Source organism: Alnus glutinosa, chromosome 4 (genome assembly GCF_958979055.1).
Source record: "Alnus glutinosa chromosome 4, dhAlnGlut1.1, whole genome shotgun sequence".
NCBI classification, from domain to species: Eukaryota; Viridiplantae; Streptophyta; class Magnoliopsida; order Fagales; family Betulaceae; genus Alnus; species Alnus glutinosa.
Window position 1 is genome coordinate 6,618,331 of NC_084889.1, and position 142,833 is coordinate 6,761,163.

Genomic DNA, 142,833 nt, shown 5'->3' on the forward strand with positions numbered 1-142,833 from the left:
AGCTCTTTTAGAGTGATAGCACAAATGTGATTAACGCTTTTTTCTGAATCATTACACTTTTAATCCGATTTTTCAATTAAAGTGCTAGAGCAACCATGACCAAAACCAGAACAAGTCCTTTTGTGATTCTCTTTTATGTTCATATGTTAATCTAATTCTTACATTCCAAACTAGTAGTGGTATTTTCGGTGACTTCACCCCTTCCAAATAAGATGAGTGATTCTTTTGACTCTTGCAGCAAGACAAATTATAAATGGAATTTTTAATTCCATGTACGTGGACTAATCTTAAATTCAACTCCAAGTGGATCAGAGTTGACTTATAATCAAACTCATGCTTAAAAATTTCTAGTGCGTAGAGAGAGAGAGAGAGAGAGACAAAGAAAGAGCACAAAAGATGGTTTATATTGGTTGATTTGCGATAGTGCTAATTATTATTTTTATTTTTTTCAGAGCAATACATAGACAGAAAAGAGAGAGATAGTGCCAATCTATTGTTGTCCCCCCCCCCCCCTCAATTAACTTAGAAGTGGGGAAAACACGCCGATATTGGATTTTGCTTAGAACATTCATATCCGGTTTGTTAAGGTTGACAAAATGGGTTACAATGTTGGGTTTAAGTAGATCTGGTTAACTCGCCAACCCGAACACGATATGATTAACTAAACAGGTTGAGACACGAAACTCGAATACGACACGTTTATAATAGTCATAAATGAGTCGACGGATCATAAATGGGTTGACTTGTCATTAACGGGTTGACCCGTTTAATCCGTTTACAAACGTGTCATAAACGTGTTAACTCGTTTATGACCCGAACCCATTTAACCTAAACTCAAACTCTATAATTGTGTGTCGTATTCGTGGGTCGTATAAAAAATTGTCAACCTTAGTTAGCTATCCTTCTTTCTTTTTTTTGGAATAATTGCATCGTTGGTCTCTGTGGTATGTTATAATTATTTTTCACTCCCTATGGTTTAAAAATGGGAGGTCATTGTGGTTAGCAATAATTACAAATCGATCCCTTAAGTCAAATTCTGTTAAAAATTTTAACAGATTCTGTCAAATGCCATGTCAGCACCACGTGTCACCAATAAGATGGCGACACGTGTCAATCTTAATAAAAAAAAATATAAATTTATTAAAAAATAAATAAATAAACTTATTTAAAAAAAAAAAAGAAAAAAAAGAAGAAGGCAGCTAAGGGGTGGCTGCCTCCCTTTTTTTCTTTTTCTTTTTTTTTTTTTTTAAAAAAATAAGTATATATATTTATTTATTTTTTAAAAAAATTATATTTTTTTTATTAAGATGGACACGTGCCGCCATCTTATTGGTGACACGTGGTGCTAGTTATCCTAAAATTATTCACACCGATGTATATATGCATCCTTACTCTAAAATAGCAATTAGCTATTGTACCAACCTAGTTATCCAAAAAGTATTATTTTATTCACATGCACGCCACTCTCTCTTTCTCTCGGATGAGCGTGGTTTGCAACGGTAGGACGGTGTGATCCTCTTTTGAGTTTTCAGGCGACGAGCGTACGTACGTGATGCATGTAGGCACCAAAAATATAATTATATTATGAATGGTATATTTCATAGCAACATGAAGTGGGAAATCAAAATTAGTAATATATCATATTTACATAAACTAATCATGATTTAGACAAATTTAAGGAATAATCTTAACGTTTATGATGTGAAAAGTGAGAGAATGGCGAATAAAACAGGAGCCATAATTTTGTGATTTAAAACAAGCAACGAATTTTTGTACAATCTTTTAGGTCCATCTCAATTTGACTAAGTACACAATAGTTTCGATTTCTTTGTACCTATTAGATTGATATAAAGCTCATAAAAGTAATATGAACTATACTACAAAATCTTTGTAGTTAAGTTTTTGTCTCCGCTTTTAATACAAGGAAAGCAGGCTTCGATCAACCAAGGAGATGAAGAATTTAAGGAAGGTTTGTTAGAAATCAACTAAGTAAATGTCTTTCTCCATAGCATTTGAATAACAAATGAAAAATATAAACGTACTTTCATTATTAGACGAGGAGCTTTCCATCTTTGATTGATAGCAGCATCTATATGTGTATGGTGTGGGTGTGTGTAAAGCAGATCAAACTCTCAACCTTAATTTCACGAATGACTTGAATGAAGTCTAATGGGTCAATTTTTTTTATATTTAGGGTGAGAGTATATGATTCTTTGAGTGCTTACAGAATTGTTCAACCTATTATGGACCGAATAATAAAATGACTATGTCAGTTCATTCAAAAGGAAAATAACCACAATTAGGTCAACATAAAAAATGGAAGATAAATTAGAGAGATACGGTTTAAACTCATAACTTTGTCTCTAATACTATATTAAATTACTTTTATTTTAAAAACTCAAGTCAATACAAAATAATAAACATAATCATTTCAATGAATATTCTAAACCAAACTACGGTTTCAAGCTTGACTTCATTGACCACACAACTTAATCTTATGCGTACTCATGATAAATTAAAAGGATGGATAAATAAAATAAAATAAAAAATAAATAAATAGATAAAATGAAAAAACTACAACCCATTGTGCTAGCTAGCCACTTGAGCAATAATGGCTTCTTTATGAGTAGAGTTGACACTATGAGCCATCCTTTAATAAAAAAGTATTATAAAACATAATCGGAATGATCCGGCATCGTTTGGTTACCATCTCCCCTCCTCCCCTTTTTTTTTTTGTTTTATTTTGTTTTGTTTTGTTTTTCATAAAAAGTAAAGTTCAAAACATTCTAACTCACCAACTCATGTGGAAAGATAGTATAGAAGAAACCATTATGAGAATGAGATGTGATATGTTACTACCCCATTACACAACAATTAACTTTTTTTTATTATTAAACAAAAAATCACAAAACCATGTAAATGTGTTGTAGTCTGATTTTGTGTTTTCTTTAAAAAAAATTAAAAAGAAATTTTAAAAAAAATCAATAGTTGTGTCAATTGACTGTATCACCGATCTATCGGTGACAAAAAGAAAAAACATATGATTTATATAAGTACAAAATTTTGCACATGGGGGGCATATTTAAGGCTCCTAGTGGAACCCTAGAGACCATTTGGTTGTCTAAAACCTCCGGAACGTGTGTGTGTGAGAGAGAGAAAGAGAGACAATATATGGAGAAGAGCGGGAAAAAAGAAAACTGAGCTATTTTCTTAGCTCTTTGGTAGTTCAAAGCGCTAAGAGGTAATTTTTCAAACTCTAGTTTGTATTTTCATTCATAAAAGCATTGTTATTTTCGTTGGGTTTGTTGTATACATACTTGTGTGTGTGTGTGTGGGTGTAGAAATAAAAAGGCTTAAACTTTTGTTTTAAAAACCTAGCTTTATGGTGGGTTACGTTTTTAACGACTAGATAAGACCAAAGGCAAGCCTTAGACTTTGTAAGTTGTAAGTTTGGATTGTTGTTTGGAGTTTCTGGTAAAGGGAAAATGGTGAGAACATAAAGATGAGGACTTTATGCTTAGCTTGTAAAAAATTTCCGGCTTTAGGCTTTAAACAATGTTGGGTGTGAAAAATGATGTGCATTTTCGAGCCTTAGAGACTCTGAAGGCTTTCTAAGTAGTAAAAATTTGACTTTTTGGAGGTAGAAGACAATGAACAATGTACCAATCTATCACTATTTGACACCGATCGATCGGTGGTTGAGCATTGTTCTAACTGTACTAATCGATCGAGCGGTGTTCGAGTATTGATGTATCGGTACCTACCAATCTAGCGGCTTTTGAGTGTCGATAAATGGGTATTGATCAAAATGTAGAAAATGGTGATGTTAAGGCCACATCTTAGTTAACAATACTAATAATAAGATATTTAGCAAACATCAAAGCATTCAAATGAGAGTTTATGAAAGAATATTACGGTCAAGGTAAGTAAACTCACGTGAAATTACACACCAATGTTTTTGAGCATGTCTAATTTCACTATCAAATGTGCGTACTTTAATCGGTTATGAAATGCTTTGCTGTTGATGTTGCGAGCTTTAAGTTTTGAGTAAATGTAAAATTACTTGTAAAATAAATGAGTGTCTGACTCGTATTTACATGCATTGTTAACGAAATATAAATGATTGTATTGCATGGCCACCATAAGAAAAAGTAGTGAAGAATCTGAAGCATGTGCATTCTACTCATATGGGCTTGATCCTATGGCCCATTGTGAGCGAAGTGTTATTTACCCTGGATCCGAGGGCTAATGTGACTGGCGTAGCCGCCCAAAAGGTGGAGTCATCCCCTATGGCATCACTAGTTGAGTGGATTACTCAAAGTTGAACTCAGTTAAGCAATTAGAGATGGCTGACTATTGTATTTCACTGGGGCACTGGAGTTGTACCATATGTCCTACAAGACGAGGAAACCTCATAGTAAGAGGGTTATGGATACGATGTCACATGGAGGACGACTATGATTATGTATAACGTGATATTGCTTGTTATTATTATAGTGCATCATCGTGATTTTTAGTCTTACATACTTGTTGAAAATTATGTTGCATGATGTTATATAATGGATATGTTGTTGCGTCATTTAAAATTTTTAAATGACATGAAATCATATACATATCTCGCTTGAAATGAAATATTAACCGTGAAATAATTCATTTTCATTTCAATTAATTGAAATGAAAATTAAAGGATCATTATCCGCAAGGGGTGAGGGTGGTTATTAATGCATGTTTTGCATTTCTTACTAGGATGGTTGTACGAGCATTAGGCTCCTCCACTTTGTAATTCTTCACACTTTTGATCTCATCATTATCATCATCCTGCTATATATGAGTATGACGAACATTCTAAAGGGACCAACAATACATCCCACTTTGTATTAGTGAAGGTGGAAACCATTAAGGCATTAAGCAACTTGCATGTTTATGAATTTCCAAGGCCACTTGCTTAATATCCTGTATAATCCCTTATTATTATTATATATTTTCCACTGAGTCAAAATATCTATGGCACGAAAAAGGTGCTTCATTGTGATATCTTTGGTTGATGAAGACCATCATATTTATTGCAAAAGAAAGTGTTTTTTTGCCATGTATATGTTAATGTATATCGAATAAACTTCACTTAATTCCTTGAATTTTAATGATATCTGTAATTATTTCTTAGAGTTCAAAAACTCTTTATATAGTGTATTCAACTTTTAATTTTTTGCAATGCCACAACTTTATTAGGGTTTGTAGTTAAATCAAACAGCAAAAATGATGAAATGACTTTATACCCTTGAAAATTTTATAAAATTCTAAATTTACAATTAATTAAAAAGAACTTAGGGCATTTTGGTAATTTCAAAGAACTCCGTTAGGATTTAACGAAAAAATCCAAACGAAATGGTGACATTACAAAAAAAATTAGAAGCTCGATACATTAAATTGAAAGTTTTTTAACATTAAAACGAATATTGTGAAATTGATGAAAATTCAAAAGGTTAAGGAAGTTTTTTCTAATATATATTAAAAAAAATGGTTAAATATATTTGACCCTATTGTGGTTTAACGACTTTATTTTTTGTCCACTGTGATTCATTTCATATTATAGATGGTACCTCATTTATGGCTAAAGACGAAGATGGTACTTCCGTCTAAAAAATTAACGGAAGTCTACGTCAACACCTCTAAGAAGCTGACACGTGTCCTATACCTAATTAATTTTTTTTTGTTAAAAAAAAACCTTAAAATAATAAAAACTTAAAAAAAAAATTAAAAAATTAAGAAAAAAAAAATAGGAGGGGTGGCTCCCACGGCCGGTTTAGGGGTGGTTTGGCCACCCCAAAGAGAAAATGAGGGTGGCTGAAACCACCCTCAAGAGCTTTGAAGGTGGCTCAGCCACCCACATTTGACTTGGGGGTGGGTTCGGCTACCCTGAACCGATCGGGGTGGTCGAACCACCCTCTGTGGCCCATGGGGGTGATTTGGTCACCCCCACAAAGCTAGAGAGAGAAAATGAGTTTAAAGTTTGGTCGTTGGGGGTGGCCAAACCACCCTCGTGGCCTATGGGAGGTGGTTCGGCTATCCCCACAAGTTCAAAAAGAACAAAAATGAAACAATAAAAAAAAATTTAGAGGTTTGGCTCTTGGGGATGGCCGAACCCACCCCAGGCCAAACGGGGGTAGTTGACCGACAATTTTTTAAAGGTTTTTTTTTTTTTTTTTTAGTTTTTATTATTTTGAGTTTTTGGGGTAATTACATTTTTCTCCATGAACTACTAAAAAAGCGCGATACTTCCATGAACTACCAACTCAACTAAAAAAGAGCATCCAACTACCAACTTTACACATTTTGCACCCTTCCATCAGTCAAACCCGTTAACATGGACGAAGTATGTCGATTTTGGACGTTAATTTTGATTAAAAGACAAAAATGCCCTCAATTGATAAAAAAAATGGTTTATTAATTTGGTTTAAATTTGTTAATAAAAAATATTAAAACTAAAATATTTCTTTTTTTTAAAAAAAAAGAGCAAAAAAAAAAAAAGAACAAAGAAAAAAAGAAAAGAAAAAGAAAAGTGAGTGACTGCTGAAGGGGGTGGCAGCCACCCCCTTAGGTGGAGGGGTGGGAGTGCGAGCCACCCCCAGAGTTGGCTCGTGGCCACCCCAAAAAAACTTAGTGTGGCCGCGCGACCACCCCAGAGAAAAACTGGGATGGCCGTGAGCCACCCCAGAGGTGGCTAGACCCACCTTTGGGGGGGGGTGGCTCGCAAGCCACCCCCTCCGGCAGCACCCTTTTCTTCTTCTTTTTTTGTTCTTTTTTTTTTAATTTTTTTTTTTTTTTTTTAAGTTGAGGGCGCTTAGGTCATTTTTGAAATTGAGTGAACGTATTTAAGTATTTTCACGAATTAGGCCAACAGAAAGGGGCAAACACATGTAACTGTGATTAGTTGAATACTCTTTTTTGGTCGAGTTGGTAGTTCATGAGGGCATCGAGCATTTTTTGGTAGTTTATGGGGAAAAAATGTAATTACCCCTAAGTTATAGACATAAAACACTTGTCAGGCTTTTTAGAAGTGTTGACGTTGACTTTCTTTAATTTTTTTACAAAAGTTTAGAAAGAGGTACCATCTCCTTCTTTAGTATAAATGAAGTATATCTATAATACGAAATGAACCATTAAATAAAAAATAAATTCATTAAAATTTTAAAAGTAAAAACGTATTTAACCTTAAAATATATATATATATATATATATATACACATACAAACATACGTGACAGTATATTAGATTTGGTTGAGAAATTGAGGCTGAATGGAAGAATCTAGAATGAGTGATCGAGGAAACTGACCGAAAGCCGAAAGGTGTGGCACTCGCAATAAAATAAGCAATCATGTGACGACCCTGTCGGTGCCAACAAACCGACTTTGCGACTTGGGTATAAGTAAATTAGTATTAATTAATTAATTAATTAATCTCAAGGGTAACAGGGTACGTAACGTGTCATCCTCACAGCCGCGCTAACGTGACCTGATTAGGATGGCGGGCCACCTCTAATGGGCCCATACACAGCGGTCAGCCCTCTCAGCCAATGATAGGGCATTTAAAAGCTTTGGACGGCTTAAGATAGCTACATGCACGATGCCTTGTCTGACTTTAACTTCCCACGGTAAATAGTAAATACCAAAAACCACGAGCGCTTCCAAAAAACGGTAAAAAGTAAAAACCTACCCAACAGTCAAAAGTTTTTTACCCTCTTTATCCTGTGCGAGGAGCTCAACACGTTTACATCTCCAGGAGCCCTCTCTGTCGAGTATTTCAACTTTTGATTTAGGATCGTATAATCGATACAAATTTAATAAAAAATTAACGGATTAAGATTTAAAAGTCGAAAAATGAAATATAAATTAATTATTTACTCTTTTTTATTTTCAAATTCACCGTTAAATTTATGCCATGCACAGTAATTTAGTAATTTTAAAATCTAGTTGTATAAAAATAGGTAAGAGATGATTATAAGATAAATGCACATTTATCTCTTCCTCATCTTTTTACCCATCTCTTTGATAAATATATCATTAAATATGTGGGTACTCATAGAGGTTCCGTGTGGTTTCACATACTCAATGATAGATTTACCAATTTCTTGTATGGAGATAGACAAGAGATTAGCAAAAAAGATGAAAACTAAATATTTCTCTTAATTAAATGACTTGAATTAGAGTTTACCTATATAATCTTACATCCATGCATCGACATAACCCGAACACGATATACAACATTTAGGGACACGGCCTACAAATTCGATACGAACTCAATATAAATTAACGGGTTAGGGTTAAAGGGTTTGACTGGTTTAATTAAACGGGTCAAATTAAAATTAATTTATATAATCTTATATCTATATCGCGACACAATCAAACTTAATACGCGAACACAAATTCACTTCCCAAGTAGTTAATTACTTTTGACGGGCTCATATTGAAACCTCTTATTTCAAGGCATAGCATTATGCCCAAAGGTGGATTCTGTAGCCATGCAATGAAGTTTGTAATCTTGGGCCCAAACTTTTTGCCTTCCTCTTTTTTTTTTTTCTTTTTTTTTTTCTTTTTTTTTTTGAACAAATAGCATGTGCTATTTTGATCTAAAAAGCCCAAGGGCTACATCACGAGCAATGAGGGACATACCCCCCACACACTCTTAAGTCAGAAGGATCTGACTTAAAAAACAATTACATATGTGAAAACTCAAATTTCACTAAAATTACAATAAGCCCCCTAACAAAGAAAAATTCTAGTAAAACCTGAGCCACACATAGGCAATTGTACCTAATAACAAGAGAATACACAAACACATCTAGCAACAAATTCAACCCAACACGTCGGAGGAATAACACTGTCTTCACCGGAGACCGGCGCGTGTACAACACGCGCCACCCCCGAAACCGCCAACCATCAGATCAGTCCACCAGTGCCCGGCCACCACCTTTGCCCGGCGAAAAAACGCCGGAACGAGACCTCCACGCGCCCGACGAAGAGAAAACTTCACTGGCGCGTGACGATCACGCGCCGGTCACCAATGATCCCAACGACCGGAACAAACAGCAGCGGGACAAGACGACGCCGGCGAACCCATCTGAGCGGCGCGTGTCTCTAGAAAGCCGATGGCTAAGCGTAGATCTAGCATCCAAAGAAATAGACATATTAGGCACTAACGCCCTCCACCGGCGAGACAAAACGAAGACAAAGCACTCCGCCGGACGCCTCGAGAAGAACCTCCTGCCAGAGAAGACAAAGAGAAAGAACAACCAAACACAAATAAACACAAAGCGCCAGAGCCCGGAGGACTCGGAGGACACAACTCCACAGCCTAAACGGCTGGGAGAAACAAAACCCATCCCCATGGAATACACCATGGGGGAAACAAAAGGCACCACCGGGGAAGGGAGGCGAACCAGCCCCCCTTCCCGGCGAACAGCTAATTCCAAGCTTTAAACCAGAAACAGGCGCACGCGAGAGAGTCTCTCTCCTCAGGGAGAGAAAAATCAATTTTTTTTGCCTTCCTCTTTTGGGTTATATGAATTCGGATATTCTTGTAGGAGTGTCTTGATGGACATTGTCCAATACTTTTTCTTTCTTCTTCTTCTTATTTATTTATTTATTTTTTCATTCTTAAAAAGGATAATTCAAAAGGCAGAACAAGCACAACCATCCTTGATTAATGTGATTAGGGTTATAAATAAACTGAGTTGTATAATCTCCACTCGAGTTCGGTTTCGTTTATGAGTTAGGTAATTAAGTTAATTAGGTTTAAAATTTTAAAACCCTTCTTATAAATTAAAAAAAAAAATTAAAAATTAAAACCCTATGCCTAGGTGGTGTGAAAGACATAAGCTAAGTTTTGAAAAATAAAATTTTGGATTACACATAGGGGGTCATGCAATTATGTTAAGAAAAATATGACAATCTTAAATCTACCTTGAATCATGCGATTATGCATGTCATGGAATGCACCTATGGACTTAAATTCCTAAATGAAATATTCTAGCAGCCGTTGTTTTCGTCTAGGGTATTACACTTTCACTAGAAACCTTCTCCTTTAGGGCATTTTATTTTCATTCGAACAAAACTAATAGCCGCCTTCTCTCTCTCTCTCTCTCTCTAACAAGTAAAGCATAACAATCTAAGTGGCGATTGGCTAGGGCATAAATAACTGTCTTCCCGTGTGTGAGGAACAAGCGGTGCAATTCCTTTAAATTGCTAACTATCTAGGGCGGTGGCAAAAGTGGTCAAGATGTCAAAACCGCCTACCTAGAGCGGAGTACACCCATCCTTGACTATCAAGTTATTTATAACAGAGAAGAAATAATAACCCACCGTAACACTTCTCATAAGCATATGATATACAACATTCTTGACCTTATCATCGTTCTAAAAGTTGTAGTTATAACCTTTTTTTTTCAAAAAAAAAAACAAGAAAAGAAAAAAGAAAAAAAAGATGGTAGCGGTTATAGCTAATGATGCTTAATTTAAGGGACATGATTCTTGCATAATTGTTATACAACTGTTGGAGACATAGAATAGATTCCACGTGAGACCCACCATGTTCTCCTAATTTAATTTGCCAGAAGTAAACTTTGTTAAAAGCGAATGGCCTTAGTCTTACGATGTTTTCCCACGTACCTTGTTTTATGTTAATTTCCGTCGCTTGGCATTTGCCTAGGGTAATTGAATTTCTCATTTTTTATCAAATAGTAATTTTTGCTTTCACACGGGTATCTTAAGCAAGTCTTTGACTAATGTAACATTTTTAGCTTTTTGTTTCTTTTTTATTTTAGTACTAATATCAAGAAGAAGAAGTAATGATTAAAATAAATCGTACAAGGAAAAAATAAAACAAGAAAATGAAAATGTATAAAGCATAAATTACTTTCACATTGGGTATCTCGATTTGTTTTTGTTTTTTTTTTCCTGATGTAAAATATATCAGCTTTCGCAAAAGCAAAAAAATTAAGAGCCTTTATACCACCCCCCCCCCCCCCCCCCCCCCGCAATTTTTGGCCCTCCTAATTAAGGGTGTCTATGTTTTGAAAGGTTGATGTTCCTTCTCCGAAGAAGTAAAAGGTAAAGAAATCCTACAACAGCAATCAAAATCACAAAAACTCCCAGGTGTGACCCCCAAATAAAGTCAACAAATTCAAGCTTGCTCGTATTGCCACAGTCGCATTCACAGTCACTTCGCGGTAGACTCCCCCCCTTGTTGAGTGTGACTTCTGGATCAAGAACAAAATCCAATGTCATTGCAGCTTCTTCCAACCAGATACATGTGTTTCTCGATTTGTACCCAGCCACATTGGCCATAACTGCAACCAAAGTCGATATTATCAAAGATCAGAAACTCGGATATTCATATATATATATATATATATATATAGAAAAATGTTAGATTTACAACACTAATACAACAACCCCTCACATGAGGGTGGACCTCACACACTGGGGCCCACCCTCATGTGAGGGGTTGTTGTGCACTTGTTGTGATGCTGTAGTGTAAGAATCAAATCCCATATATATATATGGAAAATGATAAAACTACAACCCCATCACAACTCCCTCACAACCCCCACTCACAATGGTGTGGGGCCCACACACATGGGCCCCACACCATTGTGAGTGGGGTTGTGAGGGAGTTGTGGAAAGGGGTTGTGAGCCAATCATGTCCCTATATATATATATATATGTGTGTGTGTGTGAGAGAGAGAGAGAGAGTGTTGATTTCACATATATCTCGTGTCAAAAATGTAGTGTTCAAATGTGAGATTGTCTGTTCTATGTGGTGGTCGAAGAGCAGATTGTTGAGAATAAGGGGTTTTTTTTTTTTTTTTTCCTGAGTGATGCTATACAGCACACTTGCAGCACTGCCAATTAGCTCTTGGATAAAAGTGGGGTTTCTAACATTTATTTACTTATTTTGTGGTAAGAATTACTCAGCAGAAGCCCATCTCCTGTCATTTCATGCCTCCAACCATGATGATGCCCAGTTGTTGACAACTTCTTTTAGCAGAGATTTGTGGAAGGAGAAGACAATATCATAACATACATTCCTTCATTTCACACCTCCAATCATGATGAGACCTCGTCATTGTAACTTTCCTCACTGAAGTTTTCAGAAGGAGAATACAAGACCATAACATGCTTTAACAGACAAAACTCATCAAAATTTAGTATTTCGATTTTTCTATTAGACTTCAGTATTTCAAAACTATCCAGCTGTTTCCTAGATTACCAAAATTCATATCCAAATGGAACTTTAAATCATGCTTAGGAAGTACAATACCTTCATATCGGCCTCCTGGAGCAAGCAAGCGATGGTAATCAGCAAACGTTCTTCCTGCTTTGACCTGTCAGTAAAGTTTAGGAGACACCAAAGCGCACGTTATGAAGCAGAAGAAGAACTCAACCACATGTCAATTAATGACTAAAAGTTCAGAAGAGAACTTTATTAAAACTGGTACAAGTAAATATGCATGGGTGTGACTTGGAAAAAAAAAAGGAGGGAAACTACACTTACTGCCTTCAAACTACCACTCAATTTGCAATGTATTCCCAAACTTTAAAAAGTTGTTATGTACTCTATTAATCTACAAAGCCCTTTCAGTTACCCCTTCCGTGAGGATTTTTTGCTAAATGAAGTAAAAATTGACAAAAATACCCCTTCGTAGAATAAAAAATTTAGTAGAAAAAAAAGGATGCACGGCCAGTTCAGTGATTTTTTTTTTTTAAAATCTAAGGGCACTGTTGACTTTTTCAAAATTTTATGGGGGGTATAACGGACATTTTACAAGTTAGTTGTCTAACTAAACGAAAATTTTTAATAATAGGGGGCTAAATGAAAGGACTTGGTAGATTGGTAGGGTACATTGCAACTTTTTAAAGTTTGGAAGGGGCTTGCAAATTGGGTGGTAGTTTAAGGGAGGTAAGCGTAGTTTCCAAAAAATAAAATAAAATTATACATATATAATATCTAAAAATTGCTGGAACATGAATTTAGAAAACACATGAATCCATCTACATCAAACCTAAATGCATTTTAACCGGGGAGGGGGGTGTTGTAACATACTGTGTGATTTATTCCCTTTATAGTAATAGAGCCGCGGAGTGGCCTTCCACCCTCCGATGAAAAGATTCTTCCATGAACTCCTGTCTAACGAGATAAAAATCATATAGATACACAATTATGCACTATGTGAAATCAACATTACAAAAATATTGCATAACACACACAACTCTAATAGTAATTCTTTTTTCTTCTTTTTTGAATAATAACTTATTGAATAACAAAAAAAAAGGCAGAGCTCTCGTACATGAAGAGTATACAAGAGATACAACCACCCTAAGGGTGTCAAAAATCCAAAAAGATAACTAGATCTAAATGATTCAAAGAAGTACAATTAGGAACATAAATTACAACCCAATCCAAAAGAGATCTCAAAAAGACAGATTTTAAATTAAGCACATTAGATTCATAGTCCTCAAATAGGCACCAATTCCTTTCTCTCAATATGCTTCACATTAAGAGTTCATGAATAACTTTCCAGATAGCCTCTTTGGGATGTCCCCGCCTTTGACTCTTCCAGCAATGAAGCAGCTCTAGGATGAATAAATTGAGAATTTGGTTCCAAAGATCACTAGAGTACTCGATGGAGAGGTTATTAACATTCTCCTCATTCTTTTTGCAAGGCAACACCTGTTTACAAGGGTGAAACCTTGTCTTCTAAAATTATCAACTATTGAGGATTTTAACCCAAAGTTGCTGACCAAGTAAAGAAAGCAATGTGAGGCAGTACCTTAACCTTCCAAAAACTTCTCCAGGGGAATGAACTAGGCTCTCCAGATTGTAAATATTTATAAACTCTTCACTTCAAAGCCATAATTGTTAGTTGGCATCCACAACATTCAATCTGCCTTCCCAGGATGGATTTTTGAGGAGTATATCAAATTAAGGAAAGAGTCAAGAAATTCCAGCTCCCAATCTTGTATTGCCCTAGTAAACTCAGGTTCCAAAGAATAGTGGTATCCGAGGAATCCGAGTAATCCAATACCAAGGCCTTTTTGTCCCGAGCTATTGAATAAAATTATAGGAAGGAAGACTTGAGAGAATGTTTTGCACCGCACATCATGCCAAAAGCGGATTGGAATCCATCTCCAACCTTGAAGGAAACAAGATTGGAGAAATACCCCCAATTATTCCTATTATTCTTCCAAAGGCACACCCCATACAGCCCACAAACTTCATTTGAACTCCAACCCCTTCTCTGAGCCCCATACTTCTCTACAATCACCCGTCTCCATACAAAATTCTCCTCTTGCACAAATCTCCAAAGCCATTTCCCTAGTAGAGCTTTATTGAACATCATGAGACTTTTAACTCCCAACCCTCCTCTAGAAACTGGGGAGCATATAGTCTTCCAGTTCACCAAATGAAACTTATGCTCACCTCCTGGTCCATCCCAAGTCTCTTTTAAGATGCTCCAATCTCCTAACTATACCGATTGGATAACGTATTCTTGATTAGAGCTAGGCATCCACCCAAGGACAAATAGATATTCTTCTAACTAGCCAATCTTTTTTTCATCTTCTCAACTACTCCCTTCCAAATAGCTTTTGAATTAAAAGGAGCACCTATTTCAAGGGAAGAGAAGAGATACTACAATTGAGAATGTTGGTCAGCTCTTCTTGATGCGTAACCTATGCGACTAATTCAGATTTTCGAAGGTTGACCTTCAAGCCCAAAATGGCCTCATAACACAGGAGAATGTGACTCAAATTATAGATTTGATCGCGGTCTACATCACGCATAATAAGTGTATCATCTGCAAAGAGAAGATGGGATATTTCTAGGGAGGTAGCGTTTTGGGTGGCTACCCGAAATCCTGATAGATAACCCACAACTATAGCTCTTGATAGCATCCTACTGAGAGCTTCCATGACAATCACGAAGAGAAGAGGCAAGAGAGGGTATCCCTAGCGAAGGCTCATGAACTACCAAAGAAGCCATGCGGACTACCATTAATCAAGATAGAGAGAATTGGGCTGTGGAGATACAAGCAAATATCCAATTCCTCCATTTAGAGCCAAAGCCAAGATGGCCCATGAGATAGGAAAGGATCTCCCAATTGACATGGTCATAAGTTTTTTCCAAATCTTGCTTGCAAATAATGCCAAGAATACTCGATTTCAACCTGTTGTCTAGACGCTTATTAGCTATGAGTACTGAGTCTAGAATTTGTCTTCCCCCCATGAAGTCATTCTGACTAGTCGAAATGAGCGCTCCCAACACTTGTATCATTCATATCGCAAGAACTTTCGCCAAAATCTTGTAAACAAACACTCCCCACCAAGCTGATAAGTCTAAAATCCTTTACTTCCAACTGCCCAATCTTTTTGGGAATGAGAACAATAAATGTATCGTTGAGGCTCTTTTCGAACAACTCATGCTCATGAAAATTATGGAAGACTCGCGTAAGGTCATCCTTCACTATAGCCCAACAAGACCAAAAAAAAAGCAATAGTGAAGTCGTTAGGGCCTGACGCTTTGTCATCATCCATACTAAGCAGAGACTAAAGAACTTCCTCCTCTTGGACGGCCTGTCCAACCCATTTGCCTCTGTAGAGTCTAAACAAGGAAGCTGCAATCCATCTATTTTTGGCTGCCAAGAAACAGTTTCATTTAATAGATTCTTGTAATACTGAATGATAGTGTCATTGATCTCCCCTTGGTCGGAGGTAACAATGACATCAATGCAAAGACTAAAGATAAAGTTATCTCGTGAGATTTGGCGAGGCAGTAAAAAAAATCTAGTGTTGTGATCCCAATCTTTTAAACAAGTCGCCCTCAACTTCTGCCTCCAGCTAACTTCTTGCATATGGACAACATTTTCCAAATATGCTTTCGCCTTAGCCCTCTTGACTCTCTCTTCTTCTACAAGGTATCTCTCCTCTTCTAGCTGATCAAGAGATTGGATCTCCTCCAATAAAAATTTCTTGCTCTCCCCAACATTGCTAAAGACCTCCCTATTCCAGCACTTCAAGTCATTTTTCAACCGGTTCAGCTTACTAGCAAAGACAAAACAGGGAGTGCCTAAGAATTGATATGAATCCCGCCACTGTTTCAGCATGTCTACAAAACCCTCTGGCTTTTAGCCACATGTTTTCAAATCCAAATGAGCGTGGTCCTCTAGACATACCCCCACAGGAAGATGACGTTAAAATCGAAAAATGATATGAGAAAGGTCGAGGAAGACGACGTTGAACCAGATTTGGGAAATGCTATTTCCAATCCGGAGAAACTAGAAATCTATCAAGTTTGGACATAATGTGTGGATCTTGGTTGTTTTTTTTTTGATAAGTAATAATTCATTAAAAAGCGCAAAGGAGCGCAACTCTAATATACAGAAAGTATACAAAAGAGCCCCTAATCAGAGGAAATAAACAAACATGAAAGTAAAAAATCAGCAAACGACATACGATCCGGGCTATGTGCCGACACCCACAGATATAACATATTAAGCACATTTCTACAAAGAGCCCTAACTGTAACCTCCACATCCTCAAAAAGCCTAGAATTTCTCTCACGCCACAAACCCCACAAAACACATAAAGGAACTTGCTTCCAAATACGGATAGCAGAACCACGACCCAGCAAGGTGCCCCAACCACTCAATAAATCCATGTAAAGGAAACTCTAGCCAACGGGATATCCATCAACCCTTTCTTTGAAATGAAATTTGAAAACTCCAACATGGCAGAAGTCAATCGAGTCGCCCCCACCCTTTCGTTTGGGAAACAAGTAAGATTGGAGTCTCCCTCGATGCACCAAGGAGCTTCCCATCAATCGAAAACCCCTGACAATTCCTCCGATAGAATAATGCCTTTCAAAATCAGTATTGGGATTGTAGATGCCTAAGAAAACCCAAACGAATTGGTCCATAACATGCTTGAATTTGCAAGAGATGGAGAAAGTGCCTACCGCCTATTCAATGCATTCCACTACTCGTTTGTCCCACATTGAAAGAATACCACTTGAGGCTCCTAAGGCTGGCAGGACAGTCCACCCCGCGAATGATCCACCACATAAACCCCGGACAATACAGGCAGAAATCCACTCCATTCTTGTTTCTTGAAGACACTACGTCAAGCTTCCAACTATTCAACAAATTACTGATGTTGACACTTTTCCCTGTGCCATTAAGACCTCTAACGTTCCAATTTATAATTTTTAGATTCATAACGGGGTACAAGCCTTACCACTATACCAAGATGGGCGGGGTTTGGGCGGGTTCCTTTTAGCATCATAGTTTACTAAACTTGCCAACTTGAGAAGTTCTCCAACTCCTTTAACCCCGCTCTAATATTAATTCTAAATGTGTCACATAGAGTATATGATCTAGAACGATATTTTTTGACAAGTACATATCATGGAATGTGCACCATGATAATTATTTCATCAGATAGTCTACTACAGAAACTGCAAGGAAAAATTAGGTCTATGTTATCATTCACAAGGCTCAAATAGTCTATGTTATTTCATATGAGGAAAAAGTTAGCATTCAAACCACAACATACCTTCACAAGGCTCGCAACAAGATTGAGCATGCTCATTTTGTTGTATTCCCAAAGAGTAGGAAGCTGCATGTTAACATAAGGTAAACAAGATGATCCATTAAGCAACTAGATAAGAGTAGGACAAAAACAAGAACGCGAGATAAAAGCCACTCATATCAATTAATTAATTATACAAAGTCGCACACTTTAATTAAACGTTACGTAGGGCATTAAAATTATTCCGAAAAAGAAAAGAAAAGGAGAGAACATTAACGAAAGACAATTAGCAGCAACAAAACCATATAAACTACAGATTATAGCAAATAAAAATAAATGCATAAGAGAATACCCATATTTCTTCTTTTCTTTTGGCTTCATAGAGAATGCCCAAGTAATTTTGAGAGTCAACTTCCTTGTTCGTTCCCCTTGAAATGAGTATGGAAGGTTAAACCCCGCTCCACATTACTTTATTCATATGGACGACAACTTTGGGTAGAATCCTACGGCTGATAATCTTAGAAGGCGGGGCGTCAATCTTGTAAATTGGTGTTGTCTATGCAAAAAGAATGATGAAACTGTAAATCATCTTCTCATTCATTGCGAGTACACTAGCGATCTTTGGCACTTGGTTCCCAGCTAATTCAGGGTTTTGTGGGCTATGTTTAGTAACATTATAGAGTAAATATAATTCCTTTGTGGGCTATGCTTAGTAACATGCTAGAGCTAACGAGTAACATGCTTGTTTGGAATGTGATTCCTTCGTTTTTAGTGTAATTACAATATTTTTTTTCCCTCCAAATACACCATAAAAGACAAGAGGGTACCATCTGCCACATAGCAACACTCCGATTGCTACCAGCATGCCACCAAGAAGCATACAAATCAATAACTCATCTAGGAATAACCCAAGAAAACCCAAAGCGAATGAAGAAAGCATTCCACAGGGCACACACTGCCTCACAACACTCGAAGCTTCAATGATTGAGAGAAGACGAGCTTGAATCTACAAATTTGTTTTCTTAAATCCCTCTTTGAATGGATCTCTGCTAATGCCCTTCTCAATGTTACCAGCTTTGTATATTTTTGTATTCTCTTTTCTCGTTCTTGAACTGCTAGGTGTTTTTCTTATATACTTCTTGTGTGCTTTAGTTGCACCCCTTACGCTTTTAATGAACTTCTTTTACTTATAAATGAAACATAATAACAAGATTAGAAGGTTGGATCATAGACTACTACAATTCCTCCTCCCCAAAAGGTAAAAGAATTTCCGGGAGTTAAAAAAGAAACATCAACAATAACATGCAAGTTTTAGTATAATAAGAATAGTACTAAGAACAGAGGTAAAGAGACATAAACTGATTTCTAACCTCATTAGCAGAAGGCCATTTATTATCACTTATCTCCAAGGTCAATTCAAAACACCCACCATGTATATAGTTCCAGTCTTGCATGCCACCATATATAGGGTACCTGCAGAAAAATCTGGTGAAACAACAGCTAAAAATATATTATAAGACAGAGTAGACCAATATTTCTGACAAGTTGATCACTCAGATGACTACAGAAGCAGAAGTGAAAATGTCTTGAACAAGCGGCATTTCAATGTACTTTAATTAAAAGCTTCATCAGCATTACTTTTATGCTGCCATACCAATATGCTCCATTCGTAATTCCTCCTTTAAATTCCTTGCTCAAAGACATGTTATAGTGAGAGCGACTATATGTACTTGCCATGAACCGGAATGTCTCGTCGTCAGGACATCTAAAGTAAGTTCTCCTGAAATTGATTCACATAATCAGAAAAAGTTAAGTGCAAAAGGAAAAGCTAAATTGATAAAAATCTACAGCGATGCATAAAGAGAATGTATTCTGAGATTACAGTTAAAAACTTGATTTTGTTGGAAATCTTTTTAAATAGTTCGCAAAGAAAAGAGATATGAACAGTAATTTATATATAATGATAGCAATGCTCCAACACTCAGTATTTAGGCCACCATGACATGTATGACACTTGAAAAAGCTTTGACTGAGCCAAAATCACTCAGCACTGCAGAAATGAGTGGTGAAAATCCCCTTTGCAATCTTATGGAAAATCAGGTAGTAGCAACAAACCAAAAATAAAAACAACAATAAATATAGATTGAACCCAAATTACAGCAATGATAAAATGGAACACTCAGAAATAAGATGATGATGAAATACCTAAGTTACAAATACAGTAGACAGTAAGCACTCATAGATAACTCTTCAATGGAAAATCAAATTAAATTTACGCAATTAATAATAAGCTGGATGGGTTTGACAAAGTGACTCCTATAGTTGGTAGGCTAACATAACATAAAATGATAAGATTTATCTTATACAGATAGAAGACCAACAACAAACTGGAAGGATATATAATGCACTGAACAACTGATCATGAATGTAAAATCATCACCTTTTATCCAAAGTGCCATCCCATGGATAATTTGCAACAAGTGCACCCTGTGAACAAAAGAGGATACTTTTAAGAATTTATTTCTCTATATTCTGTCTATGTATTAACTAGGTATAAAAACCACAGCATGCTTGAACTAAGCCCTGTGAGCCAACCGTATATCTTTGAAGCTGGTATAATTAAATGAGTCAGCCAAGTAATGAGTGATGCAAATAACTGGACTTTAAAATACAGGGACAATAAGCAAGTTCTATATTCAGTGACGTTACGGAAACACTAGGAGTCATTTCTTTTCTTTTCTTTTATTTTTTTAATTTTTTTTTCCAGGAAGTTGTCAAGATATCTTTGATTAAAAAAGATAGGTAAAAGAAAGACCTAAGCATTTCTGATAATGGGAACTATTGCATTAGAAACTAGTTATGCTGTGAATTTGTACAATGGAGCTAGTTTCAGTTCTCGGACGTAGTGTTTCCACCCTTTTTCCACTGGTTATACAGTACTCTGTCAGTACGTCCTTGTTCATCCCTAAAAATAAAAAGAGAGCAGCAGGTTGGCGGGAAGAGGTTGCTCCTTGATATATAAAGATTCTGCTTAACTATAAAAAAACATATTTTTCAAGATGAAGGTATAACACCTTGGCCAATGGTTTTAAGTAAATATGTTTCCGTCCTAGGTGGAACATTAGCATTTCTTCTAAGATCAACATTGAGAAAGTATGCATATAAAATGGCAATAGTGTGGATATGGTTTTACTGAGGTTAATAGCAGAAATCACAAAGTATTACCCCATGCAAACTGGCAGATGCTGTAAAATGGATCTCTCTCAACCAACTCATAATTGCTGTGGTTTCAGGTTGCCGTGCATCCGCATCCTCATTTATAAGAAAGAACTGTGATTGCATGCAAGTCAATTTCTTTCATCATTAGCACACCACCTTAATGAAGAGGAAAGCTAAAAGCATTCTTTTTCAACTTATAATATTGAAGATGCTTTTGGGCATCTCACTTTTTGGTGATAGGAGCCTTATGATCTAAATTGAATCTTGACCAAAGAATACAATTTCCAAGTTTGGGTCCTTGATTACATCAGAAGATATCTAGCAACAGAATACAACTCCCAATTCTCAATTATAACAACAAAAATGCTTGTAAAATTAATACAGTTTACATTTTCAATATCAAGATTGATACTCTCTTGAACTCCAGTTCAAGCGTCAGTGCAGTTCATAGTACTATTCACAACACCAGAAAGCACCCTCTGCTTTAAGTCTTTGTTGCAGTTTTTGAGCAAAAACTCCATAACTCTCAAACTGGCCCCTATTAAAAAATATATCTGAAATCTAAAGCCCTTTATCTTACCTAATATTATCCTAAGAACCTTAATTTCTCAAGGGGCCATCCTTCATCAACTACTCTTATTAACGTAATATATTATGGTAGTCAAATGGACTGAAATCAGGAGATACATGATAACCAAACAATATTGTTGGCGTTTTATTTGTCATACATGGATTTTCTTTTAACTGATGTTATTTAATACTATAATGAATCTTACAATCTTTTAGTTTAATTAGTATTTCTCAACTTGCTGTCCTAGGCGATGTTAAGGAAAACTATGACATATACCACAGTCTAAGACATAATATAACAATTTGAATAGAGCCTAGTGATGATTTTATGGCTCGATCTAGGCTAAACAACTATGTAAGTGAAAATCTGATGTCACAAACAAGATACCTGATCTGGAAAATCTCGATTTAGATCAACATTATTTGCATTACCACGCCTCCTAAGTGAAAATCCATCAGGATTCATGGATGGAAGTATATGAAGGTGAACATTCTCTACAATTGTTCTAGCCTGATAAAACCAATGGACATTTCAAATAAATTGAAAAGTTTAATCAAATATAATAATCATGGAACTACAGAAGTATAACCGGTGTATGCATAAACATAGCATCGTCAAACTTAAATGCCTGTAATCAAAGGAATGAAACAAACAGGAGTCTTGAAAAATGAAACACGAATTACGATTATGAGCAGCATAAAGATATGCAAAGTGATTATCTCAGGACATTATAGAAACCATAAATTTAGCTTAATTTTTAAGCAGGTTTCTTTCCAAAGTATTAATTAACCATTATAAAGCTCAATTTGGTTTAATGATTAGTTCGTATTTCAAGTGAAAAAGAAAACTAGAACTGCATAAGCTATTCAGTGAGCAACTTGGGAGGAACACAAATCTTAGAGTTACTTCTTTAAATTCCTTGTTTAGGATTTTTAAAAATAAACAAAAAAAAAAAAAAAAAAATACTAAACAAAAAGATAGAACTAAATCATCAAAAGATTTAGTACAGTTTAACTTTGATCTTCGATGGTCTCTTTTTTGGAATTCACAAGTCTGGCAATATCAAATTGAAGGTTCGGGGTCGTTTTATTTTCTCAATCCTATCCATTATCCATTACTCAGTGCAGCATAAAGGAGTTAGAGTATAAAGAAACTACCAAAAAGCGTATACAGTAACCACTGAAAAGCAGCCAGCCAGGAAACTTTTTGATACGATCATAGAAGATATAAAATACAGAAATCTCATAACAGAACAAAGTTGCAAACACATTTCCCAAAGAACTATATGCATGGGCAGCAAAAAAAGACATTCAAAAAGAAAGCCAAAAAGAACCTAAAGAATCAAAATGCTTTAATAAAATTTGTCATGTTAGAAGAACAAATGATGCAAAAAAAAAAAAAAAAATCATAATTACACTTATGAGCAACAAAAAGAAAAGAAAAGTACCAAGGGATCCTCAAGATAATTGTCACATATCCAATTTGCGAGAAACAATAGAAGCTCACGGCCTACAGGTTCATCTCCATGGACATTCCCAATGTACTGCAATATCAAGTAATTGGTCACCAAGTTTCTTGGACTAGCATTTACAGGTTCCTTAATTTCAATTGCAAGAAAAGGTGTGAAAATTAAGCTAAAGCAGTGGCTGGGCCCTTTTCTTTAAGTCCGAACAGGTTCAAAAACACTTACTGTATGAGAAAAGCAGAAAAAAAAAAATCCAATATGATTCTGGATATTATTCACAAATATAGCCTCGAAGACTATGCCAATACGTCCATATTTACAAATGACAATTGTGTGTGTTCATGTGCCTGCATAAATAGCAGATCATTCACCTTAAATGCAGGTTCAGCCTCTTCCTCCCCAGGCTTGTCAGAAATTTCTATCACCCACTGCAACCAACAAAAACAGACAAACACCCACTTAATAAGGTATCATTCACAACTCAACAGAGAGGTTTTTTTACAAATGAATTTAATATAAGACAAAAATAAAAGAAATGGAAATAACTTCAGTGAAATGATTACCAAGGGAACGCCATTCACACTCTTCCCAATACTGATTCCCCATTCCAAAAATCCCTCAAAGAGAGAAACAGATAACATGTCAGAATTATCACTACAGTAAACAATAAAACAAATATCTTGCTTATGTTGGTCCATTAATTTGAACAACTCCATTACTTACAAATATTTTCGTATACGCACATACAAGAAAAAATTAGTCTAGTAACTGTTTCATTAAAAAAAAAAAAGTTAAGTCTTAGCAATCACCTATATATCCTAGAAATGTTACTACATCTTTGCCCGAATGCCTTAACGGCCTTCTCCAGATCGGAATTAGTCATGTAACCTTGAGCAACTTCATCACTGTAACACAAATCCTTTGCGTTATTTGAGAAACAAGATTAAAAGTATCATGCAAATATAGGCAGATTTGATTTTAAGCTAAATCAGCAAAGTATTATGAATAAATACCTGATATAAGACCGGTTTTCCTCAAACAAGTGCCGTGCAGAACCCACGTAACTACTATATTCAAAGCCTAATAAAATCAGGGAATGATTACAATTATAACAAATTCAACACCAAACCAGAACAAATATTCTGTAAATGTTAGAAAATGATATTTTATAAGTTCAAGATTACAATTTCCTAATTTAAATTGAGCGAGGAACCAACGATTTTCCGGTTCGTAAATCCAAAGCAAAAATTTTAGCAAGATAATGTGAAAATGAAAGATTTACATGATACAAGGGAGAGAAAAAATTTGGATCCTACTTCTGTTGTTGCTTTCATCTCAACTTAGACTAGAACGAGTTTGAGGTATCAGGCTCAGTTGATTTTCCGTAAAGTCAATATTAACGAAGAATCTGAGACTACAACTTTCCATTTCTTTTCTTCTCTTTCCCACACTTTCCCAGCATCCAACCAAACACATATATATACAGAGAGAGAGAGAGAGAGAGAGAGAGACCTGAAGGGAGAGGGGCATGTTGGCCGCCTCTGGCAAAGGTAGGGCGAAGAGAAGAGGATAAAGTGAGAGAAACGATGAGTAGAGCAAAGAGAAGCTTCATTCTAGTGATCATGATTACGAGTTACGACTGACTGGTTGATCTTTCACATATGTTGTTGTAGCTCTCTCTCTCTCTCTCTGCCTTCTGGTTTTTCTGTTCGCTTTTATAAGTTTATTATGTGCGAGCGCCGAGCGAGCGAGACGCCACCGCACCTGGTCTCGTCACGTGGGAACAGCGTTGCTCTTAAATATAATAAAATAAATTTTAGACAATGAAATAAATATTAATTATTATTATCTATCTAAATGTAAGTGAAAGAAAATATTTTTTAGTTCTATTTAATCATGTGCAACATTTTTTTAGCACTAAATACATTTACTAATTCTTAAAAAATAAAAAAATAAAAGATAATTCGTGTAACTCAAGAGTCAAGGCTTACAAATGGAGCCTAAAAGTTTGCATTCCATTTCAAGTGTTTATTTCGAGTATCAAACGTTCCTTTTTTGTTTTGTTAACACTACCTTAGCAGTTAGCTCCAACATAATAAAATAATCTCCATTTAAAGTGAAATAAAATAATTTTATTTTACAGTTAAATTTGTACTTATGATATTTAACGATTTATATGATATTACATTTTTTTTTTTTTTTAATAATAAAAGAAGGCCTTTATTGAGCTCTAAAGTTAGGCAACAAATTGTTTGCATGTGAGGATTGCTATTTTTTTTGAGAAATGTCAGAGCTCCTTCTAACATTATTCTGGGGTTCTTCCAAATGACGTGGCCTTTATTTATTTATTTTTGGTTAAAAAATTGTATTTCGTAGGGGGTGTAGGCTATGCAGCAGGTCACATTTTGAGATAAGTTTTTTTATTATTATTAAATACTTTTTTTTTTTATAGACAGTTCATCGTGGTTTCAAAAACAATTACTAATTTGATATGATACAGTTGGAGGATTTGAAATGGAGACAACGGGCCAAAAATGATTGGCTAAAGCATGGGGATAAAAACTCCAAGTTTTTTCATGCCTCTGTGAATCAACGTCGTAAATCAAATTTGATAAAGTCTGTTCTTGATGCGGATGGAGTTGCTTGTTCTGTTCCTGATGAGATTGAGGGGGCTTTTTTGGGCTATTATCAGGCTTTGTTTTGTGCGAATTCAGCTGTTGGAGTCTCTGATTGTCTTTCGGGTATTCCCTGTTCTATCACCCAAGAGATGAATGATATGTTGCTTAAGCCTTGTACTGCTGAGGAGGTGGGTTTTGCTCTCCATAATATGGGTCCTTTTAAAGCAGCCAACCCTGATGGTTTTACAGCTTATTTTTACCAACAGAATTGGGCTACCATTGGAGATAAGGTTTGTAGGGCAATTTCAAATTTCATTACTTTGGGGTATATGGATGAAGATATAAATTTTACGCATATTGTTTTAATTCCTAAAAAACAAAATGCTGTCTCTGTTTCTGATTTTCGTCCTATAGCTCTTTGTAATGTCATTTATAAAATCACTTCTAAGGTGTTAGCTAATCGCCTTAAAGTGATTCTTCCCTCTATTATTTCTCCTAATCAGAGTGCTTTTATCCCGGGACGGCTTATTTCGGATAATATCCTTGCGGCCTATGAGACTCTACATTCCATGCAGACTAGGCATTGGGGAAAAACGGGTTATGTGGCAGTAAAGTTAGACATGAGCAAGGCTTATGATCGAGTTGATTGGGGTTTCTTGGAAAAGATTATGAGAAGAATGGGTTTTGCTTCTAAATGGTGTAGTTTGATCATGCAATGTATTACTACAGTTCGTTTCTCCATTCTCATTAATGGGTAACCAACGGCGAAATTCACACCTTCGCGTGGTATTCGTCAAGGGGATCCTATTTCTCCCTATTTATTTATTATCTGTGCGGAAGCTCTGAGTTCTCTTCTTTCACAAGCAGCAATTTCGGGATGGCTTCCGGGAGTCCCTACATCTCCAAAGGGTCCTTGCCTGAATCACTTATTTTTTGTAGATGACAGTCTGTTATTTTGCAAGGCTACAACTAGAGATTGAGGAAGGTTATCCTCTTTGTTAGAATGTTATGAGAAGGCTTCGGGGCAACAGTTAAATAAAGAAAAAACATCCATTCTCTTTAGTTGTAATACGAGTCAAGAGGCAAGAGATTGTATCTTTCGACTTTCAGGAATTCCTAGCACTCAACGGTTTGACAAGTATCTGGGCTTACATGCCCTTGTGGGTAAATCGCGGTTGCGGGAGTTTACTTGTATAAAAGATCGAGTGTGGAAGCGTTTGCATGATTGGAAGACAAAGTTTCTTTCTCAGGCGGGAAAGGAGATTCTTCTCAAAGCTGTGATTCAAGCTATTCCTACGTATAGCATGAGTATTTTTTTACTTCCTGTGGGCCTTTGTGTAGATATTAATTCTATAATGCAGAAGTTCTGGTGGGGTCACAAAGAGAATGAATCTAAGATCAATTGGATGAGTTGGAAAAAGATGAGTCTATCCAAGACAAAGGGAGGTTTGGGCTTTCGTGATTTACGCTGCTTCAATAAAGCTTTGCTTGCTAAACAGGGGTGGCGTCTGTTAAAAAAAACCCAGACAGTTTGGCAAGTCAAATTTTGAAGGCAAAATATTTCCTTAGGGGTGATTTTTTGGAGGCTGAGTTAGGAGGAAGACCTTCTTTTGCTTGGAGGAGTATTTTTGGATCTAAGGATCTGATACGAGATGGTTTAATTTGGAGGATTGGGGATGGTAGAAATGTGCATATTTGGCGGGATAAATGGATTTCTACTCCATCTACTTTTGCTATTCAGTCTCCTAGAAAGGTACTTTCTGAAGATGCAAAGGTTTGTGCTTTATTTGATAATGATTCTAAATTGTGGGATGAGAATCTTCTTAATTTGATTTTTTGCACGGAGGAAGCTAATGTTATTTCTCGTATTCCTTTAAGTAAATATGGTCATAAAGATGTGATGATTTGGAGGGGATCTTCCACAGGTGATTTTATAGTGCGGAGTGCTTACCATATTGAGAAAGATCGTCAAATGTTTTCTCAAGGTGAGAGCTCTAATATTTCGGTTTTTAATCTACTGTGGAAGCGGCTTTGGAGTTTGCAAGTGCCAAATTCTACAAAAATGTTTATTTGGAGGGTGTGTCACAATATCTTACCTACAAAAGATAATCTTTTAAGGAAAGGTATAGATTTGGACCCTGCTTGTGTCTTTTGTAAAACAGTTCCTGAAACGGTGATTCATGTTTTATGGGAATGTCCTTCCGCAGCTGATGTGTGGGGAGTTTGTGGGCGAAAAATTCAGAAATGTTCTAATGCTGGAAATTCCTTTAAGGAGGTTGTGGAGATGTTTTTTGTTTTATGTTCACCAGAGGAGGTAGATTTTAATGTGGAGATAGCACGAAGAATTTGGTTTCGCAGGAATTCTATTGTTCATGGAGGAGATTTTCTTCATCCAAATGACGTGCTTTCATCTGCTACCATGGCTATTGGTGATTATAAAGGAGCTTTGGAGTCTGACATTTCTTTACGGGAATCTGAAGGTACTTCTCTGTCTTCTAGAATTTTAAATTGGTGTCCTCCTCCCATTGGTTTTTTTAAAGCCAATTGGGATGCAGCCATTAATTCTAAGAAGGGAATTTTGGGTTTTGGTTGTGTTGTTCGGGATGTTCATGGATTTGTTGTGGCTGCTCTCTCTCATTCAGTTATTGTTATGGGAAATCCAGAAGTTGCTGAGACTTTGGCTGCTTTACATACAGTTGAATTCTGTAGGAATCAGGGTTTTAATTCGATTATCTTGGAAGGGGATTCTTTAATTGTGGTCAATGCTATAAATAGAGTGGGGCTGAATTTGAGCTTTCTTGGAAATATTATCTTGGATATTCAAACTCATCTCAGAAAATTTCTCTATTGGAAAGTTTGTTATACTCCACGTGGAACTAATACTGCAGCTAATTCTTTGGCAAAAGAAGGGGTCATTCAGGGAGGTAATAGGATATGGTTAGGTTGTATTCCTAATTGTATTAAGACTATTGTTTTATCAGAGTGTTCATCTCTGATTTTTTAGAGCTTCAGCTCTAGTTTCTCTTCATGATATGAATGAAATCAGTACTACTTTCTCAAAAAAAAAAAAATTACTAATTCTCTCTCTCTCTCTCTCTCTCTCTCACATAAAATATCACATCTGAGTCCCTCTTCTCTCTCTATCTGATTCTTCCTCCAACCAGAAAATCAAGACCCAAATTTGACGTGGAACCAGCCGCGTCAATTAAAGAAATGGCCTTGGTTTGGTGCTACAGTAAATGTCAGGAAAGACAGCATGACGTGATAGAAATGCATAAGTGAGAAGTGTATTGTTGACTTGACGCCATTTTCATCTCTCTCTCTCTCTCCATGCTGCAGTTGCTCAATTTTCAATGATTTTCGTTTCTCTCCAAGTCCAAGTAGCTTCATTTTCTGCCATTTTCGTCTCCCTCTCAAAGCTGCTTCATTTTCAATGAAGCTAAAAGATGGCCAAAAAAAAAAAGCCGCAGTCCACCTCGCACCAACTGCCACTCGAAGAGGGATGATTGAGATATACTGTAAATTTAATGAATGACCCTGATTATTTTGGGTTTCTTTCAACTCAAACATCAACGGTTTTATATTCAATATTGTCTGAACCACACATTTGATAGGTTTTCTATTTGATGCCGTAAAAAGAGTAGTGGGTAACATTTCTTCTCAAAGCTATCCAGCTTCCAACCCCTTAAAACCACCATCACTGACCCCACTCCGAGTCCCACAACCACCACGATCACCCCGAACGGCCGGCTGCTCGCCACGGCAAGATCTAAAAGACTTTCGTCCAGGCCTTCAATATTGTTAAGCTGAACCTAATACAACTATCCTGTAATTTCTTTTATAGTTGGTTGTTCTGTATTTTCTGTAGAATGGATTTGTTGTCATTTTGGGGGGTTTTATTTGTTGCTCTGTTTTCTTGTATGCAGAGTGTTTGTTTTTTTGCTGTAATGGGGGGAGGTTGTTTATTAAGCAGCCAATTCCAAGTATGCGTGAGTTTGGGTGTGTTTTTTAATGAAGCTTATAACTCTCCAACAATTTACTAGAATGCCTATTACATCAGAACATGCAACAACTTAACTCAAAACAGAGTAACGCACAATACACTAGCAGATGTTTCACGTTGTTGAATATAGACGTTCCCACCAATAAGAGGAAAATGGCAGCTTTGAGAGGGAGATGAAAATGATAGAAAGACTTTGAGAAAGACGAAAATCAGTGAAAATGGAGCAGCTTGGAGAGAAAGACGAAAATGACATCCAGTCGCTTGGAGTGAGAGACGAAAATCACTTATGCATTTCTATCATGTCAGTCTGTCTTTCCTGACATTTACTATAGCACAAAAAAAGTCATTTCTTTTGGTTTTTTTCTTTAAGCCACGTCAGTTTTGAACAAAAATTCAGGAAAATATTCGGGTTCTGTAGCATTTTTCTTACTTTTTTAGCTAAACCCATGATGGTTTTGATCTAGGTTTTTTTTTTTTTTTTTTTTTTTTTTTTTTTTTTTTTTTTTTTTCACTAATCTATTTTGATTCCTTGCTGCACAGCCTGTGCCCTCTACAAAATGCAATTTTTTAACCCAAAAAACATAAAGGTCACGTCATCCAAAAAGACAATAAAAAATATATAGAAGGAATTATAGTATTTCTCCCCTTAAATAAAGGGTCTAAACTTTTCACGGAACCTAATGAACTGTTTGGCAACCGAGTGGAATAATTATTCCACTCGGGTTTTAGAAAAAACCCACCCACCCGCATAAAACCCGAATTTTGACCCGGATTTTGACCCGAGTTTTGAGAAAATTTAATGCTGTTTTTCAGATTAATGGTGGGACCCACGCGCAGGAAAAATTGACTAAAAAAACGCGTGGGTCCCACATTTAAATAATAAAATATCAATAATTTAAATAATAAAAAAAAAAGAAATTAAAAAAAAAACAGAGGGGTGGCTGCCGGCTGGCAGCCACCCCCCCTGGGGGAGGCCGCGCGGCCTCCCCCGAGTACTGGGGGTGGCCGCGCGGCCACCCCCGACCCTTGGGGGAGGCCGCGCGGCCACCCCGACCTCCTCTGGGGGTGGCTGCCGCCTTCCTTCATTTTTTTTTTTTTTTTTTTAAATTTTAAATTTTGATTTCAATTATTTTTTTAAAAAAATATTATTTATTTTTTTAATTAAATAATCAATATATAATAAATTATTATTAATTAAATTATTATTTCACACAACTTTTCAAAATACCAATCATTATACACAACTTTTTAAACTTCCAATCATTTCTTACTATTAAAATATAATATTTTTCAATCTCAAAATTCAACACCCAAACACAATTTTTTACCTCAATATTTGTAAATAGAATTAGAATTCAATTCTAATTCTAAAAATTCAATACCCAAACGCACCATAAATGCAGCAATACTTTAATTTAATTAACCCTTCCCTTTTGTTGTATTTGCTCTGAATTTTTTTTTTTTTTTTTATAAAAAAAAAACACTTCTTTTGGAAGATACATAAAATTCGTCACCGGTTCCTGTGAGAAGACCCACCACGTCACAGTTGGAATTACTGTACTTGCTGAATACTGCCACTGTTAAGTTATGGAAAGAAACTAAGAAAGCAATGGCGGATTCTCAAATCTCAATTTCTCACCCCTCGTGCGTGCGCAGCACGCCTCAACACCCCCACTGCTTGATTTTTACGAGAAAGCAAAAAAATTGAACAGGTCGGATCTGCTTCAGAGGTTGCTTTGTAAATGGCGGTCTCCTCCAACAAATCCCCCATCTCTTTCTCTTTTTTGACTTGCCGTCCCAGGCCTGGTCTTCGGAGCTGCTTGTTCACGCCGTCGATTCTTCCCACGAATCAGCGGAGAAATTTAGCTACGAGCACTCTGGTCGCTGCTTTGCCTGTGGCTGCTTCTGAGAGTTCAACTCCACCAATAACGTCTTTCAATAAGGTATGGATTTGGGGTTGTTTTATTTGTTTCGTTATCTTTAAAGTTTGGTTTTTGAATTCTTCTTGTTGTGGGGGTGCAGTTGATCGAGTCGCTGATAAATCGGGTGGACTTATCGGAGTCTGAGGCCGAAGCTTCGCTGGATTTTTTGCTGAATGATACCAATGAGGCATTGATAAGTGCTTTTCTTGTGCTGCTGAGAGCCAAAGGAGAGACATATGAAGAGGTCAGAGTTTCTCTTCTTTGGGGCTCTGTTAGAATTAATTTTTGTTGGTATTTTGAAAGAATCGTATGCCCCATTTTGATAGAATATCTAATAGTAGATATGATGTTCTAATAAGATGAACCATCTATGAGTGAAACTCCACAAGATCACGATATGTAAGACATAGATTGTAGCTACTTAGTACACTTGAAAGATTCTTCTGATGAATAGTACTTTAATAAGTTTTGAGTTCATTTCAAATGTTGAATGGCCTAAATGCTTGGTTAAAAACTTGAGTTGATTCAATTTTTGCCCGAAAATTACAAAATTATGCTCAATGTTGAAACAAATGGACACTTAGTAAAAGTGTGTAATTATGGGGTTGTAACGGTTAAACAGGTTGTGGGATTGGCAAGGGCGATGCTCAAGCGTAGTGTGAAGGTAGAAGGGTTGGTTGATGTGGTTGACATTGTTGGGACGGGAGGTGATGGAGCAAACACGGTGAACATTTCCACAGGGGCTTCGATACTTGCTGCAGCTTGTGGTGTGAAAGTTGCAAAGGTTAACATCATTCTGCATTTATGTTTGATGCTCTGATCTTTACTGGATTGAATCTTTAGTGCATGTAAAACTCTATGAAATGCTGATTTGTTAAGCCTTTTGCATTCAGCAAGGAAACAGGTCAAGTTCTTCTGCATGTGGAAGTGCCGATGTATTAGAGGCTCTGGGAGTAGCTATTGATTTGGGGCCCGAGGTTAGTGCGTAATTAATTTGGTTTTTTTTCGAAGTTCTGTTGATGGTCCAATCCTTACCCAAAAATAAAAAATAAAAAAATTTGATGGTCCAATAGTACTCTGGGTAGTCTGAGTGATTGTGTGGGCTTCAGAGAAGCTTCTTGTGTGGGGAGAAGCACATGCTGAATGCTACAAGGAGATTAGAAGCCGGCTGCACTAGACTTCATAGACAATTTAAAAAATGATATTAAGCTAGTTGTTATTGTGATAATTTTGCAATCATAGGATGTTACCTTTTTCTTATGATAGACATTTTCCATTCATTAGTGCAATGGTAATTAGTATTTCTGCCCGTGGTATTGACCCTCTGAAACCCCAAGCTACCTGACACCATTTTAAGCTAAGGCCCATTTCTTCATATATTGTTGCCTTAATAACACAATACATGTAGCAGAGAACAAGAAAAAGGATAGCAATACCGTTTTGTGTTTGGCTCAACTTATGGAATATGAAAAGTGTACCAAAATTCTGATCAAATGATTTATGGCTATACTAATTTAGTTTCTTGTTCTTTTTCTTGACTCAGGGGGTGAAGAGGTGCTTGAATGAAGGAGGAATTGGATTTATGATGGCTCCAAGATATCACCCAGCAATGAAGATTGTTGGCCCCGTGAGGAAAAAGCTGAAAGTGAAAACTGTGTTCAACATATTGGGCCCAATGTTGAATCCAGCAAGAGTACCCTTTGCTGTTGTCGGTGTATACATGGAAGACTTGGTAAGTCTTTGTATTAAGAATGGTTGAATGGTAGAATTATCATCTTATCTCCCAAAATTATATTTCTTGACCATTTAATTTCACTACCTGTTCTTTGTTTCTTCAAGTTCCATTAGCAATAAACTCTTAGTGGCAGCGTGGGTGTTTGTATGCATGATTAATAATCCAAGCTTCATGGCTTTGGTAGTATACTATTTCCTTAGAATCTTGGGTTTATGAAACAGATTGCTTTAATCTTTAATAAGTAATACGAGTGTCGAAACAATTCCAATGCAGCTAAGATCGCTTAAACACCAACTCTTTGAAATACGGAAGGCCCATTGAGCGCTTCTTTTTTTCTCATGATAGTATCTATTAACCATGCATTGTTGCTAAGATCCAACAGATGGTTGTCACTATTTATTTAACTACCTCTGAAGGCTAAAAGATTTGAAATTATTGACATGTTAAAAATGATAGTGAATATGTTATTATTTCCAAGTATTTACTATTTTGCCAAGATAGTGTTAAAATGTTTAAGCTTATAACAAAATAGATTCTTGATCAATAGAGCAATTGCTAGTAAGATTTAAGTTGCATATGAGTGGAACATGGATATTTTACTGTAGATGGTCTTATTGATGTACACTGAGCTTTCCATTGTATTCCTAGTATAGCTCCTAGGATAATTCTGCTTAGTTTGAAGAACACAAAACTCCCCTGGGATTTTAGTATTCCAGTGTCAACCAACTTCAGTTCGAATTCTTAGCATTGGGTCAGGTGTTAAGCCTGAGCCTATTAGAATACTCACACTGTTGGAATAACTAAATTTTTTTTGGAACCAAGAAAGTGACAGTTATGGGAAGAACATTTGGTGGGGGGGGGGGGGCTGTTATCGATTGCCCACTCATCTGATTTATTGTTATTCCGTTTGCCTTTTCCCAAAATAGTCATATTCAACTCCACATTCTCAAAAAGAAGGCCAATGCTAAATCGAATTGGTCGGTTCCCACCCCTTAAACCATTAAAAAATGATGTGGGGTGCTGATTCCACTAGCAGTTATTATATATAGGAATTCTGCCTTTCTGATTCCGCATGCATTCCAATGCTAAACTTGGTTAATCTTGTGCAAGTTGTTGCAAGCTAAGTAGTGGTCACCTATACAAAGACCACCATTTACCATGAATAAAATCTTGATTTCATTGTGTTTTCTCTCATGTATAAGGATTAAGGATACACAAATATATACTGTTGAGTGCTTGGGGTTTACTTTTCAAATGAGTAGTTGAGTACATGGAATTTTTTTTCTTCTCATAAATGCATGCCTAAGAAGAGTATTATATTCTATCTGTTGGATAGGTCCTGAAAATGGCTAAAGCATTGCAGCGCTTTGGCATAAAAAGAGCATTAGTTGTTCACTCAGAGGGCTTAGATGAAATGAGCCCCCTTGGTAAGAACCTTCTGTTTTTTAATACTAAAGTATACTTCCGTGTACTTAGGGGAGCCTTACACTTTTAATAAGACCAGTTTCTTACTTACAAAAAAAAATAAAATTATATACTCAATTCTCATAGGCAAAGATAAATAATTTGAATACAGGACCTGGGCTAATCCTTGATGTCACTCCAGAAAAGATTGAGAAGTTCTCATTTGATCCATGTGAGAGAATCTTGTCCCTAATTTTTAAATTTGTTCATCTTTGATTAGTTGCCACATATAAGTAGTTTTGAACAATTTATTTATACTTTCTGATAAATGTTTGCTCGACAGTGGAGTACGGCATTTCTCGCTGCACTCTTGATAGTTTGCGAGGTGGAGGTCCAGAGTATAATGCGGAAGTACTAAAGCGTGTATTGTCAGGGGAGAAAGGGTCCATTGCCGATGCATTGGTAAGTACTTTGGTAGTTTGCTCTCCTAAAGATGTTACTTCATAAGTTGTTGCTTATGATTGAGAAACCTAATTATCACCAAAACAATTGATCAGATATTAAATGCGGCGGCTGCTTTATTGGTCAGTGGCTATGTGAAAACCTTGAGTGAAGGAGTAACTTTGGCTCGTGAAACACAAGAATCAGGAAAAGCTATTGAGAAGCTTGATTTGTGGATAGATATTTCCAATGTAAGTAAAACTTAGTTCTAGACATAAAGCTTCAAACTGCGATTGACCAATATAAATTGCTTTGATCCCTTCGGTTTTCTTTTGATGATTGCAGAAATCGAAAAAAGATGAAGCCAATATCAATTAGAGAGTTTGAAGATTGAAAGCCGTATATGAAGTATGGCAAAGATCAAAGTATTCGGACATGCGAAGGATTCAATTAATGGATGTATTTATCATTATAATCAAATTGTTGGAACATATTGTTTAAACAATAAGAAAGTTCACTAATTATATTTTGAATAGCCAAATTTTGTAATTGGTAGAGCTTGTGCTTCAGGTTGAAAATCGGGAGATGATTATGTCAGTGTTGTTCGTCAAAATGAAAGAGATCTACAAGAATTTATGAATGCATCATTTTGATTTTTGAAATTAGGCAATAGCTTGGATTCTTCTTCCTTTATCTTGTATGTTGATTTCCTTTAGCTTGTATGTGATTAACTGCCTACATGCTGATGCTTAATCCCATGTACTACAATTGTAAAAATCCCAAATTAGTTTTTCTTTTGCTCAGAAGAAGAGTTGGGAAAATTGTATCAAAGGTTGATTCTTGTGTAGGTATAATAGCAAGTAGCAACCAATTACTACAGTAACTGTTACTTCTAAAAGTGCCCTGATGTTTTGCCCCCTCTTCTAAAGAATTGATTTCTGTCCTAAAAAAATTGCTTTAGGCGTATAATGGAGAATCAGTCTGTTTCTAGCAACAAAATTTTGAAACATAAGGCAGCTGCTAAGAAGGCTGGTGGTGGAGATGCAGATGAAGAGGACGAGAAATGAGGTATCGGTTAGGACTTTTGCTTGTGGTTCTGTTGAACTTTCAATATTTTGCCTGCACTTTTGTGCTACAAAAAGAATCAATGTACATTGAAAAGTCAGTTTACATTCAAACATTGGTAGTAGAACATTAATTAAATAATAATTATAATTATTTTTTATCAATTTAATTTGTTAAGATAATTAATGATTTGGTATAATATCTAATCAAATATCAAACCTTATTTATTAAGAGTGCGTTTAAGCCTCAGGATAAAGATCCCCTACAATTCTTTGTCCAAAGAGGTAGAAGGTAGGAATGGATAGAGATCCTTGCAATTGAGGATCCCTCCTCTTTGGGCATGGGTATGTGAAATGAGCTCCTTTATCCGAATAGAGGGTTCACTTGTGGGGCTCTCTATGCGGGCAAGTACACTCCTGTTTGGACATGAAAACTCTTCATCACAATTTCTTTGTTATTACTTTTGTCTATTTCTCTTTGGACAAAAAATAACAGGGGAACTAAATCCAACAAAGATAAGAGGAGGGATCTCCAATTATAGTGGATTCTACTCCTTAAGCCCACACATGTATATCAGACTCTTGAACACAAACTACTCAGTCAGATTCCATATGTGAAATTGGTTGCTCGAGGTTGGCAAAATCAATAAAGTTGAATAGGGTGACAAGAACTAGCCATTCTCACACAATTTCTAATGGATAAAGTTTTCTTCAAACTGAATTAGAAGAAATTTCTCTATCCCAGTTTAAAAGAAGACGTATTTCTAGAGGGGTTCCAATTAGTGTTATTTGAGGGGCAAAATTGTTCATAAAAATGTGAAAGGATAATTTTTTCCTCTCAAATAAAACTAATTGAATCCTCTCCAATTCATTTGAATTAGAGAGGATCCATGTCCACACAAGAGAGAACCTTTGATAGTATGTCTGTGGTTTTGGAGGGAGGGCATGTGATGTGATGTGAGTCTTCCCCAACTCACAGGAAAAGAACTGTAAGCACAAAAATAAACACATTCCTCTATTACAAGGCTTTCTTGACCTCAAGTTATACTAACAATATTAGTTCACCGATAGCAATAAGATTATGATTAGATAGATTTAATAGTTGAATTCCAACTCATTAGGATTAGATTATTTAATATTAGGAATTAGGATTAGAGTTTATTTGAATTTGAATATTATAACTTTAGGTGTTATCACTTTAGGCTTTATCTACTTGTATTTTCTATTTAAAGACCATTTGGTTATTAATGAGATCGGAGAATAAATTAGTGAAATTGTGGTCGTCTCCAACCCTGAGTGGAGTATTGTGGTGTTCTTCTACCATAAGTGAAGAATTGTGGTTTCTCCTACCCGAAAGAAGCTATCAAATCTCATCTCATGTTATTACCGAACCTCGGGTACCTATCATCCACTCTCTTTGCATTGAAGTCCTTAGTGTGTGTGTGGCTGCACATATTATAGGCAGCAGACTGCAACTGATTTTAAAGCTAAAGACATAGGTTCAATAGACTCAAGTGGAGCTCTGACTCAAGCACTCGAGCTAAAGACCAAGAAATACTTAAGCAGGGCATAAGCTAAACCATCACCAATAACTTTATGAGATGATGGCTAGATTAATCTCGTTTCTTAATTTTTTGCTCCCTCTTTAAATTTGGATAAAAAGTTCTGTTAAAAGTTTTTGTAGTTTACCTCTTATAAGCAATGCTACTAAAGCAAGCACGAAAGCTAAAGGGCAAACCAACTTGCATCAACGTTAGAAGTGATCAACGATTTCAGTTATCACATGAGAACATATTTAAAAGATCATGTCTACCAAATACAGTCTTGAGTTTAAGACAATGTCCGCCCTCTTCCAGGTCCACCACTAGGAAAAAAAGTATTAACTGTTATTTTCTCCAACAGAAAAATAAAAGGATCCCTTTTCTCAAGGATATGGATGTAGGAGGACCACCTTAGATGCATGAGTAATATTTTATAGTGGTAAAACATAGCGGGAGCCAAACTATCTTCTTGAATCATGTTAAGTGGAGGAAGAAAGGTTAGTTACCATGTCCATACATACCTAATGAAGCAACAATTAAGATTCCCCAGAAGTTACTTTGGTTGGACCTGAATCTTTCTGACTGCAACTAAACAAATGCGCTTAGATCCGGTAAATCATTTTGCAAGTACTCTTATTTTTGCCATCCTGGAATGATTCCCCTCTCTGCCAATCTGCCCCGTATGCAAGTGAGCCATGCTTGCTATAAGTTTCAGTAACTTCAGCCTCATCCCCTTCAATCTTAACAACTGCAAACCCGTTGTGAATGCAAGCTGCCAAGACAAGGCCCGGTACAATGGGGTGGGGCTTGATTCTCCAGACAACTCCCCCTAAACAAATCGAAGTTTCATTTACAGGTTTTGAGATTGATCTTACATCCCATACCCTCAAATACTCATCATAGCAACCAGTAAATAGGGTATTAGGGTCACTGGGGTTCTTCACTATGCAACGAACACCCATCTTATGAACCTTGGTATTCTGAAATGCTGACTTTAAAGAAGGATTATTCCGCAAATCCCAACAACTGAATTTGCAGTCATCTGAACCAGTGTATACCAGTTGAGGTTGGTGGATATCGAAGGAAGTTGCCCAAAGCTCAAAATCATGTGCTTTCCATTCTTGTTGTACTTCCATTTGGGACTCCAATAAGGAAACTATTGAGACAGATCCATCAGAAAGTCCCACTGTGATTGATGTGGCTGAGGGGTTCCAGTCAAGGCAAAGGCACATGGACGAACTGATTTTATCTCCACTTATCTCTTTCAATAAAACCCCTGCATCAACAATTAAAATAAAATTAAAATTGAAAAGGAAACAGATATGATAAGTTGATAACCAAAATTTGTAGCCTTGCTACTAGCCTACTACACTAGTTTCAGCTGAAGTAACTAATCCAAAAAAATGAAGCATTTTTCATTGCCACCGTTTTACAAGTGTAACTCGTACTCTACATTTTGTATGAAACTCAAAGGAATTGCCGGGGGCTCGCACAAGCGGTGGAGCATGTGGTTTAATTTCTTGGAAAATACCAGGGAGAAGGAAAAGATGATCATAAACATCTTTAAACAATTTTTACATTTTCCTTCCCCTTTCTCCATGCTTTCTGAGAAACAAAGAAAAAAACTGACCGCTAAATTATATGTTGTCAAGTAGAAAACATACCTTCTGCTCCATCTAAACAGCTCTCAAGACTGAAATCTCAAACAACCATCAGCATCCGCTTGAGCAAGCAAATAACCCGCATTACCCCCAACTGGGCTCCACTTCATATCAAATATGCCCACTGTATCCACCCAATGAAACAAATCAAGGCAACCCATGTTAGCATCTACATTGAAGAGCGATATGCTCCCGGATCGACTGGGCTGATCACCCTCTTGCAGCATGTAAGTCGAAGCTGCCAGAACATGATGGTAAGCATCATGCGGACAAAACTTCACACAATCAGCATTGCCATCTAGAGAGCAATGTGCCACATCCATACCTGAATTATTGACAAAAAAAATAAAAAATAAAAAAATCAAATCAAATGCAAATCTTCTATTATTGTAAAACAAATTAATTTAGCAATACATGGACATTTCGTCGAATAGCTTGTGGACAACAATTCAAAAAGCAGCTTTAGCCACCATGTGGTAGCTTTGGTTTTACGACGAGAAAAAACACAAACCTAAAAGAATACAATAAACATGGATTTCTGCAAAGCTTATGCTAAGAGAGACAGTTAAAGAAACGCCAAAGTGAAGGGACCAAAAGATTTAGGTCTTACCGTTATGTTAGTTGGGAATTTGGAAGTCGTTCCCGGGTTTAAGTTTTTGTGTTTTTAATAGCAGTTTATGGGCTCCACAGAACCTTCATCTATCACTAAACAGTCCAAACTCATCCTTTTAAATTTAAACCCCTCTCTTTTACTTGTATTAGTCTCTCAATCACATTTTCACCACTATTTCCTCACAATGCCCACCTCTTATTGTTCAATACTACTCTCTACACAAACACCACAAATGCGTCTCCTTTGCTTGTAAATTTTGGGTTTCTCAAATGGGTTTGCTCAAGCTTTCATGGATGCTTTGCTGGGTTCTTTCTCTTTTGAGTTCACTGCGATTACTCAGAGGTAACTGTGAAGTTCTTGAAGGCTCCCCCTGCATTCTCGCATCTCAACTCACCCACATTTGTCTTTGAAGTTTCCATGGCTGGGAATGGCGCCCCTTGCACAAACTGTACTGTCAGTTGTAAGGTATGCTAAACTCTAATACTAGCTACTTTAAGGCTTTAAGCTACTTTTTGGCTTTTATCCTTTGGTGCTCTCTCTCGATTTTGGTTGTGTTTTATGATTCTGTTCTTTTCCTCCCTTCTTTTAGTAATCAGTTTCATGATTCTGAAGTTTATGTAAGACGGCGGTTGATTTCAGGGAGGTTGTGATTGTTGCAATGAACTTGCTCTTGGACTTTATCATACAATGTTATTTGATTTTTTTTTTTTTCCTTCAAGAACTTAAAGTAATTAGCACATCTTTCAACGCTCTATGGATGTAATGAGCTTCAATTTTCTTTTAGATTACCCAAGAAAACTAATAGACTTGTGAAGGCTCTGAAAATACTTGCAAACCCATCTCAAAACTTCAACTATCAACTCAAAATTCAACGACAATGAAGACAAAAATTACCAACTTACTAGTTCAAGAGTGAAGGTTCGAATGAGAGGGGCGTGAGGGGGTGAGCGGCACAGGGACTCGGGATGAGAAATTTCAGAGGGACAAGAGTGTAGGGGTGAGCGGTGCAGGGGGACTTGAAATTTCAGAGGAACAATCGAATGAGAGGAGGTGAGCAGCGCCGGGGGACTTGGGATGAGAATCAGATGGGGTGAGCAGCGCAAGGACAAGAGGGGGTGACTCCGTGACTGGGTGAGCGGGGTAGGGAGAAGGAAAATGTCGTTTACTTTTAGCCTTTTAGGGTTAGGCATGTGGGGCGGGCTGGGGCGGGTATCCTAAATTTTTAAAATCTTATACCTGCGACCCGCCCTGCCCCGCACGGATAGCCCATTTTTGAACCCGGGTCCGCACTTTTAAAGCTAAAATCCGGACTTTACGGGGCAAGGGCGAGTGGGTTTGGTTTGGACGGGTTTTGCCTACCCCTACATAAAACCTCCTTGTAAACCCAGATGGTTTTGATTGGGAAAAGTTTGTCCATGCATGGTTGGCTACTTCAAACTATCGATAAAATAATATCAAAATGCCTCTGACCACAAGCAAAAGCTGCATACTTCAAGTATGTAGAGCCACTGGTTAGCTGCAATCATAAAATTTAAACACACAAACCCACTTGAGTAGGGCTATCTCAACGAAGAATTACAACATCAGTTCACAACTATATTTATTTCTGATTTTCAATTCAAACACAAGAAAAATTACAGGTTCAATAATCTAATTGGTTTCAAGTTCTGACGATGCAATTTCAATATAGAAACACCAGAAACAGTATCTAAAGAGAGAGCTAGCTGATGCTTTTTCTGATTTAGGAAGCAAAGCATGGAGAAAAGTGCAATGAATAGAGCTTTTAAGATGATAAATTTTGAAGGAAATGAATTCAACATGGTGAGCTAGAGCTAATCTTTGAAAGAGATTGGGTTTTGAGAAGGCAGCCGCCTCTGGGCAAGCATTTGTTTTGTCCTTTCAAGAACACCAAAGAAAATTGAACCACCAAGACCTATCCACAGTACTCTTGGCCCAATACCCTGCAGAAAACAGCCAAAAATAGTCATACTTTTGCAAGATATTTTAGTTGTGTGCTGTATAACTTTCACTACACACAAAATGCCACGTTTAAATCGAGAATCACTGTACTAGAACACAATTTTCAATTTCTATGAAGTCATACACCACGGGATATTTTTTTCTTAATACAAATGATTCATTAATTTCACCACATTTTCCAAAATACTTCCGTAACTACATGCAGTAGTTCAAATAAAATGACTATCATTTATTTGTTTCCCCAAGATGATTAGAGAATGAAAATATTCTTGTCTATGTTATTTCACTGTACACTTCCTTTCACTAGATCAAAGTGGTGTGATGTAATTGTTTGATATTTTACAAATGTGAGAAAAAAAAAACAAGCAATAAATCTAGTAGTTTGATTGCTGCCAAAGCATGGGAAAATGGGTGTTACAAAAATCTTTGACATGTTCCAGCATTCCCAAGTTTATTGCTGCAAAGTTTGAGTCAAAGCTTATTAGCAAACCATATCCAACTTCCCTACATTGTATAACATTTACTCAAGCTACTCAGAAGAAGAAAGTGGCATATGCTGTTCTGTTGACGACTCAAACACAAGATCTTCTATCTGAATTATTATTCCATTTAGATCAAGATTTCCTAATGAGGGGCATAAAAAAGGAAGTGAGAAAAACATTGGAATTGTAGGAGGAAATTAAAGCTTATAAGTGCCAATACTTAAAAAACAAATAAAGATACCACATCTCCAGTATTTCCGCCAACGGTGTGAATCTTTTAGCAACTCAGGGATATTTAGGAAATCAGACGTATAATCTCAAGGGAGTTTTCATAATTTCTTTGTGCAACAAGAGAAAAAAGAAATGGCTACCCCACTTATCATGTTTTTGGGGGTACAAAAAAGATAACCAAGATTGGACAAACCTTCAGAAGAGCATGAGTTCCTTCTTCTTTCACAATAGTCCTAACACAATCACAAATTCCATTGTACTGGTTTGCTGACCCCTGCAACAGGTTCACAGAGAGAGAGAGAGAGAGAGAGAAACTATTTATTGATTCCCTTCAAAGAAGAAAACGAGAAAGCAGATTTTCAGTACCTGAACCATTAATCTTGTTTTTATCACATCAAGAGGAGTAGTTACAGCTCCAGTTATTGCTCCTGCAGTAAATGAGATTTTATAGAAGAGATTTTCATAAAAGCAGAGCACTACATATAAGCATAATCAGCAAGATATATGCACTAGGGGACTTATAGCAATGATATTTAAATGCATTGCGGGGTGCGATTTTGAATCCCATAAAGGCTTTGGCTTCCCTCACTGGACACCAATTGGTTTTCAGATGAAATGGTCAAAGGTCCAATCCAACACATTTGGTGGTGCAATTTCAAAATTCTCATGCTATCAAACATAAAGCATGCAGGTTCAAGTCTAGCGAACATCCATTGGGTAGTTCCCTCTTACATTATCGAATAAATTGAATAACATGAATCAGATGAGGCTGCTATATCCAAATTATTATCTGGAAAGTAGTAGCCTACTGAAACACGAAATCACTTATCTTCAGCTTGTTCGGCTTAGCATTGGTCATGCCTCGTCAAGTGAGAATCTCTTTGCTTGTTGGAGAGGGAAATTTGGCAGCCCTCAAAGTGAAGCTGTTAGAAGATGATTCCTCTATGCTTGATGTGGTGTATTTTGGAGAGAAAGAAATGAACGAAACTTTGAAGACGGAAAGAAGACAGTGACGGAGTTAAATGCCTTCTTCTTCAACTCCCTTTTCCATTGGATGGCTGCCTAGGTTTGTTTTCATATTCTAGTTTCCATGATTTTTTTTTTTTACCAAAAAAAAAAAAAAAATCTTTTTTTGGTTGTATTTCTCTTGTATACGTCATGTGTTCTTGGGTGCGCCCTTTTTAATGAAACTCGATTACTTACCAAAAACTTTATTGACAACTCCAACAAATTTGGGAATATAGAGGTGAGTAACGTTGTTTAGGGAAACAATTATTTGTTCACGCTATGTTTTTTAAATGACAACGGTGTATTTACTTCAAAGCTCGTCATAATCCGATGGCTTCTCCGGCAATTTCTGCTTCTTCCGGTGGTCCTTCCGGCTGGTTTCGCGCCGCTCCGGTTGCGAGTGTCTACACGCGCAGGTGGCGCATCGGTGCGCGTAGCTCCACGCGCCACTGTTTTTTCTTTTTTCCTCCTGTAGCTCTGTCTTTTCTTTGTTTTTTGGGTTTGCTTTCTTGTATTTAGGGTATTGTTGTGTGGGTTTTGGGGGTATTGTTTGGGGGTTTTCTTGGGTTTGGGGGGTTTTGTTCTTTGGGGGTTTTTTTGTATGAGGGGGTTACTTTGTATCTTGGGTTTTATTGTATCATGGGGGTTCTTTTGTATCTTGGGTGTTTGATGAAAGGTTTCTTTTGAATCTTGGGTTTTATTGTATTATGGGGGATTACTTTGTATCTTGAATTGTTAGATGGGGGGTTCTTTTGGGTTTTATTTTATTATGGGGGTTATATTGTATCTTGGGTTTCATGTGGATTTTGGGCGTTGTGGGTATGTAGTTTCTTATGGGTTTTCTTGGGTTTTTTATGTGGGCTAGCTGAGTTGCTCCTGTGTACTTAGGGGCGCTTTACGTTTTTTTAATGAAATTTTCTTACTTATAAAAAAAAAAACAGTGAAGGATGTTCTATTATCACTAAACTCTAAAAGTGAGCATATTCAAGCTAAACGGCAAGAACAAACAACAGAAGAATCACAAAGATAAACACAAAAGTTGTTTGGGAAGTTAAGTTAAACTACCAGCAAAAGCACCAATTATTGCATTCTCAGGATCGTTCAGTTCTCTTCTTGCCTGCAGAACAGGTAAACCTTAATCACTTTAACGTATAATGTATGCTAGACTAATTAGAAGAATATTTTTGGAAGAAGAACATGTAAATAGAATAAAATTGCTTAGTTATTGTGGACCATGTTCAAACATTCTCTAGCTCTGAGTTTCCAATTTTGAGGTTTTCTAATTTACATAACTTGCTTTCCTTTTCTACTTAGTTACATATTTGTCATCCTTCTCCGGATGACTTAATTTTCTTTATTTAGACTAAACAAATCCTTCCTCACATCCTTCAAGTAAAGATAATCCATCTAGGAGTGGACGCAGTTTGCATTACAAGGTAAACTTACCGCTAACCTATATCCTATTCGAAGCTGCTCATAGATGCAGAACTGCATGGCATCGAACGGCAAATCCCGCAATAAGAAGGATCCATACCCCTACAATCTCAAAAACAGAGGTCAGGACATATGCGCAAACGACGACTCATAAACTAACAGCAAGTGGTGTTCGCATACACAACAACATTTACGTAGCTCATGAAGAAAGAAACCTAGTATGATGCTTGCCTGGTCCTGTACAGAACATCAGACCCCTATCTTATAACAAGTGACCTAAGGTATCCCCCAAGGAGAAGTTTGCAAGCATAAGCCACATAGCCTAGATTGAAGACTGATGATAAATCTTAAATGAGAAAGGCGAGCATTATATACCACATAAAGGCCTTTAAAACCCTCCTTAGCAACAATGAGACGGACAGCATCAGGGGCTGAAGCAAATTGCCCAGTTTGCATCCTTTGCTTTACAACCTGAGAAGAATTCTAACGGTTATAAACCTAGAAAGCAAGAAGCGAGGGAGGACCAGGGCGTAATCCTAAGTACCTCTGTTGGCACACGGACAAGAGAAGAAGCAGCACCTCCAATTGCACCTGCAGTCTGAATGAAGTCTGAATACCTACTAAGATAACAAGGAAGCTCTATCCAGTACATTGAAAGTGAAAGTAGTTTCTATTATCTCTATTACAAGTAAAGGAGATCTGAAATGCGGCAAAATGGTCCTAACACCTAACTACCTGATCAAAGAGTATGTTCTAAGCAACTACAGAATTTCTGTTAGCAGTTGAGAGGCAAACTCATGGAGGACAAGAAATCAGCATGAAAGTAGTTAGAACCGGCAAAAGCCAAAATTTTGGAGACTGCTTCATCTATTAATCCTAGGATAAAAAAAATGAGAAAACAAACATACAGGTGAATGGTAAATCCGTTTTCATTGTGATGAAGTTCATGTTAAAGGTTTATAGAAAGGACCACATCAGGTTTACACCCATGTACAAACAGGAGAATATATTCGTCTTCCATAGGGCCTTGAGTATTGGAATACAAAGACATCTCATCATAAACAATGCCAGTAAAAGCATGCAGTAAAGAGCCATCTGGTTATGTCTCTAGGTGTTGAACCAGAGACATGAAGCTCTTGCCTTCATGGGGGTTGGGTTTTTATGGATACTAGGGAGGGCTACCCTTCATTGTGTAGCCCATTGTACCCTTAGCTACAGGGCCAAAAATTCTGTGTTTATGCAGTTATAGTGTCAGATCAATGAAGAAACTTTTGCCACAACAGTCTAGCAAGATGAAGATTGTCAGTTCTCGTAGGGTTAGTTAGAATAATTACCAAGTGAGCTAATGCACTAAGGTTTTCAGGGAAGGACTTCAGCAATTTCTGCTTTGTAGGTTCATATACGCCAACAAATATGGCAGAAGCCCTGTGCAGAATAGAGAAGTATATCAGCCATGTCCCACATAATAAGAAAACGCAAGCATTTAATGAACACTGGAAAGATGATAGGAAAAAATAATTAGAAAGAAAATGGTGTTCTCAGAAATGTTCTCAAGCATTATGTAGATTGATGAGCACTTTTTCAAGCATTCAGCTTAAAAGAATTAAAAAATTCAGGCTCAAATGTGGCATCCGTAGCCCTCAAATAAGAGACAAACAATGAAATGAACCACACTCTCTATTGTGGAAGACAGTTCATGAAGAAAATAGAAAATTCACCAAGAATCAGGCCTGCATAAAGAGAAAACAAAATCAAAGCAAAAAATACTATAAATACCTTGAGCATGAAGATGTTGAAGTTTGAAATATTTATTAATAGGTTTTCAATCAAACAAACAACGTATCAAAAGATTAAGCAAATGAGTGAGATGTCTTGCTATATCAAAACAAACTCTTCTCATGGAGAAATGGTTTTAAAATTTTATCATACACTCAAAAGTAGTAGGGGCAATGGTCTGAGGATGAATAGGGAAAAAGGATTATTGCACCCAATGGCAAGTAGTTAAGCTAGGCTTTCCTCAGTTGTGCTTATCTTGCATAAGGTTTTACTCAGTTGAGTTTAACTTGCATAGTTGTTTGTTAGCTTTGACCAAAAAGTTAGGATCCGCATCATCATGTGAAAAACATATAGAAGAACTAACTACTTTTATAGAAATGTTGGGGAAATGCATATATGCAAATTAAAGTTTACTCACGGTAAGACACCAGCAAGGTTTCCAGCCAATCCTGAATACAAACCCTTCAAAATAATTTTTCCTCCACCATGGGCAGCCTGACAAAAGAAGCAATGGTGATACCTACTAGCAATAATTCAAGCAAGATCAAGCAGGTTTGATATAGTATAGAAAATCAAGTATTCTATAGCTGATCATGAACATGTTGACATCAATTGTAGAACAGCCAAAACATGAATGGCTGAATGATGATAGAAAGCAAAGGAATAGATAGCATGAGATGGATCCAGTGAAAGGAGTTGTACGACCTTTAATCTAATGATTCCCTTTTGAAGAATGAATTGTGACCAATAGGAAAATGCTTTAACTAGCAAAGCAAGTCAAGCTGTATGCAATAAAACCAAATAGTTGAACAAAGAGTACAACATCATCCAAAAGTAGAAAGAAAACAACATATGGAAGCTAGAAATGGGATCATTCATGTAAACACAGAGAGTGGAAACAGCCTTGGCACTGATAATTTTTGCCATCATACACCAGGGTTTCTTTTTTCTAATATAATTTTAGTCAGCAACAGAATGCAACAGATGAACAAGATAACACTCAGTAAAATTGACATGCCTGTAATCGAGTTTTTATGGTATCAATTGGATATAATGCTGTTTCCACAATAACACCAGCAACACCTCCAGCTATAATACCATCTGCAAAAACCCATAATTTGCTTTCTGAGATCATTGTATACTAGTAATTTAGTAAAGATACATCTTTACAATAACAACCAATAGCCAATCTTAAATTACATGACTGGAGGTGTGTTCAAGGTGAAGTCATTTTTTGGTTCTATGATGTGTGCTGGAGGTACTCGGTTCCCATGGAAGTGTGTGTGGCGGTCTCAGGCTCCCCCGAGGGCAGCTTTCTTCACTTGGTCTGCAGCTCTAGGCAGAATTTTGACCTTGGACAATCTTAGGAAGAGGAACTTAATTATTGTGGATAGATGCTGTCTTTGCAAGCGGGATGGGGAATCAGTGGACCATATTCTTCTGCATTGCGATCTGGCCTCAGCTCTATGGAATAACATTTTCTCCCGCTTTGGTATTTCGTGGGTCATGCCTAGGAGCGTGCTTGACTTAGTTGCTTGTTGGTGGAAGTCTGGGAGATCTGGGAGCGCTACTTCTTGGAAGATGGTGCCTATTTGCCTTTTTTGGTGTATTTGGAGAGAAAGAAACCTTAGGTGTTTTGAGAATCTAGAAAGCTCCCTAGAGGAGGTGCTAGAGTTGTTTCTCCATACCTTGTATGTCTGGTCGATGGCTTATTTGTACCCTTTATCTATCAGCTTTGCTGAATTTCTTGCTTCTTTTTCGCTTTCTAGTTAGGTGTTTCCTGTTGTATACTTCTAGTGTACGTAGGGGCGCCTTACGCTTTCAATAAAACTATCATTACTTATCAAAAAAAAATTACATGACTGGAACCCAGATCATGGGTGATAATTTACTCTAGAAATGAAATAAGGGATAGTCATTTTCCAGTATGTTATGAAACAAAAATTAAAATTATATGGTTGTAAGTAGCTGATGGCTGATTACAGTTTTGAAGTTCAAAATAGCTGGCAGACCTTCTGCAGTCTGGAGTTACAATATTCTCCACTATGAGGCTTAAGTACAAGGTTGTCATAGATTTACGACACACCAAAGACCTAACAAAAAATATAGTTTGAGTAATCTCTTTCAAATCTGATATTTCAAAGGAAATGCTCTTTGTACCTTGAATGTTCATTACAAAATCAGAGTTTTGTAGCTTCCACGTCCTAGGCGAAACATTTACCATTGAGAGAATTTGCAAGTGTATTCCAAGAACTTTACTAGGGTCCAATTTAATTTACTAGTATCGTTAAACAAACAGAACTCTTTTCCAGCCTACAGCAAGGTGCTCTGTACTCCAAAAACAGTACACCCGAAGTAAGAAAAAATATATACAGCCACCAATCACAATGAGTTTACAACATAGATTTGGCCACCCACTACACAATCCAATATGAGACCCCAACCAAGATTTGGTATTTTAATGTATCCTCCACCCTAGGGGCATCAGCTCTCTCTCCCTTAAATGATCTAAGATGTTTATTTTTTTATGACCCCCCTGAAGGGTAGCAAAAGAGGTTATGCTCTGCAGCAATTTTGTCTTAGGGCCAAGGCAAAGGCCAACTTCCCATAAATCAGACAATGATATCTGATATTCTTAAGAGAAAATAAACCACAAGTAACACTAAAATTCAATAGATAAACAAATGAATAATGAAGAAAGAGATGGCTCCCTATTTCGTGGAAGAGCATTTGGAAAACTAAGGCTCTTTCGAGAGTGGAGTTCTTTATGTGGATGGCAGCATTAGAGAAGATTTTAACTTTGAAAAACCTGAAGAAGAGACACATTATAGTGATGAGTTGGTGCTGTATGTGCAAGAGGAATTGAGAGACCATAGATCATCTTCTTCTCCACTGTGAAGTGGCTAGAGAATTGTGGGTTCGATCTTCCGTCTTTTTAGTGTAGAGTGGGTCATGCCTAGAAGGGTGATGGGAGTTGTTAGGTAGCTGGATAGGTCAATTAGGAAGCCAAGTTTGGTGGATGACTCATCTGTGCTTAATGTAGTGCATTTAGAGAGTTGGACGCAAGGAGCTTTGAGGATTGTGAGAGACTAGTGTTAGAGATAAAAGTTAGTATGTACAAATCTCTTCATGCTTGGATAGCAGCGTATAATAGTCCTTGTTTTTCTATTTTTACTGAATTTCTGTACTTGTGTTCTTCTTTTTCTCCCTAATTGGGGTCTCCCTTGTATACTCTTTGTGTACTTGAGGTTGCGCCCTCTGCGCTATCTTTTTTTTTTTTGATAAGTAAAATATATTGAAAATGCGCAAAGAGGCGCAACCCAAAGTACACAGGATGTATACAAGGAACCCCTAATGTAAAGAACATAGAGAACATCTATCTAAGAAATCAAAATAGGAACAGTCATGCATAAACTTGATTCTATCTCTCCACATAAACAACATTTGAAGCATCTTTCTCTTCAGATTAGACAAACCAGTCTCACAATCTTCAAAACAGCGAGCATTCCGTTCCCTCCAAACGCACCACATCAAACACAACGGAGCCATGCGCCAAATCTGTATCGAAGTCCGATTACCCTTCTGGCCCCTCCAACTCCCCAACATGTCTTTCACCGACCCCGGCATAATCCACTGAACTACCATAAATAGATGGTCTTTTTTCACTGGTCAATCCATAAATAAGAGATATGCTAATGAGGGGATGGAACATTTTGGGTTTAAGCTGGACTGGTTTCTGCTCCAAATGATTTTGATTAGAAGGATGGTTGTCTTTTGGGCGTTCTAAGTGAGATTAGTGTTGTTTGAGAGTGCATTCTTTTTTCTTTTCTTTTTTTTTTGTGTATAGCTCGCATTTACATAAATTTGCTTCCACTTCATCAATGTCTCAAATTCATTACCTCTTTGTATAGAATATCTTTCTTCTTTAGAATATCATATGAATATATTTACATAATGCAAGGGAAAATCTTCCGGTAGTTTTTGTTATGTTTATATTTGGGATAATTACAAAATAAAAAAAAAGAAACCCTCAAACTACCGGCCGTTTTTAAAGTACCCCCCTGAACTACCAAGTGTACTAATATGATCCCCCCAAACTACGAAAGAGTCCAACAATGCCCATTTTGTCGAAATATTCCTATAATACCCTTGCCACGTATCATATATTCAATTAAAAATTTAAAAAAACTGAAAATAATAAAAACTTTTTTTTTTAAAAAAAAAAAAAGTTGAAAAAAAAAAAGGAGAGGTGGCTCCATGGCCAGTTTGGGGGTGGCTGAACCAACCCCAAAGAGCAAAATGGGGGTGGCTGAAACCACCCCCACCCCGAGCCACCCCCAAGGCCCTTGGGGGTGGCCAGCAACTCCCATTGGCAACTTCCTTTGGGGGTGGCCGGCCACCCCTTCACATATATATATATATATATATATATATATATAATTTTTCTTTGACTTTTAAATTTAATATATGACACATGGCAAGGATATAATAGGAATATTTCGACAAAATGGGCATTTTTTACACTCTTTGGTAGTTTGGGGGGTCAAATTAGTACACTTGGTAGTTTAAGGGGGTTACTTTAAAAACGGCTGGTAGTTTGGAGGGGTTTTTTGTTTTTTTAATAATTTTTCCTTAAATTTTTTTTTGTCTCTTTAGCAAACTATTCCTTTCTCAATGCAAATTTCTGATCTGCGTTAAAATATCAATTGTCCCAAAATCTTACACTAATAGGAAAAAGTAAATTAAATCATTTAATTATATTTTAATTCTCCCTCACCTATAAGCTCAAACTCTCTTTCAACAAATGAGGTCCAAGACGTATAACATTTAATAGAAAATAAGGGGTAAATTGTAGAGTCAGGTTCGAACTCAAGATTTCTGCTCTGACATCATGTTAAATCGTCAATTGTTTCAAAAGCTTAAGCTTTTGGGACAAGTGGTGATTTAACAATCTATGTATCAAAGGAGAGAAGAAAATTAAAAGATAAGCATATCTAGCATTTTTAACTAGAATAGCATGACCCAATTAATTTATACACCAATCATACTCATACTTTTGTGCATCAAATCTCTTCTACATTTTATCATAACTTCCTCTCTCAAACTGGGATACATAACAGAGTTGGAAGTATAAAACACGATCAAAAGGAGAAAATTGTGAAGTATAAAACATAAGCTGAATAAACTGCTTGCCATTAAGTCTACAATATAAATGGACTCTTTCTTCCAGTTAATAAAAGTGTATTCCAATATATTCTGAGAAATATAAAACAAAGGATCTTTAAATTTTTTGCATATTAATGGCTACAATTGAGAGCAGCCGACCATCATATCATTGTTAAGTTTAACAATTACAAACTGCATCTAACCTACTTTCAACAGCAATAAAATAACATTACATACCGTAGAAAACACGTAAAAAATCAGATTGCTTGTTCTCTCCTGCAATGACTGATACAATCTTATCTGACTCCTTTTGAGAGCTATACATATTGCCCGTTAATGCATCTGTAAAATGAAACTATTTGTTCAAAACACGGATACACACACAGAGATTATAGATGATGAAGAAACTCAAATAAGTTAAATAAATAAAAACAACTTAAATAATGTTTCATTGGCAACAAAAGGTCTACCCAAGGTAAAAAACCAAATCACATAGATTATTACCAAATGGCATTCTTGTAATAACTATTTTTCAGTTGGCTATTTATTTCAATAATTTGTTGCATTATTTCAAAGGACACCGTGAGAATTTCAGAGTGTAGAGGGAGGGGTATTTTCGGGTTTTTGGGTTAAAAGGGTCACGTGCCGGGCACCTGACCCAGTTTCCGTTGGCATTGACGGCATAAATGGACGGATGGGGCCAAAAAATCAGAAAGTGGTAGTTTAGGGGGCCATAATCCAAGCATTGGTAGTTCGGTATCCACTTATGGTTTGGGTCGAGTTCAAATCGCCAATTTGTGGTTTAAAAAGTTGTACTTCACTCAATTGAGGTCTGATTGTGTTTGCTTTTGGTTCATGAGTTTAATATATTGAGACTCTAACAAGATTGTTATTTTTTATGGCTCTTTTGAAGCTACATGATCTATACCTGCAAATTTTAACATTAAAATTTTTTAACAGATGTAACCTCAAATGGCTTAACTACAACTTTTTAAACCATGGTTGGCAATTCGAACTCAACCCAAATCATACGTTGGTAAAGTGTAATTAACACATAATTTTAAGTATTAATAGAAAACAACCAACTACGCTCATGGTCATAGGTGCAGCACTAATTAGACATACATTTGGAGACACTTCTGTAGATATAATCCCTATTTTCTGATAGTCCCTCTGTGAGATTCAGATTTGGAAGATTGAAGCTATAAATAAGAAACTTCTGAAGATTTCTTCAGTTTGGGCAACCAGATTAAATGATGGATGATGAACTTTGGTATTGGCATATTCATTATTTTTAACGTTAGAAACCAATCTCTTGCCAGGCTTGATCCAGTGTTCCAAAAAATAATTTATGAAAAGTTGAGAGAAAAATTTGATTTATTAAGCAATTCAGAAGTCATAAGTAAGAATCATTATCCAAATTTGAAGATACAATGGTCCTCTGATGATTCCGAAAAAGATGTGAGAAAAACTAAGAAACCGAGATTTTTGAATAGTATGATTAATTTTGATATGGTTTGCAAAATAATGAACCATAGTTGTATTTAGGCTCAACCATGTACGTTTTCTTTAATATTTCTCCTCGGGTCAAAGATTATGCCAATGGTTGTATTCAAATTTTAGTTTCCATACCTGCATTTTTTCACCAACCAAATAGAACATAAAAATCTAAGCACCCATTCCTTCATCAAACTAGTCTATCAAAACCAACCACAGTCATTCTCAGCTCTTCTGTAACAACCCACTAACAATTTCAAAGCTATGCTAAAAAAATCAAGCATAAACCGTTTGGTTTCCTGGAAAACAGAGTAAAAGAAAACAAACCAAACCTTAAAAAAGCTTCTTTTGCTTTCCAAGATTCGTTTCAGCTACCCATTAGATCATGCAAGTTAAAAACGTTCAAAAAAAAAAAAAATTTGAGGGGAAAAACAACAAAAACAAAAAGTAGAAAGTGAAATGTACCAGCTGAGTCTTTCGGAGAACTTTTCGCACGCATTTGCAGTGCACGAGGAGGATTCATCAAGGTCCAATATTGAGCTGCTAAACTTAAATCTCAGTGATTAGAACCAAAGCTCCGGAATAGCGGTGATTCTGTTTTATTACGAAATTAACGAGAAAGTGGGGGGTTTTGCTGTGTTTTAGCATATGGAAATTACCCAATCACACCACCTATGCATTCTCAATGGGCTGGCCTGGCCCGGCCCAATAGCAAAAATGATTAAAAAATAGTTATTTTAGCTATAAAATAATAATTAAAAAAAAAAAAAAGGCTTTCAGGCAATGTTAAAATAAAAAAATAAAAAATAAAAAATAAAATGGAGTATGTCTTTCAGGCAATGTAATCTCACCTTCTTTCTTTTTTCTTTTTTTTTTTTTTTTTTTTTTTTTTTTTTTTTTTTTTTTTAATGCTCCTCTAAATAGAAAATTCTCTACGAGCTCGAAGGGTACGTGCAATATGCCCCATAGGATTTAGGAGTTATAGTTTTGAGAAATGCTACATGTACTTAAATTTTTACAAATGGAACCTTACTAAGATGATGTGGAGCTTATTTATTGGTACTCGTAACATTTCTTTTTATTAATTGTTTTGATCATGTCCAATGAATAAGCTCCACATCAATTAGTAAAGCTCCATTTATAAAAATTCAAGTATATTTAGCATTTCTGAAAGGTGATTAACTTTATTTTTTATAACTTAACTAAATTATAAACTATAAAGATAATTAGCAGACCACTAGACTAAGACATAATTACATTAATTCGTAACTTCTAAAAACTAAGCACATGGTCCAAATGGAACCAATGCTGTCTAGAACCAAACTAATTGTTTGAATCCTCAACATTGTCCTTGCCAAGGGTTTTCAAAAGCTGTAATAATGTCTTAGTCTAGTGCTCTGGTAATTATCTTCATAGTTTATAATTTAGTTAAGTTTTAAAAAATAAAGTTAATTACCATTTCCCTTCTAAACACCACTCATTTGCACATTGCCCCATTAATTACTACTGTCAGTTTATCACACTCAACCACTTTGAACTATTATTTTATTGCAAAAAAGAAAAATACCTTGTCGTTACTCAATTTTGTTAAATTAGATAGAATAGCGATTAGTGCACAGCATATGTGATTTTTTTTTTTTTTTTTTTTTTGGGTTAAATACCTTTTTAATATCTGAATTTTGAAAATTTTATTTTTTTGGTACCTGAGTTTCGTTTCGTATCGCAAATAGTACTTGAGTCTTGGAAAAAGACAGACTCAGTATCTCTATATATTTTTTCGTCAAATATTTAACGGTTTACCACTTGCTAACCCCTAATGGCTGACACATGGCACAATATAAAAAATAAAAATATTTAAAAACTAAAATTAATAAACTTTTAAAAAATAAAAATTTTTATTTTTATTTTTTTAAAAAAAAGGAGCCACTCCCTTGGCCGGCTTGGGAGTGGTCGAACCACCCCTACCGCTAGAACTAAAGAGAAAAAAAAAAAAAAAAAAAAAATTGTAAGGGTTTGGCCCTTGGAGGTGGCCAAACCACCCCTACTACTATGGCTAAAGAAAAAATAAATAAATAAATAAATTTGTAAGGGTTTGGCCATTGGAGGTGGCCTAACCATCCCATGGCCATAACGGCCAAAAAGAAAATAAAAGAAAAATATAAAAGGATTTTGACCTTTGGAGGGGCAATTTTTTTTTTTGTTTTCTTCCTGATCTCCATGGTTTGCCCTCAATATGAAGAGTTGATTAACGGTTATACCATTCAGTAAGACACTCCAAAATATCTATTTATCAAAGTTACATTTATAACCTGAACTGACACATTTATAATACCCTTATTAACCCTTATTGTCGAACTAGATAAACTTCGACCAGCTCGTTAGCTCACTGCGTGTCGGTTTTGCAAGCAATAAGGTATACCCAGTGGAACCAATCGAGCGATCACCTTATCAATTATTGTAGGAGCTGCCCCTCAGTTAGGTCACCACGATTGTCAACTTCCTAGTGGTAGGCTGCCCCTCCGCCTGCAACACCGTCATTGGCCCAGCGACACAAAATGTCATGAAGGTCGTCACTTTCACCTATTAATTAAAGATGAAGTTCCAGACTGAGGGCTATGCTGAGGAGGTCAAAGGTGTAGGGTTGATGTGTTTTATAAATTTAAAGGTAGATTTAAAAATGAGATATATAAAAAATATAAAAATAATAATTTTCTTTTTGTTATTACCCATAAGCCCGTCCTATTATCAGGCAACGTGCATCGAGGGACCACACGACTACACGTCGGGGATGAGATGCTACGTACAATTGAAGCATACCCAACCAAAGGGTGCCGCCTGGTTGGACAATCATGTTGGAGAAGGATCCATCATGTTCAGTGTAAGAATAAAAGAGTAGTCCTCGCATGTACGCTTTCATTCTAGCCGTTTTTGTTTTATTGAAGTTTTCTATTATCCATTATCCTTCCTAACCATTGACTTAAGCATCGGAGCAGTCTCACCACTACACTTGACAACCTCCCTTACTTAGAGTTCGTTTGGATTTACGATTTTAAAATAGCGATTTTAAAATGTGCGATTTAAAAAAGTGATTTTTAAAAACACAGTTTGGTTTTTAAAATCGCAGATTAGCCTTTTTAAATACTGTGTTTTCAAAAAAGCATCACATTACCTACGATTTAAATAAGCAATTTTCTGCATTTTCAAATTGCAATTTTTTAAAAACACAGTTTCTAAATGGTTTATTTTCTACGATTTGATTTAAAATCATATTTTTTCTCTATAAAATCGTAATCACAAACGTACCCTTAGCTTGGTCTATGTTGCAACACCCCCAAAAACATCTCCCTTCATCAATGGCAAAGTCGGGATATATAGGTTCCGGAGGAACAAAAAAAGCATAGGCGATCCTTAGAAATTCCAAAAGGAGGAGGGTATTTATGCAAAATTTTAGTGAGGGATAGGGGGATTTTTCAAACTCAGGGGGGGTCCCTTGATAGAGACATTACTTCCACGTTGAATATTATCAACACATTAAGTTAGGAACTAAATAATTTGAGAAGTTATCTATTAAAAAAATTTAAAAAAAAATTAAAAAAAAACTAATTTGATAAGTCAAAGTATCTCTCTCTTTGTTAATAAACAACGTTCTCACGCAGAGCGCGTGGTCAAATTGACAATAACCATTCGCACACATTTTCAACGCGAAATCTGACAATAAATATCTCTCGCGTTTTGTGGGAGAAGCTGTCCCTTAAAACGTTTACAAAGCAAAAGATTTAACACGCGTCGTTTGCCATTGGATAACGACTACCCAAAACTTAACACCGTTGGGAATCGGTCAGTTTCAGTTGGGCACGGTAACCTCACCTGTTCCAGAATCTCCACCAAGATTCAACTCCTGCTGGATTTTCTAAACGTGGCAACTCCCTATTTGTTGGATCTGCGGTCTCTGATTCCGATGCGTGCAGAGCGATAATCCAAGGGACCCAGATAGATAGATATTATATTGCTATTTGTTTCGGTAATGGGAACGAAGGAAAAGGAAATTCTGGGTCAAGCTCACATAAACACAATCACATCCCATAATTTGATTATCTCTGATTCTAAAGTAAGTGCTTAAATTCTTTCGAATGCCATAAAACTTTCAAGGTTTGGGTTTTATTTCTGAGTTTAAATAAGCATCGTTCTTGCAACTCTTTGTTCCTTGAGGACAGGCTTTCATTTGCGCATATCGGATGAGTTTCAATGCTATCTACTACTCCGGTTCTATATGATTGTTTTTCCAGTTCTGTCCAAGTTTTCTTGAACTGGGTTCTTGCATGCAGTTCTTTATGTTATTATATTGTTTTGATCTTTCTCTATAATTGGTTCTGGTTGCTTATCTTTTGCTTAAGGCGTTGAATCTTAGTATTCTATATTTGATTTGACTTTTTGGGTAGATTAAGTATGATACAGACAATGTTTTAATTGGTTGATATATACAGCCTTAGAAATAGTGATCTTCTCTGTTTGTGTCGTAGGTTGAACTTTGTTACGATTCCCTCATAGTATTGAAGCACCATGGCCATAAAGACAAATGGGTTTGTCAAAGATTGTCTTCCTGAGGAACTAAAGAAAGTGCTTCGATCAGTGGCTGCCAGCTGGGGCGACGTGATCGATGATATGGGGGCCTTGCGTGTGATCCGATTAAGCGGTGCAATGACTAATGAGGTTTACCAGATAAACTGGCCTACAAAGAACGGTGAGATTGTCAGAAAGGTCTTGGTTCGTGTTTATGGTGAAGGCGTGGAAGTTTTCTTTAACAGGGACGATGAGATTAGGACGTTTGAGTGCGTGTCAAAGCACGGGCAGGGTCCACGCCTTCTCGGGCGGTTCCCAGATGGGCGGGTCGAGGAGTTCATTCATGCTAGAGTATGTGAATTTGTGATGCTTAATTATTATGATTATATGTTCTTTGTGAATTTTGGTGCTTACTAGCCTTACTTTGTGGCTAAAATTCAAAGTGGTGAAAGCATGAATTAGAATAGATTAGAATGGATTTGCTTTTAATGATTATATTCCTTTGTTGACTTCATTATATTGTACCTGCTTTAATCATGACAGCTTCACTCTTTTTGCCTTTTTGTATTGTTTCTTTTTCTTTAGTTATTTTTTTGCTATTTTAATGGGTTAATTACGACTATTGAATTAAAATGATAAGGTTATTAAGGCATCTTTGAAACGAGTCAGTGGGGAAAAGTGAGGAAAAAAGACTCCAGCACTCAGGCCTGAGAAAGCTTAGCCTTCCTTTTAGATTGTTAAGTGATGGTTTTTATACACACACACACCCACACACACATATATATACATACATATTAAGATAAGAAAATTCCTATCAATCAAGAACTATATCAGATGTTTCTTGTGCAGTATGGCTACAAAAGAACTAGGCAAGCTAGTGACGAAGTTAATTTAAGATGGTTCTTGAGGTTGTGTAAAAGAATGTGAATCTAACTTACAGCCATCAATATGTTATAATAGAAAAAATTAATCTATAAGCTTGTTCCTTAGGCCAAAATTTTCCAAATAATAGTGAAGCAAGTGCATTAAATACAGACCTTGTACTGCTATTGTCTCTGTTTATCCATGACTATAAAGCTTATCCATCTTATACTAACTCAGTATGATCAATTTTGGATAGAGGATTTATTTTTTTAAATGAATAATTTCTTGTCGTTCACTCTCCATTTATCTATTGATCAGGGTATTCCATTTATTGATTCCAACTGCAAAGGATATATACTTCATTGTAGTAATTGTAGCTAGACAAATTTTGAAATGAAACAAGTATTGAATATGAGAAGTTGTCTTTGGTTCAAGTCAAATTCACCTACTTGTTTATTTCGGTCTTTCTTTAATTTAAAATTCAAAAGTAATTCAATTATTCACACTTATTTCATACTGGTTGACGTGACATATTTTAACTGGCTTTTCATGTCAGCCACTTAAAAAATATAGAAGAAAAGCTGCTTAAAATATGCCACGTCAACTGGTGAGATAAATGGGTGTGAAGAATAGCTTTACTCTTAACTCAAAGTTTGCATCCTTGGATAGAAGAAATGAAATTAGTTACTTAAGGGAAAAACAGCACCGAGGACTCAGCGTTATTACCTCACCTATTTTCTCTCCTTGCAGAAGATTGTTTTGGATAACATTTTTTCTTCTTTTTGCTGATCTTCAGACATTATCAGCTGCTGACCTCCGAAATCCTGAAATTTCTGCCCTCATAGCAGCTAAGATGAGAGAGTTCCACAATCTTGATATGCCTGGTCCAAAGAATGTACTCCTCTGGAACAGAATGAGGTATGGATATTATTATCAAAAGTTAAAGAATATGTAAAATAAGTTAAAAATTCCCTCTCAAATATGGAGATATCTAATGCCCCGTTTGTTCCTTCCTCAGAAACTGGCTTTGCGAGGCCAAAAGTTTGTGTTCCCCACAAGACAGAAAGGAATTTTGCTTGGATACTCTAGAGGAGGAAATTAGTATGCTACAGAAAGAGTTGTCACATGATCATCTAGATGTTGGATTTTGTCACAATGACCTGCAATATGGTAACATAATGATGGATGAAGAGACAAGATCAATCACTATCATTGTAAGTTTCCTACTCTATAAGTGTTAGCTGTACCTATGGCCTCTGCATTATGACATCCAGTTCTGAGTCTTTATTTCACCTATCGGATTTGGCTTAGATTCTCTAAAAAAACCTACAACATATGTGCTGTAATATTTTTACTTTCTTCTCGTTTAATAATCATGATATTACTTTGTTCCTGTATGGGATTTATTCTTCTACCTTGTACTCTATAGATTAGAGAACTACAGTTAATCCCTCAGGTGAAGCTTTTAAAAACTTTAATGTTGTTCTTAAATCTTGAACAACATTTGTCTTTTTGCTATTGTCTGGGCAAAAGAAATGGCCCTCTGACTCTATATGTAACTTAATAGGCATGAATGGTTTTTAGCAGTAAGCACAATACAATAATATCATAAACTGCAATTTTACTAATCCAAAAAGATCACTTTATAGATTACAATTTTGGTGCAAGAAAGACTACTCATAAATGACTTTTGTGCTCTTTCTTAAAGAAAGAAATTTGACCTACCAAGATTATTGCACTGTAACTTCAAGTGTGACTTCTGAGGTCAACCAATAAAGGAAAAAAAGAAAAGAAAAGAGAACAGTAGATGGAATAAGAGATTAAATTGTTTGATTTATATAGCATTTGTTTTTAAATTGCTCAATGACATATCATATCTCAGTCCAAAAAAAACTGGCTTAAAAATGAGTTTTCTTGACTGCTGGCATAGTTCTCCACATCTTTAGCCTGGCAATTCACCCATGATTTTGTGCATTCATGTTTCTAACAATGCACTGCAAGCTTTCTTGCCTTTTCTGGGTTATCGTAAAAAACTCGCATTTGTGGTAGAATAAATGCATGACCCTGTTGTAACTAGTTCATTTGTATTCCTGGTGTTATTTTTTTCATTTTCACAGGATTACGAGTATGCAAGTTACAACCCCGTTGCTTATGACTTTGCAAACCATTTCTGTGAAATGGCAGCAGATTACCATTCTGAGACACCTCATGTTTTAGACTATGGTAAATATCCAGGTAAATGTTGCTACTTCTGTCGTTCTGTGGATTTCACTGCATCCAAAATTACCTTTTCCTTACTTCATTGAATTTGGTATCAGGTCTGGAGGAGCGCCAAAGATTCGTCCGCATGTATTTGAGTTCAACAGGTTAGCTCATTAGTTTCCTATTCGGTCCAATGATTTTTGTAAACAACAAGGATCTGGGAATTGTGCTTAGTTTTTGCTGTTCAAAACTCCTATTGCTTTGGTTTGGGATGAGTTCCACCCAATTATATACTGAAAAAACCTATTAGAAGCCATTGTATAGTAGATAATCCAACGACCCTTTTTCCAAATAATATGTTTATCCGCTGCGAATTAACAGTGATTCTCACTTCTCTCATACTTAAAAACATCTCCATCATTGGTGTTCAGGCGATGCACCCACTGAGGAACAAGTGGAGCAGGTAGTCCAGGATGTGGAGAAATACACTCTTGCAAACCATCTCTTTTGGGGCATATGGGGAATTATTTCAGTAAGAATTCCCACATACATCTCGTTTCACTATTAATTATAGGCATGAGAGAGTGAAAGAGTAAGATAAACCTTCTGCTTTGTCTGCAGGATTATGTGAACAAGATTGATTTCGACTACATGGAGTATGCAAGACAGAGATTTCATCAGTACCGGCTGAGGAAACCGGCATTGTTGGGTCCTTCATTTTGAATGGTTCTGTAACATATTCCACATGATAGTGATGAACTCATCTGAATAATTCATGTTTATCTAGATTTAGTTTTGTGAGAATCTAAACGTGTAATAACCGGCTTTTAGAAGGAGGTGGTGTTGGATGATCCTCTTGTAACATTATAATAACTTGGTAGAAAAGGTGCATGGTGCTGGATCCACTTTTCCCAATTCCCATTTTGCCTCTCCCTATCCTTACTCAAACCATTTTTCATTGAGAGGGAATATATCAATATAAGGACTTAAGGCAGGCCATCTTCGAATATAGGAAATGTTGAGTTTGAGAGGATATTTTCAATCTGATAAGCAACAGGGGCACCATTTTAGGAGAAGCAATCCAATCCTAAAACCTGATGGCTGTTACTCTGAGCAACTCTAACACCCGGGAGAAAATAATGATTTACATCATTAAAAAACTTTAGAGGAAAGGCGTAAATGCGGACTTAGAATACGTAGTGAGCGATAGCAAGTTAAGTATGTACAATAAGCCTACAAACATTGGCTAGGAGTAAAGAGTGTAGGATTTTTCAAATAAGAGTTCACTTCACACACGTTTGATTGGAATCGTATGCTTGTCGAGTCATGGATTCATAGTTTTTATAGCTGATTAGGAAAAGGGCGGTGAGTATGTGGTTTCACATTGATAAAAGGAAAATAAAAAAAAAATAAAATAAAAATTTAATAATAATAAATAATAGCATTTTTTTTGCTGCAAATTATTGCATCTCAAACAATCACGATCATTAAGAGCGTTACAGCAACAATCTTAGCTTCCGTAGCTAAAGAAAGTCTTAATAAACATTTTTTTTTTTTTTTTTGAAACGAAGTCTTAATAAACATTGACTGTAAGTATGGTACATGCCAAATCCTCGAAGTTTGGGTCCTTCCGCCCAAATTTTATGTATCACTTGTCTAAAGTTTTTGTTTGCAGGTGACTAATGTGAAGCACTAGTGGTCTAGTGGTAAAATAGTACCCTGCTACGGTACAGACCTGGGTTCGATTGCCGGCTGGTGCATGTTGTGATTTTTAGAATTTGAAATCAAACATTCTCTCAAAAAGAGATGCATAATAAGCAATAAATTGGTAAGGGGATGCTACACGTACACCCAAATCCCTATATCCTGACGTGGCATTATCACGTTAGATTTTCTTTTCCTTATTTATTTATTTTTGTTCGTTTTCCACCCCGAACCGCCCACCCTAGGTCCAAACCACCTATTTTCCCGGCTAGAACGGTCAGATCCCGGCCAGGATCCGGCTGTTCTGGCCGAGGAACAACTAGATCTGGGCTAGCTAGCCGGGATTCGGCTGTTTTGTTCGAGGCAAGGACGGCTGGCTCTCCAAATCCCGAGATGCAGTAGCCGGCCGTCCATTCGCCGGCCGGAAAGAGAGAAGAAGAAGAATCAAAGAGAGAGAGAGATGGTTGAAAAAAAAAAAATCTGAGGTGGAAATGCCAGGTCACTAGGTCAGGGTGTAAAAAATGGGTGTGGGACTTTGGGTGTATGTCTAGCATTTTTCATAAATTGGCTGGTGCATGCCGCATTGTGTAATATTTGGATGTGAAATCAAACATTAAAAATAGGAAGAAAAAAAAAAATACAATTTGACCACTTTCTCAATTTTGTCTTCAATGTTTAAAAATTTGCAATGTGTCCTAACAAAGTTTTCAAATTTGTTAATGTGGTCAATCTGTTAGTGATTTTTGTCTGTTTTGACGGAAAGCACCTCACGTGCTCTGCACGTAATATTTTCTATGTGAGTTTCTCCATTTTACCCTTGGTTAGACTTGTAAGTGTCGTCGTTTATGCTGTTCAGTTTTCGGTCAGAAGGCAAGGCCAAAGAATTGAAGCACACTCGATCTGTTCAAAGCACCCATCAAGCCTTTCATGGCCGACTACAACAGCCGTGCGACGGCCCCCATGAACCTCGTCACGAGGCGATTACTCAACGCGCTCTCATCGCCTTTCACAACCAACCGCAAGGCCCAATCCCCTGCCCCCAAAACTCCATCAAAGAACCTCGATGTTGGTCTTGTCAAGATCCTAAGAAAATGCCACAAGGGGCCAAGAGAAACGACGTCGAACCACCGCGCCACCAATAGGCAGAACCGTGAAGAACCGAATCTGGGTTTGATGGAGCAAACAGATCCATATACAGGCCTGGCCCCAACTCGGATTCGAAGGTGGACTGCATCGAACCGAGTCGATGAGGTCCCATCTCTAATTCGATGGTGGAATGGCAGAACTGAGTCTCTACCAGATCGGCCGCGTGGGGAACTGGGTTTTGGGAATCTTCGGGGTTAAGAGACCTTACGACGCCTTGCCTTCTAACCAGCAATCGAACAACATAAACGACGACGCTTTGGAGTCTAACTAAGGGTAAAATTTAGAAGCTCGCATGAAAAAAAAAAAAAAAAAAAAATCACGTACAGAGCATGTGAGATGCTTTCTGTTAAAGCAGATGGAAATTACTAATGGATTGGCTACTTGACAAATTTGGAAACTTCGTTAGGACACATTGCAAATTTTTAAACATTGAAGGTAAAATTGAAAAAGTGGTCAAACTTTGGAAGAGTTAATTGTATTTTCCCCTTAAAAATAACATTTTGTTCTAAAGATATATGATGCCAATGGGTGGGCCCAATCTTCTTCAATAATTTAGATACCTTCTGTAAAAACACATAATCTAGCAAATAGATGAGAATAAGAAAAAGAAGCATAGAATTAATTTGATTATATACAAGACACAATTTATAAAGAAATAGTTTAAACGTTATAAGTCTTTTTTACTTCTACATTAATAATAAATCTAATTTATCATCTGTAACTCTTGTAATTATTGTCTTTTGAGTACTTGTAACTATTGTCTATTGAATGCATGTAATTCTTGTCTTTTGAGTTCTTCTAACTCTTGTCTCAATACCTTCAACCTTAAAACTGGCTTGAATCTAAAGTTGAACATTGAATATCTCGAAACACAAATGGAACTATCTTCAACTTGAAGAAGAGAGAGAGGACAAGGAACGGAGACGGTCAACAATGGCATCGATTACTCCATGAGAGCCACTAGTCGCTGCTAACATAAGGCGATTAGGTGCTTCGGCTCTATCAAAATAAAATGCACCAGCTACATACAATTTTTTCTTTTGGTTGTGTAGCCAACCAAACAATCGTGGCTGCACCTTCCTCACTTGTTCTGAGCTTTCCTGAAAACTTGGAAACCATATAAGGTCAAAAAAGAATACGAACAAGAGGGAAAAAAGAAAAAAAAAAAGGAAACAAAGAAAGAAGGAAAGCAAACGGGAGGAATTCGAAATGCAATTAGAAGAATAATGATGCGTTTGGTATGCGGAATGGTTATTTCGTTAGAAAAAATAAAATAACTTCTATTAAAAATTGAAGAAAGTAAAATGGAATAGCCTTAGAATAGTCATTCCCTCGTTAGCCATAGGAATGAATATATTCCATTTTACATTCTTCAATTTCTACTAGAAGGTATTTTATTTTTTCTAATAGAATAATCATTTCACGTACCAAACGTATCCTAAGTTCCTTATGATTTAGAGAAATCAGGCAAACTCTTAGCAACTCTAGGTGTCTCAGCCCTACCGGAGTGCATCGAATAGAATCCGACCCCTTTATTCTTGTATATTTCAGCCCATTTTTCTGTTAATGCAACCTGAGAAAGGATAACTCAAGTGATTTTCTTAAACGGATTGATTTTGCAATTTTAACATGTTATTAACTCAACCATAAATCTGTTGAAAGAAGGTAGCTTGCTTACTCTCGGTCACTAGTTAGAAGCAAATCCCTTGACTTCGTTTATGCCCTTGTGCAATAAAGAAAGCAAGTGAGGTGGGCTAAGATTCCATTCGAAGTAACATAAGAGGGTTCGATGTTGCCCTATCTTCAACTGTTCTCGGGATCCGGAGTTTCTCGAGAAAAGGTCCCATCCTTCAATATCATGATTGGATTGACTAGGTCAGATCATGAGTAAATAGAAAATCTAAAACGTACATAGCTGTTCCAGCTGAAGTACTTGGAATAATTCTACCACTTCTACTAGGAGTAGTTGAATGTAAAGTAATGGCTTTTGTGCAACGTCGAAAGGGTCCTGATGTTGTGGGATCGTTCGGATTGTTACAACCTCTAGCAGACGGTTTGAAATTGATTCTAAAAAACCAATTTCACCAAGTAGTGCTAATTTCTCCCTTTTTAGAATGGCTCTTGTGGCTATATTTATGTTAAGTCCGATCGCTCGGGCCGTTATACCTTTTGATCATGGTATGGTATTGTTAGATCCAAACATAGGGTTACTTTATTTGTTTGCCATATCTTCGTTAGGTGTTTATGGAATTATTATAAGAGGTGTGGGCTTACAAGGCTAGGGCTCAAAAACCCTCTAGCTGTTTCATTCATCAATAGGGCCCTGATCCGAAACTTTTCCGGGCCAGGATCGATAAGTAGAAGTCATAAAAAAGAGATTTTTCTCTTCGCACCTCAGATCAAGAGATCAAGATGAAAGGTAGCTTGTCAAGCTGGCCGGCCGGCCTATATAGATTTTCGGGAGGGATAGGGGGATTTTTCAAACTCGGGGTGGTCCCTTGATAGAGACATTATAACTTCCACGTTGAATATTATCAACACATGAAGTTAATTAAGGAACTAAATAATTTGAGAAGTCATCTATAAAAAAAAATAAAAAATAATTTGAGAAGTCAAAAGTATCTTTCTCTTTGTTAATAAACAACGTTCTCACGCTGAGCGCGTGGTCAAATTGACGACAATAAAATAAAACATAACTCAACCATCCACACACATTTTCAACGCGTTTTGCGGGAAAAGCTGTCCCTTAAAACGTTTAATTTTCTTTTACTCCCGTCCCCGTGCAAAGCAAAAGATTTAACACGCGTCGTTTAATTTGCCATTGGATAACGACTATAACTAAAACTTAACTCCGTTGGGAATCGGTCAGTTCCAGTTGGGCACGGTAACCTGACCTGTTCCAGAATCTCCGTCAAGATTCAACTCCTGCTGGATTTTCTAAACGTGGCAACCCCCTATTTGTTGGATCTGGGGTCTCTGGTTCCGATGCGTGGCGCGATAATCCAAGGGACCCGAATGGATAGATATTATATGAGATTTAATTTCAACACAGCACCACCACAATAATTAAACAACACTTTCCTTACGAGAAATGGGCTTCCAACACTGAGCTCCATCCGTATATGAGCGGGTGTTGTATAGTTATTGTGGTGGTTTTTTAAATCTATCATTTTTCATATTAAATTGCTATCTGTTTCTTTAATAGGAACGAAGGAAAGGATTTCCTTGGTCTAGTTCACACAAACGCATTCATATCCCATAATTTGATTATCTCTGATTCTAAACTAAGTGCTTAAATTCTTTCGAATACCATAAAACTTTCAAGGTTTGGGTTTTATTTCTGAGTTTAAATAAGCTCGCAACAAGTCTAGCTATATACCATCGTTCTTGCAACTCTTTGTTCCTTGAGGACAGGCTTTCATTTGCGCATATCGGGTGAGTTTCAATGCTATCTACTACTCCGGTTCTATATGATTGTTTTTCCACTTCTATCGAAGTTTTCTTGAACTGGGTTCTTGCATGCAGTTCTTTATGTTATTATATTGTTTTAATCTTTCTCTATAATTGGTTCTGGTTGCTTATCTTTTGCTTAAGGCGTTGAATCTTAGTATTCTATATTTGATTTGACTTTTTGGGTAGATTAAGTATGATACAGACAATGTTTTAATTGGTTGATATATACAGCCTTAGAAATGGTGATCTTCTCTGTTTGTGTCGTAGGTTGAACTTTATTACGATTCCCTCATAGTATTGAAGCACCATGGCCATAAAGACAAATGGGTTTGTCAAAGATTGTCTTCCTGAGGAACTAAAGAAAGTGCTTCGATCAGTGGCTGCCAGCTGGGGCGACGTGATCGATGATATGGGGGCCTTGCGTGTGATCCGATTAAGCGGTGCAATGACTAATGAGGTTTACCAGATAAACTGGCCTACAAAGAACGGTGAGATTGTCAGAAAGGTCTTGGTTCGGGTTTATGGTAAAGGCGTGGAAGTTTTCTTTAACAGGGACGATGAGATTAGGACGTTTGAGTGCGTGTCAAAGCACGGGCAGGGGCCACGCCTTCTCGGGCGGTTCCCAGATGGGCGGGTCGAGGAGTTCATTCATGCTAGAGTATGTGAATTTGTGATGCTTAATTATTATGATTATATGTTATTTGTTAATTTTGAAAGCATGAATTAGAATGGATTTGCTTTTATTGATTATATTCCTTTGTTGATTTCATCATATTGTACCTGCTTTAATCATGACAGCTTCACTCTTTTTGCCTTTTTGTATTGTTTCTTTTTCTTTAGTTATTTTTTTGCTATTTTAATGGGTTAATTACGACTATTGAATTAAAATGATAAGGTTATTAAGGCATCTTTGAAACGAGTCAGTGGGGAAAAGTGAGGAAAAAAGACTTCAGCACTCAGGCCTGAGAAAGCTTAGCCATCCTTTTAGATTGTTAAGTGATGGTTTTTATACACACACACACATATACGTACATACATATTAAGATAAGAAAACTCCTATCAATCAAAAACCATATCAGATGTTTCTTGTGCAGTATGCCTACAAAAGAACTAGGCAAGCTAGTGACGAAGTTAATTTAAGATGGTTCTTGAGGTTGTGTAAAAGAATGTGAATCTAACTTACAGCCATCAATATGTTATCATAGAAAAAATTAATCTATAAGCTTGTTCCTTAGGCCAAAATTTACCCAATAATAGTGAAGCAAGTGCATTAAATACAGACCTTGTACTGCTATTGTCTCTGTTTATCCATGACTATAAAGGTTATCCATGTTATACTAACTCAGTATGATCAATTTTGGATAGAAGAGTTTTTTTTTTTTAAATGAATAATTTCTTGTCGTTCACTCTCCATTTATCTATTGATCTGGGCATTCCATTTATTGACTCCAACTGCAAAGGATATATACTTTATTGTAGTAATTGTAGCTAGACAAATTTTGAAATGAAACAAGTATTGAATACGAGAAGCTGTCTTTGGTTCAAGTCAAATTCACTTGCTTGTTTATTTCGGTCTTTCTTTTTAAATTTCTTTAATTTAAAACTCAAGAGTAATTCTACTATTCACACTTATTTCATACCGGCTAATGTGACATATTTTAACTGGCTTTTCATGTCAGCCACTTCAAAAATATAGAAGAAAAGTTGCTTAAAATATGCCACGTCAACTGGTGAGATAAATGGATGTGAAGAATAGCATTACCCTTAACTCAAAGTTTGCATCCTTGGATAGAAGAAATGAAATTAGTTACTTAAGGGAAAAACAGCACCGAGGACTCAGCGTTATTACTTCACCTATTTTCTATCCTTGCAGAGATTAATTTGGATAACATTTTTTCATCTTTTTGCTGATCTTCAGACATTATCAGCTGCTGACCTCCGAAATCCTGAAATTTCTGCCCTCATTGCAGCTAAGATGAGAGAGTTCCACAATCTTGATATGCCTGGTCCAAAGAATTTACTCCTCTGGGACAGAATGAGGTATGGATATTATTATCAAAAGTTAAATAATACGTAAAATAAGTTAAAAATTCCCGCTCAAATATGGAGATATCTAATGCCCCGGTTGTTCCTTCCTCAGAAACTGGCTTTGCGAGGCCAAAAGTTTGTCTTCCCCACAAGACAGAAAGGAATTTTGCTTGGATACTCTAGAGGAGGAAATTAGTATGCTACAGAAAGAGTTGTCACATGATCATCTAGATGTTGGATTTTGTCACAATGACCTGCAATATGGTAACATAATGATGGATGAAGAGACAAGATCAATCACTCTCATTGTAAGTTTCCTACTCTGTATGTGTTAGCTGTACCTATGGCCTCTGCATTATGACATCCAGTTCTGAGTCATTATTTCACCTATCGGATTTGGCTTAGATTCTGTTAAAAAACCTACAACATATGTGCTGTAATATTTTTACCTTCTTCTTGGTTAATAATCATGATATTACTTTGTTCCTGTGTGGGATTTATTCTTCTACCTTGTACTCTATAGATTAGAGAACTACAGTTAATCCCTCAGGTGAAGCTTTTAAAAACTTTAATGTTGTTCTTAAATCTTGAACAACATTTGTCTTTTTGCTATTGTCTAGGCAAAAGAAATGGCCCTCTGACTCTATATGTAACTTAATAGGCATGAAAGGTATTTAGCAGTAAGCACAATACAATAATATCATAAACTGCAATTTTACTAATCCAAAAAGATCACTTTATAGATTACAATTTTGGTGCAAGAAAGACTACTCATAAATGACTTTTGTGCTCTTTCTTAAAGAAAGAAATTTGACCTACCAAGATTATTGCACTGTAACTTCAAGTGTGACTTCTGAGGTCAACCAATAAAGGAAAAAAAAAAAGAAGAGAACAGTAGATGGAATAAGAGATTAAATTGTTTGATTTATATAGCATTTGTTTTTAAATTGCTCAATGACATATCATATCTCAGTACCAAAAAAAAAAAAAGGCTTAAAAATGAGTTTTCTTGACTGCTTGCATGGTTCTCCACATCTTTAGCCTGGCAATTCACCCATGATTTTGTGCATTCATGTTTCTATCATTGCACTGCAAGCTTTCTTGCCTTTTCTGGGTTATCGCAAAAAGTCGCATTTGTGGTAGAATAAATGCATGACCCTGTTGTAACTAGTTCATTTGTATTCCTGGTGTTGTTTTTTTCATTTTCACAGGATTACGAGTATGCAAGTTACAACCCCGTTGCTTATGACTTTGCAAACCATTTCTGTGAAATGGCAGCAGATTACCATTCTGAGACACCTCATGTTTTAGACTATAGTAAATATCCAGGTAAATGTTGCTACTTCTGTCGTTCTGTGGATTTCACTGCATCCAAAATTACCTTTTCCTTACTTCATTGAATTTGGTATCAGGTCTGGAGGAGCGCCAAAGATTCGTCCGCATGTATTTGAGTTCAACAGGTTAGCTCATTAGTTTCCTATTCGGTCCAATGATTTTTGTGAACAACAAGGATCTGGGAATTGTGCTTAGTTTTTGCTGGTCAAAACTCCTATTGCTTTGGTTTGGGATGAGTTCCACCCAATTATTTGGTGAAAAAACCTATTAGAAACCATTTTATAGTAGATAATCCAACGACCCCTTTTCCAAATAAAATGTTTATCCACTGCGAATTAACAGTGATTCTCACTTTTCTCATACCTAAAAACATCTCCATCATTGGTGTTCAGGCGATGCACCCACTGAGGAACAAGTGGAGCAGGTAGTCCAGGATGTGGAGAAATACACTCTTGCAAACCATCTCTTTTGGGGCATATGGGGAATTATTTCAGTAAGAATTCCCACATACATCTCGTTTCACTATTAATTATAGGCATGAGTGAGTGAAAGAGTAAGATAAACCTTCTGCTTCGTCTGCAGGATTATGTGAACAAGATTGATTTCGACTACATGGAGTATGCAAGACACAGATTTCGTCAGTACCGGCTGAGGAAACCGGCATTGTTGGGTCCTTCATTTTGAATGTTTCTGTAACATATTCCACATGATAGTGATGAACTCATCTGAATATTTCATGTCTATCTAGATTTAGTTTTGTGAGAATCTAAACGTGTAATAACCGGCATAAAAGCCGCTGAGAAGGAGGTGGTGTTGGATGATCCTACTTGGTAGAAAAGGTGGTGCTGGATCCACTGAGCATGTTTTATTTCGCTGCAAATTATAGCGTCTCAAATAATCATGATCGTTAAGAGCGTTACGGCAACAATCTTAGCTTCCATAGCTAAAGAAAGTCTTAATAAACATTGACTGAAGTATGGTACATGCCAAATCCTCTAATTTGGGTCCTTCCGGCCAAATTTTATCTATCACTTGTCTAAAGCTTTTGTTTGCAGTTGAACCGACGTGAAGCACCAGTGGTCTAGTGGTAGAATAGTACCCTGCCACGGTACAGACCCGGGTTCGATTCCCGGCTGGTGCATGCTGTGATTTTTTGAATTTGAAATCAAACATTTGCTTGAAAAGAGACGTATTATATATAATAAGCAATAAATTGGCTGGTGCATGCCGCATACTGTGATATTTGGTTGTGAAATCAAACATTCAAAATAGGGAAAAATACCATTAACCCCCAAATTTGCTCATTTTTTTTTTAATTTTGCCTCAAATGTTTAATGCAATGTGTCCCAACAAAGTTTCTAAATTTGTCAATATGGTCGATCCGTTAATGATTTTTCTCAAAACAGCTCCAATTGCTTTAATTTTTACTCAATTTATTAATATATGTTATTTAATATTTATATGTTTGTGTATTAGTTAACATATATACTAACTAGTTAGCTCATAAACTAACATATTAGCTAGTTAATTAACATATACTAAGTAAACTAGTCATGCTTAAACACAAATATATAATATATATACTAATTATAATTATAACTTTTATATATATATATATATATATATATAGATCGAACATTCACTATGTCAAGTTGACTGATTGAATAATCGTATCATAATAGCATGTTAGATTGATTGGAGTAATAATTTGGATTGGTCAGATCTTCTATCGATCCTATGATCCTGTCATGATCGATCGGACTAATACTCATGATCAATCACACATTAGATCGAACTTTCACTTTGCCAAGTTTGACTGATCAAAATCTATCACGATCGATCAGGCTAATGTACTAGGATTGATTGGATGTTCGATTGATCAGAGTAATACACTTGGATCGATTAGATCTTCTATCGATCCTATGATCCTATCATGATCGATCTGATTAGTACTTAGGATCGATCACACTAATGAACTATGAATGATTGGATGTTCAATCGATCAGAGTAATACACTATGATCGATCAGATCTTTTATTGATCCTATGATGATCAATCGGACTAGTACTTAGAATCGATCATACTAATGCACTATGAATAATTGGATGTTCGATCGATCAGAGTAATACACTTGGATCAATCGCTCATTAGATCAAACTTTCACTGTTTCAAGTTTGATTAATGGAACTCTATCACGATCGTTTGGGCTAATGCACTAGGATTGATCGGATGGTCTATCGATCATATTATTCTATCATTATCGATCAGACTACTACACTAGGATCGATCGAACGTTCGATCGAGCATTCACTTTGTCAAGTCTGATCGACTGAACTCTATCATGATTAATCAGACTACTGCAATATATATATATATATATATATATATATATATATATATATATATATATATATATATCAATTAATGTTATTTGTAGTATATTGGGCGAGAGTTATTATAAATGGAGTCTTTTTTATTTTTAAAATTAAATGGAGCCGTTTTTAAAACGGCTTTAATTAGGAGCCGTTTTCCATTTTCAACAAAACGGCTCCATATAGAGCATCTTTTGTTAAAACGACTTTAAATTGAGCCGTTTTAACAAAAACGGCTCCAATTTAATTAAAGCGGCTCAAAAAGCCTTTAATTTCTTTTTCGATCATTAATTTCTTCTTCGATCTACCTTTCAAAACACTTTTTTTTTCTTTTTTTTTTTGAATTAGATTTTTTTTTTTTTTGGAAACGCATACAATATTAACGTAGGAAAATGCTGGTGCCAACTGCCAACTATCATGCATGTGCCAAATCGATTTCATTTACCTTACTTCTTGGTAAAAAACAATTATGCTGTTTGTGTTGTAATTTTTTAAGAATTTTAATTTAATTTAATTTTCTCTCTTTTTCTTATACAACAGTACTTGAAATAAAATTAAGATCTTTAAAAAAATTAAACCGCCAAGTCATCTAATTGATCAGGGAGAATGATTCATGCTCCACTAATGCACAATTAGTGAACAACCCCATTATACATTGGGGGGACCCACACATGCATGACTACATGTGTACAGCCATGTTGATTGAATCAAGGGAAATGATTCATGCACTACATGTGGGTCCCCCCGCAATGTGTTTTTGGGTTGTGCACTACTGACGGTTTAATTTTTTTAAGGATCTTAATTTTATTTCTAGTGTTGTATAAGAAAAAGAGAGAAAATTAAATTAAATTTAAATTGTATGGATCTCTCCGATGTATCTTGAGATTGTGCACTAGTTGCTAGTTGTATTTTAGCATTTCCCATTAATCAGACTCCAAATGAGAACACAAGCTAGTGACGTCCAAGGTCATGTGAATTCCACCACATGGAACCCATCCCATGTCTCTAAAAACCTGTACAACTGTTGTACATGAGTATTTTTCCTAAAGCTTAATAGTACGTAGTCACCAGATCAGTATGAAACGAATAATGTTTCTTGCACAACTTTTGCAGAACTTTAACTAATTTTTTTTTTATGATCAACTAATATTGGATTTGTTTTCCTACATGTGAGCCCTAAATATTTAATGGTTGATCTTAAAAAAAGTTATTAGAGCTGTGCAAAAATTGTGTAAGAGTTGTGCAAAAAAACATTACTCGTATGAAACAGTACCCTTTGAGAAAACAAATTAATGATATCTAGTTCGATCTCTACATTCAAGAACGACTGCCATGTCCATGAAATTAAAAATGCTAATCCTGTCATATAACCTATATTTGCGTCCAGACCTACTGCTTCGATCGGGTCAACTGAACTGATCTATTATGAATCCATGCATGCATGTTGAGAATTAATCGAACAACGATGTTGTGACCAGGTCGTAACTGGTGCCAACTATCATATGCGACAAATTAAAACCTTTGTCCAACTTGAAAATAAAGATGACATGAATACATGTTATTTCGTCGATCAGATCGAACTCAGAAGACGTGTGTTATTTGAAATTTGAGGGGGTTAATTGGTGCAAACTTCAAGAACTAAAATTCTGATCTAGTATAAGCTAGCTAGCTCGACCATATTTTATTAGAAATAAACAAAAGAAAATTTCAAACAAACATTTGATGTACGTATCTCATATGAGCAAATTAACATGTATATATAATATATATGTCCACGTACGGCGCCAATGCTTCTGAATATATATATATATATATATATATATAACTTTGTCCTAATTCGAACAGCCGGCCATGGCCGGCCGGAAGCAACACATGCAACTGACAACGTAACGTACACCTACTAAGTCTTATTTTAGAGAAAGACTTGAGAGCGTTGTACCAAATTTTGACTCTTGTTGTTATTAATTAATTAAGAGCAACTTGCTCATAATTATTCATCAGAAATAGACTAAACGTGGGTTTTAATTTCTTTCTCATTCTTAAAATAACATCCTTAATTTCGAGCGTCCGGCCATGGTGGAAGCAACATATGCTACCGAAAGCTGTCTTGACCGCGTCTTCATATATATCACAAAAACATTTTAAAAAAAGTTAAATATTATCTTACCGAATTTTATAACAAGTTTAACGATAGAATAATGATTTTTGCATGACATTCATGTGAATAATAATTACACAACAAGATATATTAGAGTGTAGGACCCATCACTCATGCATGTGGGTCCTATATATGTGAGACCCACATACATGTATGGGTCTCATTCCCAATGTGTCTTAGTTGTACAATTGTTGTGCACATAAGTATTGTGCAAGTAGAGATTTGATTCTTGCACAACACCAATACAACAACTGCACAACAACCCCTCACATGAAGGTGGGCCCCAGTGTGTGAGACATAAATTTTAACAAACTAATTTGTTTACCGTCCACAATCTCAGTAATTTGAAACAACATTAAAATACAGACTCCAAAGGCAACAACACTCGTTTCTTTTCAAGTTAGACATTGAAAGGGACATTTATTGAGGGGACAAGCTATACAACAAGTTTTATGGGGGTTGTAAATTGTAATTCTAACTTTTTATGGTGAACAAAGTTTGAAAGAATGAGAGGACCCCCGTTTTCAGTGGATCAGGCTTCTATGCTTTCACTACCGCATAGATGCTGTGAAATGCTTGGACGGCTGGGATCAACCAGGGACATTCAAAGACAAAACAGCTTCTTTCTTTTCTTTTTCTCACTTTGCTTGTGGCCTGTGGGAAATGTCTCCACAGCAAGAGTTCGGATTTTTCCGTGAATTTTTTTTTTTTTTTTTTTTTTTTTTTTTTTTTTTTTTTTTTTAAAGTATTTTTCACTCCCTCTTTGCTTGTACGCAGCCTCTACGCATCTGCAAAAAGGTTGAACAATGAGATTTTGTCTTTAAAATTATGGTTAAATACTTTTTTGGTACTTGAGTTTTAAATATTTTTAAATTTAATACTTGAGTTTTTATTTGTATCATAGGTAGTACTTGAGTTAATTAGGAGTAAAAACTCATTTGGTACCTCTATTAGATTTTCCGTCCAAATTTTAACGGCTCGCCACGTGCCAACCTCAGCAGTTGACACGAGACACTATATATATATATAAAAAATAAAAAAATAAAAATAAATAAAAATAAAAATTGAAAAAAGAAAAAAAGAGGAGCCACCCCCTTGGCCAGTTCGGTTCAGCCACCCCCTAGGGCCACGGGGGTGGTCTATCGTGCACAAGAGGAGGCTGATGGCCCCTATCCTAACCCTCCAGTGGCCGCTCCGGAAATGGTCCATTCTGATTCTGGAGAATGGTATGAAGTAGGTTGATGAAATTATCAAGTTTCTGTTCCAACCTGACATTGAAGGTATGTTGTTGTGCGTTGACGTTCTGTTGATGGGTGAGAAAATCATTAAACTCTTTGACAGAGTCTTGAAGTTGGGCAAGACGGGTACCTTCTGCCATGGAAAACTGGGAAAGAAAGGATGGAATGAGATTTTTTTTTTTTTTTTTTTTTGGTGGTTGGGTAGCAAAGAAGGATGAAAATGGAAGGCCAATAGGTAATAGCTATGATACCACTTGTCAAGTTAATGACCTCAAATGGTGGAAATAACAACTCAACCAAATAAAAATGGAAGGAATTCCAAGGAAGAAGATGAAGAAAATGTATTGGATATTCACTACCGGTAGTTACGGGCACTTGGAGAGGCTCAATCTCTCTGAAAATAACAACTATCTCAATATTCTCTTTCTTACATTCTCACCCATAGCTCTCTTCCGAAATACCCGCTGAGAAAGCATCGAATAAGAATCTATCATCAACGAACATCATAGTTGTACTAACAGAAATACGAATAAAAAAACAGTCTACAACATAGGCGGATGCTATACAGGATATCAGACGCCCATAACCGATTACATAAAGGAAAGCAATAAAACGACTACTAAAATACCCAAAATGCAGGGGAGAAAAACCAGCTCATTACTCTTCTAGAAGCTTTTACCCTTTTCCACTACTAAAGATAGAATCCAGCTCCACCACACACATCATCCCTGTTACTCCACCGTAAGTGAGTGGCAGCTCCACCCCTTCGTCGTCATGCCCACAACATTCTCTGATCTAAAAGTTAGGGTTCTTTTGTAGTTTGATTTCTCTGCTTTGTTGGTGTTTTGTTGGTGATTTTTAAACTACCGCATGCAAGCCGAATCTCTCATTTTATAGTCAAGATTTAAAGTTGATACATGTAATGGTGTACATGATGTTACATTATTTAAATTTTTAAAAGACGTGTCAACATTTACTTTATATACACCGTTAGATGTACCAACTTTAAATCTTGACCTTCAATTTGAAATAAATAATGAAATGATATGGAGAGGAATTTATTCCCACACATGAGGAAGATGTATGGTATGTCTTTTTTAAAGAGAAAAAATTTAAAATACACAATAATTTTAATTTACCTGTTCTATCAAAACACTTTTTTAAATTAAAATAAAAAGAGTTAAATACAATTTAGCCCCCCAAACTACTACAATTTCTCCGAATGACCCTCTAAACTACCAAGACTTGCACTCTAGCCCCCAAACTACCACTTGCTTATTTTTTGGCCCCATCAGTCAGTTTGTGCCGTCTAAGTGGACGGAAACTGAGTCACGTGTACGGCACGTGACTCTTTTAGCCCAAAATACAATTTAGCCCCCACTACCACCATTTCTTCGGATGGCTCCCCCAAACTACCAAGGCTTGCATTATGACTCCCCAAATTACCAAAACCTTTGAAAAATATCCATTTTGGCGAAAAATATCTCCATAATACCCTTGCCACGTGTCATTTTTCAATTAAAAAATTAAAAAAAGAAATAAACTAAAATTTAATTTCTTATTTTTATTTTTAAAAAAGATGGGTGTTTAGGGTGGCGATTTTCGGTTAGAAGGCAAGGCCAGAGAATTGAAGTGCACTAGATCTGTTCGAAGCACCCATCGAGCCTTTCATGGCCAACTACAACAGCCGTGCGGCGACCCCCATGAACCTCGTCATGGGGTGATTACTCAACGCGCTCTCCTCGCTTTTCACGGCCAACTGCAAGGCCCAATCCCCTGCCCCCAAAACTCTATCAAAGAACCTCGTCGTTGGTCTTGTCAAGATCCTAAGAAAACGCCACAAGGTACCGAGAGAAACGGCGTCAAACTACCGCGCTACCAATAGGCAAAACCGTGAAGAACTGAATCTAGGCTCGATGGAGCAAACAAATCCATATCCAGGCCTGGCCCCAACCCAGATCCGATGGTGGATTGCACCGAACCGAGTCGATGAGGACCCATCCATGATCCAATGGTGAAATGGGCAAAACCAAGTCTCTACCAGATCGGCTGCATGGGGAACTGGATTTTGGGAATCTTCGGGGTTAAGAGACCCTACGACACCTTGCCTTCTAACCAGCAATCGAACAGCATAAACGACGACGCTTTGGAGTCTAACTAAAGGTAAAATGTAGAAGCTCGCATGAAGAAAAAAAAATTCATGTACGGAGCACGTGAGGCACTTTCTGTTAGAACAGACAGAAATTACTAACGAATTGGCCACTTGACAAATTTGGAAACTTCGTTGGGGCACATCGCAAATTTTTAAACATCGAAAGTTAAATTGAAAAAGTGGTCAAACTTTGGAGGGGTTAATTGTATTTTCCCCTTAAAAATAACATTTTGTTCTAAAGAGATATGATGCCAATGGGTGGGCCCAATCTTCTTCAATAATATAGATACCTTCTGTAAAAACACATAATCTAGCAAATAAATGAGAATAAGAAAAAGAGACATAAAATTAAGGTGGTTCGGCCTATGGCCTATATCCACATGTCAAAGCCTTTTCTTTGGCTACATCTTTCTTTTATTTATTTGATTCTATACAAGACACAATTTATAGAGAAATAGTTTAAACGTTACAAGTCTTTTTTACTTCAACATTAACAATAAATCTAATTTATCATCTGTAACTCTTGTAACTATTGTCTTTTGAGTGCTTTGTAACTATTGTCTCTTTAATGCTTGTAACTCTTGTCTTTTAAGTTCTTGTAACTCTTGTCTCAATACCTTCAACCTTAAAACTGGCTTGAATCTAAAGTTTAACATTGAATATCTCGAAACACAAATGGAACTATCTTCAACTTGAAGAAGAGAGAGAGGACAAGGAACGGAGACTGTCAACAATGGCATCGATTACTCCATGAGAGCCACCAGTCGCTGCTAACATAAGGTGTTTAGGTGCTTCAGCTCTATCAAAATAAAATGCCCCAGATACCATTTTTTCTTTTGGTTGTGTAGCCAACCAAACAATTGTGTCTGCACCTTCCTCACTTGTTCTAAGCTTTCCTGAAAACCTGTGAAGACATATAAGGTCGAAAAAGAATACAAACAAGAGGGAAAATAAAAAAGGAAACAAAGGAAGAAGGAATTGAGTAGCAGACATAAGCAAACAGGAGGAATTCGAAATGTAATTAAAAGAATAAGGATACATTTGGTATGCATAATGACTATTCTATTAGAAAAAAGAAAATAACTACTATTAGAAATTGAAGAAAGTAAAATGAAATAGCCTGGGAATAGTCATTCCCTCGTTAGCCATAGGAATGATTATTTCAAAGCTATTCCATTTTACTTTCTTCAATTTCTGCTAGAAGTTATTTCATTTTTTCTAATAAAATAGTCATTCCGCGTACCAAATGTATCATAAGCTCCTTACGATTTAGAGAAATCAGGCAAACTCTTAGCAACTCCAGGTGTCTCAGCCCAACCGGGGTGCATCGAATAGAATCCAACCCCTTTGTTCTTGTATATTTCAGCCCATTTTTCTGTTAATGCTACCTGACAAAGGATAACTCAAGTGATTTTCTTAAACGGATTGATTTTGCAATTTTAACATGTAGAGATATTCAACATTGAATAGTTATATGATTTTTTTTTTAACAAAAAGATCTTAGTGCAAGGTCTATGTAGAGATATTCAATTTAACTGACCTGAACTCGCTTGTTTCGAGCATACTGTTCCACCCCATTGAAGTTGCTATCACTAAACTGCATTAAGACAATTAATTGGAGATTTCATAAGCATATAATTGGCAAATTTCAGCTTATGGAAAATTCAAAAAAGCAGTACCTGTAGATCCTTGGTCAAAGGTGCAGTGTACATTCCACCAGAGGACACTGTGATAACTCGGGCATCAGGTGCAGCTTTCTCCAGTAATGGTAGCATCAACTCTGTCATGGCGTAGGTGCCTAAAACATTTACAGCGAAATTTAACTCGAACCTGGAATTTTAGAAGTTATTAAAAATAAAACTCATCAGTTTTCTGCATTCAGAAAAGGATACAATGAATAAAGTTTATTTTTGCACAAAGTTGATAAGGACACACCCTTCTGATGTAGTAACTCTTTTATTCTCAAGCAAGCCAGCATTGTTAACCTACAGGCAGTTATATTTTCCATATTAGATTTCCAGTCAACTTGATGTAAATTACTGCAAAATGCAGTAAAAAGAATTGCAAGGTATATCAAGAAGGATGGTTTGTGATTAAATATTGCCAGAGAAAAGGAAACAAAGTAAAGAGAAAGAACTCTGCATAAATTATGAGATTAAAAAGGGCTCCATTACTGGTGGACCAATAAATCTAGAAGGCTAATTTTGAAAATTATCCACCTTAATCAAAATGATATTCTGTTTGTAGTAGGAAGAAAAAGGTAACTTTACCAGTACATGAATTGGTAAATCCTTCGACGAAAATCTAGAGGCAAATGACTTGATATCACTGACAGATGAAAGATCACAGACCTGCAAGCCAAATTTAATAAGCCACAAGAGCAAAGCCCAGAGTTCATTGAGATAAATCATTGCAGTTATGTGAACCAAAAAGTAAAAGAAAGAGAGAGTCTTGCAGATATTAACCATTGCATAATCTGAAAGAAAATAGTGTACATGGATTCACTGACTCCTATGATTATACGTATAAAGGCCTCAAAAGAAACCTTAAACAACAACTAGAAGGAGATGAAAATAAGGAAAAATAAAAAAAGAGAAGCCTTTGATCTAGATGAAGAAGAATACCTCCAAATGTACATTTTTGTTGCCTGTTGTAGACTGAATTTCAGAAAGTGCAGCTTCTCCTCTCTCCTTATTACGACATACCATAAAGACAGTTGCTCCTCTAGAATATATATATATATATAAACATATATGCACACACATACACAGATACATATTAGCTATCTAACAACTTAAGCTCAAAATATTTAAGATAAAAGAGAAGATCATGATCAATACCGCGAAGCAAGACCCTCAGCGGTTGCATAACCAATGCCGGAATTCGCTCCTGTAACTACGCAATTCTTCCCATCTATTCTTGTCTCCATATCCTCTGCTTTGAACTTCTTTGAATGTTCACTACAAAGCAAACAATTCATAAATAAATTTTGGAAATGCGAAAACAGAAGTTTTTTTACATGAACTTCATATTTCAAACACCGACTGCTCTTCTAAAAAGCTTTGGTATGTAGAACATTGTGCTAAGTATCAAAACCGGAAACATGACAACTTTATTGAGGTGCAATTTGCAATACATATTCACCACCCCCCCCAACCCCCCAAAAAAAAGACCAATGCAAAAGCAAAGATTGTTTTGGAAATATTAATCAATGTAAGTGAAGAGCTACATTTTCTCAATCTCAGCCCAAGCTTCCTGACAGTTAAAGAAGAAGAGAAAAAAGAAAAAGAAAAAAGAAAAAGCACATCCTAATATACATTGGTTGCTTCCAATTTAAGCATACTAAGTAAATAAACAGATAACTCAAAGACTCAAAACCCAACTGAAATAGTGAGTGTTTGAATATATTCAGACTAAGGAGTGATTTAACATGAGTCAGAACAAAAGATCATGAGTTCAAATCCTGACTTCACAATTCACCCAATTTCAGTTAAATATTTTATTTGTTGGGCCTTACTTATTGAAGGGAAGTTTGGACCCAAAAATGAGGGGATTATTTGAATATTAATTAAATAATTAAATTCACATCTTCCTATAAACTTAAGCTTTTGGGATAAGTAATGATTTAACAGTGAGATCAAGCATCAATGGACCCACAACTTATCTATTTTAGCTTAAGATAACAATAAGCAGATAAATGGAAGACCTTATCAACGTTCATAACTATTTAACTATATAATATTTCCTTAATTTCCTAACTACCCAAGAACACAAGAAACCGAAAAGAGACAAAATGAGCTTACATGAAACCAGCTTTAGTGAAATTCAGGTATCCATATATACCAAAAGCCGTTGATCTCCATGTCTGTTTTCAACAAAAAAGAAAAAAAAGATCATATAATAATATACGATTTAAATATCTTTATTGTTAAAAACAAATATATTTTCATATATGAAATAAAAAGAAAATTAGATATTAACAAAGAATTGAGAGTGTGCACCTTGAGAAGGAACATTGTGAGTGATCCAATCGAGACGTGAACTTGAATTTGCAGCGTTGAACTATTTTCCATGTCTTTTGGAGTGCGTTCGAATAACCCGGGTACTGCTAAAGTGCACCTGAGCGTACGTTAGCTTGCGCTTGCCACGTCGCAGAGAATGTCAGCCACTCCTTTTCCTGGGCTTCGAAGATCATTAACAAAGTGGGCTTTAGGCCCAGTATCGACAGATCTTGTAAAAGGCCAATTTTTATTTATTTATTATTATTATTTTTTTAAAACCAGTCCTTATAATTACACTGATTTGCAATAACCTTTGTCCTACATATGATTTAAAAAGTGACTTAAAACTCTTTAATGTAAGTATAATGAAAAATAACTCCTCAGTCCAAACTTCCTTTTAAAATTTTGATAAAAGCCCGTCATAATGCAGTATCAGCAACAATAATAATATGACACGTGCCCCATATAATAAAAAATATAAATACATATATAAAAAAAAATATTCTAGTAGGTAGTGAGACCACTACAAATTGGCCAGAGGGGGTAGCCGAGCCATCTCTAAGGATTTGGGGGTGGTTTAACGACAGTTTCAGTCAAAATTTCAAATGAAAGTTCGAGATGAAGAGTTATTTGTCATTTATGCTTATCACGTGAAGTTTTAAATTACCTTTTCAACTATAGAGAACTTATTGCAAATTGGTGCCACCACGTGGACTAATTTTACAATTTTTTTTTTTTGGTCAAAAAAAGAAAAAGTTATGCATATATGTTAATTTCTACAATATGGTCAAAGTTTGCAATTGTGAGAAGTTGGTTCTGTTGTTTTTATTAATAAACTTTTAATAAAATCAGTCAAATTACTTTTATTCTCAAGTCAAAGAAGGATATAATCATAAATCTCAGAAGTTTTATATTTATAATGAGTTGAATAAAAAAATAACAATAGATAAGGACAAGATCATAGAAAAAAAAATATTAATAAAGTTCGTAAAAATCTTAAAGTAATAATATGTTTTGTTCAATTTATCGCAATTCAAATTTAAAGACTTTGCAAGGAACATAGGTAATTAGGTATTCATTTCCTTCAAAAAAAAAAAAAAAAAAAAAACCCGTAGGTATTCATTTGTCCACCGAAATTCAAAGGTCGACCTTTGTTTTGCCCTAAGTGCAACCACAATTTGATTTTGGTAATCTATGGATCAAGATCTTTCACGTGTAAGTTTAAATTCTCCATTAATAAGTGAAGCATAATATGTAAAATATTAAATTGAAATGAGAAAAGAAATACGAAAATAAGATTCGAACTCAGAACATTTGTTCTGATATCATATTAAATCACAACTTATCCTAAAAGCTTAAGCTTCTAAGAATGGATGAATTCAATAATTTATTTTATATTCTAACAGAATTACCCATTTGAAACAAAAATGAATGGTTCGGCCACCCGGCAATACTTTTGCATTGCAGACCTTTTTTTTTCCAGAAAATTAGTGACATGAATATAGGAAAAGGTTAGGGCATGTCTTGGATCTTTCCCTAGTAAAAGCCCCATCAGTTTGGGTCTTTTCAGCAAGAAGAGAAAATGAATAGAAGCCGAGCATTTGTGGGTGTCTAGTCAGTTGCCCCTTATAATTAAATAAAGACATCCATTGGCTGTGAAATTCATCAAGGATGAAAAGAGTTTGAGAACATTCTTCATATGCAATAATGGATCTCAAGTTGCCTACCACTAGGTGGCAAGTAGCAAAGCAAAGGAACATTTTCCAGTCATGGAACTTGTTATAGATTCACATGGATGATCATCCCCCTACTGTATCAATGGCTCTCCCACCGCTCTCATTTTGATATCCTAGTAGAGATAAAGATGTGCAATTAGAACATAAAGCTTTTTCTTTTTAGGTTGAGATTGGTGAGGACATAACAAAATGTAAAGTACAATATGGTATCAGAGCCCAAGGTTTAAGTTCGTTTCTCCTGGCTTCCTTTCCTTTTTTTTTTTTTTTTTTTTTTTTTTCACCCAATATGGACGTGCTATTGATCGAAGGAGTTTGAGGTACTAAGCTTAATACCCGTGTTAGGAGAGCGATGGCGTCGAGATCACTGTCATCTTTGGTGATATCCTCACCAATCCCAACCTAAAAAGAAAAGAAAGAAAAAAAATTATATTCTAATTGCACATTTTTATCTGTAGTATCAACACTGGATAATGACCCTTAATGCATGTAGTCACTGGCAGTCTGGCACAGACAAAAGGGTTAGATGAAAGGAATAGAATATCATAGTATTACAACAAATGGAATTCATTTTACAAAAGAATCTGAAATGGGAAGGTAATTAAGACACAAATCTGAATATAGCAGCACTATCTCATGAAAATATGCATCAATTATTTTTACAATATATATACTTTGTAAACAATTAGAGAAAGCTTTCCACTGATGTACAATTTCAATACACAATACATAAACTAATCCACATGTAGAAACCCATATTTACAACTAATACGCTCTTTAGAACCTATTGTCAAAAACCCCTATATATAAGACCTTTACAACGTGACTGCAATATAAAAAATCAATGAAAATCAATGAAATCTATTGAATGCATGTGAAGTGTAGTTATAGCATTGAGAATTTCACAAGTTGCAGGAACTCTCACACAGAGCCACTCAAAAGTGTTGTCAAATCCTCCCTTAACTCTAAATTAGAGATATGTCCTGCATAAGAAAGAAAAGTTTACATCTAATTAGAAGTACATCAAGTATGGTGACAGAAAAACTAGAATAGATTGAACATGATGAACCTCTACTAATTTGCAATTGACTCTAAGGATAATATGAAACTCCTCAGAGATCAATTTGCATTTTGTGTGAGGTTAACCTGCATAACATAAGTGAGAGCATGTGATCCAATGGTGAACTTCAGCTGAGTATCAGCGACACCATTGTTTATATTCAAGCACAAAGAGGATAAACGTGCAGGTTGGGTGGGTTGAAGACTGGCACCCTGAAAGGTGCCAACCAGCATGTTGTTAAAGCTTCGTGGTGTCCTACAATAGATGCATGATCAGATCCTTGAGTTTTATAGGCTGGCGGAGGGCCTCCATACTGTGTATCCCACTTTTGGGACCCCAAGAAAATAAATTAATATACATAAGAAAATAACAGGCAAGCTTAGCTATGGCCACTATAATATAGCTCAATGTCCTAATTTTTTAAGCTTAGTCCTGGTCTGAGCTTAGAGATAAGTGACCAATCTGGCCTTAGCAGGGTCAAACCCATCAGATCACCAAATGAAAGACAACAGAGTCGGTCCAATTAGAGATCAACTGGATAACGGCTCTAAGACCTAGCCTTGTAATGGTCAAAGAAATTTGAATAGTCATGCCAAAGCCTGCCCACAGGTTCATAAGGTTTATAAAGATTGCTAGATTAGCCACCAATAGTGGGTCTGCAGATAATCTAAAAAAGTTTCAGAGTTCGTATAGACATTAACTGCTGCTAAGGATTGGTAAAAAGAAAATTTAATATATGTGGGGTTGTTTTATTTAAAAAATAAGACTAACTGGATTCTTTGCTGGAACTAAAAGGTTTCCCCAGAATAAGTTAGTTAAGCCTTGCCGCTCAGAAGAATATCAGAGATAGAAGATATTTATAGTTAAGCTGTTACTTATTGTTGATAGGTTGTTATGTTTGTTATCTTCTGGTTGTAACAGTTTAGCTTAGACAGCTCGAGTTCTCAGGCTATATATTGTAATTTCCTTTCATTCTCTGTAACTACATTTTCATTTTCAGATTAATCAAGATTCTTCTCTTCCGTTGTTCTCTCTTTTCTCTCTACTCTTTCTAAACTTGACAAAGAAAGCCAATTGGACCGTATGCAATTAACACACATGGCAAAATGCTTACCTCTTCCAATCTTAAGCGGCCCATTCCAACATCAGTACCCATATCCGCAATATTGTCCTCATTTTCAATCTCTGCGTCTGTGAAAGTGAGTGCCTTCTGTAGTTTCCTAGAAGAAAACACCTCAACCTCAGCCATATATGTGGCCATCACAGGTCGGTGATCCGAAAGTTTAAGCTCAGTTCTTCTGTAACTCAGTAGCCTCATTCCCTTACCATGCGAAAGAATACGATCACACCTGGAACAAGAGTGCACGCTAAATTGAACCTAAAACAATAAAGGAGTAAATACTACAAATTATCACGGAAAAAAAGAGAGGATTGGACATTCATTTTGAAAGAACTCAGATTTGCCAAAACGGTATATAGTAATCTATCATGTTTTGTCTTGACCAGCAGTCAAAATCTCTTTAGATCTCAACTAAGCACCTCTGGGGACAAGCAAGCAGAAAATCACAAAAATTACCACTAGCGACAGAGACAAGCAAGTAAATGGTAAGATGCATCTGTATTAGACAAGTAAACAACCTGAGAAGCCTATAAAGTCACTGCAAGTACAACAAAATGCCAGAGAAAACTAACCAAAATTAAGAAGTTAATGGAAAAGGTTTAATTCAACTCTAAATCACAACTTGTCTCCAACATGATGAAAGAGTCATTTTCTGAGGATGAGCTAGCAACAAAATAAGCATAATATTAGCAGGTGCAGGGATCAAGCCCTTGGACTAGGCAAATAGAAGCATACCATGCTGGTGTACGCCTCCCAGCCTTTGGATCCTCTCTGTAGTACTTCTCTGAATTGATCTCATATTTATATGTCGGTGGAAAATTTAAAGGACCCTCAGACCATCCATCAAAGGCACGGCCTTTCCTAAGCTCCCGTACAAGCTGTCAGAATGAGATGTCAATGCAATTAGTGAAATGATACACATATATCCTTTACACATCTCCATACAACCAAGTTTTCAATTCACAATTGAATTTGTGAGACACAATGTAGATCCCATATTTTCAATGGGGGATTTGAAAATGAGATGTTTATGAGATATATTTATATCATTTCTCATGCAATTAAAAGTGAAATCGGCATCCTATAACTTCAATTTTCTTATTTTATATCTAATATTAAATGATAAAATTGACTTCCCTTTGCAATTGCAGATAATTCAAAAGACAATTTCAGAAATTCGGAATTTCAAAGATTAAGAACATAGATACACATGTTCATGCACGTGAATGTGTGCAATGCTACTCAAGAAAATAATTATGCATGTGGGACAAATTTTTTTTTATTAACAACTCCTTATACCGTACATGTATACTTATTACCCTTACTTTTCAAGAAAGGGCCTCAAGCTTTTCTCAATCTGCTATAGAACTAACATTATTCAATAGTGTTTGAATAACTGGGATTCAATCTAAGTGAAGTTGACAACTTTCAGCTTCAAATACCTTTCATTTATGATAGCTTCATTGACTTCCACCTGAATTCTCTAAACTATTGATTGCCTGAGCAGTATTAACTATGAAAGACACAGGTCTATTGACATAAGGGATGGACAATGAGTCGAACCATTACTATATTCCACAAGGTTCTACTTAGCATCTCATTCTATTAATATTGAAACAAAGTTGTGCATTTCATTATTACTGTTTTCTAATTCAAGTTTCACTATAAGGTAAAGAGTAACAAGTGCAATACAAATACTCACTATTCAAGAAACTATGATCAGATTGTTCTTCTTAACACATCTTTTTGTAATTTGTGGTTATATATCACCTAAAAAAGCCCAACTGGATAATCACTAACTAGAAACTTCAGTTTCAAATACTATATCCAGAGATTTCAAACCGTTATATAGCCATAGAACCCAAAAGCATTACTGCATATTAATTTCTAGGGTGTTGCAATATTGTTTTCTTTAGTTAAGTTTGCATGTTAGCATATGAACTTTAAAGTTAATGGAGAAGTAACTGCAGACAGAAGCCATGAATAAATTATTTCTCATACAAACATTACAAGTTTTCCTCTTCCTCTTTCTGTGAATGGAAAATGCAATCAATTTCTCAATTTATGATCAAATTAAGCTGAAATGTAATGAAATTAACAGCGAGTGTCATCAGAAAATGACAGTCTATAGAAATGAACTTCTGTTTTTTTGTATTTGGGTGCATACTGATGTCAATGGGAGGAAAGAGGAGTAGGTCTAACAAATCTTTCCCATATCTGTCTCCAGAATAAGCTAATATACTGGAATTTTCACAAGGTTTGACAAATATTATTAAATACTCAATTACTTTGCATTTTACTAGTTCTACAAGATTCTTGATGTCTAATATACTTATTTTTGAACCACAATTGGAGAACGTGTGAAGTAAGGCCTGTTCACTCTATAGTTTAGAGTGCTCTACTAATATTAATTCCTTCAATAATACAGATTATCACATGAAATTGATTACATACCTGGTCACTCTCAACCAACTCGGACCACCTCATTTTGGAGATAAGTTCTCGTGTTTTCTCATATGACAAGTTTATGCGGTAGTTGAGATCACCCAACCAAATTATTCTTCTGCAGAAAAATAAATTATTGTTACTATATCAATACTTTCGAAGAAGGCAGATGTGACTCCTGAAGTCTACCAGCAAAATGAAATTGAAAGTAAGCCTAAAGCTTATTTAAGATTCCGCACAGATTATTGTAATATATGAATGAGTGATGCAGACAGCAAAGAAGATGGTTTTATTTTAATCAAGTTTTATTCAATTTTACGAGCCAGGAGTATTTTTGTACTTTTAAGATTTATGGGTATGGGCCATAGTTGAGCCCATTGGTTTAAATCATAAGTCTCCTATGTTATTAGGCTTTTCTGCTTGCTTTTGTTGCTTTTCAATTTTTACTCAAGTTACTCTGATTTTTTAGCTCGCCGTCTTGGCCCTCTTGAATTCAGCTCTCTGTTTAAGCTTACACATTGTAGTTTAGCTCACTTTATTGTCAGATCTCAAAACCCTTGATTCTTCCCCACATGATAATCGTATGAAGAACTTCTTAGATCATAATATTGCACACAACTTTTGAATTTCTGATCCGAGCCCACTGTTGAATCCAAAAAATATCATATGTTCACATTCAACTACTCACCACTTGATATTAGTTCATCAAACTTTTAGCATCATCAATCATTGACAAATTACCTTGGTGAAACCTAACCATCTCGTTACAAAATCTCTCTTGAAGTCTATCTTAAAGCATCTTTCCTCTAAGACATATCTTTAGCTCTTGTCATTGTAGGCACATACGATCTCCTATGATGTGAAAACGTAGTTGCGTAACCCACTCTAATATCAAATTGACATAAGACAAGGGTCTTACACCAAATTGACATGGGACAGAAAGCTCTGAAGGACCTTCAAGCTAGTTTCTTCAAACTAGAAGAATGGTTGCAGGATTTTATCTGGCAGCAGGTCTATTGTAGTGTTCTAGGATAGCTAGGGCTAGGGTTTAAGAAAAAAGTCTAAAAATATTAATTAATTTAGGGTTTCTAACAGGTTAAGGGAAATGATAGATTTTGGAAATGAAACAAAGAAAAGAACTCAAGTTTCTAGGTTGCTATTCTGGGCTGTAAATGGTAACCCATGAACAGTACTTTGGTATTTTAGGGTTATTTGGGAGCTATTTTATTGATGGTGGTTTAGGAGTTTTATTTCAGGTATCTTAGGATTTGAAGGCAGATAAACTTCCTGGAAATCAAAGAGAAGATAATTTAGCATCACACTCACTTTTTCTAAAAATCAAACATAGGGTTTCTGCAACATTATATCTCGCGAAAGTATCATCACACAAACTTCAAGAGCAGTTATTGCTGCAAATTTCTCATAAAATTTGTTCTCTATTCAATTGTTTTTTAATAATATATCAACCTTTAATAATCATAACCTTCATAGAATGTAGACTCTATGAATTTTTTACTTTTTTGTAAGTAATTCAGTCTCAAAAAATGCGTTGAGGGGCGTAACCCAAGTACACGGGAAGTCTACAAGAGAAATACCAATCAAGAAGCTGAAGAAAAACACAAATCAAGAAACTCCAAGAAATTAAAAAGAAAAAAACGAGAACTGTTATAGGCAGCCCTCTATCCATAAAGCGTTTTGAACACTATGGCTTTTAACTCTATCACCGTCCTTTCACGATCTTTGAAGTTTCGACCATTGTGTTCCCTCCAAATGCACCACATTATGCACAGAGGAATCGACTTTCACACTTCTAAATTGCATTGGCTTCTAAATTGACGTCTCCAAAAAGTCAACAACTCCACCACCCATCAAGGGGGCATGACCCACTCAATCCCAAAAAGGCAGAAAACCGAAACCCACAAGTCCCTGGCTACTTCACAGTGGAGCAAAAGATGGTCAACTACTTTCACACTCCTCTTACACATACAACACTGATCCAACCACAGTGACGTGCCTTTTTTTTTTAAAGTTATCCATAGTTAAAAAATTTCCTAAATCTGCAGTCCATATAAAGAACGTCATTCTGAATGAGTCTTATTTCTTCAAATGCACTTCCAAAGAAAGGGAGAGCAAGTTGGGGGAATAAGCATATTGTAAAAAGATATGACCTCAAACATCCGTCTTTTGAAGGGGATCCAATAAATTTTATCCTCACCACCTCGTCTCAACCGGAAGAGTACAAAAGATTAAAAAACGAGGTAATCAACTCTACCTTCCAATCATGCATTGATCTAATGTAGGTGATGTTCTACTATAAGGTGTCTTTAAAAACCTGCAAGTGATCCGCCACTAAACCCTCCTTAAATCGAGATGTACTAAACAACTCTAGGAATGCAGCCTTCAAGCTCTGATCCCCGCACCACACATCATGCCAAAAGCTGATTTTTGACCCATCACCCACATCAAATCTAACAAACGTACATAATTCCCTCCATCCCCTCCTGACATTTTTCCACACCCCGACCTTGAAAGACCCACTAACTGCATTAGAACACCACCCTCCTCACATACTGTCATATTTAACATCCACAATCGATCTCCACATAGCCTCCCTTTCTTTGGCATAAGGATTTCCCCAAAAGAGCTTGGTTAAACAAAAGCAGATTTCTAACCCCCAACCCACTTGAGGACATCGGAGTACAAATCTTTTAACAACTTACTAGACGGAATTTAAATACATCATCACTCCACCCCACAAAAATTCCCTTTTGAAGTTTTTCAATACAATTAGCAACACCAACAGTAATGGGAAACATAGACAAATAATAAGTTGGCAAGTTAGATAGTGTTTTTAATCAGAGTGATCCTACCACCCTTAGACAAATAAAGCTGTTTCCGACCAGCCAAACGACTTTCCATCTTCTCAACACTAAGTTCCAACTAAATAACTAGTGAAACCTAATAACATAGAGACCCGTGATGTAATCCAATGGACTCAACTATAGTCCATATCTATAAATCAGGAAGTTACAAAAATACCCTTGAATCATAAAATTAAATAATTTAAATTGAAACAAAAAATGTTCTTGCTGCCAACGTAAGTGGGAAAAGCACATCGTATCTCTATCAGGAGTTAAAGGGTTTCAATTGTTACCACTCCTAGCTTAATTGCAGAAAATGCTACAACAACATATTGCTTCTCTTTCTTTTTCTTTTTTCTTTCTTCTTTTTTTCTTTTTTCCTCCTAGTTTAGACACAAACATCACCACTCTCTCATTTTGTTAGTACATCTCGAGACATAGTGGAAATCTTTCTACCATACCTATGTGTGTGTCAATGTGCGTATAACCTTTTGGTGTACATGGACTTAAAGTACTTCTTTGTCTCAAAATAAAAATAATGAGAATTATGCATAAAATTCTATTTTTTTTCTTCTTGTCAATATGGATATGAATGTAACATTCAAAACAAAACACTACATTCAAAATGAATGGAATAATTTTAGAGCACAGAGAGATTAATGTAGCTCAACCATCATTAGCGTCAAACTTTTAAGATCTATGAAAACATCCTTTTTGAGTATATTGAACTGCGAGAATATACAATGATAGATATGCACACCGATTGATAATACAAAAATCATGGGAAGCTTCTAGAAAGAACTAAATGGAAATGCCTCAAACCATGCTGTTATTCATAATAGTCATGCATAGAAGCATGGCATATTTCAAAAAAAAAAAAAAAACAAACAAACAAACAAAAAAGCAAGATATATGCAGTCCCATATGTTCAAATAAAATGTTAGTCTATGCTATTCTGGTAAACAAGCACATTTGCTCTCTATTCATTAATTTTATATAACTAAACCCCATCAACTATAAAAATTTACTTTTATATTGTTACAACCCCATCATCTCTCTCTCTCTCTCTCTCTCTCTCTCTCTCTCTCTCTCTCTCTCTCTCTCTCTCTACCTTCCGAAAAGTTAATTTTCCTGATAATTAACATAGAAAAGACAAGAGGGTTTGTGTTTCTAATTTTAAGCATAACAAAGCCTTAAGAACCTTTCTTCAAAATAAAGATGGAAACTGATGCAATCAAAATATAACAACCACGTTGTGCCTGCAATGCAAGGCAAACATCTAGAATAATATGCACTTGGAACATAAAATTATGGGAACAAAAAACTCTAAAACTGAGGAGTTCTAATTTTTTTTTCCCCTTTTTGATACATAATAGTTGAATCTAAGACTTACCACAACCCTACCCTATTTATTTACCTACTGAGCCAAGCTCAAGGCTAAGCTCTTAATAATCGCTAGCGCATAATATAGCAGAAGAGATGTTTCACATAAATGAATATAAGCTTAAAAGCTGAACAAATAGAACCTATCACCGAAGCACATGAAGATTTCCTTCTCTACAGAACTAACTGTATTTCAATCATAATTCAATAGGAAAAAAAAAAACCTCTTGTCAGGACATAAGAGAAAAAGATAAGTTCAGAGTCTGGCAACAGTAAGTCATATTACTCACTCATGATCAAGGATGCTCCTGGGAAGCCCAATATCAGAAAGCGAATGAAAATGAGTTCTCCGATGTATTTCCCGCACATCAGCATTTCTTTTTAATTCATCTCCATCCTTTTCGCCTGATGTCAGGTGAGTGCATATAAAACAAAAAAGCGTCTGATAGATGGACATGCTGACAGATATTGATCCCTGGAAGATTGAAGAACTGTCTTGAAATCTGAAAGATTACTATAGAATAAGAGAAGTGACTGATGCATATATGCTTTCTTCTCCTGATTTCAACAAATCATCTCATGAAATGATTGCAATGTGTTCTGTCTTAGTCATCCAGAAAATTTCAAAAATTGTTCAACAAGTAGTAGATATGTATTCTATAAGGTTCACAATAAAGGGATGATCTCTTAGATTGGACCTGGGTTGTTTTCAAATAATAAAAAACACGCTTAAAAGATAAAAAAGTTTAAGTGTTATGTGCTTGTCAAACCCCAAAACCCCATGGATTCTAATATGAGATTATAATTCACATCTCCTGATCTTCATTGATTTCACTGCACCAATTCTAATATACTTAAACCAATCTTCTTAGCAACTTCAATAATGAAATCAAACCTTCTGCAAGCGGTGACTTAAAACTGCTGCCAACTTATAGGATAGAAGAAACAGAGGAAAAATTTTAGAAAAGAAAAAAGAAGGAAAGGGAAAAAAACATAAAAAGTGAAGACAATTTTTATTTGATACATATTGCTTCATAAACTGGATCCACTAAGATCCTTCTGATGCTTATGATAGGGGAGCCCAGGATTCTAAGAATACTGAATGAAAATAATTAAATGCCTAGGGAAACCAGTTCCCAACACGTACAACTCAAAGTAGCTCCTACAAATGTGGTACTAGTTTTGCTCTTTTGATGACAGTGCACTCTGGGCAATCCATACCATATTTTCGGTGAACTATACTTCAACTTAGTACAGCTGGACAAAATTGAAAATAATCTAAAAGGCACTGTAACATAAACAAGGGACTATCTCTTCTTAAAAGCAGAAAATCCACTATAGGCCTTGGATGCACAGATGCCTTCAATAACAAAAAAGGTAGTGTCAAGGATATAACGCTTTCAGTGACAGCAGATAAGTGATTCAATCTAAAGAAGTTGTATGTAGCCTAGAAGATAAAACGTCATATTTGAAAGCAATGCAAGTAAAAACATAAAGCATGACAGAGGAGATCTAGAAAAGAAACAAATTAAAAAAATATATATATAACAAAATGTGTGTATCTCATAATGAAACTTTAATAAATCAATCATAACAGTCAAAACGAATTTCCAACAATGTAAACAAACATAAGGAAAAGAAGCAAACCTTGTTACCAATGTAGCCCATCACACCAACACCTACAGTAGACACCTTTAAGTTGTGAATATGTCTACGCAAGCTCCTGCGAACCCAAATAGTGAGGAAAATCCCAACCATCTGTTTACTTACTATCCTTACAAATGATGATCTTCGTTTCCTCTTCAAGAGTAATTCGAGGTCAATTTCTGCAAGCAATGCTATCTGTGACGTAACTTCATTTGAAGTTAACTTGAAAGACCTATATGGTCCGAAAGACTTGGATGCTTTAAAAGATTTATTTAATGTAAAGGAATTCGGTCGCTCTAATACACGTTGATATAGCAAGTTTAGTGGACGTTCTGGCCAGCTCAAACCAATCCTTTCAGACCCACTAAGCATTTTGGTTAATTTGCCACTGCTTCGAGCAACTAATGCTTCCACATCTTCTGGATCTTCTGTCCGTAAACAATTTAACCTATCCAACTTCTTTTGAGAAGAAAATTGCCTCTCTAACTCTTGTTCACTTGGCATGTCTAATTTGGCACTTCGAGAAGAGTCTAAAACTCCAGAATTCACATACGCATTTTTCTCTGTGATTGGTCTATCCTCACTTTCATCAAAAACATTTTGTTCTTCATCGAATGGGTGAACTTCCTCACCTACATCACTATCACTTTCAAGCAACATCTCCTCTTCTATATCTGGGGCATCATCAGATGGCTTAAACTTTGATGGAGATGGGGGATCACTAAAGCATTTTATCTTGGTTGCCTTAGGCTGAATCCGATTCAGTGTTTCACGAATAATGTTTTCCCACCTTGGAACTGGGCGGCCATCTTCAGCTCCAAAGACATTCCCAGCATTTAATGGCACAATCTCCTGAAGGCTGTAAACATAAAGCACAAGTCATGCTTCAAGAATTCAAAGAAGGACTATCCCGGATATAAAGAACAGAGACTGGTACAGTACAAATTGTTCTAAACAGAGAAGATCCACTAAATTTTTTCACATATATCACAAATTAAATGCAGAATAGCACAAATCATGGGCTAAAATCGTATGAAATAAGCACCATGTTGTATCTAAATGAAAAATAAGTAACCAAGGGAAATTTTGAAATAATCACTCACCCAAGCACATAGATATCAGCTGGCTCATTGGTATCTAGCCAATCATCAATATCTAGGTCATCAGGTGGAAGTTTCCCTCCAACATTCCAAGTCCCAGCACATATTCTAGGACAAAAAAGCAGCAGGATAAGAATAACTGACTAACTGATAGACCATCACTTTTGGTCCTTTCCAGAATCAGTGCAACTAGTGTTTATTCTTATGTTAGGCACTACCATACCTGAGTTCCTCCGTGTTTATATACTGTGCCCTAAAAGTCTCTGATTTTCTTCTTCTTTTTAACCTTGAGAAAGAATCTGAAGTCCAAAGGAAAGAAAAAAAAAAAGATGGGGGGGAAGAAGTTAGCCTACAGATTAATAAAAGCAATATAACAAAACTTATCCCAACAGAAACAAGGATAAAAAAAAGGCATCCAGAAAGGAGAATATTAGAACTGAAAATACATATGACATTTGAGATGAAGCAGCATTATTTCATGTCTGTACAGTGCGCCACTAACCAGAATTTCCAAAAATTTGACAACAAAAAAAAAAGGGTGTTATGCTGGAGAACTATAAGAATTAAATACTTTACTTTGACTTGAAACAACCAGTTTGTTGGATAAAAAAAATGGAGTCATTCGCCAAAAAGATAATGCAATTAAGTTCAAACTGACTCATATCTAATCCCACCGGAATGACAGGATGATTCCACTTTCATGTGGGGCCAAACTCTCTACCCTCTCCGGAAATATAAACTCATTCTAATATCTCCTAATAATTGCATTAACTAAAATGAACTGGAAGAGGACCACAATAACCAATCACAAGAACCATCCAGAAAAAGGCCAGTCATAGTTTGAAACAGTCTCCAACTTTTTTAACAAAGAAATGCTAATGCATTAGTACCTAGCTTCAGTTAATAATTTAATATAGCTGCCTTCTTTTATCCATTTTCAATGGAATAAACTAATGGCAATACAAGAAGCATGGGTGATTATGATATCAAGGAATCTTCTATTGACACATGAAACACGCTAGGCTCCAATTGGTCAGCATTGGAGAATCAATTTCCAACGCAAATAGTTCAACTCCTTCAACCCAACTCCACAGAGAAGTTCCACTTGTAAAATCAAAATTCTCAAATTCGACAAAATTGGAAATTCTAATAAATTCCAACTAAACACAACCACACAAAGGATTAATGATCTTAATTCAAGAATTAAATGTCATCACCAACACAAGTATTGCTTCAATTTCAAGAAACCACTGAAAATTCATGAAAATCTAACAAACCAACCGCACTGAACCAAAATACAAAACATTCAAACTCTGTACTTGAAACATTACCATTAGGATCAACCTGAGCATCATCCCCTTTGTTGCCCCTACACCGAAATTCTCTTCCCCTTTGACTGAATCCTGCAAACACCCACTTGATAGTCTGACTCAAACCTCAAATGGGACTCCTCAAAACTCAAAGCAAATCCCTAAACTAAATACAATACTATCCTATTCTACCAATAACATCCACATAAACCAATAAAAAATAAAATAAAAATAAATAAAAAAAGATGAAGATTGTAAAAGAAAAGAGCGAGGTTTAGGAGACCTTCAGCCTCGGAATCGGAATCGGAACCGGAATTTTCATTGAAGTCATCTTCGTCGGCGCTGAATTCGGAGTCGTCGGTGCTGATGTTGAGCCATTTGCGAATCACCACTCTGGGCCAGAAGAACTGTACGCACCACCAACCCAAACAATATATTTCAGCCCTATTCCTCTGCAAGTTTTCCCTCAACATCTTTATCCAAACCCAAAAAATCCAAAAAAAAAAAAAAAAAAAAAAATAGCAAACACAAAAACGAAAAACCCGTTCACATCAAGATATAGTAGTAATAGCAGTACCTCTGTGTTGTACTTTGAACGTTGCTTCATGTCTGTGAAGACAGAGATTGACAACAAACTGGTACTAAGAAGAAGAAGAAGAATGTAGCAAAGCTTGCAACTGAGAAAGAGAGGATTGAAGACAAAGAAAGAAAGAAGGAAAGAGTGCTAACCACCTTTACTGCCAAATAACGGTAGTTTCCCGTGCTCTGATTTTAAAATAAATTTATCAGTAATTAACGATAATTAATCATCATTCACCAAAAATAGTGTGAAACAAAAGAAAGCAAGAGCAATTATGAGTGTTCCAAGAAAAGTAATTAAGGCGGCAAGTCTGGTTGGGTTCCAATATGTAGACGTGACAACGCGTAAACACCCTTTTTTGTACGGCTCAAAATATTCAACGATTTACGACTAATTTTATTATTGTTTAAAAACTTAATGAATATTTTAATAAACATTAAAATCACATGGAACATTCTTAAATTTAACTCCAAATAACGGTAGTTTTTTTTTATTTGTTAGGACGGGATTCTTTCAAATATGTTGTTTGATTTATACGTAATTCGGATATTTGTAAATTTGGTGAACCTTCCGTCTTTATTTTGTTTAAAATAAGTTAAGTCTGTTCTATTCACAAACGTTGTCCAAAAGAAAAACGTACAAATTCAAACAACAACTACGATGAAGAGATGACGAATCCTTTTCATGCTTTGACTTTGAGATTAATTTATCACTAACAACTAATAATTAAGGATAATTACTCATCATTAACAGAAATACTTTGTAGCTGTGGGAAACAACGGAAGAGCAATTACGATCGAGCACTAGGCCGACAGGGCGGCTCGAAAAAGGGACCCACTGCTTCTACTTTTTATTATTATTCTTCTTTATTTAGTTTCTTATTTTGTTATGCCTTTGTCTGAATTTGGGGATCCTATTGGGTAGCCGCCTAGCCGGTGATTTTGGTGTTGAGTGGCGGGTGGTGGGGGAGTTCCCAGATCTGGCAAAGGCATTGGACCCACAAAATATATATATATATATATATATATATATATATATATATATATATATATATATATATATATATATATATATATATATATATATATATATATATTTTGGTGGTGTGGAAAATTCTTAAAGTTAAAAACAAAAAATAAAAGGTTAACTGAAAATTCTTAAAATGAAATACTAATTATAATATAGACCAATGTGAATTTTAATTCTTCCCACATTATGTAGGTTTATATATATATATAACTTTTAGTGAATCTTAAAGGGTTTTTGTGAAAGATGAAAATAAGTAAGATTTCATATATAAAATAACATAAAAATTAGTATCTACGAGACTAGATACTGCTTAAACTTTTTTATTATTATTATTATTATTTTATTTACTTGTAAGGCTTAAAAACTGTTATTTTATTGGGAGATGAAACACTCACAACCCCCACCCAACTTTCACACAACCCTCACTCACATGTGCATGGGTTCCATGCATGTGGGTCACACACACATGTGAGCGGGAGTTGTGTAGGAGTTGGGTGAGAGTTGTAAGGCAAGCATTTCCCTATTCTATTAAAACAGTTTATGATGACAACTAATCCGTATGAAGGTTTTGTTCTATACGAGTTACCTCAACTAGTAAATGAAAATACTTGGAGTTTATCTTATAATTATCTCACAATATTGACGTGGTAGTTTTAATTAATCTTTTTTTTTTAAAAAAAATAATGATTAATTCAACAATTAATTGGGATTGTCACATCAACAATCAGTGTCATGAAATAAAAATATAATTTCTAATATTACTTAGTATGAATGTTTGTAGTCTAATTTACTATTAACGAACATTTATGAGATTATATGTTATAGCATCATTAAAAATAGAAATGTTACTTGAAAGTTTATGAAAATTTCAACTATTTTATTTAACCAATGCAATAAAATGAAAATAGAGAGAAAAAAAAAATGAAAAAAGATTGATTTATTGAGAATAAAAGGTAATATTGATTTTTAATTATTTTTTAAAAACTGTTAATGATTAAATTCTAATTACTAAATATATCAGAAGTGAATTATAGGCAGAAGACAAAAGTTGACGCTATGGAAATTATTAGACCCACAATGATGCTATGATATCACACAAGCAACAAAAATAGTGGATATCACCTAATCAAGTAACCATTGACCAAGTGGGCATGGAGGCATCGCAATCACTTAAGAGACAATTTAGCATTTAGTTTGTGTCTATTTAACTTGCGGCATTTATTCAGCTCATAATAAAAATGGTTAGAGCGGGATTAGCGTCAATTATCTGTTCAAATTACAACTTATTGGACTGTAATTATGAGGAGTTTTCAATGGGCTCATCTACTCGAATGCTTGAGATTTGCTCGAGTACGTGGGCCTCACTGAGTGGCCACTTTCATTTGCCTACCCAATTGCATTATTGGAGTAACAATTTCCGGAGACCCTAATCCACCTTGTGCCTAAATAAAATGAGTAATGCTTTCTATACTCACATTTCATCTATATTTTATTGAGTTGGTGTACAACGTTTATCAGTCATTTGATTTATTTTTAACAAAGACTGATTCATTGCCAAATGGGATATAATATGTAGTAATAATACTACTTTTCACACCTATTTATCTCATCTATGCCACATGTCATGTTTTAAATGATTTCAATATCAATCACTTAAAAATAATAATAAATAAATAAATAAAAACAGAAAGTAACATTTCTCTTCTCTTAAATATGTTCAAAGAAAAGAAACCATGAACCATATCCTAATTGCCATCATCATACACAATAACCTTGGACCCCACCAGACCTCCTAGAGTCATCCAGGCATTCATTGGATTCCATGTGATCAAGGATGGCTGATGGGTAATTATGCTACGAAAGTGACACTTTAGATCTTATCTGGCTGATGGGTAATTATGCTACGAAAAGTGACACTTTAGATCTTATCTAACCACCATTATTATTATTATTATTATTATTATTATTATTATTATTATTATTATTATTATCATCTTTCAGACTAATAATAATAAATTATGTAACAAGTTAAATCTTAATTTATTTAAACTTTATACATAACAATTGCATTATTTAATTTTACATATAAATTAAAATAATAATTTAAAACGTTCATTACCTCATATGCGAATAGCGGATACTAACCATAATAATCGCATGGATACAGATAATAATTATATAATATAAATACAAATATTTAAAAGTAATAAAAGCATTCACATTCATATTTTCACCATACCTGAGCCAAATACACCCAAATTTTAGAAAAAATATCAGCTAAAATAAATTTTTTTTTTTGAATAACTTTTTTTTTTTGGGTAGGTCTTGACTGTTGAGCTACTTTAATCACGGGAAAGAAACTTACAATCGAGATTCAAAGGCGTATCACATGTGTCAAATCGTACTTCCATGACCGAAAAACCCGACAAGAAAGAGGAAAGAAACTGTGTACCACTGTCGGTAGACTCGGTACAAAAGCACAGTTTCCTCGTCTGGCAATGTCGAATGTTTAATACGAGGCTCACAACTCTGCTCCAAAGAAATGGACCACACATCCACAAAAGTCAGCACCGCACGAAATTTTCAGGGCCTAATCTTGCGGATGAGGCCATCTTATTCGGCCTCCTTTGTTTTTCCATGGGTCTTAGAGCATTCTCAATGGTTTATGTATTTTTCAATCTAGAATAGCTAATCAAAATCTATTTTATCTAGTTTAGCTAATGAATTTTAAATGCACTATACATCCGATTATCTATTCTTAACTCTATATTATTTTTTTATTATTTTTAATTTATTTATTTCATTATAGTATTTTTTTTTCACGTGGGTCCCGCTTTATAACTCCACTACTTTGCACACTTATTCTTAAATCTCCACTATAAAGGAAGAAAAAAAAAAAAAGAACCGTGGAGTGGTGGAGGGAAAAAGGAAAAAAGCAAAGCTAAAAAAGTGAAGATAAAGAATAAAAAAAATAGATAAGTGAATAGTATAACTCTACATGTAGAGTTCCATTATTTATGGAATTAAGGAAAATCTATTATAGAGTTGGAATACATAAGCTGATGGAGTCTCTTTTTAACACTTTTATTATCTATTCTAACTTAAAGTTACAAATAGATAATCCATTGGGAGTGCTCTTAAAGCTTTTTATTTTGCCCCCCCCCAAAAAAAAAAAAGAAAAAAAAAAAAAGAGAAAAGTTCTTTTAGAAAAGCTAACTCATTCAAAGAAAATTAATCATTCGTTTGTTTTGGCGTAAAATAATTTTAACATTTTTTTATATTTGATAATTAACCAAAAAATAATTTTTGTTTGACCAAAAACACTTAATAAATTCTGAAAAAATATTTTTTTCAGACGGCAAACATATTCGATTATCTTTTAAACGATGTAGTCAAGTTTCACGTTCAAGCAGTCAACCACCATCGAAATCTGGACAGTGCCAGAATCCAACAACGTCCGGTCATTGTCACCAGATTCCAACCACCTTCGCCAGAATCCGGTCAGCCCAGATTTCAAAAACCAGAATGGTCAGATTCCAGCAAAAAACGATCGGCTTCCGGCCACCTTTGTTAGACTGTGGCCAACCCAAATTCTAACGAAACTGTCCGGGCCGAACTTTATCCTGGAAAGCCGGCAACAGTAGCCGGAATCCGATGAAAGTGGTCGAAATCCTACCAGTTAGTGACGGAATCTTGTCACCGGTAATTTTTATATTATTTCACATTAATATTTCTATGTTGTGAATAAAAATTGATTTTTATATATAATACTTATAAGTTACGATTTAGTATAAAATTACATTTAATATTTCTCTATTTTTATTTTACATAAATATTGTATATATTTATATGTTTATTTATTTACGTAAATTCAAATTTTCTGCACAAAAAAAAAAAAAATCTGGTCCCCGCCCTGCATGTGTGGTGGGGAATAGAAAATTATAAACGATAAGGAGTATAGACAACTTTATGAGTTTTTCAATGTGGTAATGGCAGACCTTATCACTTCGGGTACCTTGGGACTTCCATACCTGCGTAGCGTGCTGGACTACTTTTCTAGTTTTTATTACATAATTCTCCTTCAAATTAAGTATAACAACAATTTTTTTTTTTTTTTTTAATTTTAAAAATAAAAATAAACAATAGCATCCGATGTAACCGACCTACTAGCTCTTCTTATTATTATTATGTCAAATAGAATTGACAATTTTTCACACAATTCATGAATTCGATATGAATACGATACGAAGTTATAGAGTTTGAGTTTAGATTAAACTAATTGACCCGTTTATAAACGTGTGAAACGGGTCAACCCGCAAGTTGGCTCGCCAACTCGTTTATAACACGTTTTTGACCTAATAAACTAAACAGGTTGACATGCCAATCCGACGGATGACCCGCCCAGCCTATTTAACTAATCGTGTCTGGTTCGGGTTGATCTAAGCAAAATGGCAGGTCGACCAGATCAATTGGAACCAACATGGCAATCACAATTGCCAACCTTAAATTATCAAAGGGGAGTATATGTTATTTGTCCCTACCCTTTCTTCCTTCCTTGTATTGCTTAAAAAAAAAAAAAGGAGTATTATTTTGTTCTGTTCCAAAAAATGATGACTCTACGCGAGCATGGGTTCTACCTTGTAAATTCGTGTAACAGAGTAGTTCTGTTAGAAAAAAATTTAAAAATAAAATAAAATAAAATAAAAATTGTAATTATTAAAAATTAATTTTTTTATTAATATAAAATTTTAAAATAAATAGCAATTTAACAAAAATAATTAGGCATAGAACTTACTATAAGAGAGAAAAGAAAAAGAAAAACTCTCTACAAACACAAATTAACACAACCAAATACAAATCCTTCTATTTAACAAGCATTTATGACCATGTGAACAAGAAAACAAAGATCCGAAAATAGGATCATAGCGCCAGAGAGAGAGAGAGAGTTCGTACCTTTGGGTGGTTCAGCGAAGAAAGATCTTCATCTCTGCCATGGCAATCTTTGTTTGGCCTTAAAGTTGGTAGCCTTTTTAAGCAGCTGAGCCAAATCCTTCTGCATATATAAAAGCAGTTTCCCGAAAAACATTTGAAGTAGGAAAAGATGCGGCTCTCTCTCTCTCTCTCTCTCTCTCTCTCTCTCTCTCTGCGCCTAATTTCTCGGCACTGCTCCTGCTACAAAGCTACTATACTTATGAAGTGGGAGCTGAGAAGACAGAGCACTTGACCTTTCCGCACCTTATTAGCTTCACCCGATATGCTCCTCACACGTGGTTGTAGCTGTCAATTTATGTTGTTATACTATTTAGTTTTCATCCGATTTTGATTTAGCCCTTTAATTTTTAATTTAAAAAATAAAGTCCTTAAATATTGCTCGATTAAGTTTTAAATTGATCTCATTATTAATTTAATGTCAAAATTAGCATTTTTTTTTTTTTTGCTACATGTTGAATTTAATAAGTAACTAAAATACACATGTTTGGGGGGGTGGGGGGAAACGACAGTATTCAGTGGGAGGTTAGGGGGTCGAACCCCTGGCAGACTTTTGAAATAATTTGGATTGTCACATGCTTTTCTCTGATAGAAGTAATATTGAGCTTTTATGGGAATATGGACCGCAAATAAATCGGCCATCCTGAGCAGTAAAGATTCTTCACGTAAGTAATACATGGCATATAGTGGTACCTACGGCATTGAGTGCAACAATACATCAATGACAATGACTGTCCTGTATTATGTATATATGTCGCAGTCAGTCGCGATCTACAAGACTACAACAATTAATTATTTAAATTTTTATTAATTTAGACGGTTAATATGTTTAAATAAATTTAGGATTCTATGATTACCTTTTACATTTTTATGGTGCCCCCAATTAAATCTAACTGAATACTCATCCAAATGCCCGTATGAAAGTGATTCATGCTTAATTTCTTATCATTAGCAATTTATATGCTTTTTGAGTTATTATTTATACATATTTATCACACTTATTTTATAATTATTAATGTGATGTGTTTTAAATGACTTTTTATATTAGTTTTTTTTTTTTTTTTTTGCTATTATAGTCTTTAATATATATATATATATATATATATATATTTTATACCACAATTACACCATGCTTAGGTGATAAGGGCTGAATATAGTGTGATTGTGGTACAAATAATAACAGCTATTTTACAAAAATGTATTTTCGTCAGGAGACTTTCGGTCTATTCTTCCAAAAAATTAAAATTTTGGTTTTTAACCAATAAAACTTATTCCATATTGGTATTAATTTGTAATTTACCTCTTACTTTTGACAAAAGAAAAAAAGAAAGAAAGAAAGAAAAAAGTGCTTACAAATTAATTCAAGGCAATAATGAGTGCTATTGATTTAAATTTTAAATTCCACGTACATGATTGAAACAAACTGACCTCATAAAAATAGAGACAGAAAAGGAAATTAATGTAGATTAGTATAATGGCTAAGAAGTAATCATAGGTCCGATTATCAGATTAAGAGTAGCAGATGACGATTTGAGAAAGGTACAGTTTGTCTTGGTTCAAACAACGTGAGCTAATTAATGACGATCAACAATATGCCAAGTGGCACCAACAGGTTCAAATATATATCCAACAATGTTTTGTTGTTTATATATATATATATATATATATATATATATATATATGAGAAATGCTTGGTTATACACTCTCATCCCACTCTTATCCCACCCTTGTATACGTGGACCAATAATGTGAGAGATAATAGAGAGAGTGTAGTGGGACCCTATTTTTTTAACAACATTATTGGTCCACGTAGACAATGTTAGAGATAATATGTTGGTTGTTCCACATTGCCTTAATGAGGAGAAGCTTTGGCCATTGGCTTATATAAAAGCTTCATCCTCTTGTCCCACATTGCTAAGATAGAAGGCTCATTTCTATTCTACTCTCTATAAATAAGAGAGCACTCATTGTATTCAACTCATTCAATAAAAGCATAATGTAGTCCTTTGGGCTTTATCTTGTGGATGTAGGTCATAGACCGAACCACGTAAATCTCTTGTCCCTTTTATTTTATTATTCCGCATTTTATTTTATTATTCCGCATTTTATTTCTTTTAGATTTAGTTTTCTTACATGGTATCAGAGCTAATAGGCTAACGCCAATTATTAGATTCTGGGTTAAGTCTTTTTCTTTCTTTATATTTTTTTTTTTTTGTAATTTATTTACTTTTCTTTAGTTCTTTTATTTTTATTTTTCTTTTGTTTTGGTTCAGATTGTTTTACAATCATGAAACCCTCATTTTCTTTTATTCTCTTTTCTTTTCTTTTCTTTTTCTTTTGTTTTGGTTCAGATTGTTTTACAATCATGAAACCCTCATTTTCTTTTATTTTTCTGTAATTTCTTTTATTTATTTCTTTTTTTTGGATTTTTTTTTAGTACTGTATTGCCCATGTCTCTTTGAGTCATGGCTTCTTCCTCTCTCTTTCTTATGGTTACCATATCATTCATCGATCAATGCCCTCTGTTTCTTTTATTTTCATTCTCTGTTTTTCTTCTTTTCTTTCTTTTGTTTTGTCCAATAATGGTGTGCATGAGTTGGAGATAAACTTTCATCCAACCCATGCTACAAATGTCTTTTATGTTGCTGTTCAATCAAAGGAACCCAACAAAAAAAAAAAAATTCTGTCCGTTCATCCACGCGCTTTCACGCGCCTCCAGAAGTTCCTGCATGTTTCTCACACGCTCCACGCGCCTCCACCTGCCAACTCACGCGCTTCTACGCGCCTCCCCAGATGACAACTTGCTCCACGCTCCACCTCACGCCGCCACGAGCCACCTTTTTCAGACACGACCACCGGATCCTTGTTCGAAGGCTGCCGATCTACTTGACGCAGCCATGAACGCGCCGCCAAATTCAGCCAAGCGCTTCCACGCGCCACTATCCACTTTGTTGTTCAGTTGGGCTCATCTGTCCAACCTGTACCTGCGCCACACCGGAACCCAGCCCGAGGTACCACCTGAATTGCACTACACTGAATCACAGCCGTGAGGGCTCACAAGTTTAAGGTGCTCCTGCATGCACCAGATCTTAACCCATCCAGTGGGTTTCAAAAAAAAAAAAAAAAAAAAAAAAATCAAAAGAGGCCAAATTGCCCGTGTTTTCTTTCAAAAAAAAAAAAAAAAAAAAAAAAAAAAAAATCAAAATCAAAAGAGGCCAAGTTGCCCATATTATTCTTGCCCATAGTTGGCTCATTCTCTTTTGGCCCATAGTTGGCCCCATCTCTCTTTTCTTTTGGCATTTGAGGTACTCTTTAAAACCCATGCCTTTTTTTTTTTTTTTTTTTAGCCCATAGTTGGCTCACTTTCTTTTGGCCTATAGTTGGCCCCATCTTTCTTCTCCTTTCACTTTCTTTGGCCCATAATTGGCCCCTTCTATTTTGGCATTTGAAAAGTGTTATCATGCCTTATTTAGCCCACAGTTGGCTTCCATGTAAGGTCATAGTTGGCCCGTTCCGGCCCAAAAGTTGCTGCTGTTCAAGAGCTGCCGATGCTTCCAAATCTGACGTCATCAAGAAGCAAACTCAAGATTTCACAAGTTTCCACCTTGAGTTTGAGGGGGAATGTTAGAGATAATATGTTGGTTGTTCCACATTGCCTTAGTGAGGAGAAGCTTTGGCCATTGGCTTATATAAAAGCTTCATCCTCTTGTCCCACATTGCTAAGATAGAAAGCTCATTTCTATTCTACTCTCTATAAATAAGAGAGCACTCATTGTATTCAACTCATTCAATAAAAGCATAATGTAGTCCTTTGGGCTTTATCTTGTGGATGTAGGTCATAGACCGAACCACGTAAATCTCTTGTCCCTTTTATTTTATTATTCCGCATTTTATTTTATTATTCCGCATTTTATTTCTTTTAGATTTAGTTTTCTTACAGACAAGGGTGGGATAGAAATTGGATGAGAGTATACAACCAAACATTTCTCTATATATATATATATATTAATTTCCTCCCTCATGGGGTTGTCCGTGTCGTGGCGGTGCAATGGTTCTCCTTAGATTAGTTATTAATAAAAAATAGAAAAAGTAATGGGGTTTGAACTTTGAATCCTGGCATGTGCATATGTCTGTTTATGTTGTTTATTTTATCCCCCACCTAATAAATTTAAAATGAATTTTATGAATGACGAGGATCGATCGGTTTCTTCTTATCTAAGAGTGTTGTACGTTGGAATTAAATGTCGCCTGACCTGCAATAGAGGAGAGGTTACTAGGGGACACCCATTGGCAGAGCTGATAATCTACCCCCCATGAATTCATTACACACAACCTAGTCGAATGAGGACACGTGGCAAGGTCATACGAGGAAGACATGTCCTTCGAGTGAAGTGAACAAGGTTCAAAAGAAAAAGTGAACATTTGACTCATTCATCCGAAGCTTCTTCCCCTAAAGGAATAAGAGCTTTTCCAAGTCCTTCTAACTTAGGGATTAGAAGTATCTCCGTCGGTTCACCCCAGCATGTCTTCTGAGCCCATCTTCTTAGTGTTTGCAGGTCCCCCTCGGCATGGAAGCGGCTGTGCAAATATCAGCTTCATCAAAAATCTGAATGAGTCAAATTTCAGCTTCTTCTTTTTTTTTTTTCTTTTTTTTTTTTTAAGTTTTATTTATTTATATTTTTATTGTAATTGACACACGTCGATTTCCTATTGAATACGAGGTAACAAACTAACGAAATCTATTAACTTGGTGGACAGAAAACGAGTTTAAGGGGTGATTCGTAATTATAGTTTAAAACAATAACCCTCCATAAACTTTTTGTACCACAATGAGTGATTTGCAATTTAGGCTAACCCAAAGGATCAATGGTGTAATTATCCAAAAAAAAAAAAAAAAACACTTGAATCTCTCAATCAGTCCAGTTGATGTAGATCACCTTTATAAGTGTTAAATATATTGGAAAATATTTAAAAGAGATAAAGAGTGATAGAGAGAAAGAGAGAAGCATATAACGGACTACAATGCATTGAAGTAGTATGGTCTTATGATGTATTATAGATGCCTCTATTTATAGAGAAGCTATGAGTAGTGGTCAAAAAACCATAGACTAAACCCTATAATACATTAGGAATGAAATAACCCTAGGGTAATAAACCTAATAAGGAACATAACAATATGAAGAATAAATATTCTCACACCCCCCCCCCCCCCCCCCCCCCCCCCTCAAACTTAATGTGTAAGCTTGTATTTTGGGAAAAAGAAAGGGAAAAGAGGTTTGACCCATGTATAGGTTGACCTGGCTGGCCTATTCAACCCAACTGGGTTTCAAGGATCGAGTATTTTGGCTGGCTTGGACAATTGGGCCAAGAAACAAAGTCTAACCCGACGGACTGGGTAGATGTTTGCTGGATCAGTTCGATAATGCACTAGGGCTCGCCATGCAGCTGAGCTCGGGTTGATAGTTGGGTCGGCTGCCTTGATCGACTGAGCTAGCAGAACCTTGGATTGGCTGGCATGGGCCACTGAATCAAACTAAAAGAGTTCTGAACCGAATGGAACCATATTGAAGGAGGCCTGAATAGGATGGAACCAGATTGAAAAATGCCTGAATCGGATGGAACCAGACTGAAAAAGGCATGAACTGAGCAAGAGGAGGAATGAACCAGACTTGAAACCACTGAACAGGTAGTTAACCGGCCATGGAAGCTTTGGAATGGAGCTAAAACCTATTGAGCTGGGTCTTTGGAGGCCTAAATCGGATGAGAAGAGCTTTGTGCCGGACTGAAAATACTTGAACCGGATGAGAAGAGCTCTGAATCGGATTGGAAAGGCATGAACTAGCTGAGAAAAGGCCTAACCCTGTCTGAAAGACTCTGAAATCAGTCTAAAATAGTGGTGAACTAGCCTTGGAGGCTCTAAATGGAGCTGAAAGCTTGAAACCTGCTGGGTCTTAAAAGGCCTGAAACCCGGTGACTCAGATCAGACCGCAATAAAAACCGGCTTGAGTAGATGTGCCACTAGACGTGTGATGGCGCCTGTAAGAGACGCATAGGCGCGTGTGAATCACTCGCGCGTGAAATGATGCGCTGAGGTAGACCAGCTCGTGCGCACGTGAATAACTGATGTATTGATGAAGGGCAAAGACTACAAGGGGCATTAGCTACATAATGAGGTATGTACAAATCCTATGTCATATATTATTGATTAAAAAAAAAAAAGGTGAAGTATTGGTATCAGATCTGAATGAAATGATGAGAAATGAAAACTATCAACTCCATGCATCGATAAAGTCGTACATTGGCTCTATTTTAGTTACACATGGATTAATAAATGAAGCTCATATTAAATAAATAACATGTATAAATGTGAAACAAAATATAAAGAGGTGAGACAACTATTTGTAAATGCTAATTTGCTTGCGAGTGATGATTGTTGACACTTTTCTAATTCTTTTTAGCCACTTCAATACAACTTTTGATCCAACACCTTCCCTTACAACCTTGATTCTTTTTTAGGCCTTTAGCACTTATGATTGTCATATCATTTAATGAATTTTCTTGAGAATTATCAACTTGTAAGGCTTAAAAACTGTTATTCTATTAAAATAGTTTATAATGACAACTAATCCGTATGAAGGTTTTGTTCAATATGAGTTACCTCAACTAGCAAGTGAAAATACATTACATATTGTTGAGGGAAGTTCAAAAATATAAATGGAGTAATGCTTAAAATTACATTTTTATCTTACAATTATCTCACAATGCTGACGTGGCAGTTCCAAATAATCTCTCTTTCATTTTTTTTTTTTAAACAATGATTAATCCAAAAATTAGTTGGAACTGTCACATCAGCGATCAGTGTCATGAGATAAAAATGTAGTTTCTAACATTACTCAATATGAATGTTTGTAGTCTGATTTACTATTAACGAACATTTATGAGATTATAAGTTATATCATCATTACAAAAAGAAATGTTACTTGAAAGTTTATGAAAATTTCAACTAGGTTATTTAACCAATGCAATAAAATGAAGGAAAAAATAAAAAAAAATAAAAAGAATTGAACAAGATTGATTTATTGAGAATAAAAGGTAATATTGATTTTTTAAAACTGTTAATAATTAAATTTTAATTACTAAATATATCAGAAGTGAATTATAAGGAGAAGACAAAAGTTTATGCTATGGAATTATTAGACCCACAATGATGCTATGATATCATACAAGCAACAAAAACAGTGGATATCACCTAATAAAGTAACCATTGACCAAGTAGGCAAGAAGGCATGGAGGCATCGCAATCACTTAAGAGACAATTTAGCATTCAATTCGTGTCTATTTAACTTGCGGCATTTATTAAGCTCAAAATAAAAATGGTTAGAGCGGGATTAGCGTCAATTATTTATTCAAATTACAACTTATCGAACTGTAATTGTGAAGAGTTTTCGATGAGCCCATCTACTCGAATACCTAAAATTTCCTCGAGTACGTGGGCCTTACTAAGAGGCCACTTTCAATTGCCCACCCAATTGCATTATTGTAGTAAACAATTTCCGGAGACCCTAATCCACCTTGTGCATAAATAAAATGAGTAATGCTTTCTACACTCACATTCCATCAGTATTTAATCGGGCTAGTGTGACAGAATCTATCAACCATTTGATTTAATTTAACAAAGATTGATTTATTGCCAAATGGGGGTATAGTATATAGCAATAATGTTACTCTTCACACTTATTTATCACATATATGCCACATGTCATGTTTTAAGGGGCTTCAATGTCGGTCACCTTAAAAAAAAAAAAAAAACAAAACAAAACAAAAAGTAACGTTACTCTAAAGTATGTAGGAAGAAAAGAAACCATGAACTCTATCCTGATTGCCTGATTGCCTGATTGCCATTATCATACACAACAAGCTTGGACCCCACCAGACCTCCTAGAGTCATCCAGGCAATGCATTGGATTCCATGAGGTCAGGGTGATAGCTGATGGGTAATTACTAATTATGCCTCGAAAGTGACACTTCAGATTTTATCTAACAATAACTATTATTATTATTATTATTATTATTATTATTATTATTATTATTATTATTATTTTTAACTTATCAGGCTCGTGTTGAGATGTACGTTTTATCCTAATTTTGAATTGCGTTTTTTTTTTTTCTTCTTACCTAACCACATGCGGTTAGGTACATTTCCTTTATACATAATATATATTTTATATGTATAATTTTATTTTATTTTTATTTTTTTTGAAAGTTCAAAGAGAATATTACAGAAACACCGGACAAAGCAAAGGTGATTCCACAACCCGAAATCTAGAGATACAGACGATCCCTAAACAACAGATCGACAATACAACTCGAAGGAACATCCATCCAACAATCATTAACAAAGTTATCAGCCGCCTTCTTCGCAAGGCAATGAGCGACCATGTTACCTTCTCTCTTAATGTGAACAAAAAAGGTTGACCTAAATTTGTGGAGTTCCTAAACAATACTTTCGGTTATATGGCCAAGCTTTGACAAGTGGGGAAGAGGAGCTCTAATATTGGTTATCACCTGAGCCGAATCTCCTTAAAAAATCACCTCATGAAAGTCCATCTCCAAGCAAAACTTCACTGCCCAAAAAGCAACCAGAGCTTCCCCTAGACTAGCTTCAAGATTTCGAGGGTGCATGATACATTTAGCTTCCAAAAAATCCCCTTTACTGTTCCGAATAACAATCCCCAATCCAATACAACCCTTACTAAGATTAGTGGTTGCATCCCAATTAACTTTAAGGAAGTTTAAAGGGGGAGCTGACCAAACATGATGTCTGTTGACACTTGTAGCCATAGAGCCGTGCACCAGTTCAAGATCACGACATACACTACATCTAAAATCGCTCAAAAAAAATCTTTGCTCTTTTAAGAACCTCAGAATGGTGCATAAAAGAGCCTTCAAAGATGAAAGCATTTATCCGCAGCCATATCTTACGAGCAATAACTACAAAAAGCCCCATATCCTCCTTAGAGAACCGAAGCATGCACTCCTCAAAGAATGATGTAAAAGAATTACAGAGAAAGCTACACTTCTGGAAACAAGAATTGGCGTCTCCCCAAACATCCTGAGCAGCCGAGCAAGACCAAATGGCATGGAAAGTAGATTCCCTTTCCAGTTCACAACAAAGGCATAGATCATCATCAATGGCTTTCGGCTTCATAATTAAATTTACTTAAACGATATTGTTTTGGATTTAGTAAGTTTAGAACATTTAAGTTATGTTAAGTTGTTTTCACTATCATCTTAAAGCTATACTTCATTGCATTTTTTTTCTTCTTATTTTCTTTTCTTTGGTAATCTAAATTTTAATTACTCTATGAGATAATAATCATTTATGACTAATAATCGCAAATTGTATAACAAGTTAAATCTTATTTATTTAAGCTTTTATATAGTAACACAACTACATTATATAATCTTAATAACCGCACAAATACAGATAGTAATCATATAATACAAATACAGATGCAGATATCTAAAAGTAATAACCACATCAGCATTTTCACCCTAGCTAAATACACCCAAATTTTAGAAAGAATATCAGCTAAAATAAATTGTTTTATTTTGAACATCTTTTTTTTTTCGTAGGTCTTGACTATTGAGCTACCTTAAACACAGGAAACTTACAATCAAGATTCAAAGGCGTATCACATGTCTCAAATCGTACTTCCAGAACCCAAAAACACGACAAAGAGAAAAGAAAGCTGAAACCGTGTATCACTGTCGGTTCAAAAGCACGGTTTCCTCAATCCTCATCTGGCAATGTGGACCACACATCTAAAAAAGACAACACCACACCAAATTTTCAGGGCCTAATCTTGCGGATGAGGCCATCTTATTCGGGCCCCTTTGTTTTTCCATGGGTCTTAAAGCTTTCTATTTTACCAAAAAAAATATTTTAAAAAAGCTCACTCATTCAAAGAAAACTTGCTTTATTTGTTTCGAAGGAAAATAGTTTATGAAAATATAATTTTGGTATTTTTTGGTGTTTGGTGGGAGCGAAAATAATAGTCAACCGAAAAATAGTTTCCGTTTGACTAAAAATGCTTAGTAAATTTCGAAAAATAATTTATACTTTTTAAAAGCGTAAATCATTTTTTCCAGACGGCAAACGCATTCGACTCTTTTTTAAACGACGCAGTCAACCTTCACATTCAAACAGTCGACCACCACCAGAATCTACACGGTGTCGGAATTCAACAACGCTCGGTCATTGTTGCCGGGTTCCGACAACCAGGCTAGAACAGTCGACTTCCGACCACCTGCATTGGAATCCGACCAATCCAGATTTCGATGAAACTGTCTAAATTCAGGTCTTTATCTCGGAATCCTGCCGGTCAGTAACAGAATCTCGTCATCGGTAATTTTTATATTATTTTACATTAATATTTTTATGTTGTGAATAAAAATTGATTTTTATAAGTTAATATGATTGAATGAAAATATAAAAAATATTTGTGATTTTCCGTATGCGTCAAACACCGGAAAATATTTTCACGAAAAATGACTTCTCTGAAACTATTTTACGACAAAAATCATTTTACGTCGAAAAAAATGGAGCATAAATAGAACTAAAACAGTCACATCTGAGCGAGAAATTCCATTTTTTCAACTTCTGTCTAACTTCTATCCAACTTTAATATTTTTCTTTTTTTTTTTTAAAAAAAAATAACAATTAAATATGTTATATGTATGACTCACTCATTCGCATGTAAAAAATTAGATCTAATAATTAATTAATTTTTTTTTTTAAAAAAAAATGTTGAATGAGACATGAATTGAAAAGGTAACAGCTCTCCATTCGAATTTTTCGAACCGTTCAAATAGGTGAGACACCTGTCCAAAGAAGTGGAGCCCGCCCAATACTTTAATATGAACTGCCTTATAAATTAAATAGGAAAGATACTAATTAATAATGCTAGTCAATAGTCGTCCCATGTGTGATTCATGATCAATAGGTAAGCATCAACTGTCGGGAAATGGGTGATGTATTCACACGTGGGACCCATTCATTGGGTTGTGACACATGCCCGGTTGCTTCCATTGTGAAACATCCCACATTTTACATCGAAAAAAATATTGGTCCACGTGTAGTGAATATATTATTAAGGTAATTATAGGGGTTAAATTTCACATTAATTTTTTATTACGTGAGATTTTGTTTTAAAAGTGATTATAAGAGCTCAAATTATAACTTAATTAATCATTTTATAATTATAATACAGATATAACTAACATTTTTCTTGAGTCGTTATACACCGTAAATGTAAAAGTTTCTTTCTTTCACCTTAGATTGACTGATGACATCCCTAAATCTTGTTTGAAGCTATTATATATATATATGCATGAAAAAGGCCTTTTAGGCCGAAATTTGTTAAAATATAGAATGCTGGAAAGTGTATGTGATTAGTCGATAAACAATTAAATTTATCTATTTAGATTTTGTTGTTTAATTTTTTCATCCCTATTGTGCTACGTGACACTCCAAAAATTATAATACTCCAAATACTCTCCTCAAATATAACTAAATATGCACTTTTAGGGCATGTGTCCTCGGGCGGACCTACGTAAATCCTTAGAGAGGCTTCCGCAATTTTAGAACTCTTATAAAAATACTACTTTTATACTATGGCCCCATCAAATCTTTAATTTTTCATCATCATATGACAAGTCTATTATGTTAATTTTTTTAAAAAAAATTTAAACGTGATTTTTTTTACATGCTTATAGCAAATTAAAATACTTTTGTATTCGAAAAAAAAAATATATATATTTTAAGATAATTTTATAGCCATGTCACTTCTGTATATAGTAATTATAAGTTACAATTTCAATAAAATTATATTCAATACTTGTCTGTTTTTATTACATAAAAACATGCACACACGCATACATAAAAATATTGTATATATTCTATTCAAAAAATATATATATATATATATATATATATATATATATATATATATGCTTATTTATTTACGTAAATTCAAATTTTCTGCAAAAAAAAAAAAATATATCTGGTCCCGCCCTGCATGTGTGGTGGGCCATAGAAAATTAGAAATGATAAGGAGTAAGGACAACCTTTTGAGTTTTTTAATGTGGTAATGGCAGACCTAATCACTTCAGGCACCTTGGGACTTTCATAGTTTCATACCTGCGTAGCGTGCTGGACTACTTTTTCTAGTTTTTATTGCATAATTATCCTTCAAATTAAGTATAACAACAATTTTTTTTTTTTTTAATAAAAACAAACAATAGCATCCAATCTAATCGACCAACTAGCTCGGTAGCTCCTACTACTACTACTACTACTACTATTATTATTATTATTATTATTATTATATAGATTAACAATTTCGACATGACTCGCGAATTTAAAACGAACACGACACAAAATTATAGAGTTTAAGTTTAGGTTAAACGAGTTGACCCACCAACAGGGGCGGAGCCAGCCCCCCAAGTTGGGGGGGCCAAATTAAAAAAAAAAAATTGGGGGGGCCAAAATTTGAAAAAATAATAAATTTTGGGGTAAAATTTTAATTTTTTTTTAATTTTTTTTTTTTTTTGGGGAGAACCTTGAGGCTTGGGGGGGCCTGGGCCCCCCCAAGCCTCAACGTGGCTCCGCCCCTGCCTACCAACTAGTTTATGACCCATCAACCTGTTTATAACTCATCAATCCATTTATGACCCAATAAGCTAAAGAGGTTGACATGCCAACCCGACGGATAATCCGCCCAATCCATTTCGCTACTTGTATCGGGTTCGAGTTAACCTAAGCGAGTTACCAAATCGACCTGAACTCAATACGGTAACTCGAATTGTCGACCTTAAATTATCAAAGGGGAGTATATATTATTTGTTCCTACCCTTTCTTCCTTCCTTGTATTGCTCAACAAAAATAAATAAATAAAAGAAAAGAAAAGAAAAATGGGAGTATTATTTTGTTCTGTTCCAAAAAAATGATGACTCTACATGATCATGGGTTCTAGCTTGTAAATTCGTGTAACAGAGTAGTTCTGTTGGAGAAAAAAAAAATCCTGTAATTATTAAAAATTAATTTTTTCTATTAATTTAAAATTTTAAAATAAATGACGATTTAACAAAAACAATTAGTCATAGAACTTACTATAAGAGAGAAAAGAAAAAGAAAATCTCTCTGCAAACACAAATTAACACAACCAAATACAAATCTTTCTATTTAACAAGCATTTATAACCATGTGATCAAGAAAACAGAGATCGAAAATAGGATCATAGCGCGCGCGCGAGAGAGAGAGAGAGAGAGAGAGTTCGTACCTTTGGCTGGTTCAGCGAAGAAAGATCTTCATCTCTGCCATGGCAATCTTTGTTCAGCCTTAAAGTTGGTTGCCTTTTTAAGCACCTGAGCCAAATCCTTTTACATATATAAAAGCAGTTTACCGAAAAACATTTGAAGTAGGAAAAGATGCGGCTCTCTCTCTCTCTGCCTAATTTCTCAGCACTGCTCTGCCCTGCTACCATACTTATAAAGTGAAGAGTCATTCTACACGTGAGTCTTTCATCCTCCCTTCATCCTCCTTTGCTAATAAAAAAATCGATTTTTATTAAAAAGTTGTCTCTGATGTGACATCAAAAACAACTTTTTCTTTAAAATCAATTTTTTTAAGAAAAAGAGGGTGATGAAAGGAGGATGAAAGACTCATCTTTAGCATTTCTCTAAAGTGAGAGCTGAGAAGACACAACACTTTCCTTTCCGCACCTTATTTGCTTCACCCAATATGCTCGTTACACGTGGTTGTAGGAGTCATTTTATGTTTTTTTTTTTTTTTTAGTGCATTATTATTATTATTATTATTATTTTGAGTATTTTCTTTTTTCATCTCTCATCCCTTATATATTCCCTTATTAGATGCGACATAAATTTTCTACAAATTGATTTATAGAAAATTTATGTATCTTTTTTAATAGCAGTAATAAAAAAAATATGTGCTTCTCACATGTTTAAATGACACATGTTACTTTTATATGTGGTTTGTATGAAATTTCCTACAAATTAATTTTTAAGAAATTTTTGTCCTATTAGATGATAATGAAATTCTACCCATCACGCTTATAAGAAACTATTTTACTGAACTAATCACATCTATATTATCTCATATAAGTTGTGTAACTAACTAAAAATCACCCATTAATCCCATCCACTTAATAGTGGTTTTTGGGATGGATTGAAGAATTGTAAAGAAAAAATTGCTAGGCATATTATGATTTTTACTATAATTTTTTTTTTTTTTAAAAAAAAAAAAAAAAAAAAAAATTGACGTCATAGTACTAAATAATTTACCAATTATGATATGTCACATTAGCATGTAAGAAAATTTGTAATAAAAATTGTAATACTCGTAACAACACTCATTTTTAAAGTGTCAAAGCTAAAAAATACTATCGTCTTAAAACAATAAGTCAACTTACAAGACTCCAAATTAGTAATTTTAAAAATGTCTCACCCGTGTCTTTTTTTGTGTCCCTTCAAAATTAATGTGACTTTTAAAATTAAATGGTAATTATAAAAGTTACATCGAATTTGAAATGACACAAAAAAAACATGGTGTAACATATAGTATTACTCGACTCCAAATAGTATTTAAAAATACTAGCAGTCAATTAAGAGCCAATTTACCATAAATAATCCCTTCTCAAAACTTGCTTGGCAAAGGGCACAATAAAAAAATGTAATACAATTCACAATTTTTTTTCATTTCAATTAATTTGTGGGGACAAAGTTAATTAATCATGATCACTTGGATCGAATATATATATATATATAAGGTAGGACTTACAATCTCAAGAGTTTAAAATACACATGTTAAATTTAATAAGCAACTAATACACATGCTGCTGTTATTTATTGGTTGTATTTTTGTTTTGAATAAGATTTTTCTTCTTCATAGATCTGTCATACTGGATGATCTATAAGATAAAGGTTAGTTAGGTGTGAAGAGTTATCCCTTCATGGTCTTGATAGTTCGGTATGAGGGGTTATTTCTTACGGCTGGTTTAAATAATTTTTTATAGGATATTTGACTACCCTTGTCTTAAATCTAGTCCGTTCGGAGCAGTTCTACTCTTTAACTATTTTTGTACATAGGTTAACGAAAGATTAAAGTCATAGACAACACTTTATTGCAATAATTTTGTTTGTATCTATAACTTTGTAACCTCATAGCACATGGCTATGATTTTGCAGAACTTTATGTTTTGTATGTGATGTAAGAGATTTATACTTGTAATATTTAATCAATTAAATACTCAGATTTTTCATCAAAAAGATCCTATCGTCCATTTAATACACATGTTGGATTTTGAATGGGCCTTTTTATATATATATATATATATATATATATTTAGTATTTTGTGGGTTGAGATTTTTATTAATGATTTTACTTTTTTTTGCTAAAAAGTAAAAAACAGTCATAAAAAATATTTCCAAGCTAGCCTTATATATTTCATAATTTAAAGCAACTATAATTATATTTAGTCCATAGGTTTTAATTTGATTTGAATTTATTAATTGGTTTTTAATTTCAAGAATATGGTTGGTCCTTAATTTTTGCCCAATCTTTAAATATGTTTATCTATCACTTTTCCGTCAAAATAAGTGATTTGTCATATATCACGGGTCATAGTGTCTCAATTGAAACGCTAGTGTTCACATCAATACCTAATATGACAATATTAATGTCATATCATTAAGTGTTAAATCATCCATATAAAATAAAAAAAATAAAAAAAATAAAATAAAATAACTTCAAAAACAAAAACCATCTTCTTTGTCATCTTAATTTTATAAATTTGGAGTGTTAGAGGAAAATTCATTAACTTTGACATTGATATAAACTCTAGCATATCAAATGAGATACAAGTGACAAATAGAAAATCGTTAACTTTGACAATAAAATAATAAAGTGACTAATTTAAAATTTGAATAAAACTTAAAAGACATTATTCTTTCTTATACATTTCCTGCAATGAATTAAAATATATAAAAAAGAAATCTATATATTCATGATTAATGCCCAAAAAAAGAAAAAAAGAAAATAAAAGAAAAGGAAAACGACAGTATATAGTGGGAGGGCAGGGGGTCGAACACCTGGCAGACTTTTGAAATAATTTGGATTCTCTCACCTGCTTTTCTCCAATATAAGTAATATTGAGCTTTATGGACCGCAAATAATTCGGTCATCTATATGCCATGTATACCAAAACAAAACAAATATATATATATATATATAAATATTAATATATATGATCACATTAATATTTAGTTTAATGTGATCATATGCTTTACAGGATATATTTAATTAAGTAGTTTTAATGAAAATTACACTTCTCAAAACAAAAGGAACCTCTTGATTTTCAAGCAATTGAAAACATATTAGGATTTAGGAATACCAAATACTAGATGGTTTCTATGAAACTTAGGTGAACATAACTCCAAATTATGAAACGAAAATAATCTTAATACCTTGTTTGGTTTTCTTTCTATGAGTGAAAAGAAAAATAAAAAGAAAAATAGAAAGTCATTTTTTTTTTTTTGGTTTGATAATGTGTAGAAAGTGGAAGGAGAATTAAAAGGAAAATTAATATTTTAGAGACTTTTGTACTTGTTACTAACTTCTCTAAAAATCTTACTTATTTTGGAGAAATTTTTTGATGAACGTCCAAGAAAAAATTAAGTCCATTGTTTTATCGTGTTCTATTCTTTTTTCTGCTTATCCTAATCAGGCACTACAAAAAATTTGACATTTTGCCACCTGCAGTTAGCCACGTGCAATTAACCACGTGGGTTCAACGTAGTTAATCCGGTTGTTGCTAAATGTCAATTAGCCATATAACTTTTCACATACGTGGTTATTTAGCCACGAGGGACACTCATCGGATTAAATGCATTTTTATTTTTATTTTTTTATTAAAAAAAAAAAGGTATTTTTAGCCACCTACCCCTAACCCACGTCGCCAAAAACCACACACACACACATATATATTTTTTTTTCAAAAAAAAAGAAGAAGAAGAAGAAAAAAAGAACTTATTCTTCTTCTTCTTTTATTTTTCTTTTATTTTTTAATTTTTTTCAATATCGATCATATATGATACACGTATACGTACGTATATCACTATATCTCACTGGATCTCTAGCGAGGGCCGGTGTATCCGGCGAGATCCGCGCCTGATCTTCGGGTCCAACTCGTCGTTGACGACGTCGTCGAGATCCGACAAGATTCAGAGCAGATTTTCCATCCCCAACTATGTCCGAAGCGGATTTCCGTAGCCCGGCAACGAAAAAAATAATCGGCATAGAGATTAAACCCAAAAAAACAATAACCGACATAGAAATTCAATCCAAAAAAATAAGGGATAATTACACTTAACCCCCCTGATTTATCCATGGTGTGGTGATTTACCCCCCAATATACAAAAATTGGTATATGACCCCCCCGAACTTGCCAACGTGTGGCAAAATCAACCTTCCGTCCAATCAACCGTTCGTTTGGACGGAAAGTCGGTCACGTGCAAGTCACGTGACTTGGGGAGGGTCTCTGTCTTAAACGGTCACGTGACTTGCACGTGACCGACTTTCCGTCCAAACAAACGGTCGATTGGACGGAAGGTTGATTTTGCCACATGTTGGCAAGTTCGGGGGGGTCATGTACCAATTTTGGTACATTGGGGGGTAAATCGCCACACCGTGGATAAATCAGGGGGGTTAAGTATAATTATCCCAAAAAATAATAACAAACAAAAACAATTTATGTTCCCCTTCCTTCCCCATGAAATTTAATCCAAAATTAACATTTAGCCAACACAGAGTTCCAAGAGAGTTTAAAAAGGAAGAAAAAGTGGAAGATCGGACTCGATCTTTCATGGGTCACCGGTGAGATCAGGTCTGGAGTGGAGCTCGACGCCTAAATCTCTGTCACCGACGACGCAAATGAGCTTCTCCGGGTGGTGGCGACCGAGTCGTGCGGCCGATGGGTGAGTCGTCAACTTTTGAAGAAAAAAAAAAAAAACACACACACACACACACACACACACACACAAAGAAAAGAGAATGAGACAGAGAGAGAGAGACGAGGAAGAAGAAGAGAGAGTTGAAAGAGAGTTTTTTTTTTTTTTTTTTTTTTATTCAATATTAAGAGAGAGAGAAAGAGAGATAGGTAAGAAAAAAATAAAGGCAAAATTTAAAGTGGTCATACTCATTCAGGTTGAGAGAGAGAGTTGAGAGGCTTGGCATGACTTTTTAGGAAGTAAAAGAAAACTTAAAATTTAAAAAAATACAGAAGGAAAGAAACTTCAATTTTGAATTTTAAGAGAACTCCCGCCCATTACGTCCCTTCCCTCCAAATAACAAATAGCAACGTGGTTTATTTGCCATGTGGCTAATAAAACACGTGGCTAAAATTTCATATCTTCAAAAAAAAAAAATTCAATTCCTTAAAAAATTAGAAAAACTATGAATATTTTAGCAATGTGGCTTATTTGCCACGTGGCTAATTGGTGAAGTAGCAATAAGCCACACGGCTAATTGACGACGTGGCCAGTAAAACATGTGACTAAAATTTCAAATCTTCTAAAAAAGAATTTGAAAAAATTTCAATTCTTGAAAAAATATGAATATTTTAGCCATGTAGCTTATTTGCCACGTGGCTAATTGGCGACGTGGATAAATACACATGGCTAATTACCTACATAAAAGATTTCGCTATGTGGTGGATTATCCCCGTGGCAAAATAGCGACGTGGGTAATCTACCACGCAGCAAAATCGCCACGTGGCTACAGTACCGGTTATCGTAGCCACGTGGCGAAATGTCAAATTTTTTGTAGTGAGGAAGTGGAGAATAATTAAACTTTTCTCTTCTTTTCTTTTCTTTAGGTGATAAACCAAATATAGTTTTAGTTTTAGTTTGGGATCCTAACTCTAATAGGAGATAATGGCAATGCATGGAGTTTTATGTTTGTTGGTAGTGACAACCACTACTAATTTTAGGCCTATTTGTTTCGGCGTAAAAATGATATTTGAGAAAATGAATTCCTAGTTTTTGCGTGTTTAGCATGACGGAAAAGGACGGTCAACCCAAAAATTTCCATTGGCCACTGAAAACCTAAGGGCATTAGGAAAAACATTTTCCCCGCTTGAGAAACTCAAGTGACCCTCAAAACAGCTCACTCGACCTCAAGTATCCCTTAAGTATGGTTCTCGCTTCCTCCGCAGCTCATCTTCATTGTTGCCACCTCGTTCTCGTGCCGTAGTCGCAACTTTTCTAGTTTCCAGGTACCAATCCTCTCTTGCTCTTTTTGTCTTTATCTCTGTCACTCTCAGATCTCTCATTCCCAGCCCCTCTCTCTCATTTGACCTTGGAGAAGTAGTGCTGCTGATAGTGAAGATGGTAGTTATGGTGGGCTATCCGAACACTTGAAAGAGATTGCAATAGCACTTAAAGCTATTCACCAACCAAAAAAAAAAATAGCACTTAAAGCTCTCAATCAGTCCAGTTGATATAGATCACCTTTATAAATGTTAAATATATTAGAGAAATATATAAAAGAAAGAAAGAGCGGAAGGGTGAGAGAGAGAGAGAATCATATAATGGACTACATTGTATTGAAGTAGTATGTTCTTATGATGTATTACAGATGCCTTTATTTATAGAGAGGCTATGAGTAGTGGACAAGAAACCCTAGACTAAACCCTATAATACATTATGAATGAAATAACCCTAAAAGGGTAATAAACCTAATAAGGAATATAACAATATGAAGAATAAATATTCTAACATCCTCCGTCAAACTCAAGGTGTAATAAGCTTGTGTCTGGGAAAAAGAAAGGGAAAAGAGGTTTGGCCCATGTATGGGCTGACCCGACTGGCCTGTTCGGCTCAGCTGGGTTTGAAGGATTGAGTATTTTGGCTGGCTTGGACAGTTGGGCCAAGAAATCGAGTCTAACCCGACAAACTGGGCCGACGCTTGCTGGATCGGTTCGATAATGCACCGAGGTTCACAGTGCAGCTGAGCTCGAGTTCATAGTTGGGTCGGCTGCCTTGATCGACTGAGTTGGCAGAACCTTGGATTGGCTGGCCTTGGCGGCTGAATTGAACTGAAAGAGTTTTGAACTGGATGGAACCAGACTTAAAGAGGCATGAATTGGATGGAATCGGACTGAAAGAGGCCTGAACCAGATGGAACTGGACTAAAAAAGGCTTGAACTGGCTTAGAAGAGGCATAAACTGAACTTGAAACCACTAAACCGGTAGTGAACTGACCATGGAAGCTTTGGAATGGAGCTAAAACCTATTGAATTGGGTCTTTGGAGGCCTGAACTGAACTGGATTGGAAAGGCGTGAATCAGCTGAGAAAAGGCTTGAACCTGTCTGAAAGACCCTGAAACCGGTCTAAAACAGTGGTGAACCGGCCTTGGAAGCTCTAAAATGGAGCTGAAAGCCTGGAACCCATTGAGCCAGGTCTTAGGAGGCCTGAAACTAGTGAACCGAATTAGACTGGAATGAAAACCGACCCGAGTAGACACGCAAGTGGTGCCTATAAGTGACGCATAGGCGCGTGTGAAATAACACGTTGACAAGGGGCATTAACTGCAGAATGAGGTATGAACAAATCCTATGCTATATATTATTGATCAATAATTATATATAATTTCTTAAAATAAAATCAAACGAAACAAAAACAAAAAGAAGAAGAAGAAAATGAAAATGAAAAAGAAAAAAAGGGTGAAGTATTGGTACTTGATTCGAATGACATGATGACAAATGATTAGAACTATCAGCTCCATGCATCGATGAAGTCGTACATTGGCCCTATTTTAGTTACACACGGATTAATAAATGAAGCTCATATTAAATAAATAACATGTACAAATGTGAAACAAAATATAAAGATGTGAGGCAACTACTTGTAAATGCTGATTTGCTTGCGGGTGATGATTGTTGATACTTTTCTTCTTCTTTTTAGCTGCTTCAATACAACTTTTGATCCGACGCCTTCCCTTATAACCTTGCTTCTTTTTTAGGGCTTTAGCACTTATTATTGTCATCTCATTTAATGGATTTTCTTGAAAATTATTAACTTGGCAAAGATCGGATTTCCTTCTCATGACATCTTCAATCTTTTTGCTCAACTCAATATAGTTTTCCAATGTCATCTTGTATGTTTCTTCACATTTAACTGCTCGACGAATAAGTTTGACATACAAGGGGCACTATTTATATCAATTTGTGACTTCTAAATTGGTGTCCATTAGTATTTCATATCCATTGAAGTCTTGTACAATCTCATTTATTGCATATTTTGTCCATATCTTAAGAATGTACTTCTTTGGAAGTACCTTGATATTCATAACATCAACAATTTTTAAAGCATGGCCACACAAAATTCCACATCTCTCAAACTTTCTGCAACTATATGAAATATTGTGTTCTCAAGAATTCCAATGACTCTACGATCTTGAAGCTTATCATAAAATGACACTATATATCCATGAGATGAGTTTCTTTCAATACGCTATTTGACAGTTGATATAAGCTCATTAGAACTCTTCGTATTGCTTTTGTAACTTCATGAATGGTTTAGAAATATAAATATTTGCTACTTGTACCAACATTGGTGATAACATCTTAATTTTTCGTAACTTTTGTCTTAAATTATACTCTGACATCAATTCCTTGTAGCACTTATTAAGTAATCTATCAAAATGTATGAAGAACTTTACAATATCATAATTTGACTGTAAATAATCATTTAGGTCAGCGTTCAAACTTTCACTCAATTGTGTCAAAGTTATTCCTGTAGAAAAATACATCTTAATATATGTTTTAGCCTTTTTATCTTTCACTTCAAATAAACGTTGTAGCCAAGAATTATCACATACATTGTACTTATGAAGTATAGCTTCCCAAGCACTAAGGAACTCATCTTCCTCTTCCCAAAATTTAAAACATGCATTGAGATCATTTCTAATCCCATTATTACCTCTTAATAAATGTCCAATATGTTTCAAAGCATTTTGCATTAAATGTCACGTACACAATCGATGGTAAGTATTAGGCATCACCAATGAGATAGCTTTTGCCATTGCTAGATCTTGATCAGTAAAGATTGTATTTGGTTTCTTCCTCGACACTGCCTCAAAGAAAGTTTCAAACAACCACTCGAAGGATTGTATAGTTTCATTGTATAGAAATGCAGCCCTAAATATTACAACCTCTCTATGATGATTAAACCCAACAAACATTGCAAGCAGTCGATATTCCTTATTAGTTTTGTATATCATATTAAAAGAAACTACATTGCCAAATAACTCATAATCAACAATCATTTGCGTATCTGCCCAAAAAATATTTGTTAACTGTTTTGCAGCATCTAACTATAATGCATAATAGAAGGAAAAACTTTATTGCTTTTTCTTTTCAAAGTATCTAAGTAAACACCCTGACTCACCATATTTCAGCTCTCGTTATCGTTTGCTGTGAAGGTAATTCTTATGATCTTGTTTGGTGTAACTAAGAACATCTTTCCCACTGGCTTGCCTACCCATAAACTTATACGAATCAATTTTAAACCACTATCATAAGCCAAATCAATTTTCAATGCTTGTGCATGTGAGATATTCCGTTGTAATGGCATCGTGCGAGTACATTGTGAAATATGAAGAGCATGATTATGACTGAGCTCAAGACTCTATATATAATATTTCTCATTTTTTTTTTATCAAGTCAAATCTTCATATGTGCTTGGCAACCTGTCTTTGTTTCAGCTCGCTCATGCGTTTTTTGACCATCTTTCACCCACTCATCTTGAAATCCCTTTTTACAACATAGAAATTGTCTTGAAGTCACCACACCATCTACATTTCTTTTATTGCACCAATCTTTATGAATACTAAATCCATAATTTTGTCCATACTCATTATAAAAGTCGTATACCTCTTGTTCAGAACCAAACTCAATGCCAAGATTTGACGTATAATCAGTAATCAGAATTTGATCATTGTTCTTGTTCGCATCCTCCATATAACTATTCAAAAGATAAATATAAATGTGTAAGAATCTTGAAATCTTGTTAGAATATGCTAAAACACTGAGAAGATGCTATGTCAATTGATCACAAAACATCAGAAGTCTAGAGCTATATGCATCTAGAAATATCTCTAAAATCAAATCCACTGCAATTCACTGGCCATTGACGATATCTCTAGCTTTTACTAGAAAAATCATATATACAATTGTTCCTAACATATTTCAAAATCATTTAACATGTCCATGTAAATCATGCTACACTACATGTATCTGGGATGTAGTATAATGGTTGTACATGCCCAATTCAGAACTACATGTCCAATTCTTAGTTTCATTAATTGTATTTGGGAATCAATAAATGGATTTTAATAATGGTTGTATGAAACCTATGTTTGTATGAAACAACCTTTGTTCTGTAAACATCTGTTTGGAAGCAACAACCTGAAAGAGTGGGTTCTGTAAAAAATAATTAGGGGTAATTATATTTTTCCCCCATCAACTAACAGCTATTGTCAACATGCCCCCATGAACTAACACCTGGACCAAAAGAGAGTATCCAACTACCAACTTTACATACTTTGCCCCATTCCGTCAATTTAATTCGTAAAAAGACTTAAATACCTAACTCAAATTCAAAAATGACATAAATGCCCTCAACTTTTTTAAACATATTAATTTTAATATTTTTTTATTAATTACTGTTGGAGGGTATTTTGATCTTTAAACCAAAATTAACGCCCCAAAATGGAATATTCCATCCAAGTTAACAGGATTCCCTGACGGAGGGGGGCAAAGTATGTAAAGTTGATAGTTGGATGCTTTCTTTTGGTCGAGGTGTCAGTTCATGAGGGCATGTTGACAATGGCTGGTAGTTGATGGGGGGAAAATGTAATTACCCCAAATAATTATTCATTGTGCATTCAACACTTATTTTTTTTGTTCTTTAAAAGGGAAATACATCCCAATGAGTAGGTTCTGTAAAAAATAATTATAGGATTGGGCATTCCAGGATAATTTTTTTGTTCTTTCACGCAAAATTACATCTCTTCATAACAAAAAATAATTCTTTCACCCACACAATTTCAAAAAGAAATCTTTTTTGCTTTCATAAACAATAAAAACTGATAAAAACAATACACAAAACAAAAACTAACCTCTCATGGGAGTCTTGGACGGCCTCTTTATCTGGAAACAGAGGGTTGGATACCCATTGGTGCAAACTTGACGCCATTTTTGCTTGTGTTCACTTTGATTATGTAGATTCAGAAAAAAAAAAAATAAAAAAAATCAAAGTCCTGAAAGAATAGAAGCTCATGGCCAGATGCACAAAGAATTTGAGACGTTTTAGTTTTTGGTTTCCCATGGTAGCATAAGCAAAGAGACATTTCCCACAAGTAGAGAGAGAGAGAGAGAGAGAGAGAGAGAAAGAAGAGGTTGTTTGGCTGTGTAACAGAGTGAAGTGACGGAGAAGTCAGGAAAATTTTATCAAATAGCAAGATGTGGGTAGACAACGTAAGTTTTGGCTTCAAATTCATATGTCTGCATCCTAGCTGTAGACTTTTTTCACAGCATATATGCTGTACTTTTTTTTTTTTTTTTTTGAGAGGAAACTTTTGATTTCCATTAAAAAAGGTCCGCATTAACAACATTCACCAACACACTGGGACAAGAATTAAACCACACACACTAGGACAGGTGAGAGACAGCAAACTTAGCCAGTAAGTGAGCAGCCATATTCCCATCTCGCCTCACGTGAGAGATTCTCCAACATCTGCCTTGTCTCCAACACCATATTCCCATATATGCTATCAGACTCCACGGAATTCCCAAAGGCCAAGATGATCTCACGAGCATCACCCTCTAGCTCAATCGAGTCGAACCCCATGTTGCACCCAAATTGCACTGCTCGACGGGCTCCAATGGCTTCCGCTATAGTTGAATCCCTGATATAAGGGATGACATCACACATGGCTGCTTTCACTACCCCACGACAATCCCTAGCTACAATCCCCATACCCATGATCTTCTTCCGGCTATCCAAAGCCGCATCCCAGTTGATTTTAATGTTATTCACCGCTGGTTTGATCCACCTACCTTGAGAGCTCTGACCCCTATACCTTGGAACTGCAGTAGCTTCTTGAGATTTCCTAAATTCCCCAATAAAACCTGTAGCTTCTTTTATCAGAATGGTAGGAGGCAACACTGCACCCCCAAAAACCACCCTGTTACGTCGGGACCAAATTTTATGGGAGATAGTGGCAAAAAGCTCCAAATCCTCATCCTCCAATCTAGCACAGAGGTAGGCGAAAATTTCGAAGAAATCTTCCGCCTCCACCGAGCTCTTTTGTATGGGTCCCCCGAAACTACCCCCCACCGCCCGAGCAGAGTCACACCGCCAGAGAACATGGCCGTTGGATTCGGCCTCAGAGCCGCACATCGGGCATAACTGGTCAGTAACCACCTTTCTTTTATAGATGTTGTTTTTTGTAGGAAGAATATCATTACATGCCCTCCATAGAAATAACAAGATATAACGGGGAAAGTTTAGTTTCCATAAACGACGCCAGATGGGAACAGCAGAAGGCAAAGTTGAAGTACTCCAATTATCCCGATTCCTCCGCTCAACTTCGAGATGATAGGCACTACGAACCGAAAAACTGCCATTGTTAGTCCCTGCCCAGATTAATTTGTCCTCCTGAGTTCGAGGGCTAATAGGGATATTGCAAATCTTCTCCACGGTCTCCCCTGAAAAAATTTGTTCAATAAGGGGTATGTCCCACTAGTTGGCTTCCTGATTGATAATATTTGCTACTCTAGCATCCCTTGAAAGGATCCGAACGGGGTCTAGAACTTTATGGGGAGTAGCTGGAATCCACTTATCATCCCACAATTTAATCCTAGAGCCATTCCCCACCCTCCACATGAGACCTTCTTGAAGAAGGGATTTTGCTTGCCAAATACTCCTCCAAGCAAAAGAGGGCTTCTTTCCTAAATTGGAACCCATAAAATCCACACCATGATAGTATTTTTCACACATAACACGTGCTGCCAAGAAGTCAGGCCACTTCAATAATCTCCAGCATTGTTTAGCTAACATGGCCATATTGAAGCATTCAAGATCTCTGTAGCCCAAACCTCCAACGTCCTTACTTCGACCCAGCCTTTTCCATGACATCCATGAAATTTTATCAATATTTTCCTTGAAGCTCCACCAAAATTTACCCATCATTGAATTGATCTCTCTGGTTAAAGTTTTTGGGAGGCGAAAGACACTCATCGTGTACGTCGGGATCGCTTGAATCACTGCCTTCAACAAAATTTCCTTCCCTGCATGCGTAAGAAATTTCTCCTTCCAACCATTTAGCTTAGCCCAAATTCGTCCTTTGATGTAGTTAAAGGAAGAAACCCTAGACCGCCCAATTAAAGCCGGAAGGCCTAGATACCGCTCAAAATGCTGAACATGATCAGCCCCTGCCACTGACAAAATCTCCCCTTTAGCCTCTGGAGTAGTATTTTTACTAAAGAAAATGAAGGTCTTTTCCCTGTTGATTTTCTGACCTGAAGCCAATTCGTAAAGGTCTAAAATTTCTTCAATATGTCTCCATTCTCTCAAATTAGCTTTACAGAATAAAAGACTGTCATCAGCGAAAAATAAATGATGAATCCGAGTTCCTCCCCGGGAAATTGGGACTCCTGTAATCCCTCCAACCCGTTCAGAGTTACGAATTAAAGAGCTAAGGGCCTCAGCACAAAGGATAAACAAGTGGGGGGATAATGGATCGCCTTGCCTCAAACCGCGAGAGGGAACAATCCTCCCATAAGGCCTACCGTTGATGAGAATAGAGTAAGTCACAGTCCGGACACACATCATCAAAAGATTGATCCACCGATCTGCAAAACCAAGCTTTCGAAGCATAGATTCCAAAAAAGCCCACTCCATCCTATCGTAGGCTTTATTCATGTCAAGTTTTAAAGCCATAAACCCTTCCTTCCCCGATAATCTAGTAGCCATAGTATGGAGAGTCTCAAAGGCTACAAGGACATTATCAGTGATCAAACGACTCGAAACAAAAGCACTTTGCTTCGAAGAAATAATTTGGGGAAGAATAAGCTTTAACCTATTAGCTAAAACTTTAGAAATCAATTTATACAACACATTACACAAGCTAATAGGTCTATAATCAGCAAGCTTGGAAGGGGAGTTTACCTTTGGAATTAGAACAATATTAGTAGTGTTTAGCCCCTCATCAAGTTGACCACCGTTAAGATAAAACAGCACAGCCTTGAACATGTCTCTGCCAACCGTACTCCAATTTTTTTTTATAAAAGACAGCAGGATAGCCATCCGGTCCAGGGGACTTAAGGGGATGCATCTGAAAGAGCGCTCTCTGAACTTCCTCCTATGAGAAACTATGGAGAAGCTAATTATTCATTTCATCTGTGACCCGGGTGTCAACAAAATTTATACATTACTCCACATTTCCAGAGCTTTGAGTAGTGAAAAGTTTCTCATAGTAGCTCAAGAAAACCCTACTGATATCCCTATTCTTCCTCCAGATTCAGCCCTGTTCATCAACAATACTTCAGATACGATTAATTTTCCTCCTATGCTGCACCCATGAGTGAAAAAAAGTTGTATTCCGGTCCCCATGTTGGAGCCAATGTTGTTTAGCCCTCTGCTTCCACTTCAATTCTTCAAACTCTAGCAATTCATCAATCTTATGCTGGAGAGTTTTAATCTGTGTTGCCAAAGCGAGAGATTCATTTTGTTGGAGAGCAACTGATAAGTGTCGAATGTTACACATTCAAGCCCCTTAACTTATATATGTTAATTCCTTAGCATTGTTATTTGTTTGATTTTGTGTTGTTTTAATGTTTTCAGATTTTAAATAAAGATGCAATTAACTCCATTAATTTTGGGCTTAAAGCACACTTTGAGAAGACCTAGAAGATATGTTTAAGCTTAACCAATCATAATAGAATACCTATATGATGTGATTAAGTTTAATCAAATCAAGTGAAGGATTAAATCGGAATTTCTCCAGTAAGAGTCAAAATCGGATTGGATTCAAATTTGGATTCTGCATATGTCTCAGTGTTTGGATCATAACTTTTGCTTCATATATTGGATTGCAATAAATTTGGTGGTGTTGGAAAACTAATAAAATATTCAACAAATATGTCAGAAATAGCATTTCCCTAATTCGGACGTTTACTATGTCAAAATAGCCTCGTAATAAAAGATCGCAATTCTTGCCGAATTTGGAATCCTTTTCCTACTTGGATTGAAGTTTCAATCTCCTACTTTGATTGAAGTTTCAATTTCCTACTTGGACAAGAAGACTCAAGAGACAATTTTTTTGGAATTATAAGGGCTTCTGAGACTTGTGTACTCCCTATAAATAGACCTGAGCTTCAAGAGAATGTGTGCTTGGTGCTTGGGTTTATGCTTAATTAGATTTAGACAAAAAAAATTTCTTGGAGGCCTGACAAGTTGAAGAGGAGAAGAACATGGCAGGAGGCCATCCCAGCACCACGATGAGCGGTTAAATTCCTAATAGGGTGTTGATGTAGCCCTTTCCAAGTAACAATGGTTTAATTGTATTTTAGTTTGAGATTTTCTCTATGCATGATGGTTATATAACTGTGAGAATTGATTTTAATGTTTATATTCAATCATTATGAATTTCTTATCTTGTCTTAGAAAGTCTTTTATATTGATTGAACTCAATCCTTCATATTTTCTGTAATTATGTGAATGATTGTTATACAACGGTTTTAATTGACATATAATCAAGAGGATTAGATAGGCCATGCCTAGGGAAGACGGATTGTACTACACCCTAGTTTAGTGTAATTTAGATAGACAGTCCGTGCCAACCGAAGATAGGTTATACTATTCCATTGATTGTGTGTATATCCTATTAAAGACGTAGCTAGTCCATGCCTAGGGAAGACGGGTCGTACCGCATCTTAGTGGTTAGGTGGATAGTCCGTGCCAACCGAAGATGGATTATACTTATTCTTTAGAGGTAATTTCTTGACTACTCGAGTGAGACGAGCCCTATATCATGCATAGTATGAATTTTCCTTGTTAATTTATGATTGACCATTGTTATGCAGTGAGTGGTGAAATCAATCCTCTATTCTTTATCTCATCCATATTCTGTTTAACTTTATGTCTTTTTACTTTTATATTTATTTTTAGAAAACAAAAATCAAATATCTTTTTAATTAAGTTATATTTAATCTTGAAAAACTTGATAGTAATACTCTTGCAGTCCTTGAGGTTCGACACACTCAATATAGCTCTATCCTATAAGGATTCGTACTATTGCGAGTGGTAATTTTATTATTGATATATTTTGGTAAACAAAAGACCACATCAGCAACCAACTGACCGGATTTCCTCTTAATTTTGTCATCCACATTGCCATATTTTTGCCTACTCCAATTCAACAGGGCACTCTGACAGGCTGAGAGTCTCGTCTAAATCCCTTCAGGAGGAGCAACATCATTGATGTCATTATTCCATGCCAAACTTATAACTTCCCGGCATTCAACATCATTTGCCCAGCTAGCTTCAAACTTAAAGCCCCTACTAAAAGATCCTTGACCCTGCCTTTCTAATTACGAGCAGAAAAACTGACAAGAATTGGGCTATGGTCTGACGATCTCGCCGCCATAATCAAAACAAAAAAAGAGGGGAAAATAGCACACCACTCCGGGTTGGCCACTGCTCGATCGAGCCTTTCCTTAGTGAACGTTCCATTTGTCCTCCGATTACTCCAGGTAAACATAGGGCCAGAAAAGCCCAAATCTCCTAGGCGACAAAATTCAAGAGCTTCCTGGAAACCTGTCATCTGAGATTCCCTGCGAATATTAGAACCCTCCTTTTCAGCCTGCTCCACAATTTCATTAAAATCACCCGCGCAGAGCCAAGGAACCGGGTGACAAGTATTCAAAAATTTTAGAACCTCCCACGACTCAGCCCTTCTACCACAATCTGGATGACCGTAAAAGCCAATGAGCTTCCATAGAGGATTATTTTCCCCATCCTTAACGACCACATTTATGTGCCGTCTTGAATAGTTATAAATTTCTAAGTTAATCACTGAGTTCCACAAAAAGGCAAGCCCCCCACTTCTTCCTATCGGGTCAACCGCAAAAAAATTGTCAAAGCCGAGTCTTTTCCTGATGTTATCCATATATTGTTTGGAGCAAATAGTTTCCATAAGAAATACAAAAGTGGGCTGTCTTTCCTTCACCATTTGGTGAAGATCACAACCTTTCCGGGGGTGCCCAAGTTCTCGGCAGTTCCAGCTTAGGAGGATCATTGTGGCTGGCGGGGTTGGTGACCAGCCTCTGCATATGCCAGATTAGAAGACAATCTACCCTTCTTCACCTGCTCGATGGGGTCAGCTCCATCAGATGATACAGCCTCATCAAAATTTCTTTTACCCGCCTTCAACGGTTCCTGGGCCAAAGAAGAGGGTCTGACCTTGCGTTTCCATTTGCGGAAAGATCCCTCCCCTGATGTGTTTTTCCCATTTTTGCTTTCTCCAGAAAGTTGAAGAAAACCACCCAATAATGGGTCATGCAACAACTTAGGCCCATCAAGATGGAAAGTTACATCCAAATTCGACTCACCCGGCCCACTATTTAGCCCATCCTGTTCTGGACCTACCATGTGATCTTCCAAAATATTTTCCTCAGATCCCTTGTTAGCATCCCCCTCTACATCCGAAGGATAATCAGACTTTGCCGCCTAATTTCGAGAGTGCATTAATTCCATGAAATCACATCGTCGGTTATGACTTTGATTCTGTCCTATCTTCGCAGACTTTGTGTCCCACACCTCTTTCCCCAATATGGTCCGCAGGATCTGCTTTTCGTTGCTGATCCAGATGCTGGGTGCACAACCTTCCTTGTTAGAGTCCGTACTTGGGAGGTTCGAAATGACTTCCCTACCTCCATCTATCAGCGATTCAATCGTAGAACCGCCTCCGGTAGCTCCCCCCCTCTGATTAACCGAACCATCACCAAGTGGGCTTCCAGCCCGCCTCCTTCCATACCAAAAACTACCTTGTGATATTCGCATGTCCTCTACCCGGAGCCAAGTGCCCCATTGCTTTGGAGAAGACTCAGTAGTCTGTTTAGAACCCATGCTCTCACTGCACTTCGACTGGTTGTGGAAAATACGACCACAGTTGAAACAGAAATGTGGAAGCTTTTCATATCTGAAATTTACCCAAACCATCTTCCCATTGAGGCTAAGGGCTCGACCTCTTTCGAGAGGTTTGGTAAGATCTATATACACCCAGATCCGAAGACACCTTCCCCAACCTAATCCTTCTCTAGTGACGTCCACTTCCTCTACTTTTCCAATAGTTCCTCCAATCTTATACCCCACTTCTCTGTTCATACAAATAAGGGGTATATCATGCACCTGTATCCAGAACGGAGACTTGCAGGAATCCATTTGAACTGGCAGAATGCTCTCATCCACTTCCTTTAGAACCAGAACATTTCTATCAAACAACCAAGGACAACCCTCATGAACTCTCCTTTTATCAGCTTCTGTTGAGAACTCAATTAGCCAAATATTATCATGTAACTCCTTAAAAATCACATTTCTTGACGTTTTCCACAAACGAGCCATAAGCGCCCTAAAAGTCTCCTTTTGGATCCTTCTTTCAGACATAATACGCCCAATCAGACAACGACCACTTTTCATTCTCATATCCGCCGTGTCATCTTCTGTAATCAGGATGCTCGTCATCTCTCCCTCCAATAATCTCATACTATCACCTAGCTTTTCAACTAACTCCTCCATCTCTGGCCTGATTAGGACTAGTCGAAGCTAGGATCTTGACCAAGCCAGGGACGACTAACAGAACTCCTAGCTGGTAAGGCCAACCATGGACTCCAACACTCTCCTCTTAGATTTTCTATATGCGGTACTTTTTAGATACACGTAGAAGCTGGATCCCTTCCGTACAAACAAAAACTTTTGAGGGGCCATGGCATTGTCCCCTCTTCTATACTATTTACAAAAACATCTTTCAAGCCAAGTTAAGGTCTGAAAAACAAATGCCTTAACCCAAACTCTGTTGAAAGATAATTTAGCCATAAACAACATCTTATTTTTCCCCACCACACACAACCCAACATTTCTCAATAGTCCAACCAATGGTGATTCATGGTTAAGCCAACAATTGCTGCAACACTGCCTGGTGCGTTCTCTCCCCCTTAATCACTCAATCCTCGTTCTCATCCATTTTGTATGATTATCTTACTACTAATGTTGTTGTTGTTGTTACTGCCGACGTTGTAGTTGTCATCGCTATTGAAATTAACGTTATGCTCATTCTTGATTGTGTTCATTTGGGCTTTCTCGCTTTGTGGGATCTTGGGCTTTGGTCTTTTATAGGCATACAACCTTGGTACCAACTCTAGGTGGTGAGATTTCTAGGCCAGACTCCCTCTAACTAGCTCAGACATGAAGGTGCTATTCTAGGAGCTGTCATCTGGACAGCAACCAAAAGTGTCCCAACATGCGGAAAATAGTCATTCTTTTTTTAAAATATATTTTACAACGAAACAAACGAAGCATTATACAAGTATGATAATGTTGGTGGTCACGAAGAGTAAGAGCGGTCATGCACTCTTTCCTTTGATATCTGCACATATCGTATCCGTCTGAGCCCAAGCACACCGTAAAACAAAATTGGGCCAAACCGAAAGAGCCCTACAGGGCCTGATATTGAGACGAATCCTGCCCCCTAATTGCACGGGAGACGAAATGAAAGAGATACCACACGCTTAAAAAAGAGAGTAAGAAAAGCAGTGAACGGATAAAACAAGCCGCGAAAGGCCAGAGTATTTGAGAAAGAAAGATCAATTCCAAGCTCGAAGGTCTAAGAAACAAAGCTCATGAGGTGCGCTGGATAAGAAAATGCCAATTCTTGTTCAACCCTGTAAGTCGCTTTGCTCCCCCAACTATGTTTTACCTGTTAAGAATTTCACTGTTGTATACAACACTGTCCAAAGCAAAGCATTTTCGAGCGACCCCAAATGCACAGCTCCAAAGCCCTTCAAATCTAAACCATTTTCCACTTTTGGGTCTCTTCAAAATTTGATATTTGCTAAGAATTTTCCCATTGGGGGAGGTACCCATGTTTCCTGTTGCTCTAAAAATGAGGTTTTTGATGGTTTTTCGTTTACCCAGTTGCCCGAAAAGCCTCAAAGTAAAGCTACTAAAGATAATGAAGAACTTGAATTGCTAAATAAGCCTTCTCCAGTGCCTATAAATAATGGGGTTGCCTCAGAATTAGACAAGGAATCTGAAAAACCTGATAAAGACGAGGCTTTGGCGCCTTTTTTGAAGTTCTTCAAGGGGAGAGATTCTGGGGAAGAAGTGAAAGAAGAGGAAGGTGTATTAGAGGAAAAAAGTGATGTGGACGATAGGAATGAGGAAGCTAAGAAGGTCGGTATTGAGTACTACGAGCCTAAACCCGGTGATTTTGTGGTTGGGGTGGTGGTTTCAGGTAACGAGAATAAGCTTGACGTGAATGTAGGGGCGGACTTGTTGGGTACAATGTTGACAAAGGAGGTGCTTCCCCTATATGGCAAGGAGATGGAATACTTGTTGTGTGATACCGATAAGGATGCCAACGAGTTCATGGTTCGGGGGAAGATAGGAATTGTGAAGAATGATGGGGCCTTAAGCGGGGGACTGGTGCCTGGAAGGCCTGTTGTGGAGACTGGAACTGTTTTGTTCGCTGAGGTTCTTGGGAGAACGCTTAGTGGTCGGCCATTGCTTTCAACTAGACGATTCTTCCGGCGGATTTCTTGGCATCGAGTGAGGCAGGTTCTTTTCTTGCTTTTTTACTTTTCTGTTTAATTGATTTGGAAACTTTCATGCAGAATCTAGAGCTTGCACATGACTGTTTTTGGAATTTTCTTTGGGAATATGTTGTATGTCAAAACGTTGTGGAAGCATTTTTGCAAAGATAGTCTTTTGATAAAAATAAATAGGAATACAATATTAATAATCTGTGAAATAAAGCGAGGTTGATTAAGCAATAAAACTATAATTTTCATCTTCCTTGCAACGGTATGGCTACCTAGAGTTCTCCTATTAGTTTTGTAGTCTTTCATAGATGCTATTTGACGATGGGAAACAAATCTTTTGTTTTATGCTGAGCAGATAAAACAACTCAATGAACCTATCGAGGTGAAAATAACAGAGTGGAATACCGGGGGCCTTCTTACGAGAATTGAGGTTGGGTTTTTTTTTTTGTATGCCTGATTTGTGTGTATGTGCTTATGCATTTTGTCAATGGCTATCATTTGTTGATGTTTACTTTGCAGGGATTGCGAGCTTTTCTTCCAAAAGCTGAGTTATTAAATAGGGTGCACAACTTCACTGAGTTGAAAGAAAATGTGAGTTGTCTTTTAAAGATTTATTTTTTATCATTCAGCAACTTATTAGGTAATGGTTTGTGTTTTCTCTGTGCATGATGCCTTCAACCCCTCAATCAACAAGGCTATCATGCATAATTGGGAGAAGTTATAAGAATTACTGGAACATTTTTGATGTGTCAAATGCATAAGATTCAGACAATATGCAGATTATGGCAAGTAAAAACAGTTCATATCAAGGAAGGTGTCATTTATTTGGTTACTGTCACTGACCATTGAAGGCCCAATTGAGGATCGACTTTGTTACAACCTGTTAGTATTGGGTGGGGGGCCATTTGTGCTAATATTGGTGAGCACGGTCAGAATCGAAAGTACTTGTTCTGTTCTTGCAGCCTTTTGAAGCTATATGGATATTTGGGGTTTAGAGGTGTAGTCTTGGAATTTCGACAATTCCCATGTTAAGGTAGGGTATGACACCGAGGCAATTAAGGCAAGACTAATACATAAAATCCCTGTCTTAGTCTTGTTTAAGTTCTCCATTTGAAAATATTAAGGAAAAGAAAGAAAGAAAGAAAAGAATAAGGCTTTGGGTAACCTTGACATTCACTGTTCACTGGGAGAATCTCAGAATTAGGGGTGAAAATGCGGATGCAGATACGGTTATTAGCAATATCCGCATCCGCATTTGCACTGTTATTAAATGCAGTTATTATCCGATATTCGCATATGAGGTAATGAGCGTTTGAAATTACTATATAAATCTATATGCAATATTACATAATGTGGCTATTATTATATGCAAGCTTAAATAAATTAAGATTTCATTGGTTACATAATTCACGATTATCAGCCATAGATGGTCATTGTCTCATAGAGCAATCGAGATTTGGATTACCCAAAGAAAAGAAAAAAAGAAAGAAAGAAAGTAAATGTAGTGAGGTATGACTTTAAGATCAAAGTGAAAAAAACCTAACATAACTTAAATTCCCTAAACTTACTAAATTCAAAATGACGTTTTAGTGAATTTAATTAAATATATATAATATATGGAGATGCGAATGCGGTTATGACGTTTTAGTGAATTTAATTAAATATATATTGTATATAAAGGAAATTCGCCGCATCCGCATATGCGGATAATGATTTTTGTTATCTGCATCCGCATATGTGGATAGTGGAGAGCGGATATTGGTTAGGTGTAGATAGCAGATGCGGGCGGCTATTATCCGCCCACATTTTCACCCCTAGTCAGAATGGTGTTTTTTTTTTTTGGGGGGGGGGGGGGGGGGTGGGGCTTGAGGTGTGCATTTCAAGAGAGATTATTATAAGACTGCTTTACGTAGAAGTTAAAAACCATGATGTCCAAATTGACGCCATTATTTCTTCCTACTCGTTTGAAAAACTACCATTAATGAATTAATATCTCTAGCTAATATACTCCTTCAGTCATTATATCTATTATTAGCTAAAGCATATATTCAAATTACTTAAAATATAATAAGATTGCGTTGTTATTATCATTACTAACAAGGTTATTAAGTCAAAAGGAGTAGAAAAAATGGGTCATCTGGTCAACTGTTTGGTTGCTATATTTGTTTTACGCCCTAATGCAGAGAATTGGTGGTCTTAGTGGTCCATGGGGCTGAGCAACCTACTACTACTGCTACATTGGTAGACATCTTAAATCAAAAAGAGTTGCAAAAATGGGCCATCTACTCAACCTGCGTGGCTAATTTATTTATTCTATGCCCTAATGCCGGAGCTAGGGGTCGAGTTGGGCACAGCAAATACTGCTACCACTACCAGTATGTGAAATTAAAATGGAAAGTAAGAATTTCGATACTTGTATAATTGCTTATAACGTAAATAAACATCTATAAACCAAAAGGAGTCACGAAATTGGGTTTTCTGGTAAGCTGCCTGGCTACTATATTTATTCTAGGGCCTAATGCAAGAGCTAGGGATCCAGTTGGAAAGAGCAAAACATTACATATTGATATATTGGCTTTACTGATAATTCGGTTTGGAAACTTAGTTCACTATGCTCTGTTTGTCTATATATTCACTTAGGTTCAATGCAATCCTTGTTTGCTTTTTAGAAATAATTGGTTTCTTGCTGGTGTAGGTTGGACGCCGGATACATGTGAAGATTACTCGAATAGATGAGACTAAAAATGACTTAATATTGAGTGAGAGGGAAGCTTGGGTCAGTTTCTCTTATAGCATTTGTGGTGCTCTTGCTCTTTTGTCGCTTGCAAAACTCTTTTCTCTGTATTTCTTTTTCAGTTTTCTCTGTTTTTTTACTTTTCTAAAAGGGACTGCTATCTTTGTACATAATTTTGCAGGAAATGTTATACCTTAGAGAGGGAACACTTTTAGAGGGGACTGTTAAAAAGATCTTCCCATATGGAGCTCAGATAAGGATAGGCGAGACTAACAGAAGGTACAGAACTATTTAAATTTACTTTGGAAGCTTATACTGGAAGTAAGTTGGATGTGCCTATTTTTCTTGATTTCTCCATTTGTAAAAAAATAAAATTCTGTGGAGCGAGTTCAGATCAGAGCAGCAAGACAAGGAGATAAAACAGAAAGATGGTGTGTGGAGTTTTCCTGTAGAAGGAAAGTAACATAAATGTGAAAAAAAAGAAACATAAATGCTAAATTTGGAAAACGAAAGAAATTTGAGATACCAAGATGCTGAAAATTCCCAGACATTGTGGTGGTGAAGAAAGTTGCTGATTCTGGAACAATTAGGAACACGGAGATGGTGTATCACAGACAATGACTAGTTTGCCCTCCCCTACAGTCCACTTTCTATTTCCCTCTGCATTATTATATAGAATTGGCACTCTATCATAAAATTGGCAATGATTAGTTTGCCCTATGGTCTACTTTTTATTTCCCTCTGCATTATTATATAGAATTAGCACTCTATCATAAAATCTTACATGTTTATCTGTTTATTACTTGATAAAGAAATTATGGTTTATAAGTGATACTGTGATACATAGAGAACTTGCAGTCTAAAGAAAAAGAAAATGGCAAAAACATAAACAAAAAATGTTTCAGTGCAGTTGGCATTTTCTTGAGTTCATTTTTTTGCATTCTATTGGAATATAGAAACGAGTAATTCTTGAAGTCCCTTTTGTGTCCCTCCAAAAGGTCATAGGTGAAGAATTTAAATTTCATCTGGTTAGACCATGAAAGTTTGACCACCAAAGACAGGCCACCAGACATCTCATAAAAGAATACTTTTTTTTTTCATCCTTTTTCCTTCTTGGTTCAAAGCTAATACTTGTCAGGCCCCGTCGTTCAACAGTTTATCCTGTTTTCATAGAGTAATTCTAAAAGTCCCTTTTGTATCTCTTGTATCCCTCCAATAATGAATAAAATTATCATTTAATCAAAATTCAATAATGATCAATTATAAGTTCAATGGTAATTTTTTTTTTTGAGAAGTAAGAGAAATATCATTAAAAAGCGCAAAGCGCAATCAAGTACACATGAAGTATACAAGAAAGGCATCTAAGAGGAAGTAGAAAACAATACAAGGAAATCATTAAAACTAAACGTTAAAGTTGCGAGGAACGCAGCCGACCAAGAGTACAAAGAATGAAAGAAAAAGGAAATGAGATCCTCAATGGTTCTTTCTTTGTCCTCAAACTGCCTATCATTGCGTTCCCTCCATAAGCACCACATAAGGCAACAATGGACCATCTTCCACACGACAACACTCCGAGATTGCCACCCGTCCACCAGCAAGCGAATAAATCTACCACCCGAAGAGGCATAACCCAAGACAGACTGAAACGACTAAAGATGGCGTTCCACAGAGCGTGTGCTACCTCACAATGGAGAAGAAGGTGATCCATTGACTCCCCATTCATTTTGCACACACAACATCTATCAATCACTATGACCCGCTTCTTCCTAAGATTGTCCAAAGTAAGGATCTTCCCATGCGCTGCCGTCCAAGCAAAGAAAGCCACTTTCAAAGGAACCTTGGTCCGCCAAATACTTTTCCAAGAAAAATGAATAGCCTCTTTGCAAGCAAGAGCCTTATAGAAAGATCTAACATCAAATTTCCTTTTGTGAGAAGGAGACCACCATAGCTTATCCTCCCCATCATAATTCACTCTGGATGAGTACAACAAAGAGAAAAATAAGGCCAAAACATCCACCTCCGAGTCGTGGGCCGCTCGGAAAAAGCTAACATCCCACTGATAAGACCCACTCACCACAACCAAATGGTCTGCTACAAGAGTATCCTTGTCACGCGCAATGTCATACAAAACTGGGAAAGCTTCCTTAAGAGGAACCTTACCACACCACACATCATCCCAAAAACGGATCCTAGATCCATTTCCCAACATGAGTTTTGTATGGTTGCAAAACGAACTCCATCCCTTCCTAA

At 35.9% G+C, this 142,833-nt stretch overlaps 9 protein-coding genes, 1 non-coding gene and 2 pseudogenes across 25 annotated transcripts in view; 6 read left to right on the top strand and 6 right to left on the bottom strand.

The window, feature by feature from the left end:
* Positions 1-11,015: 11,015 nt before the first annotated feature.
* Positions 11,016-24,542, bottom strand: LOC133866907 (carboxypeptidase SOL1). Its single transcript, XM_062303563.1, has 15 exons — positions 24,350-24,542; positions 23,851-23,917; positions 23,647-23,742; positions 23,401-23,431; positions 23,209-23,265; positions 22,820-22,915; positions 21,760-21,882; positions 20,808-20,912; positions 20,023-20,069; positions 19,237-19,362; positions 18,953-19,055; positions 17,607-17,669; positions 13,102-13,185; positions 12,319-12,382; positions 11,016-11,344 (listed from the first exon to the last, which is right to left on the bottom strand). The coding sequence occupies exons 1-15, from the start codon at positions 24,459-24,461 to the stop codon at positions 11,052-11,054; spliced, it is 1,467 nt and encodes a 488-aa protein (XP_062159547.1). The 5' UTR covers positions 24,462-24,542; the 3' UTR covers positions 11,016-11,051.
* A 6,455-nt stretch (positions 24,543-30,997) lies between these two features.
* On the top strand, positions 30,998-35,625 carry LOC133865303 (anthranilate phosphoribosyltransferase, chloroplastic-like). Its single transcript, XM_062301685.1, has 10 exons — positions 30,998-31,401; positions 31,481-31,624; positions 32,003-32,164; positions 32,274-32,357; positions 32,924-33,112; positions 34,452-34,542; positions 34,692-34,751; positions 34,863-34,981; positions 35,077-35,211; positions 35,306-35,625. Exons 1-10 carry the CDS (start codon positions 31,201-31,203, stop codon positions 35,336-35,338), a joined length of 1,218 nt encoding a protein of 405 aa, XP_062157669.1. The 5' UTR covers positions 30,998-31,200; the 3' UTR covers positions 35,339-35,625.
* Positions 35,626-37,775: 2,150 nt separating this feature from the next.
* Positions 37,776-40,895, bottom strand: LOC133867296 (uncharacterized; annotated as a pseudogene).
* Positions 39,489-54,041, bottom strand: LOC133867297 (S-adenosylmethionine carrier 1, chloroplastic/mitochondrial-like). 4 transcript variants are annotated; one of them, XM_062304021.1, is made up of 14 exons: positions 53,879-53,985; positions 53,746-53,764; positions 53,549-53,613; positions 52,154-52,258; positions 47,769-47,851; positions 47,169-47,245; positions 46,309-46,399; positions 45,519-45,572; positions 45,350-45,445; positions 44,987-45,076; positions 44,606-44,657; positions 42,899-42,960; positions 42,726-42,806; positions 41,423-41,800 (listed from the first exon to the last, which is right to left on the bottom strand). In XM_062304021.1, exons 4-14 carry the CDS (start codon positions 52,239-52,241, stop codon positions 41,672-41,674), a joined length of 903 nt encoding a protein of 300 aa, XP_062160005.1. In that variant the 5' UTR covers positions 52,242-52,258; positions 53,549-53,613; positions 53,746-53,764; positions 53,879-53,985; the 3' UTR covers positions 41,423-41,671. The 4 variants fall into 4 exon arrangements, with proteins under 4 accessions (XP_062160003.1, XP_062160005.1, XP_062160004.1 ...); XM_062304019.1 differs by lacking the exons at positions 53,549-53,613; positions 53,746-53,764 and adding an exon at positions 39,489-39,551 and having other exon boundaries at positions 41,658-41,800; positions 53,879-54,041; XM_062304020.1 differs by lacking the exon at positions 53,746-53,764 and having other exon boundaries at positions 53,549-53,712; positions 53,879-54,010.
* A 3,151-nt stretch (positions 54,042-57,192) lies between these two features.
* LOC133866827 (probable choline kinase 1) lies at positions 57,193-61,954 on the top strand. 2 transcript variants are annotated; one of them, XM_062303479.1, is made up of 8 exons: positions 57,193-57,521; positions 57,934-58,324; positions 59,634-59,755; positions 59,856-60,051; positions 60,955-61,072; positions 61,156-61,203; positions 61,471-61,571; positions 61,661-61,954. In XM_062303479.1, the coding sequence occupies exons 2-8, from the start codon at positions 57,974-57,976 to the stop codon at positions 61,760-61,762; spliced, it is 1,038 nt and encodes a 345-aa protein (XP_062159463.1). In that variant the 5' UTR covers positions 57,193-57,521; positions 57,934-57,973; the 3' UTR covers positions 61,763-61,954. The 2 variants fall into 2 exon arrangements, with proteins under 2 accessions (XP_062159463.1, XP_062159464.1); XM_062303480.1 differs by having other exon boundaries at positions 57,510-57,647; positions 57,933-58,324.
* Positions 61,955-65,833: 3,879 nt separating this feature from the next.
* On the top strand, positions 65,834-66,171 carry LOC133866075 (NADH-ubiquinone oxidoreductase chain 1-like; annotated as a pseudogene).
* A 799-nt stretch (positions 66,172-66,970) lies between these two features.
* LOC133866856 (probable choline kinase 1) lies at positions 66,971-71,585 on the top strand. Its single transcript, XM_062303508.1, has 8 exons — positions 66,971-67,324; positions 67,610-68,000; positions 69,261-69,382; positions 69,483-69,678; positions 70,582-70,699; positions 70,783-70,830; positions 71,098-71,198; positions 71,288-71,585. Exons 2-8 carry the CDS (start codon positions 67,650-67,652, stop codon positions 71,387-71,389), a joined length of 1,038 nt encoding a protein of 345 aa, XP_062159492.1. The 5' UTR covers positions 66,971-67,324; positions 67,610-67,649; the 3' UTR covers positions 71,390-71,585.
* Positions 71,586-71,775: 190 nt separating this feature from the next.
* TRNAG-GCC (transfer RNA glycine (anticodon GCC)) lies at positions 71,776-71,846 on the top strand. Its single transcript has one exon. It is a non-coding gene; the product is annotated as a tRNA-Gly (tRNA).
* A 7,127-nt stretch (positions 71,847-78,973) lies between these two features.
* On the bottom strand, positions 78,974-82,777 carry LOC133866667 (uncharacterized). Its single transcript, XM_062303269.1, has 10 exons — positions 82,627-82,777; positions 82,429-82,490; positions 81,466-81,585; positions 81,250-81,349; positions 80,896-80,976; positions 80,561-80,610; positions 80,305-80,455; positions 80,166-80,222; positions 79,892-80,013; positions 78,974-79,529 (listed from the first exon to the last, which is right to left on the bottom strand). Exons 1-10 carry the CDS (start codon positions 82,696-82,698, stop codon positions 79,313-79,315), a joined length of 1,032 nt encoding a protein of 343 aa, XP_062159253.1. The 5' UTR covers positions 82,699-82,777; the 3' UTR covers positions 78,974-79,312.
* A 1,432-nt stretch (positions 82,778-84,209) lies between these two features.
* Positions 84,210-104,070, bottom strand: LOC133865487 (type IV inositol polyphosphate 5-phosphatase 3). Of its 12 annotated transcripts, none has more exons than XR_009899753.1 (14): positions 103,848-104,067; positions 97,863-98,050; positions 97,569-97,737; positions 97,307-97,378; positions 96,199-96,274; positions 95,979-96,083; positions 94,876-95,734; positions 93,519-93,703; positions 88,994-89,102; positions 87,275-87,417; positions 86,534-86,768; positions 85,285-85,342; positions 84,696-84,761; positions 84,210-84,475 (listed from the first exon to the last, which is right to left on the bottom strand). XR_009899753.1 is itself a non-coding variant. In XM_062301903.1 (14 exons), exons 3-14 carry the CDS (start codon positions 97,890-97,892, stop codon positions 84,434-84,436), a joined length of 2,091 nt encoding a protein of 696 aa, XP_062157887.1. In that variant the 5' UTR covers positions 97,893-97,894; positions 98,018-98,050; positions 103,848-104,070; the 3' UTR covers positions 84,210-84,433. The 12 variants fall into 12 exon arrangements, 11 of the variants coding, with proteins under 11 accessions (XP_062157887.1, XP_062157885.1, XP_062157886.1 ...); XM_062301903.1 differs by lacking the exon at positions 85,285-85,342 and having other exon boundaries at positions 97,863-97,894; positions 98,018-98,050; positions 103,848-104,070; XM_062301901.1 differs by lacking the exon at positions 85,285-85,342 and having other exon boundaries at positions 97,863-97,920; positions 98,018-98,050; positions 103,848-104,070.
* A 21,922-nt stretch (positions 104,071-125,992) lies between these two features.
* LOC133866077 (protein FAR1-RELATED SEQUENCE 5-like) lies at positions 125,993-128,223 on the bottom strand. The gene is made up of 3 exons (XM_062302638.1): positions 128,147-128,223; positions 126,900-126,990; positions 125,993-126,340 (listed from the first exon to the last, which is right to left on the bottom strand). Exons 1-3 carry the CDS (start codon positions 128,221-128,223, stop codon positions 125,993-125,995), a joined length of 516 nt encoding a protein of 171 aa, XP_062158622.1.
* Positions 128,224-136,829: 8,606 nt separating this feature from the next.
* LOC133867156 (protein PIGMENT DEFECTIVE 338, chloroplastic) overlaps positions 136,830-142,833 on the top strand; it is a 9,816-nt gene continuing 3,812 nt past the window's right edge. Inside the window, exons 1-5 of the mRNA XM_062303853.1 lie at positions 136,830-137,865; positions 138,205-138,279; positions 138,369-138,440; positions 140,545-140,625; positions 140,765-140,862. Coding sequence (XP_062159837.1) covers positions 136,951-137,865; positions 138,205-138,279; positions 138,369-138,440; positions 140,545-140,625; positions 140,765-140,862 — 1,241 coding nt within the window. The 5' untranslated portion in view covers positions 136,830-136,950. The remainder of the gene's footprint in view (positions 137,866-138,204; positions 138,280-138,368; positions 138,441-140,544; positions 140,626-140,764; positions 140,863-142,833) is intronic.

What these genes read in the sequence shown, in the direction of transcription:
- LOC133866907 (XM_062303563.1), bottom strand. Translation starts at nt 24,461, where the DNA reads ATGATCACTAGAATGAAGCTTCTCTTTGCTCTACTCATCGTTTCTCTC. An exon ending in ATCGAGATTTTCCAGATCAG is followed by an intron (nt 20,913 to 21,759) that starts GTATCTTGTTTG and finishes ATGCAATCACAG; the next exon opens with TTCTTTCTTATAAATGAGGA. An exon ending in TTGTTGCGAGCCTTGTGAAG is followed by an intron (nt 13,186 to 17,606) that starts GTATGTTGTGGT and finishes TTATCTCGTTAG; the next exon opens with ACAGGAGTTCATGGAAGAAT.
- LOC133865303 (XM_062301685.1), top strand. Translation starts at nt 31,201, where the DNA reads ATGGCGGTCTCCTCCAACAAATCCCCCATCTCTTTCTCTTTTTTGACT. An exon ending in AGATGAAATGAGCCCCCTTG is followed by an intron (nt 34,543 to 34,691) that starts GTAAGAACCTTC and finishes ATTTGAATACAG; the next exon opens with GACCTGGGCTAATCCTTGAT. An exon ending in GGTCCATTGCCGATGCATTG is followed by an intron (nt 34,982 to 35,076) that starts GTAAGTACTTTG and finishes ACAATTGATCAG; the next exon opens with ATATTAAATGCGGCGGCTGC.
- LOC133867297 (XM_062304019.1), bottom strand. Translation starts at nt 53,936, where the DNA reads ATGAATCCTCCTCGTGCACTGCAAATGCGTGCGAAAAGTTCTCCGAAA. An exon ending in AACCTTGCTGGTGTCTTACC is followed by an intron (nt 46,400 to 47,168) that starts GTGAGTAAACTT and finishes TATTCTGCACAG; the next exon opens with GGCTTCTGCCATATTTGTTG. An exon ending in GAATAGGATATAGGTTAGCG is followed by an intron (nt 44,658 to 44,986) that starts GTAAGTTTACCT and finishes CCTGTTCTGCAG; the next exon opens with GCAAGAAGAGAACTGAACGA.
- LOC133866827 (XM_062303479.1), top strand. Translation starts at nt 57,974, where the DNA reads ATGGCCATAAAGACAAATGGGTTTGTCAAAGATTGTCTTCCTGAGGAA. An exon ending in AGGAGTTCATTCATGCTAGA is followed by an intron (nt 58,325 to 59,633) that starts GTATGTGAATTT and finishes GCTGATCTTCAG; the next exon opens with ACATTATCAGCTGCTGACCT. An exon ending in GCATATGGGGAATTATTTCA is followed by an intron (nt 61,572 to 61,660) that starts GTAAGAATTCCC and finishes CTTTGTCTGCAG; the next exon opens with GATTATGTGAACAAGATTGA.
- LOC133866856 (XM_062303508.1), top strand. Translation starts at nt 67,650, where the DNA reads ATGGCCATAAAGACAAATGGGTTTGTCAAAGATTGTCTTCCTGAGGAA. An exon ending in AGGAGTTCATTCATGCTAGA is followed by an intron (nt 68,001 to 69,260) that starts GTATGTGAATTT and finishes GCTGATCTTCAG; the next exon opens with ACATTATCAGCTGCTGACCT. An exon ending in GCATATGGGGAATTATTTCA is followed by an intron (nt 71,199 to 71,287) that starts GTAAGAATTCCC and finishes CTTCGTCTGCAG; the next exon opens with GATTATGTGAACAAGATTGA.
- LOC133866667 (XM_062303269.1), bottom strand. Translation starts at nt 82,698, where the DNA reads ATGGAAAATAGTTCAACGCTGCAAATTCAAGTTCACGTCTCGATTGGA. An exon ending in ATTTACCAATTCATGTACTG is followed by an intron (nt 80,611 to 80,895) that starts GTAAAGTTACCT and finishes AACTGCCTGTAG; the next exon opens with GTTAACAATGCTGGCTTGCT. An exon ending in CTCGAAACAAGCGAGTTCAG is followed by an intron (nt 80,014 to 80,165) that starts GTCAGTTAAATT and finishes ATCCTTTGTCAG; the next exon opens with GTAGCATTAACAGAAAAATG.
- LOC133865487 (XM_062301903.1), bottom strand. Translation starts at nt 97,892, where the DNA reads ATGAAGCAACGTTCAAAGTACAACACAGAG. An exon ending in AGTTGGTTGAGAGTGACCAG is followed by an intron (nt 87,418 to 88,993) that starts GTATGTAATCAA and finishes TCATTCTGACAG; the next exon opens with CTTGTACGGGAGCTTAGGAA. An exon ending in CCATCGCTCTCCTAACACGG is followed by an intron (nt 84,476 to 84,695) that starts GTATTAAGCTTA and finishes TATCTCTACTAG; the next exon opens with GATATCAAAATGAGAGCGGT.
- LOC133866077 (XM_062302638.1), bottom strand. Translation starts at nt 128,223, where the DNA reads ATGGCGTCAAGTTTGCACCAATGGGTATCCAACCCTCTGTTTCCAGAT. An exon ending in GTCCAAGACTCCCATGAGAG is followed by an intron (nt 126,991 to 128,146) that starts GTTAGTTTTTGT and finishes TCTTTTGAATAG; the next exon opens with TTATATGGAGGATGCGAACA. An exon ending in AGTTTGGTTCTGAACAAGAG is followed by an intron (nt 126,341 to 126,899) that starts GTATACGACTTT and finishes TATGCATTATAG; the next exon opens with TTAGATGCTGCAAAACAGTT.